The sequence below is a fragment of the Hyperoodon ampullatus genome (assembly GCF_949752795.1).
Source record: "Hyperoodon ampullatus genome assembly, chromosome: 7".
Classification (NCBI taxonomy): domain Eukaryota; kingdom Metazoa; phylum Chordata; class Mammalia; order Artiodactyla; family Ziphiidae; genus Hyperoodon; species Hyperoodon ampullatus.
The window spans coordinates 42,295,532-42,439,710 of NC_136920.1; the positions used below are offsets into that span (position 1 = coordinate 42,295,532).

General features: G+C 38.7%; 1 pseudogene across 1 annotated transcript; it reads right to left on the reverse strand.

The window, feature by feature from the left end:
* Positions 1-1,094: 1,094 nt before the first annotated feature.
* Positions 1,095-80,996, reverse strand: LOC307055564 (microtubule-associated protein 1 light chain 3 beta-like; annotated as a pseudogene). The gene is made up of 2 exons: positions 80,577-80,996; positions 1,095-1,298 (listed from the first exon to the last, which is right to left on the reverse strand). The product of its transcript is annotated as a microtubule-associated protein 1 light chain 3 beta-like (transcript).
* Positions 80,997-144,179: the final 63,183 nt, after the last annotated feature.

The following is a 144,179-nucleotide window of genomic DNA, read 5'->3' on the forward strand; positions in this document are numbered from 1 at the left end:
AATTATCTTATGTTAACTTGATCACCTCTGCAAAGACTCTATTTCTAAATAAGAACACATTCACAGATATCAGGGGTTAGGACTTCGACATATATTTGGGTGGGGGGGACACATTTCAACCCATAACAGTGACCTAGTCCAAAATCGTATTTTTCCCTTCCTCATAATAATAGCATCAACTTCTACCTTTTGGACCATGAATTACATACCAATCAAGCTGCTAGATATTTAATTATTTCATCTTACCCTCTCAATAAGCCAAAGAGATGGGAAATGTTAGCATTGTTAAAGCTGTCAAATTGAGAGTCAAGGAGATTGAATAACTCATACCAGGTCCTATACTAATGGTAGAGCCAGGATTTAACAAAGATCACTGATTTGTAGGTCTACATTCTCAACTAAAATGCAAGCATTTCTTCTTTTTTAAAAATACCCATGAGCCTATTAACCATTTGGAGATTCCCTATATTTAAAAGTTTAAAAACTCTTTTTCTAATGTCTGCCTTGAGAATCATCCTGTCATATATTCAGCCACAACCTAACTGAGGCCAGACACAGGTCTGCCGTTGCCTGGTTAGGTTCTTTAAGACTTTATTTCACCTTTTCTTTATGTCAACTCATCTGTCAGCATCCCTTCTCATCTTTCCCTTTGTCTTCGTAATCCATATCATCATTGAAGCCATTTCTAAATGCTAGGTCAGGTCCCAAGGAGAAACTCAATCATTCTTGTATAGACTCTTGTTATTTCAACCTTAGCCTGAAGTTAATTTCTGTATCAAGAGAGCCTAATTCTCATACTGCTGTGTTCAGTCACTGCATCTTCAAAACTGACCTCAGACACGAGTTCAGTCAATTTGCCCTGGATTTGAAACTCTACCATGCACTCCACTGTCTTTCTTATCCTCTTTTCTCGACCCTGAGCTCCAGCCAGAAGCACATCCATGTACCAGCCCCACTTAGCTCTGCATGGATTTTCCCAAGGCAGTTGGAGGACTCGTCAAATTATTTGCAATTGTATTTCTGCATTTTGCAGCTGTTTGAAAAATTCCAGATTGATTTTCAGCTGAGCGGTGCAGCCTCAATCCTAATAAGGTTCAAGCACTGAAAAAGTACAGGGATGAACCATTGATTAAGTTGACACTGCAATCTATTTTTGCTGCCCCTGGTAGGCTGAACTGGTTGCTTGCACTTGCATTTGTTAAATGTTTCAGGCTTTTGTCTTTGTGAATAATCTTATCTGAAACCAGAGACGGTCCTGTTCTCGGTTGCTCTGTCTGGGTATCTGTCAGTACCTCTTTCTATGGATGTGAAAATGAAAGCTGAGGAAATAAATTAAGGGTCATGCACAGGGAATTCACCAATCTAAAAACCTAGTGTCCTGCTCTGCTACTGTGCAGTCCCAGCTTTAGAGCAGAGAAGGAAGACTGTGGTTGGAAAATGAACATGTCCACAGGGAAATAACACAGCAGGAGTGCACACTACTGAGTGTCAAGTTTAAGGCAGCGATGGCCTTTCCACATTAGGCAAGAGTCCCTAGACAGTGACAGTTCTGTTGCAAACATAAATCACTAAGATATACAATAGCAGATCCTCTTCTCTCCACCCTAATTCACCTGCTTCTCCAGCTTCTTTGAAATGATGCATTCCATGGTGAATCAGATTCTTAAAACTTACCTGCTGTGTGATCTTGGGAAAGATCTTAACTTATCTCAGCTTCAATATCCTTAACTCTAAAGTGGGTCTATTACTGATACTGCCCTCACAGGGTATTGTTATGATCAAATAAGCTAATGGATATAGTGAATCTAGCCTACAGTAAGCACTCAATACATTAATAATAATGAAGCAAGGTTTCAACTGGAAACAAATAAAAACATGTTGAAAACAATCCATTTCAACAAAGATTTTTTTTTCATTACAGTAATATTTAAATGAGTGGATGAAAAGAAGTGGTGTGGTTCCCACAATGGGAATGGGTGGGAGGGAGCAGGCCGACAATCAGAGAGACCACCCTGATGGAGTTATCAGCCAGACTCACAATGTCACAGCAATGAGTCGTTACATCAGCAGTAACAGGATGGAAAAAAAAAATGACTGGGGAAAAGGCATTTTGCTCACAAGCTGCCCACCCCTCCCTGCTCTGCCTCAGCAGAGGCAGCCTCCCTGCTCTCCTTTCTTCAAAGTGATTTCTAGTTAAATAACAGTTGTTCTAGGATGGCAAACATTAGGTCTTTTGACTCTAATGCAGATGAATTTTAACCGTATGCATAGAATAAATATATACACACATCCATACACGTATATTATCTTCCATGAATATTTATTGGGAGTATATAAATGATTCACACACAAATCCCTCTTATTCTAGGAGGAGAATGGAGAGATGCACTGTTCTTTGACCTGACTCCTCAATCCCATCAGAATGCAAATCATCTAACCTGGACATGTAATTGCTCCAATAACACGGGTCCTACAGAGCTGATTCTCATGTGGAGCACAGCCATACCCCGGAAACTTTCATTGGTCTGTACCTTCAACAACAGTCCCCCAGACATTTCTGACCAGCCCTGTGCCTGCCTCCAGATTATCCTAAAAAATTACAGCCGTCCTGTGTGTGCATTTTAAAATATAGGTATATGTGGGGGGAAGCTTGAATCAGACCCTAGAGGAAGTTGTTTCTTTAAGAGGTGGAGGCAGAAGGAGGTCTTTCAAGCAGCACTGTCCAAGAACACGTTCTGTGAAGATGGAAATGTTCTGTATCTGTGCCATCCACTATACTGGCCATTGGCCACATGTGGCTAGAGGGCACCAGAAATGTGGCAAGGGGAAAGAGGTATTGGATTTTTATTTAATGTTAACTAGTTTAAATTTAAATAGACGTTTGTGACCAGAGTCTACTGTATTGGAAAGCATAGCTTTAGAAAACACATAGCCCAACCTTCTTTTAAGGAGATAAACAGGAAATAGATGTAGAGATATGGTGAATTGGGGTGGGAGGAGCAGGAAGGAGCTAAAAACATTTTATCTTCTGACTAAAACATTCAATCTCTGAATACTCCAGATCTTTTAGCATAAGGAAAAATGGAAGATTTAATGATTACTTATCAAATTCTCAGTCGTTTACTGAGAACTTTTCTGTGTCATTTGATATCCTCATTATGCAAGCAAGTGGGGATGAAGAAATAAATAAAATTTAAAAAAACAACACACCTTTGCCCAAAGTGTGTATATTCAGAACATCAGACAGGCACACATCAAAATAACCTTATACAGTGTTTAGTAGAAAAGAGACCATGAAAAATAAACAAAATATTATTACATTTTGAGATTAATTCTGATTGGGGTTGACAATTCTTATTCATTATGGTATTCAACAAATATAAAGTATAACTATACGGAGTTAATACACTTTATAAAAATTGAAATATAGTTGATATACAGTATTATGTTAGTTTCAGGCATATAACATAGTGATTCAACATTTAAATACATTATGAAATGATCACCATGATAAGTCTAGTAACCATCTGTCCCATACAAAGTTATTACAGTATTATTGACAATATTACTTATACTGTATGATACATCCCTGTTACCTATTCATTTTCTAATTGGAAGTTTGCACCTCTTAATTCCTTTCACCTATTTTACCCAAAGCCCCATTCTTCCCTCCCCTCTTGCAATCACCCATTTGTTCTCTGTATCCATGAGTTTGTTTTCATTTTGTTTCTCTTTTTGTTTGTTTGTTTTTTAGATTCCACATATAAGTGAAATCATACTGTATTTTTTCTCTGACTTATTTTACTTAGCATGATACACTCTAGACTCATCCATATTGTGACAAAAGGCGAGATTTAATCCTTTTTATGGCTGTGTAGTAATTCTATTGTGTGTGTGTGTGTGTGTGTGTGTGTGTATGTATGCCACCTCTTCTTTGTCCATTCATCTATTGATAGACACTTAGACACTTAGGTTGTTTCCATATCTTGGCTATTGTGAATGATACTGCATTGAACATAGAGGTTCACAGATTTTTTTTCTAATTAGTGTTTTAATTTCTTCAGGTAAAAACCCAGAAGTGAACTTGCTGGAATGTAGGGTAATTCTATTATTAATTTTTGGAGGAAACCCTTTACTGTTTTCCAAAGTGGCTGCACCAATTTACCATCCCACCAACAGTGCACAAGAGTTCCCTTTTTACCACATCCTTGCCAACACTTGTTATTTTTTGTCTTTTTCATGATAGCCATTCTGACAGGTGTGAGGAGATACCCCATTATGGTTTTGATTTGCATTTCCCTGATGACTAGTAATGTTGAGCATCTTTTCAGGAGCCTGCTGGCTATCTCTTTGTCTTCTATGGAAAAAAATGTCTATTAAGATCCTCTGCCCAGTTTTTAATCAGGTTCTTTGTTTTTATGCTATTGAGTTGTATGAATTTTGTATATTTTGGATATTAGCACTTTACTGGATTTTTCTTTTTCATTCAGAAGGCTGCCTTTTTGTCTTGTTGATAGTTTCCTTCTCTGTGCAAAAACTTTTTAGTTTGATGTAGTCCCATTTGTTTATTTTTGCTTTTGTTTCCCTTGACTGAGGAGGCATATCCAAAAAATATTGCTAAAACCAATGTCAAAGAGGATACTGTCTATATTTTCTTCCAGAAGTTTTTACTGTTTAAGGTATTACATTTATCCATCCTGAATTTATTTTTGTATCTGGTGGGAGAAAGTGGTCCAGTTTCATTCTTTTGTGTGTAGCTGTCCATTCTTTTGTGTGAGTCTGCCTTTTCCCCATTGTATATTCTTGCTTTTTTGTTGTAGATTAATTGATCCTACAAGCTTGGGTTTATTTCTGGGCTCTATTCTGTTTCATTGATCTATGTGTCTGTCTTTGTGTCAGTACAATATTGCTTTGATTACTATAGCTTCATAGTTTAGTTTGAAATCAAGGAATATGATACCTTCAGCTTTGTTCTTCTAAAGTTTACTTTGGCTATTCTGAGTCTTTTGTGGTTCCATAAAAATTTTAGGATTATTTGTTCTAGTTATGTGAAAAATGCCATTGGTATTTTTATAGGGATTGCACTAAATCTGTAGATTGCCTTGGATAGTATTGAAATGTCTACTCTGTGCCACACACTTTTATAGCATGCAGGAAAACTTGCAGAACAATGAGTAGTCTCCTGGGTCTGTCAAGATGGAGTAGCCCTAGTCCTCCCAAGTCCTTCCTCTTATGACTTAAAAATTCCTGGTGATAAAACAACAAACAAGACCAGAAAGACTCTGAAAGATGGAAAGAAGAAGGTGAGCTGCATAGGGACATTGGGGCTTGAGGAACAGCATAGTGATGAGTTTCCTAGGTTTCCTTATTGCCTCCAATATATCCCCAAAAGGGTTTTGCAGAAGCCTCCATCCTAGAACCACCAACAGGCACAGATAAAATTCTCCAAGAATGTCCTATTCTTTTTAGCCAAAGGACTAGGGAAAGAGTGTCCTAACAACAGAAAACCTTGTGGCAATATCTACTTTAGTCTAGGCAAATGCCAACAGAAAAATCCTATCACACTTCCCCCCATTTCAGCTGGCCAGCAAGGAGCTGACCTTTCATTCTACCTCCTAGCCCTTACCCCGTGGAAACTGATGTTGTGTACCAATTCCCTACTGGCTGAAGTCATCTGGGTAGAGTCGGGACCTACTTGTCCATTCCCTGTTTGGCAGAAGCTGGTGGCAACACTGCAACATCCCCACCAGATAATATTGGTGGGCTGAGTGGGAAGCTGGTCTTCGATCTCTCACCCAGAAGAACCTGGCAGTACTTGAATTTCCCACCATGTTAGTGTCATTGCTGTCCATTGGTGAGCTGAGCCTCCACCCCTGACTGGCATCAATGAGGCTGACAAGGTGGTACAAGTTGAGAGTAGTAAACACTTTATTCTTCCCCATTCCCCACCCAATGTCACTCGGGGCCACTGGGGACCTAAGCCTCCACTCCCATTCTTCAGCAGCAAATTGTTATTAGTCAGTCCTCTATTTATCCTGTACTTGGTGGCTGCATGACCAGAGTCAGAACATAATCTTTACTCCTACTTGGAAACAACAAGGCAGTGTGACCTTTGGTGCCTCATTTTTAAAGGAAAGGAGTCAGTGGAGTAGAAAAGGGAGCTGAGTGTCTTCTCCTCCAACATGAAATGGGACAGTGTTAGTCAGTGCTTCTCTATTGCTGGATGGTATTGTGGGCCTCCTGGCCCTCATGCTACACCTCAATAGAGGGACAAACTACTAAAGAAAGAAAAGGATTAAATAAGATCCAGAGTTTCATAATATCTAATATGTTCAGGAAATCACTTATTATACCAAGAATCAGGGAAATCACAACATGAATGATGACAGAAACCATACCAGTATGAATCAGAGGACAAAATTATCTGACAAGGATTTTAAAGCAGCTCTCATAAAAATGATTCAACGATGATATTGGAGCAGAATAAAAAATATAAAATCTCAACAAAGAAATGAATGTTATAAAAAAGAACCAAATGTAAATTATTGAATTGAAATATATAATAATTGAAGTAAAAAAAAAAAAGAAAAACCTCATTAGATGGGCTCAAAAAGTAGAATTGAGATGAAAGGGATAGAATCAGTGAACTTGAAGATAGATCAATAGAATTTACCCATTCTGAATATGAGAGCAAATAGACTGACACAGGGAGGGAGAAGGGTAACCTGGGATGAAGTGAGAAAGTAGCACTGACATATATACACTACCAAATGTAAAAGAGATAGCTAGTGGGAAGCAGCTACATAGCACAGGGAGATCAGCTTGGTGCTTTGTGACCACCTAAAGGAGTGGGGTAGGGAGAGTGGGAGGGAGGCACAAGAGTGAGGAGATATGAGGATATATATATATACATATAGCTGATTCACTTTGTTATACAGCAGAAACTAACACAACATTTTAAAGCAATTATAACCCAATAAATATGTTAAAAAAAAAGAACAATCTCAGGGACCTGTGAGACAATAACAAAACTGCTAACATTCATATCACTGGAGAGCCAGAGGAGAGGAAAGGATGGTACTAAAGAAGTATTTAAAGAAATAATGACCGAAAACTTCCCCAGTTTGTCAAAACACAAAAACCTTTAAAGGCACATCAAAATTAAGCTTCTCAGGGCTTTCCTGGTGGTGCAGTGGTTGAGAGTCTGCCTGCAGATGCAGGGGACACAGGTTCATGCCCTGGTCCGGGAAGATCCCACATGCCACGGAGCGGCTGGGCCCGTGAACCATGGCTGCTGAGCCTGTGCATCTGGAGCCTGTGCTCTGCAATGGGAGAAGCCACAACAGTGAGAAGCCCATGTACCACAAAAAGAAAAAAAAATTAAGCTTCTGTAGCTAAAGAAAGAAATGAAAGCAATCAGAGAGAAACAATGCATTACTTTTTAGGGGAACACCAGTTAGAATGACAGTAGATTTCTTATCTGGAACCATGGTGGCCAGAAGGAAGTTGTGCACCATTCTTGGAGGACTGATAGAAAAGAACTCTCATGCCTGAGTTCTATATTCAGTGAAAATATCCTTCAGGAATTAAGGGGGAAAAAAGACATTTTTCAGATGAAGAAAAACAAAGAGAGTTATTTGGTAGAAAACCCCTCTTTGAAGAATGGTTAAAGAAAATTCTCTAAGCAGAAAGAAAATGATAGCAGAAGAAGGCTTGAAATTTCAGAAAGAAAGAAAAACATCATATGGGTACAAATAGACAAAAATATAATAGGTCATCCTACTTCTCATGAGAGTTTCTTAAATAATAGTTGATGACTGAGGCAAAAATTATAAACATCTGCTGTGGTTTTTAATATGAGTAGGGGAAATACTTAAGACAATTATATTTTAGAAGCAGGAAGTGTAAAGGGACCTATATGGAAATAGATTTCTACACTTTACTTGAAGTGGTAAAACATTGATACCACTATCACAGACCACAAAAAATTATGTATGTATATTGCAATACCTAGAACAACCACTAAGGAAACTATACAAAGTTTTATACTCAAAAACACTAAAAATAAATCAAAATGGAATGAAAAAATGTCAAATAACCCATAAGAAGGTAGAAAAAAGAAAGAGGAATGAGGAACAGAGGAAACAGAGAAAACAAACAAACCAACATAGAATGGCAGACTTAAACCATACCATATCAATAATAACCATAAATCATCGAAATTAATTAAAATACAAGATAAAAATTGCCAGGGTGGACAAAAAACAAGATCTGACAATATGCTGTCTACAACAAATTCACTTCAAATATAACAACACTGGTAGATTGAAAGTGAAAGAATGGAAAAAGTCACACCATGCAAACCATGATTAAAAAATAAATTTAAAAAAGCAGGAGAGGTTCTAATATAGGATAAAGTAGATTTTAAAGTAAAGAAACAGTCTCTGCTCTCAGAGAGCTTAATGATTTACTTGTTATTAGAATGTTACATTTTCAATTTTTAGGAGGAAAACTATAGCTAACTGCCACCAAAGCCAGATCATGGGCTTGGAGATACAATTAAGCAGGATTTCAAGTTAATTTCTTTTCATATATAATCAGCCCATAATGTTTATTTATAATATGTACTGAGCATTGTGCTGTGTGCTGTTGGGTGATATACCTAATAGTGTTCCAATTTCCAACAGAAATTCCATGTGAAACATGGTGTAATGAGATTTTGAGTGGTTTTGGAGATTTAGGGAAGTGATCTTTTGAGTATCAGACACTTTCAGTTGATTTGTTAAAGCATAGATGAATAAGACAAAACAAGGCGGATATGGTTCCTGCTCTCATAGAAACTAGGGTGAGGGTGATAATGCAGTAATTAAGTTGCAAAGTTGGGAAAATAGTATAATGGTGAGGTCATATTAGGGGGAGTTAGGAAAGAGATTGGTAAAAGGATTAACCATTGTCTTGATTTTATCTCTTGCTAAATTTATAGTGAAAATTAACTATATTTAATGATGAAATTCTTATAATAACTGTTCAATCTTAGAAACAGTGATTCTTGAGAAATATGTTTAAAATTTTATCTATAATATTAAGTAAAATAAAACTATTTTCTTTTCTGCCCTGTATTTATTATGTAAAAAATATTCATGCACAGAGACTGAAAGGTAAACCAGACCTATGAAAATAGCTAATTTCCTGGGGTGATGGGATTGAGGGTGATTTGTGATTCCTTTTAAATGACCTTTATTGATATAATGTAATCTTTAGAATAAGTGGAAATTGTCAGGAAATAAGTAAGCTGAACTCAGAGAAGGAACAGAAGGCTCATGTGTTCTGCTGTCCACATGTGAGAGATCTGAAGGCTGGAGGGAGGACAGTGGGCCTTTTCTCACCATGAGCATCGACTTCTGGCCTACTTGGGGATGTGGCTCTAATTGCTAGAGCCTGTCTTTGGCTGAGACTCATGTTTTAGAATATACTTTCCAATGCTGCATATGGATTGGCTTGGTTTTCTCTCCATTTATCAAAAAGACAGATATAATATTAAAGCTACTTCATATTTGCACTTTTCTGAGCATTTTGTGTCATTATCAGTCTTTATGAGAATGCTGTGAGGTAGGCATGGGAGAAGTTACATCTACATTTAAGAGACAAGGGAGAAAGCCATAATTCAAAAGGATGCATGCACTCCGATGTTCATTGCAGCACTATTTACAATAGTCAGGACATGGAAGCAACCTAAATGGACGTCGACAGAAGAATGGATAAAGAAGATTTGGTACATATATACAATGGAATATTACTCAGCCATAAAAAAGGTATGAAATAATGCCATTTGCAGCAACATGGATGGACCTAGAAACTGTCATACAGAGTTGAGTAGTCAGAAAGAGAGAGACAAATATATAATATTGCTTATATGTGGAATCTAGAAAAATGATACAGATGAACTTATTTGAAAAGCAGAAATAGAGTCACAGACGTAGAAAACAAACTTATGGATACCAAGGGAGGAAGGGGGGGTGGGATAAACTGGGAGGTTGGGATTGACATATATACACTGCTATGTATAAAATAGATAACAAATGAGAACCTACTGTATAGCACAGGGAACTCTACTCTGGGCTCTGTGGTGACCTACATGGGAAGGGAATCTAAAAAGAGTGGATATATGTATATGTATAACTGATTCAATTTGCTGTACAGCAGAAACTAATACAACATTGTAAAGCAACTACACTTCAATAAAAATTAAAAAAAAAAAAAAGAGGCAAAGAAATAGGCAAAGACTTCACCACTTAGTACCTTTGGAACTTTTGGCCATAAACCTTCTGTGGCTCAGTTCCCTCATCTATAAAGTAGTGATGATGATACTATTAAATTATAAGGGAATTTATGCAATTAAAGAAATTACATATAAATTACTTTGAACAGAGTCTGGCATGTAGGAAGAACTCAACAAATATTAGCTATTATTATTTAATAATTTTTAATATTATTATATTACTTAACTTTCAACCCTGTTTCCTACACTTTTCTACATCCTATACTTCTTTTTTTTTTTTTTTTGCGGTATGCGGGCCTCTCACTGTTGTGGCCTCTCCCATTGCAGAGCACAGGCTCCGGATGTGCAGGTTCAGTGGCCATTGCTCACGGGCCTAGCCGCTCCATGGCATGTGGGTTCTTCCCGGACTGGGGCACGAACCCATGTCCCCTGCATCGGCAGGCGGACTCTCAACCACTGCGCCACCAGGGAAGCCCCATCCTATACTTCTTGAGAAAATAGCGTGGTGGAGAAGGAAAAGAAAATGTGAGCATTGTATCTGAGAAAGAAAAATCCTTATTTCTAATCCTAAGTTTTTTACGAAGCTGAGAGATGTTGGAAAGTTATGAATCTTAGTTTTTTCATGTCTAAAATGAAGACAATGATGATAATATGAATGATTTCAGCTTTAGCCTCAGTTCTCTAAAATACAGAGCTTGAATAAAGGATTAATTGCTGGTGTTTTACTTGGGAAATGCCATCCTGGGGCATTGAGAATGAAAAAAGAAGTATAGCAGGTAAGAAAGAGAAATTAAAATAGGTCACACGATGCAGTAGTATGCCAGCCACTCTGACATGATCTACACAGACACAGCCAGTCACCTGGCAAGTGTACCAGTTTGGCCTTGCAGGATGTCTCCAGACAAACAATACTGTGCTTCCATACTGGCCATCAGTGAGAGGAAGAGAGAGGGAATTTATCTGCACATACTGTCTGCAACTGGTCACAATTTATCCCACAGGGAATTAACTTCGGCAGCTGCTCAGAAAGTCAGATTCCATATCCTGTTGCATGGCAGTTATACCAGAGTCTGGAAGTAGAAGTGGTGGGAAGAGTTAGCAACTATAAGAAAGAGGCTAGTCAGCTTGTGGAGGCAGAACTGCCCAGATCTGCACAGCTGCATTTGCTGCCCAGTGAGGGCAAAGCAGCCAGCAGTCCAGGGATCTGAGGAAGTCCATAAGACGTGCCTGTTATGTCCTCAGAGGCTGAAATAGGGTACAGGGCTTGTCTTAGTTCTGGCTGCTATTCCTACTGGTAACAGAATAGGCAGTTACTTATTCACAGTTTTGTTACCTGTTCACAGTTTTGTAGGCTGAGAAGTCCAAGATCAAGGCTCCAGTAGATTCACTGTTTGGTAAGGTCCCATTTCCTGATTCATAGATGATGGCTGTCTTCTTGTTTGCTCACACAGCAGGAGAGGAAAGGGAGCTCCCTAGGGTCTCTAAATGGACATTAATCCCATTAATAAGAGCTCAACCTCATGAATTAATCACCTCCCAATGGCCCCACCATCACATTGGGGGTTGGATTTCAACATATGAATTTGGGGGAGACAAAAATATACAGTCTATAGGTGGGCTGTATACTAATATTAATTATTAAATTTCATCCACCCTGAATTGAATGGTGGTGGCAACAGGGAGATGCTCTGTGGAACTCTAGAAGGCACTTTTAAAACCACAAGAGCCTAAATGTATTAGATACTCTGAGACACAACATCATCTACCAATGTCATTCTGAAGGCAAAGCCATTGCAGCTGTTCACGTGTGATGCCTTATTTCCTTAGCAGGGGCACCTAGTGGTCTGGCACATAAAGAACAGTAGCTAGTAGTTATTAGCAGCAGCATAAACATTATATTGATATAATATTTTTTAAATGCTTATAAGTTTAGAAACCTCTATCTCCTATAATAAGATGGCCACACTAATGTATATCTTATCCCAGATGATCTACTGGCAGTGTGACATTGATACTTCTCCATAAGAAGGTAAAGTCTTTGTTCCCATCCCTTAAAACTTGGTTGGTGGGGGATGACTTCATAACTGCCTTACCCAATAGGATACAGTGGAAGTGATGCTGCATATTTTTCAAGAGTGGGTCATAAAATGGAAAAAATCTCCCCCTGGCTCTCCCTCTTGGCACATGCATCCTGAGAGCGTGATCTAACATTAGAAGTCTAGCTCCCCAGAAGCTGCCTGCTGGAGACATGATATGGAAAGACCAGAGAGAGAGAGAGAGAGATGTCTGAGTTGCTGCAGCTGTTTCAGGCCCAGCAATTGGAATCTTCCAGTCCAGGCATCAGACACATAAGATAAGAAGCCTTTGAGATGACCCCAGTCCCAGCCACCATCTCTGACTGCAACCTCATGAGAGAATATAACCACACAGCTGATCTGCACAGATTCCCAGCCTATGGAAACCATGAGTGAAAATAAATGATTACTGTTGCTTCAAGCTGCTAAGTCTTGGGGAAATTTGTTTGCAGCTACAAAAACTACAACATGTGTAGAGCCCCGAGTGCTTTGATACAAGGCTATCGTGAGAGTTGTTTTAAAAGTGTTCACTTTCATTTTGTTTAAAATGTTTGACCTTAATCATTTTGTTAATAAATAACTTATTTATTGAGTGCCCACTTATTGCCCAAACTGATCTAGTTGCAAGGAGTACGAAGAAAGCAAAACTGTCCCCGATTTCATGACACTTAGAGCTCAATTGGGAGGGGAGTGTTACAAGTATATAAAGAACCACGTGCTACAGAGATGCCATACACTTTTACAAAGCTATTCTTCTCCCTTTGGGGAACTCTACATATATACACATTTATATGTATGTATACAGTATAATTTGCAAAAGTAAGATATTTTAACTGAAAGCCTTTGAAACTGTCGACTGAAAAAAAGATGCACAACCTTAAAGTTGAGGACTTTCTGAGGTATTTAAGCCTGGAAGACAGCCTCTTGGATAGCTCTGAGGGACTGCTCTGAAAAGATTAGGGAGGAACCGACATATAGGAGTTTTTGCAACAAACACCAGGTAGTTGAACATCAAAAGGTTACTGTTAATTAAAGAAAACCAGACATCTCAAGTTAATGAATTCAGTACTTTTCTATGTATGGGAAGATGCAAGAGTCTGAGCTCATTGAAATCATTCCTTTGATATGCACCTCAGCTATCTGGGACCAGTATCCTGTTGTTTCCTGTCCTGAGTCCCCTCAGGACTCACCATTGGGAGAGGCTATAGTGGTTAATCGCTTGATGGCTTCAACATCCTTTGTTTATTGATATGGCAGGAGACATTTTTCGTCCACACAACCCATGTTTCTTTCTGCTCTGGCTTCTCCTCCATTGTTCTTCCCCTCCTGTCGGGTGGTGTTGGAGGCGCCATGACACTTATGGTATCTTCTCAGAGGAGCTTAAGTTGAGGATGTTTTTGGTTTGACTTTAGTGGGTCATATGAACATGGCTTCCAGTTAAGTTATTGCTAGTTGCCCTGGTGTGGGAATGGTTTCCAGGAATACTCCTGCTGCCCACTGTGCTGACTCAATCAATGTCATGAAACAAAAGTTTGGAGCTAGGAGTTGTCTTGTGAGAAGAGCACACCCCATATAGCTAGCACCCACTGCTGGAAGTTCATGGGTAGTGAGACAGAAGCAAGGTTTAATATGCATGGAGCCAGGAGCTGGTCTGTGGAAAATTCTTCTAAATCTGAAGGATTTTAAACTGAGGATTTAATAGTAAATGAAATTGTAAACTGAGGATTCCATTCTCACTGCCACTTGGTCAAAAGAGAAGTCTTCTCCAATCAGGAGGACTCTCAATAATTCAGTGTATACAATTTAAATGCCAATGATTAAAAGTTGACAAATAGCTCAAGCATTACAAAATCCAGGAAAATAACATGATAGTTTTATTATTTAAGCATCAAATCAGCAAGAAATTAGACACTTTTGCCAATGTTTTTATGATCCACTCCTCTTCCTTAACTGGATTATCAAATAACCCTGAAGTCTATTTATTAATGCTATTCAAAATTCATCTTATCCTCTTCATAAATTATTGCCTAAGGTATGATGTGGCAAAATTATTTTTACAATTTTTCTCTCCATGTCAAAATAGTTTCTATTGATTTCAGTGCTTATCTTGTTTGCTTTCCTTTCATATTTCATTAAATTTGATTTTTCTCTGTTCTTTAATAAGTAAATATAAGACAACAAACAAGGTAAGCTTCCATGTTGATCAAATTGTGTGTAATTTCTCACTTGCTTTAAATTTTTAATGATCATGATATTTTTCTGATATAGAGAAATGAAAAAAAACTTAATTTTGAATGCTTTTTATTAAAAGCATTAGGGTTTAGGGGTAAATACTTAATTACTGCTAGTTTTGAGATGTCTATGTGAGCAAGTCTTTGTAGCTTGTGCATTGGCAGAATGGGCCAGAAGCTTAGCATTGTGACCTGTTATTTTTCTTTTTTTTTTAATAATGTATCTTGAAATTAAAAAAAAAATTATACCTAATTTTGAATGCTTTTTTTTTTTTTTAATTAAAGAAGGACATCCAAATTATAGAAGCTTCAGGTCTCATACACCTGGATTCATTCCTGACTGGACAGTGGGAAGAGGTGAACAAACCTGTTGAAGCATGTCTTCTTTTGGGAATTCTGTTCCAATAGCCCAAGCCTAAGTTAAGCATTATTTTGATTTCCAGATTGTCCTGTGCTAATCTCTAGAGCTCACCACTTTGAGACAAATGCATAGTTTTTCTTTTAAAGCTTACAAAAGCTCTGTGAGGTAGTGTGATACACAATTTCATGTGTCAGTTTGTCTGGGATATGTCACCTAGTTGTTTGGTCAAATACTAGTCTAGATGTCTCTGTAAAGGTCAGTTGACCTTAAGTAAAGGAGATTATCCTCGATAATGTGAGTGGATCTCATGCAATCAGTTGAACATTTTAAGAGTAAAAGTAAGGTTTCCTGGTGTTACAACAAAAATAATAATGAGGTTTTTCTTTCCTATTAGTAAACAAGTAAATAAGGAACATGTGAATAACTGCAGAAATAGCACACACAAGCCTGAAAGTGTTAAGCAATTTTAGCATTACTTTAACTGTTACTAATTTGTAGTGCCTGTAACTAGACTTGTCCTTCACAAAGCTAATTCCTTAATTACTCTCTGACTCTATGTGGATTATATCCTGCACGTGGCATCCTTTTCCTCCACACTCCCCTGTATCACTACCTTGTAGCATTCTTCTTTTCAGAAAGGTCATGAGCCAATAAACTGGGAAAAGACCAGCCCCAGTTACCAAGTTGCCTGATGCCAGCTGTACTGCCTTGAGCCGTATCACCTACCCCAGACTATGAGCCCTGACTATAAGACCTCTGCCTATTCCCGGGGGTGGGGGGGCAGCAGAGTTTTGGAGGCTCTAGCCTGCTGTGTTCCCTCTTTGCCTGGCAAAAGAACTAAAGCTACTCTTTCTCTTCCTCCAAAACTCTGTCTCCATATTTCTTTTCGGCATCGGTGCACAGAGAGAAATATTTTGGCAACACTGGCGATGAAGCAATTGTGTAATATAAACTGCTACCTCAAGAATGTAATATAAATTATTGTATAGCACAGGGAACTATATTCAATATCTTGTAATAACCTGTAATGGAAAAGAATCTGAAAAAGAATATATGTGTGTGTGTGTGTGTGTGTGTATATATATATATATATATATATACATATAACTGAATCACTTTGCTGTACACCTGAAACTAACATAACATGGTAAATTAGCTATACTTCAATTTTTAAAAATGGTTAAAATAAATAAATAAAAAGAGTGTAATATAAAAATTCTATCTGAGTTTCCAGGCCTCTGTACTGCCCTGTGGGTTTAAGACTTGCAAGCCTCCACAGCTATATGAGCCAATTCATTAAAATAAATCTTTCTCTATCTTTCCCTCTCAGTAAACACACACACACACACACACATGCTCTGTTATATTATCTTGTTGGTCGTATTTCTCTGGAGTACCCTGACTGGAAAAGGTAGCACTTATCGGTATTTCGTGGAAACTAGAAAAGGTTAGCAAGTAACTTAGAACACACAACTGGTAAGTGGTGAACCAGGTTGGTGGACAGGTCTTGCTCTCCCTGCTCTGCAGCATTGACTCTTTCTGGAGTCAGAAAGCCTCCTTAGTCTGACTTTGTCTCATTGTGTTGAGTGATCTTAGAGGTTTGATACCCAGCCTCCCTCAATCCCTCTTTCCTCATGTGTCAAGTGTGGTAGCAATGGCTCTTGACTTAAATCCATCACATGAACTGTTTTGAGGTTCAATGAGACAAGTAGGTGAAGACAAAACAACTCTACAAATATAGTTCATTGTTAAGTAAGAAATGAACTTCATGACTTTTCCCAAAGAAAGAACTGCTTTTCCCTTTCCTGAGTATTAATTTCTTCCTCTTCGTTTTGCTATCTCTTTCTCCCACCTCACAGCTCCTCCTTTCCAGTGGTATTAGACTAAAATATTTGTGCTCTCATATACATTTTGTTTAGTCATCAGGACACACTTGGTTATATAAATATTATACCCATTTCACAGATGAGGAATTGACACACAGGGGTGTCCAAAGTAATATGGCCAGATAACAATAGAGCTGGAGTATTCTTTCACTGTATCAAAATGGAGGAAAAAAATACTATAAAATTTTAATCAGTTGAACCCTGGGACCATTGCCGTAAAAAAAGAATCCCTTACTTTGCACGAAGAAATTTCTTTAATTCAAATCCCCTTTCTGCCCTAAAGGGAGCAAATTATAATTTCAATGATTAAGCTTTTAGAGTCAGTATTTCCATTGGAAGACTCTGTGTCTGATTCACCTGCCAGCACATAACGGAAGCTATCAAGAATTTGAATTTGGTGCCCAGCTGGCTGAAACAGATTAAACTCCTGAAAGGTATTTAAATAAAATTTAAATAATTCATAATTTGCCTTCATCTGAATAACGAAGCTTCTCTAGTACAAGTGGAAGAAGTAGCAGTGAAGTCTTCAATAGAAGGTTGAGTTAGGGAGGGAAGAAAATCCGGAATCTGATTTTCTAAGGAGATCATGGCAGACAAAGGGAGTTGATATCTTGCCTTTCTAAATCTCTAAACTAACGACTCTACAAACCAGTTTAAAATTAAAGTGCACAGAGAATGCAGTTTATATTGAGACTAGAATTTGGTTACCATATTTTCAATGGGATATTGACAAACCAGAGCAAATTTTAGGATTGTGAAGACCCTGTTGTAAGAGTCACAGTTGAGGAGCTCATGATGATCAGACTGATGAAGGCTCAGAGGAAATAAGAAAACGGTTTTTCAATATTTGAAGGGTAGATGTTTACCTCCAGAGGGCCCATGGGTAGACTATAAAGGAAAGCAGATGAAAATCCTTTGTAACAAGGAGTGTTGTCCAAGCATGGAACAGGCTGGTTAGTGATGTGGGGCTTCTTGCGCTAAAGGTGGTGACCTCTGATGCTGATGTCTGAATTCCTGCTTTGGGGTGTGTGGTGTTGGACTGCCCAAAACTTAAGGAATCTTCTATTGTTAACATTCAAAGAGAAGATGTTGATAGTAACTGTCTTTCCATTAAAAATATAGAGTCTGTCATACAGAGTGAAGTAAGTCAGAAAGAGAAAAACAAATACCGTATGCTAACACATATATATGGAATCTAAAAAAAAAAAAAAAAAGGTTATGAAGAACCTAGGGGCAGGACAGGAATAAAGACGCAGACATAGAGAATGGACTTGAGGACACAGGGAGGGGGAAGGGTAAGCTGGGATGAAGTGAGAGAGTGGCATGGACATATATACACTACCAAACGTAAAATAGATAGCTAGTGGGAAGCAGCTGCATAGCACAGGGAGATCAGCTCGGTGCTTTGTGACCACCTAGAGGGTTGGGATAGGGAGGGTGGGAGGGAGATGCAAGAGGGAGGAGATATGGGGATATATGTATATGTATAACTGATTCACTTTGTTATAAAGCAGAAACTTACCCACCACTGTAAAGCAATTATACTCCAATAAAGATGTTAAAGAAAAAAAATATACAATGGTTTGAATCCATTTAAGCAGAAAACTATGACTTGCTCATTCATTTTGTCTCAAGGGTAATTGGTATGTATTAAAGACCTTTTACTCATTTCTAAAAATCTTGACTCTAAGTCTCAGATTCTTTATACATAGAATGGAATAACTAATGTGCATACTTCATAAGGCTATTGTGAAGATTGGTTTGAGATGATGCACATCAAATGTTGAGTGCCTGGTACATAATAATTTCCTAAGACGTGTTAATTGTTATTATTGTTGTTGTTATATGTAAATTTTTTCTGGCTTATAACCTTGTGAGATTGATCATGTCATCCACATTTTAGGAATAAGGTAGCAGAAGCTTCTAGGTCAAGTAAATTGCTTGAGTTCCTATAGTTGGAAAGATGTGGAAATGCAAGTGTTTGACTATGTCTTGCTGATACCAAAGCCTCATGTTTCCTTAGTATTCCATGTGGATGTAAAGTTCTTTCTTGTTTTCTCAGACATTTGCCATGAAAATGACCCTATTATTTCATTTCAATGTTTAATCTTTCTGAGTTCCAATGGAAGCAAAACTGTGGCTTTGTGTTACATACATCCAGACACATATGCACTCATACACACAACCTCAGTGACTAGAGTAGAAACTGTAGGCATTAACGTGACTCTATTATTTGAAACATCATTCACTGACAGCTCCGGCAAAGCTTTTGATCATGCCAAGCTGTGTGGCTCAATGAAATCCATGTATAGAATCCTGTCTAGCTGCAGAAAGATTGCATCAGAGAAGGCTGAATGGTTCAATTGCTGCTATCCTAAAGCCAGCATTCTGGGGAGAGCATTAGTATTCACAAACATCAAAAGAGTCGCTAGAATGGAAATTGACCCTGTCTTGTAATATAAACAGGTCAGCTGTTTGAGAGTTTTCAAAGACAGTTATGATGTAATAGCCTATATACTCACACTCTAATCTGTTTTAAGCTTCTCCTCTGGCATTTCTCTTTCCCAGGAATGAAATAAAAGGAAAAGTGAATAAAGATAAAGAAGAGAGCTCATCCCTTTTGCCATTTAAGAAACGGCCTATTGTCCGACCTCCATAGGGAAATGACATTGCTGGTAAACTCAATATTTACATCACCGGGGCTGTTTTCTCAGAGCCATTTTTTCCACGTGAGATATTATCATCTTGTGATTTATGATCTATGCATCTCGGCTGACATTTTTTCTGAAGTTTTCATTGTTCATAAATGTACATGACACCAGGCAAATAACTAATGCTGATCGAGTCAGCTGCAGGTGCAGCAGACATTTTAAATAAGAGCACAATTAAATGGAAACCTGAATCCTAGCCAGCAGGATGTTAACAATAATACAGTGCACTGGCATGCCATTATATCGATCCCGTGGTGTCTCTATAAGCAACAACTCACAGTGCATTTGCCACCAAAAGATGGACGTGTTTCAGCAGAGCCCTCTCCTACTCAGTGCGGTAGGTTGTAGGAGGGCTTGGGTTGAGGCAGTCCATTCAGATGTAAAATGTAAGTCGAGGATGAAATTATACTCTGTTTTATCTAGGCTCTCCTTTTCTTTTAAATTTGCTGATTTCACTAGTTTCTTGAGAATCCCTCCCTCCCCCAATCTCCTACAACAGTTATGGTGAGCATAAAAATTAAGAGTGAAGAATTAATTTACACTGAAAAACATAAAATCACAGGTTTCCCCAAAGTGACTTTTTCTAAAATTTAAGGTGAAAAGCCGCCAAGAAATTGCAATTGGCAGAAATGCAGACTGATTTAACTCATCGCTCTATTAAAGTTGAATATAGAGCTATATAACAGTGTGTGAGTTTTACCCAGGCCAGTCTTTTCTGGGGGCATGTTTGATCTGTAAGACTCAGACCAAATGTCATACATCTTTCAGAAACAGGTTAAGAGGTCCATGACTCTGAGTCAGGTCAAAAGCATGGTGAGTCTTTCATATGGCTGGAGGGTTTTCAGTTGTGTCTTTCACAATACACACTGTAGATCTCTAAAATTTTTCCCACAGACACTTACTTCATCATGGGTAATGAGCAAACATGTTAACATTTTTGGAAAATCTCTCAGTATTAGGTTTCTTTCTTTCTTTCTTTCTTTCTTTCTTTCTTTCTTTCACTGCTCGGCATGCAGGACCATGTGGGATCTTAGTTCCCTGATCAGGGATGGAACCTGTGCCACCTGCAGTGGAAGTTTTAACCACTGGACCACCAGGGAAGTCCTTATACGGTTTCAAAAGCAGAAGTTAAATTGGAAAGAAAATAGCACCTTACTATATGTATTTTTCCAATTTATGACTTTTTGCATGTGTAAAAATTAACAATCCGTTAGCCATCCTATAAAATCAGCTACACTAGAGCAGTCTATGGCCAATGAGTCCTATAGTCACTCCCCATTCTCGTAGAATCCTATTAATTTCCTCAACTGCTCACTGGCAGTTCAGACTCTCCCATCACCACCCCTGACACACATTTATGTGTGCAATGTTATTCTTGTATTCCAGCATTATGTACTCCGTCTACTCTCACAGCTCCATTTTCTACATAAAAAAGTAGAAAGAGCAACAGAATCAGAGAAACTAAAGCCTGAGTCCCAGCTCTGCTGTTTCCTCTTTGATTTTGTCCAATTACTTACCTTCTTTGAGTTTTGGGGTTTCTCATTTGTAAATAAAGAAATACTTTACAGAGTTTGAATATTAAATTAAATAATGAGTGTAAAATGCCTAGTACAATGTCTAGCGTGTAGCTGTCCCTCAATAAATGTTGGTTTGCTTTTTCTCTGTATATAGAACAGATGCAGTGAATCACTCAATGTTTCCCTTTCGTTGACATGAATTATTTGCATTTTAAAAGGGATCCCTTGTAAATGCAAAGGAATAAAATATTGATGGTGGAATTTTAGAGAGGAGGACAGGCTGGTGTGAGAGTTATTGTGAGAGTTATTTTTAAGTCAGGAGATGTTCCAGGTCCACTAAATGTCACAGTGAGGACACCTAGTCCATCCATGTTTCTGTTAACACAGAAATAAGAACATTATTATAAGAACATAAAAGTGCACTAAATAGCGCCTCTCATATGCTCAGTGATCTAGATTTTAGGAAATTAAAGATCATTATTATTTGATTGAATTTAATTAAACAGAACCCACCACCTTAGAGCCCCTGGGCTTCTCTAAAGAGAATATGAATGCTATGATTAAATTAAGTCAGAGCCAATAAAGATTCTCATCAAAAAAGAAAATGGAAAAAATTATCTGATTGAGAACTCTGAGTCAGTTACATGGCTTGGGTGTTTCATGAAAAGTTATTGAAATTTACCTGTGCTGAAATGGAGAAAAGACTGCTTAGAAAATATAACTCATTTATTTGTCCATTCATTCATCCCATATTTATCAAGCCTCTTCTCTGTGGTAGATGCTTTGCTGGACATCTTGTGAGAACTACCAGGATAAATGAGATGCATTTCCTGGCTTCCCCCCAAAACTTGGAGTAGGGAATACTTCTAAATGAATATAATCCATAGAACTTGGGATGCAGAAAAATATATCCATTTTGATCTGAAAATATCAGGAAAATATTTTTTGAATAGATAGTATTGAGTTTAGGCCACAGAGTTAAGATGATTCAACAAAAGTAGTTCAAGCGTTTTTCATTATATTCTTACCAGGTGTCAGGAGGTATCCTAAGTCCTAGAGATACAGTTTCAGAGGGAATGGGATTGTGTCTCAGCTCTGCTATTTTCTGGTTGTGAGTTGGTTGTAGTAAAAAATTATTTAGTCTTTCAAATGCTCAGTTTTTTCAACTCAGATAAAATAAGTTTTGAGCTCATAGGTGAATATCGAATGAAATAATGCACATAAAACTAATTATGCGCTCAAGAAAAGTTAGCTATTGTTATTATAACATTCCATTGAGCTCCTCTTTTCTTTTGTATTTCTCTAAACTCTCCTATCTCTGGCTGTCAGTTTCAATCTCATTAAGCAAAACTTTACTCAACAAAATCGAAGCAAAAATTTGGTAGCTTTTCAGCATCTCTTGAGAAACTCTAGATTAACACTTTGCTTCTGTATTCACAGTGTATCATGATCTGTTTCTAACCATTTTATTATTTGTACTGTCCAGTTTCTGGATAAGCCAGATTCTAGGATGTTGTGAAAATGTTCCCTGGGCTCTGCTGCCTTTGTGTCTTTACATATCTTTGAGGGAAAGGTCTTCACCTTTCCTTCGATTAGAATTCTTATTTCCTGAAATAGTATCCAAGACCCAGCTGAAATGTCACCTCTTCTGTTAAGCCCTCCCTGATTGTCCCAGGTAATTACCCTTCTTTGAATATAATATTGATCATGTTAAGACACTGCTGAAGAACTTTGTTGGCTTTTCATTCCCTGATGAATCAAGTCTAAACATTTTAGCATGACATGCACTTTAAAATCAAGTTATCCATATGATTTCCCAAACATGCCATGTACTTTTGTGCCTTTCTTATGCTATCTTCTCCACATGGAATTTCCTAAACTGCTTTAAAATCTTTGGCCTTTTTAGTGGCCAGATCTGTGAAGCCTTTCTGGATCGTTACAATAGAATTAATCTCATCCATCCTTACAGCATCTCTTTTACATTCTATTACAGCACTCAGTGACATCTCAACACACACAGCTAGCTGTATGTTCCTACCTTGCTTCAAAGAGTATGAATTCCTTAAGACACAGACTAATTTTTATTTATCATTAAATGACCCATTTGTATCATAATGCCTGTCATGTACTAGGACTCAGTAAATGTTAACTGAATGGCGTAGTGAGCACAGAATATCCCAGGGACAGAAGAATGGCTCTCAATGTGGTGCTCATTTTGCCGGATTCAGGAAGTGGCTCATTTGGGGTTCTGTGCTTCATTTCAGTGTTACAAGCAAGTAGAAGGAACTCCTCTTGGATTTCTTCATCTCAGAATTAGGGATCTTGTTAGATTGCTTACATAAGTCATTTTGTTTGCAATGGGCTTTAAAACCAGAAACCCTGAGGGAGCCATGGGGTGACTGACACCAGTTGGCCTGACTGGTCCCTTGAGGTATGATGAGCACTGGAGAACACTTCTGTAACTAAGCAGATTCTTGCATTTGGGCTCAATGTCCAGGCATCAGTTCCACACTCTAGGTTCAGTTGTTGCCTTTGTGAGGACTAAATAGCTATGTGTCTGGCACTGGGCCTGGAATATTATAGTTTCTCTGTTTAGGACTGGTTATATATTTAATAGAATATGTAATTAAAGAAATAGACTCCATCTTCTAAAATCTGTATGAAATCTTGAAACACAGTAGTTATGATGTATTGATGTCATAGTTCAGGTCTGCTCTATGTGCTCAAGCATCCTCTGCATACCCACTGAAGGCCTACTTCTCAAGGTCAAGGGCTAGATTGCATTCTGGCTTCTGAATAGTGGCACTCAAACTACCAGGCAATCACAGCTTGGTGCCTTCTCTTTCTTGGATACATTTTAGATGGGAGCAAGTTCCCTGCTTGGTTTTCTTAAGGATGTGTGGTACTCTTTAGTGTTTGCTAATCAGCTGCTCTGATCTATTATTCTGCACTTGAGGTGAGAAGAGAGTCTAACGCAGCACTTCTGTCTTTTCTATCTGGTCCATGATGCTTTGCGGAGAGCGAGGATGGGGATAATGATGGGAAGGGAGAACGGGGAATAATAACAATAGTAATGTTAATGACACAGTTGGTAAGAGATAAAACTACCATTAAAATCTAGACCAAAACACGCTCTGTATTTTGGTTGCATTAATCCTGAAACAGGGAATACAATTCAAGTCATTATTTTCCATATAGTGAGCTTCTCATTATCAGTGGCATGCAACTGGTAACTACTTTTGGAGGAGAGACAAGGAACTTCATGATTAGTTTTCTCTCCACTCTGAGATTCTGTATTTTCATGAAAAGATGACCACAAATCCCATGAGCCCCTACATCTCCAGACATCATTGAGCCCACAGGTGTGATAAGGATGCCAGAGCTCCAGGTGGTATCATGGAGCTGCCCAAGGGGCTGCAAAATCCATTGCCCATGATGTCTACCAGTGGTCATTATCTTGGCTATGGAAATCTCCAAATCCACTTATATTCTCTATGGGTGAAAGGACTGAACATTCTGGGCCCAGATAAGGACCTTGGGGAAAAGATTCTATTTCTTTTAACTTCCCTTCCCGGCAGGTTTCAGCTGGCAAGGATGTGAGGTGGAGGATGAAAGGAGCGCTCTGCTTCCTGAGAAAGAATGAAGTTTGGAAGGATCCTAGTGTCCTTTACATTTTAATCTTTAAAGCTCTCTTCACTGATGTAGTTAACGAAAACTAAGATAGAAACATCAAAAGATTAGGGTTGGTTTGAAATTGAGAGTAGAGTGCTTTTTCTCAAAATACAGTCTTCCTGGTAATTCTGAAAGGATTTGAGCATTGATGTCACAAGAAAATAAAACAGGCAGTCTCATTGTAGGCAAAGGTACTCTCATTGTAGGCCAAAAATTGCAAGCAAAATGTAATGCTATTTGATCAAATAACGTAATATACTCCATTTTTAGCTTTCTGTTCGATCTAATCTGATCTTGTGACATCCCCAGTCCTGGTCATAATGGGTAATATCACTGAAGATGTGAACTCTTGAGGAAAGCAAATGAATACTTTTTATACTTTTCTATAAACAGCAGTGAGAGAAGTCTTGAAGAATCTGCAATCCTAAGGGTCAGGCAAAGTCACCTTCAGAAACAGTGAAATCCTTAAATGAATTTGTAATCACTCAGCTACCTATTCAAAGATAACAGCAATACTTTTAAGATTCAGGACCAAGAACGATGTAAGCAATAATGAATAATAAAGTTAGTGGATTCCATCACTGAAGAAAGTAAAGCACTTTAAATATCTTTTTAAAAATAATAGCTTTAATGAGATATAATTCACATACAACAAAATTCACCATTTTAAGGTGTACAATTCCTTGGGTTTTGGTGTATTTACAAAGTTGTGCAATCATCAGCACTATCTAATTTTAGAACATTTTCATCACCCCCAAAAGAAACACATACCCATTTTAAGTCATTCCTTTTTAACTGCCCCAAACCCCTAGCAAACATGAATCTACTTTCTGTCTTTGGATTTACCTATTCTGGACATTTCATATAAATGGAGTCATGCAATACATGGCCTTTTGTGTCTGTTTTTTTTCAATTAGCATAATGTTTTCAAGGTTCATGAATGTTGTAGCATATATAGTACATTTTCTCTTTATATGGTTAAAAACATTTCATTGTGTGGATCTTCGATATTTTAAAAATCCATTCATAAGTTGATAGAAATCTTTTTTTTTCTCCTTCTACTTTTTGGCTATTTGAGTAGAGCTGCTATGGACATATATGTACGAGGTTTTGTGTAGACCTAAGTTTTCAATTCTCTTGGATATATACCGAGGAGTGAAATTACTGGGTCACATGATAACTCTATGTTTAACTTTTGAGAAACCGACAAACTTTTGAGAAGTGGCTGCACCATTTTACATATACACATAATGTCTTTTTTTAAAATAAATTTATTCATTTTATTTATTTATTTTTGGCTGCCTTGGGTCTTCGTTGTTGCGTACAGGCTTTTCTCTAGTTGCAACGAGGGGAGGCTACTCTTCCTTGTGGTGCACGGGCTTCTCATTGCGGGGGCTTCTCATTGTGGAGCATGGGCTCTGGGCGTATGGGCTTCAGTAGTTGTGGCTCATGAGCTCTAGAGCACAGGCTCAGTAGTTGTGGCACACAGGCTCAGTAGTTGTGGCACACAGGCTCAGTAGTTGTGGCACACGGGCTCTAGGTGCTCGGGCTTCAGTAGTTGTGGCATGCGGGCTCAGTAGCTGTGGCTCGTGGGCTCTAGAGTGCGGACTCAGTAGTTGTGGCGCACAGGCTTAGTTGCTCTGCGGAATGTGGGACCTCCCCAGAGCAGGGCTAGAACCTGCGTCCCCTGCATGGGCAGGTGGATTCTTAATCCCTGAGCCACCAGGGAAGCCCCCATAATGTCTTTTCAATCTCCAGTATAGATGAAGTTTATTCTGCCCTGGAGACCATGTTGTCCTAGAATTGCATTTGTTAGAAAGTCCATCACATTTGAGGGTATTAAATCTCGCCATTTGGCTTTCTTCCTTCTGCCTTGGCAGAGTGCCCCTGTAACATTTATAGGCAGTCCGATTATACTGAGAAAGGGCCTTAGCCAGCGAGTGAGACAAGGTCCTGGGCTACTGCATGTCACTCAACCTTGAAATTATTGCCTGCATTCTTCCTCCACTGGGAAGTCTCTGATTCTCTTGATCACATTTGCACTACCTAATTTCAATCACAATAAGAAGATATAAGCGAGTGTCTACTTTGTGCCATGTACCGTATTTATTCCTGGAGAGAGTAAGACATCAACACTACCATTCAATGGTTTCACAGTTCCCCACAGGCACTGATAAGTGCTTCAATAGTTATGCAAAAGAATATATATCTTTCAAAGGCAGAATGATGTAAAGCAGAGTTTTTCAATTTCAGCTATTGGTATTTTGGGCCTGATAAATCTTTGTTGTGAGTTGCTGTCCTAAGCACTGTAGGATATTCATCAGTATCTCTGGCCTCTACTCACTATAGTCAATAGTACCCCTCCAACTGTGATATCTACAAGTGTCTCCAGATACTGCCCAATATTTCCCTGGGGCAAAATTGCCCTTGGCTGGGGCTTCCCTGGTGGGGCAGCGGTTGAGAGTCCGCCTGACGATGTAGGGGACACGGGTTCGTGCCCCTGTCCGGGAAGATCCCACATGCCACGGAGTGGCTGGGACCGTGAGCCATGGCCGCTGAGCCTGCTTGTCCGGATCCTGTGCTCCGCAACGGGCGAGGCCACAGCAGTGAGAGGCCCGCGTACTGCAAAAAAAAAAAAAAAATTGCCTTTGGCTGATATTCACTGGTTGAAAATTTAGAGCATGCGCTTAGGTAGGATCCAGGTTTCAGGACAGTGGAGAGGTAGCTAAATCTTTCTGATCCTTATCTTCAAAAATGGAACTAATAATAGCTACCTTATAGCGTTGTTGTATGGACTAAATAAGACAAAGCATATAAAACCCCCTAACAAAGGGTCTGGTGCCCTTTTCTCCTGTACTGTGATGAGGGCAATTCAATAAAGTTTGCATCTCAGTTAGAAGATATTGGAGAGGACGGCTCTGGGTTTTTTTTTTTTTCCTCTCATTTTTTCACTTTTGTTAAACTTGAATTTTAAAATGGTAAACTAGGAGAAGGGAAAAGGAATGAACAAGTGGGATTTTATTGAGTATCCTTGTGTAAATGAATGGCTGGAATGCTGGATGGTTATGGAACCAGACACCTGATCATTGGTGTGTTCACTCATCCATTATTTGTTCATTAGAAATATTTACTGAGTGTCTGGCCCGGATCCCTTTTTGCCCTTCTGCTCTCCAGTCATTGGGTCGGTTCTTTGACATCCCATGCTCCTTCCTGTCTCAAGGATTTTTCCCTATTTTCTTTCCCCTGCCTGGGACACTCATCCTAGTTCACTCCTGTTCATTGTTGAGACTGCAGTTCAAATTTAGTGTTTTTGGAGCTACATCCACTGACACTCCCACATCCACTCCATCCCAGATTAAAGCAGAGTGCCCAAAGCCAACACTCAAAGCCCCTGGATTATTTTATTAGTTTAGTTCTTGTGGACCCCACTAAACTCTAAGTCCTATCAGGGAGGCAGTTTTGTCCATTTTTCTCACCACTTCTCAGCACATGAGTATTTGGTAAATATTTTCAGACTAATTGTCTGCTGACTGGCTGTTTGAATGAATGAACAAGTGTTAGGCACTGTCTAGGTTTTCTCTAGCTTTCCTAAAAAATGATGGACTTGATGGTGACTCTGACCTGTGTCAGGACTGATGATCACTTGCTGGCCAGGTTGTCTAAGGCTGACCAGTGAGTGTCCTCTGATGATAGGAGTGAAGGTGAGATAGTCCTGGGAGAGGATGGGCAGGGGGGTCCAGCCGTCTACTAAAGTTGGGCCTGAAATCTTCCTAAGGCAGAGCTGCCGTCTTTACCTTAGGGCACTGCAGTGACTTTGGGTATGGAATAAAAATCCTTCCTTTGCTCCCCACTTGACACATGCACTCTTTTTTCCACCAGTTGAAGAGAAAATCCTACTTCACCATCTTTCATTTTTTTGCCCTAGGAAGCAGTGATCCTTAATTCTTGAACATGATTTTCTATGCAAAACAACTCTCCATAGTCTAGTCAGAAGCTAAGTTAGCTTTTTGCTTCTTTTGGCTTATTAGTAATAGGCATGATCATTGGGATGGCCAAATATGTCCTTAATATACATAGAATTTATTCTCTAAGCCTATAAGAAGTAAGTTTAAAATATGCATATTTGTTATACAGTCCCTGGGCTGCTGAGAAGAATGGCTTTTTTTTTTTTTTTTACATAAATGGGAGCAAACAGCCTTCATCAGGTTTTGCAAAGTGCACAATGAAATGTTAACCTCTCACCTCCTATGAATGAATGCCTTGCTCGGCTTGGACTGAGGGTTCTGCTGATTTGTGCAGACACTTTTGGGTTCACCAAAGAGAGGATTCTAGCTTGTTCCTCTGGTGAATATGAAGCAAGGTCTTGTTCCCAACGCTGTTGCTGACTACCAGCTCTGAACATACATCTTGTTGCACCAGATCGGAGGCCAATGGTGCAACATAACGCAGCACCTTGCAAAGTGAAACAATGAATCTCTAGCGTGAATATTTATATGTTATTTTGTAAATCTGCTCCTTTTTCCTGTGGCAGAGGCTGGAGAGCAAGACTGATAATCAGCCTAGAGTTGAGAAGTGAGGAGGAAGAGGAGAGATGGAGAGAGGGGTGATGTATATGTTCCTCCATCCATTTCCTTGATTGCTGATGCAATTTGGATGAATGGGTATATTTTCCACCCCTTTCCTGGAGGCCCGTGAGTCTTCTGTAAGTGAATCTTCATTTAGTTTAATTGTGAATTCTGAGGAGGCCACTTTCAGCATCTTGTATTAGAGGCATCATCTGTGGATGAGATTTTTCATTTCTCTGTTTACAGCAACCTGGAATCAGACTTGTTTTGCTATTTACAGCACTTGTTTGTACAGTGGTCTCAATAATTAAACCAAAATGTCACCAGATCCATATGCCTTTCCATATCTTATTTCCGTGTCAAAAGGTTTATCCCATAGGAAGCACCTCAGTTTCAGTCAAGTTCTGATTTTGCTTTGGGGAAAGAAGACACAGAAAAACAACTTGTCTTTCCAAATGTTTTACTTAAACTGTAGGACAATTAAATTTATTTATCTACAACCATGCCACATAAGTAATGAGATGATTAAAATATTCTTAATGAATTTGCATTTTCCAACTGTTTGACTTGATGTAGCAATACATATTTATGATTTTAATTATTGTTTTGGCCTCAGAAAGTGTCTGTTTTATAAAGATAAGCAGGGTTCATGAGACAGTTGATATGTTGACTTGTTGACTTCTTGATTTTTTCCTTAGACTATTAGCAATTAAAATAGTATGCTGTGGTGGAGAAGTAGTTTAACAAATTTATTTCACATGTTAAAACCTTTAAAAAATAGAATGCTAAGGTTTCTTTTCATTTTACAGTAATCTTTAAGCCCATGGGGTCTGGTAAGCATAGCATAATCCATGTAGCATGTAGAGGTGATTAACTTGTAAAATGGGGGAAGAGTCTTATGTGCCACCTCCCCTTTCTTTAACTCATTCTCATCTTGGTAGATGAGCAGGGACTCTGAGAGGTGGAGGCTAATCCCACTATCTGTGCTCTGGCACTTTTTTTCCCCCAGCGACTCAATTCATCAGTTATCCATCTCTCCTGTTTCTTCAAGCTCTGCCACTTCTTTTCTCTTGGTTGAAAATATATTCATGTCCTTCCATGAGTATAAAACAAAAGCATAAGAAAATCCTTCCTTCACATTATAGCACTATTTCTCTATCTCTTGGCTTTTATTTTTCCCTTGACTTCTAAGTTGTATTTTCTTTCATGCTTACTTATTCTTCAACCTCAGGCAATCTGCCTTTTACCCCATTTCTTCATGGAAAAGGCCCTCCCTTTTCTCCACACCCTCTCCAGCATTTTTTTAAACATCTTTATTGGAGTATAATTGCTTCACAATACCAGCATTTATTATTTGTAGTCTTTTTGAGGTTGGCCATCTATATATCTTCTTTGGAGAAATGTCTTTTTAGGTTTTCTGCCCATTTTTTGATTGGGTTGTTTGGTTTTTTGTTATTGAGTTATATGAGTTCTTTGTATATTTTGGAAATTAAGCCCTTTATCTACAATATATTTGCATCATTTGCAAATATATTCTCCCATTCCATAGGTTGTCTTTTCATTTGGTTTATGGTTTCCTTTTCTGTGCAAAAGCTTATAAGTTTGATTAGGTCCCATTTGTCTATTTTTGCTCATTTCCACCTTAGGTCATCTTTACCACTCTAGATCAAGCTTCAGTAACCAACTCTGGATTATTGCATTAAATATTCACAAAAGTCTACTTTTTGATCCAGCCTATTCTCTACAAAATTGACAAAATAATATTTCTAAAGCACACATTCTTCAAAATATCTTATCACTTTGAGGGAACAACTTAAGCTCATTAGTAAGAGCACTGTTCACGAATGCTTGCTGCTGTTTTCTACAGCCATTACTTAAATGATGCCTGGTAGTGACTGTCTATTTTGAATTCTATGTGTTTCTGAGAATTCCTCATATCCTCTTTTGTCTTTGTGGCTTTACAATGAAATCTATACCTATAATGAATGCCCTCCCACTCATTATACACCTGCATAATTCCTGCTTGTATTTCAAAATTCTGTCAGCTTGTGGGAATGTAAAATGTTGCAGCCTCAAAGGAGAACATTTGGCGGATCCTCAAAATGTTAAATGTAGAGTTACCAGGTGGCTAAGCAATTCCACTCCCAGGTATATACTCAAAAGAACTGAAAACTGGGACTCAAACATACTTGCACAGGAATGTTCATTGCAGCATTATTCATAATACCTAGAAGGTGGAAACAACCCAAGAGTTCATCAGCAGATGAATGGACAAACTAAATACGATATGTACATATAATGGAATATTATTTAGCCATAAAAAGGAATGAAGTTGTGATACATGCTGCAGCATGGATGAGTTTTGAAAACATTATGCTAAGTGAAATAAGCTAGCCATGGGAGGACAAATGTTGTATGTATATTTCTAGATATAAAATATCTAGAATAAGCAAATTCATAAAAAGAGAAAGTGAATTAGAATTTACCAGGGGCTGGGGGAAGAGGAAATGGGAATTTATTGCTTAATGAGTACAGAGTTTCTGTTTGGGTTGATGAAAAAATTGGAAATAAATAGTGGTTGATGATGGTTGTACAACATTGTGAATATAATGAATGCCACTGAATTGTACTAAAGTTAATTTCCTAGAAACTCTCATTTATTGCTGGTGGAAATGCAAAATGGTATATCAACTTTAGAAGACAGTTTGACAGTTTCCTACAAAAGTCAACATACTCTTACCATATGATCCAGCAATAGCATTCCTTGACTCAAGTGAGTTAAAAATTTGTGTTCACGCAAAAATCTGCACATGAATGTCAAGAGCAGCTTTATTCATATTTGCCCAAACTTGGAAGCAACCTGGATAATTAAGCTGTGGTACATTCAGATAATGGAATATTATTCATCACTAAAAACGTTGAGTTATCAAGCCATGAAAAAATATAGAAGAAACTTAAATGCATGCTACTAAGCAAAAGAACAAAACTGCAAAGGCTACATACTCTATGATTCCAATTATAGGACATTCTGGAAAAGAGAAAACTATAAAGACAGTAAAAGGATCAGTGGTTGCTAGGGGTTATAGAGGAAGGTGTGATGAATAGGCAGGCATAGAGGATTTTTAACTACCATATAAGATACTATGATGATGGATACATGTCATTATACATTGGTCAAAACCTATAGAATGTACACCACCAAGAGTGAACCCCAGTGTAAACTATGGATTTTGGGTGACAATGATGTGTCAGTGTAGGTTCATAAATTATAATAAATGAACTACTCTGGTTTGGGATTTTGATGGTGAGGGAGGCCTTGCATATGTGGGGGGCAGAGAGTATTTGGGAAATTCCTATACTTCTGCTCAATATTGCTGTGAACCTGAAACTGAAAAATTAAGTCTACTGAAAACTGATTTCCTCATTTCAGCCTCCACTCTATGCATCTAAACTAGCTCCTTCTCTCCAACAAGAACCTCTTCAGTTTTCTGCCTGTCCGGAGAAATAAACCAGCAAAACCTTGCTCTCTGTGTCTTTAACCCAGCTACTACTAACCTATCTCTACTGGTTTATCTCACTCCCTGCTCCTTAAGCAAGTATCTTAGAAGTGTGAGTCTCTATACACTTGTTAGTTTCACTTCCTCCTTTCCCTTTGAATCCTCAGTCACCAACAGTGCGGTTTCCATTCTTACTGAACTGACAATGCAGTCAACAATGACTTTATGTTGTCAAACATAATAGGCATATTTTGGTCCTTATCTCATTTGACCTCTTGCCAGCATTGGCACTTTGTACTGATCTTCTAGAACATTTTTTGTCTTGGCTTTTGCGGTACCTTCTTTCCCCCACATCCCTGACTCTTCCTCCACAATGTCCTTCAAAAACACTCCTCTGCTTCCCTCTAATGTTGATGCTCCGGCCCCAGGCTCTGTTTATAACCCACCTTTCTTTACACTACCTATTTTGCCTGAATTAGCAACAACTTGAGCATGGTTTTTAAAGAATTCCTATATACAAATTATTCTTAGGTCTACATCTTTTCCTCTGATTTCTCCTCTTAGCTCAAGACTCCAGCTTCTTCCTGATGATGACCATCTGGAGGCTCCATATTTACCCTGAATTCAACACGTTTAAAACTGATTTCACTGTCTGCTCCTCTGACCCCAGACTCTTCACCTTCCTGCATTCACTGTCTCCTAACTTCTCAGTGTCCCTCTCTAACTTGTAGGCTTTGTGTGCTGGTTGGGTCGATATGTGATCATGTCTAGAACAGGACCTGGCAAATATTTACATCTCAAGAAATGTGTGCAATTATTACTACTGTTATTCTTGTCTCAGCTAGTGATATCACTGAACCACAAACTCTAGCCAGAATATTGAAAGTCGTCACAAGTTTCACCATCTTCCCCAAGCCTTTCCTTCTCCTCCATAACAAAATAACTACAAGATCTGGCCTCTGCCTACTTGTCCATCCTTCACTCCCACCACTCCCTGCATCATGAATTTTGTTCTAGCAGGCTCAGATAGTTGAGAATTTAAAAAATTCTGTCTCTCTCTCTCTCTATCTCGTGCAGTTCCCTATGCCTAGAGCCATCTTCCTTTCTTTCTTTACCTGCTTCATTTTATGTTGCTTCTTGAAGCTTCATGTCCTTCAAGAATCTTCATTGTCTCTCACTCCTTAGAATGATTTGGATGTTTATTCTCTGATTTAGCAAAGTGTCCTATGTTTTCTTGTATCACACACAGCCTTTTACACTGGACTGTGAGTTTCAAGGACTATGCATTATTTATCTTTAGCTTCATTTCACTCAGCAAAGTGCCTGGCATATACTGTATACTCAATAAATATTGGTTGAATTAAACTAAACTGTTGATTCAGTTTAAACATTGAATGATAACAACCTCAAAACCTTGTGCTGTGTCTCTTCATATGTTTCAGAACCCAACTCTTTTAAGTTATAGAACCACAGATAAATCCCCATTAAATTTTCTTTGTGTTAGATTCTATGTGTATTTTGAAAATAAGGAGGAGGTTTTTTCAAATGCTGATCTTTCCAATTTTTTTCTTTCTAATGTTTTATTAAAGTATAGTTCATTTACAATATTTTTATTTTTAAAGTATCTTTATTGAAGTATAATTGCTTTACAATGCTGTGTTAATTTCTGCTGTACAACAAAGGGAATCAGCTATATGTATACATATATCCCCATATACCCTCCCTCTTAAGCCTCCCTCCCACCGTCCTATCCCACCCCTCTAGGTTGTCACAAAGCATCAAGCTAATCTAGGTGTGCTATGCAGCAGCTTCTCACTAGCCATCCATTTCACATTTGGTAGTGTATATATGTCAATGCTACTCTCTCACTTCATCCTAGCTTCTCCTTCCCCTACTGTGTCCTCAAGTCCGCTCTCTATGTCTGCGTCTTTATTCCAGTCCTGCCCCTAGGTTCATCGGTACCGTGTTTTAGATTCCATACATGTGCATTAGCATATGGGATTTGTTTTTCTTTCTGACTTACTTCACTCTGTAGGACAGTCTCTAAGTCCACCCACCTCACTACAAATAACTCAGTTTCATTCCTTTTTATGGCTCTGTGTAATATTCCATTGTATATATGTGCCACATCTTCTTTATCCATTCATCTGCCAATGGACATTTAGGTTGTTTCCATATCCTTGCTACTGTAAATAGTGCTGCAATGAATACTGTGGTTCATGTCTCTTTTTGAATTATGGTTTTCTCAGGGTATATGCCCAGTAGTGGGATTGTTGGGTCATATGGTAGTTCTGTTTTTAGTTTTTTAAGGAACCTCCATACTATTCTCCATAGTGGCTGTACCAATTTACATTCCCACCAGCAGTGCAGGAGGGTTCCCTTTCCTCCACACCCTCTCCAGCATTTATTGTTTGTAGATTTTTTGAGTATGGCCATTCTGACTGGTGTGAGTTGATACCTCATTGTAGTTTTGATTTGCATTTCTCTAATGATTAGTGATGTTGAGAATCTTTTTATGCGTTTGTTGGATATCTGTATGTTTTCTTTGGAGAAATGTCTATTTAGATCTTCTGCCCATTTTTGGATTGCATTGTTTGTTTTTTTGATATTGAGCTGCATGAGATGCTTGTATATTTTCGAGATTAATCCTTTGCCAGTTGCTTCATTTTGCAAATATTTTCTCCCATTCTGAGGTTGCCATTTTGTCCTGTTTATGGTTTTCTTTGCTGTGCAAAAGCTGTTAAGTTTCATTGAGTCCCATTTGTTGATTTTTATTTTTATTTCCATTACTTTAGGAGATGGGTCAAAAGGATCTTGCTGTGATTTATGTCATAGAGTGTTCTGCTTATGTTTTCCTCTAAGAGTTTTATGGTGTCAGGCCTTATATTTAGGTTTTTAATCCATTTTGAGTTTATTTTTGTGTATGGTGTTAGGGAGTGTTCTAATTTCATTCTTTTACATGTGGTTGTCCAGTTTTCCCAGCACCACTTATTGAAGAGGCTGTCTTTTCTCCATTGTATATTCTTGCCTCCTTTGTCAAAGATAAGTTGACCATATGTGTGTGGGTTTATCTCTGGGCTTTCTATATTGTTCCATTGATCTGTATTTCTGTTTTTGTGCCAGTACCATATTGTCTTGATTTCTGCAGCTTTGTAGTATATTCTGAAGTCAGGGAGCCTGATTCCTCCAGCTCCGTTTTTCTTTCTCAAGATTGCTTTGGTTATTCAGGGTCTATTGTGTTTCCATAGAAATTGTAAAATTTTTTGTTCTAGGTCTGTGAAAAATGTCATTGGTAGTTTGATCGGGGTTGCACTGAGTCTGTAGATTGCTTTGGGTAGTATAGTCATTTTCACATTGTTGATTCTTCCAATCCAAGAACATGGTATATATCTCCATCTGTTTGTATCGTCTTTGATTTCTTTCATCAGTGTCTTATAGTTTTCTACATACAGGTCTTTTGTTTTCTTAGGTAGGTTTATTCCTGTGTATTTTACTCTTTGTCTTGCAATGGTAAATGAGGGTGTTTCCTTAATTTCTCTTTCTGATTTTTCATTGCTAGTGTATAGGAATGAGAGAGATTTCTGAGCATTAATTTTGTATCCTGCTATTTTACCAAATTAACTGATTAGCCCTTGTAGTTTTCTGGTGGCATCTTTAGGATTTTCCATGTATAGTACCATGTCATCTGCAAACAGTGAAAGATTTACTTCTTTTCCAGTTTGGATTCCTTTTATTTCTTTTTCTTCTCTGACTGCTGTGGCTATAAATTACAAAACTATGTTGAATAATCATGGTGAGAATGGGCACCCCTGTCTTGTTCCTGATCTTAGAGGAAATGCTATCAGTTTTCACCATTGAGAATGATGTTGGCTGTAGGTTTGTCATATATGGCTTTTATTACGTTGAGAAAGATTCCCTCTATGCCCACTTTCTTGAGAGTTTTTATCATAAATGGGTGTTGAATTTTGTCGAAAGCTTTTTCTGCATCTATTGAGATGATCATATGGTTTTTCTCCTTCAATTTTTTAATATGGTGTATCACATTGATTGATTCGTGTATATGGAAGAATCCTTGCGTTCCTGGGATAAACCCCACTTGTTCATGGTGTATGATCCTTTTAATGTGTTGTTGGATTCGGTTTGCTAGTATTTTGTTAAGGATTTTTGCGTCTATGTTCATCAGTGATATTGGCTTGTAATTTTCTTTTTCTTTTTTTTCCCTACGTGGGTCTCTCACTGTTGTGGCCTCTCCCATTGCAGAGCACAGGCTCCTGACCCGCAGGCTCAGCTGCCATGGCTCTCGGTCCCAGCCGCTCTGTGGCATGTGGGATCTTCCCGGACTGGGGCACGAACCCGTGTCCCCTGCATCAGCAGGCGGACTCTCAACCACTCTGCCACCAGGGAAGCCCTGTAATTTTCTTTTTTTGTGTGACATCTTTGTCTGGTTTTGGTATCAGGGTGATGGTGGCCTTATAGAATGAGTTTGGTAGTGTTCCTCCCTCTGCCGTATTTTATAATATTTTTGTATAGCAAAGTGATTTAGTTATATATATATATATATATATATATATATATTCTTTCTCATATTCTTTTCTATTATGGTTTATTACAAGATATCAAGTATAGTTCCCTGTGCTATATGGTAGGATGTTATGGTTTATCTATTTTTTTTAATACATCTTTTTTGGAGCATAAAAGTACATATTTAACCTTGTGCAAAATTCGACTGGTTCTAGAACAGAGTACCCAGAATCCTTATTTTCATTAATAAGTACTATTGGTTGTGGATTCTTTATGAAATATTTTTTATTTTACCTGAAAAATTGGTTTGCTTTTTTTCCCTAATTACAAACTATAGGAAAGTTCAATATGGTAATATTAGAAAGCATGGGAATTTATAGAGAAAGAAAACAAAAAATATCTATAATTCTACCACAAAGGTAACTAAAATGTTAAATTTTATTGTGTTATCTATCAAGATTTTCCATAGTTATTCTCTACAAAAATGCCAGAATTTAATAATTGTTTTGAGGTCTGTTTTATTTTTATCTTATCAATATAAGAAAAAACATTTTTTCTGGGTCAATGAAGATTTGCCTGTAATGCTATTTTTAAATTTCTGCTCTTTTTTTCAATAAAGTACTTTTATTGTATGGATATATTTCTTTACTATTAAACATTAAAGTTGTTTCTAAAACTTGCAATACAAATATAATGCACATCTTCGTTGTATCATCTATTTAGATATTCTTTGTGTGATAGAGTACTTATATACATATATAAGAATAAAGTTTAACCATACAAATATGTTTTAGAATGTTCTCTTTTTTATATGGATGTGTCTCTTGGAACACTGACCAAATAGGGCCCACAGTGATTCATATATTCCAGTTCTGTAGCTGAGAGGAAAATAATACTTCCTTGCAGATTCCTGGTGCTGATTTGTAAGTGATTCATTTATGTAGGATTACTAAGGCATGTAACTTTATGTTCCTCAAGCTTTTACCTATAAAATGGAACTAATAATACTTGCCTGCAACTTTTGTGGAAGATAAGAGAGTGTATTAAATCACAGAGGAGAATGATGCCACATAGAGTTTTCATGGTTATTGGTTTTTAATTTTTCTCATTGTTCTTCTGTATTGTATTTTTTTTTCTGTATTTTTACTGCCCTACCCATCTTATGAATGAATGATGACTCTTAAGTATAATTTCCTTTCGGCTTGTGTGTGTCCTGTGGGTTTCTTTCTTTTTAATAAGCAATATTTTGTGTTACACAGAAATACATAATAAATATATTTCTAAATTACATTTCAAAATGAGCTATCATTTCAAAGTGAACCTGAAAATATGGGAAGTCTCTGAAGTGGAGGAAAAGATGAAATGGATGGATTAAATGAGATGTGGCCACTGCAGGGGACATTCTACTTCATACAAGTCCCAGAAATTTCAATGAAATCACTACATAATTTACGCATGTTCATAAATAATCCATCTCATCCTTTTTCTTTAAGGATTCAGTTTTCAAGTGCATACACTAAGCAATCCTGGTGACCCACCTCCAGCATGAGATGGGGAAAATATATTTCAAGTTTAAAAAACGACGTCATGGGTTTTGGTTAATGGAATATTTGCCAGTTTCTTTATCGAGGTCAAAGGGACATTAGCAAATGTACACCCTTTGATCATTTATTAATGCACCATGCGCTGCACCTGTTAAAATAATTTTAACATTCAGGAGTTGGCTTATGAGAATGGAAGAAGCTTGAGAGGATGGCTGGACTGTATTTTGAAAAGTGCTATTACTGTCCTGGCTGAACTGTGCTACATAATCCTCGCCCTTGCTATAATTAGACACAGGTATCACTATTACAATTCCAGTTTTATTAGTGGGATAAAAAGTAGCAGAGGAGCTAAAGGGTAATGTTTTTTTCCTCGAATGATTCTGAGTCTGCACAAGAAGAGGGAACATTAGGGTCTGATGATGAATTCTAGCGTCTCAGCAATGAGGACTGCACTCCAAGCTTCAGAAGTAACTTCAAATATTAAAGAGCAGAGATTTCCCTTCATTGATAGATGAGGGTCTTGCCTTAGTCAGGATAGGAGCCTTGCATGTGCCTAAAAAATGGGGATTAGGGCTTCCCTGGTGGCGCACTGTTTGAGAGTCCACCTGCCGATGCAGGGGACATGGGTTCGTGCCCTGGTCCGGGAAGAGCCCACATGCCACGGAGCGGCTGGGCCCATGAGCCATGGCCACTGAGCCTGAGGGTCCGTAGCCTGTGCTCCGCAATAGGAGAGGCCACAACAGTGAGAGGCCCGCATACAGCAAAAAAAAAAAAAAAAAAAAAAAAAAAGGGGATTAGCCCTGTGGAGACCAGACATGCTCGTCCTTATCTTCCCTGAAAATTATACCACGGGCGAAGAGACTATTCATCATCAGTGAAAACACAATTCTCTTCCATATTCTCACACACAGGATTGGTCTCCCAAATGTGCACATCTGGAAATCTTATCTAGGCCCGTGTAATGACCAGTGTTTAAGCATAATCTGTGTGTAAGTGAATTCAGCTGAGAGGGAGTTTGCCTTTTGGCTTTTGCTGCCTGAAGCCGTAGCCCTACTGAGTTTTCTTCCATTAAGTTTTATCATCTGCACAAGAAAATTAATAGTAGCTGGACAAGAGACTCTAAACTGCTCATTTTACAAAGAATGTGGCCATGCTTCTTGCAATAACATTGTATAGAATGGATAGCACCACTGGATAACTCAGTAGCATTCAAGGCTCTGAGCAAGCTTTTGTGGTCTTTTGGACTACAGTGTCTTCTGATTTCACGGGTGTGTGTCCATAAGGAAGGGTGGGTATTTCACAAGGGCCTAGAATTTGTGTTTTTTTGTGTATTATGGGCAAAGAGTTGTCCAGTTGTCTTGTGTAGGTTATCTCAATTAATCCCTACAGAGTCCTTGGAGGGGCATTATTGCCCAGATTTATAGATGATAAACCTGATGATCAAAGGATGAAGTGACATGCCTAGGAAGTGGTATGGAAGATATTGAAGACCACTTGTATGACTTCATGAGTTTCCCTTACAATTCCTTTCACAAAATTGTCTGTGGAACTCAAGAGTTCACCAATGGGCACTGACTTTTTTTTTTTAATCCACTAGTTGGTTCTCTACATTTGTGAGTCTGCTCCTTCTTTGTTATATTCACTAGTTTTATTTTTTAGATTCCACATATAAGGCAGATCTGAGATTAAACTGTGGCTCTGCCAGGTCTCAGCTCTATGACCATGGCAAGTTGTTTAACCTGCCTGAACTTGCTCCTTTGTGTATAAAGTGGAGATGTTTGTAGTTCCTTATAGGAATTACATGATTATTTTAAAGGTCAAATAAAAGAGTGATGGTAATGCACTAGCACAGTGCCTGACAATGTTTCTGTTGATTAATTTTATTTGTAATACTATTTCAAGTGGTTCCAGAAAATGTTTACAAAAATGTTAAACAAAAGTAGCAGAAGGTGGTGTCCTCTATTGTTGAAACTTTATAAAAATATGAACGACTACAAATGAAGGCAGAATAGTTTAGCCATGCAGACCTTGCCTTTAGACAAGTCTGAATTCAAAAGTTGGTCCAGCTTATCTCTGTGATTTTGGAGATTTTTTTTTTCCTGACCACTATAAGTCTCAGTTTTCCCATTTTTAAAATGGAGTTAATTATAGTTCTAGTGTCTTCAGGGTGCTCTAAAGATTAAATGAGATAGGTCCTATAAAGGTCTTAGCCCAGTGCCTGACACATATAAGAGATCAATACATATAAAATACTGCTAGGAAATAAATATAGATGTGACAGTGTGATGAGACTACCAGCATTTTAATGTAAACAGAATTTATCTAATATCATCTTTACATGTTATCTCAGTATAAAAGTGGGAACCCCTCCCCTGAATCAGTGCAACCAAAGTCTGCCCTTAGAATTAGGATCCAATATGATACTTATCACAAGCGAACCTATCTATGAAACAGAAACAACCTCGCAGACATAGAGAGCAGGCTTGTGGTTGCCAAGGGGGGCGGTGAAGGAGAGATGGATTGGGAGTTTGGAGTTAGCAGATGCAAACTATTATATATAGAACGGATCAACAGCAAGGTCCTACTGTATAGCACAGGGAACTATATTCAATATCCTGTGATAAAATATAATGGAAAAATATGAAAAAGAACATATATATGTATAAGTGAATCACTTTGCTATACAGCAGAAATTAACACAACATTCTAAATCAACTAAACTTCAATAAAAAATAAAAAGAAAACAAACAAAAATTTCAAAATGTATTTATGATTTCAATATTTACACCCGTGACTCTTGTGATCATTTTTAATGGCCTGAAAATATTCGGGAAAGTCTATCTTGTGACAACTCCAGACAGAAGATGACAAATCAAAGGAAACAAAAAGAGGAAGTGAATTGTTCTTTGTACATATGGAAACATGATTGGTATTTGGAAATATGCTTTTCCAGATGAGGAAGTTGAATTATAAAGAGAACCTCATTCCATTCCCTGTGGGAAGAGGGATAACAGGACCATCCTTGCGAATGGAAAAGTGAAGGCAGCAGGGTGATGATCCTAGTAATGTCATCACTATCAATTAGACCCACTGAGGTCCCACGAGATGCACACGTGGCTTTAAGCCTCCAAGCCTGTCACATGGAATCCATGTGTCAGAGCCAGGAGTGACCCTAACAAACACCTTGTCAATCCTTCTCATTTACAGAGTGCTAAAGTGAATTGCCCCTTTATGTAGCTGATAAGTGGAGTAACCACTGCTTAAACTTTCTCTCACAGCTCCTAGTCTAGCTCCCTTCCGGCTCTGCAGGGACCTCCCACCTCCAAGTAGTTTTGACGAAATTCCTTAGGAGGGTGGGCACAATCCATAAAGAAATTAAGATAGTGTGGGAACCTAGGACAATTCCGTATCCTCTCTGAATTTCAGCTGCCTCAACTGCACTGGGGCGAAAGGATTCAATGAGAAAATGTTCATAACATCAGCCACATAACAATAAAAATTAGCAAAAATTGGTCACTTACTATGGGACAGTTATTACTCTAACTGCTGTCTTACATAAATATCTCATTTAATCTTCACAACCACTCTGCAAAATAGATATTGTCATTATTCCCATATTATAGATATTCCAACCAAAGCTTAAAGAGGTAAAATAAATTTCTCAGTGTCATATACAATTCGAAGGTAGTGGAGTGAAATTTTATAGGGGTTCTGACTCCAAAATCCACATTGCCAATTACTCTGAAATTCTGCCTCTGTAGTTGGTACTCCATACATAGAAGCCACACTGTCATGACTCGTTTCAAGCAAAGATATTTGACAATCTAAATGCTAATGGCATTGCTTTACGGTAAGGGCTTTGTCAGTATCTCTGAAACAATCAAGACAGGATAGTGATGTTTCTAGCACTTAACCAGAGGAGTCTCCCTGGTTGTTTAGGTTGTTAATGTTGTTTGTAGTGACTCAGTAATGACAAAAATGGCTCTGGATGAATGGGGAGAAGACTCCCAAATTAAGGAGCATACTAGCAAGGGATGCTTCCCCCTTCAGAAGGGAAAACGACAAAAGACACTAATGTTTGTGAGGTGCCGGGTATAGGCCAAGTACCTTGCCATTAGATTTGCATAGTTCGCTCAATTAAATCTTTCCATAACCCATGAAGGTACATGCAATTGTTCTGTTTCATTGATAAGTCACTTAAACCCAGAGAAGTGGAGTAACATGCCCAAGGTCATATGACAAAGTAAATGTGAGAAGTAAGATTTCAATTTAAGTCTGTCGGTCACCAAGGTTTATTTTTATATTTTTATTTTTATATTTTACCTCTCTTAACCACATAGAGACTAACGCACGCTCCTCAGTGCCCACACACATCTCTCCCCACACACACAGACCCTGCACGTCAGCCCCCCTGACTGCGTCCCGCATCACCTTTCACATCGGGTGGGTCCCATGATGAGTCCTGTGCTTCTTCACCATGATAATTAAATTGATTCTTAGAAACTGACGAGGCTGGAGAGACAATATGTGCTAATGGAGGTTCTGAATCACTGCACTAACGCACTACATCATTGATTCATCTACGCTGATCTGTAATCTACGTGTTCGTTGAGAGAAAGTGGAGACTCCTTGTAATAAAACCTAGACAAGCTTGCAGAGCATACTCCACTGGGCATTTAAATTCTGAGGAAAGCATCAAGGCTGCCCTTGAACAAGTGTTGCAGCTGAGCCCTGGGAGAATTACAAGAAGACACAGAATTCACCCAGAAGACTCTGGGTGTCCCTAGGAGGTAAATAGGAGCTTCTCCATTGGAGTCCAGGACTTACTCTCAGACCCACCCTCTGGCCTCAGATCATCAGACTGAGAAAGACCTGCCTTGTCATTTGCATTGAGGTATAAGGAGTTTGTATGTTGCCATCATTCATTTACTTGTTTAATCATTCATTCATTTGTTTAACAAGCATTGAGACTCTACTGTATGAATACACTGTGTGTGGAAACACTGTGTTAGGTGCTCAGCACACACCTACCAGTGAACTAGACAAACCCAGGATTTGTGTTCGGATCTATCCATTGAGATACAATGCTTCACTGCATTTTTATCTGTCCTGACTCATGTGATGATAATCTTAGGCATACAGTGATTGTTATTGCTCTAATTCATCATATAATTAGAGTTACTCTAGTGTGTTACAACATTCTGGGCAAGGAGGGATAACAAATCAGTACACATGGTCCATCTATCAGCCAACCTCTTTCATATACCTCATATTGCAGGGTCCTCTATTAAGTGATTGTGTCACTCAAAGCCACTTGGCTGTCTTTTCTACTGCAGCCAATTTGATCACCTGACCATGCCTATCCTCTGAAGCAGGCATCAGAACTCCCCTTCCCAGAAACTCAGACAATGTTCAGACACAGTTTGATATTTACACCCTTATTAGGCCATGTGGTGGGACAGAAATCAGACATATCTGAGTATGCATCTTGGGCCCATCACATGTAGCCGGAGATGAAGGACAATCCCTTAGCCACAGGCATTACTTCTTCTGTAAAAGAGGGTAGCAAACTCTGCCTCTGAGGGGAGGTGGGATGAATTGGGAGATTGGGATTGATATATATACACTACTATGTATAAAATGGATAACTAATGAGAACTTACTATATAGCACAGGGAACTCTACTCAGTGTTCTGTGGTGACCTAAATGGGAAGGAAATCCAAAAAAGAGGGGATATATGTATACATATAGCTGACTCACATTGCTGTACAGCAGAAACTAACACAACATTGTAAAGCAACTATACTCTAATAAAAAGTTAATTAAAGAAAAAAAATAGGGTAGCAAACTCTGCCTCTAAGGTCAGCTGGCAGGATTAAATGAGATAAAGGAAGTAAATGTTTATTCCCCACACCTCAAGTAATTACTTAGTTTCACATCAGTTCTTTTGCTACCCAGGAAAGCATGTCTGGAAATATTTGACTCGTGATACAAAAATCTTCCTAAAGGGGGCCCAGGTTATTCTCCACCCTCGCGAGTAGAGAGGGAATGGTTATCCTGATCCCAATGTACTGTACACATTTAACTCTGTCCACCAGACCGGGAATCCTGGAGGACCAGAGTCACAGAGAATTTGTTCTTGTATCTCTAGCTCAGTTCTGGCCTGCCATGGTGTAGGCACTTCCTAAATTCTTGTTAAATTAAACGATGTCTTAATCTCGGGACCCCATTGCTATATGCCTAGCACCTCAATGACTTAATCTTTATGATGGCATTTGAATCTCTTCACCATCAGGTTAGATCTTATCTCCTGAGTCTCTTTCATTTCCAGAGCTGTTATATTTTTTTAAAATAATAATTTAGAAAGACTTTGTGTTAAGAATGTCATTTCGAACTGCTTGACTGTCTTGGGTTATAGCCATTTGATTATGCAGCTAAGAGTGATACTGTGACATCCTGCAGCTTTCTGGGAAAACCCATAAGGCTCATACTTGAGTATAAAATCAGGTTTGCCACAACTGGAACTCTGCCTGTGTCAGCAGAGTTTCCTTAATGAGAAGGTGATTGGAACTGAAATGTCTACATTATTTTGTTTACTTGAGGTCTGTGTGACCATTTCTTCATGCTTCATTCAGTCACATTAAACCCTTCCTGTAAAGCATCTTATTCAACACAGAGTTTTTAAATTTAGTGAATTCTAAGTGCCAGGAAATAAGCATTGTTCCATTATTCCTATTTGAGGGGTAAAAAAACTGAGGCTGAGATTAAAATGAGTATAGGTCAAAGATAAGCCCGAGAGTCAATACAACACTGTTTTTGATTAACAAGGGGAAAGGTCTGTGTAAATTAGTGAAAAGTCTGAATATGTAGTATAAAAGTACAAGATTATTATTTCCAGTGACATAAAATTATACAAAGAAAATCTTCCTTGGTATGTTCTACATGGCATATTATTTGATAATAAGAAAGAGGGATTTAAAATTAATTTGACTTTATGCAACAGTGATCATATAACTGAGAGCAGTCACTGAAATCATAAGCTAAACTACTGAGTTTTCCTCTATCTCATAGAAATTAAAAATAGGGGAGAAATTGTTGATTAATAGTGATAACAGATATTTAAATAATACAAAGAAATTATTATGGTTGTCTTAGGCCGAACGCTAAAGATTACATGACTCCAGTCTTGGTCCAGCTTTGCTTCTTTGGTGTGAAGCCTCTGGGGGAGGTCTATGTACAAAGACGTGTAGCAGGGCATACTACCCTTTGTTACTCAGGACTTTGGTTCAATAACTTAAACAGGAGCATAAGGAAGGCTGCTTTTTTCTAGGTTATTTAGGATTAAATTTTTTCAGAAAGAAAACAGTGGGACGTATTCTTGCTACTTTTTCCAAGCTCAAAGAATTTTCTTTCTTCTTAGTGGAAGAAGAGACCATCCAAAACAAATTAGAGACACCAAGTGCAGTTAGAGACAGATTGAGAGAGGTGTTTTCCCTGGAGTGCAGAGCTGAACTGGCTCAGGCCCATTCCCTCAGCATTGCTGAGGAGAGAGAGAGAGAGAGAGAATGAATAAGAACAAAAGCTAATAAACCCTGGATATTCTTTCCACTCAGATACAATGGAAAAACTAAAGAAGAGGATGCAGTCAAACTAGGAACAAAGATCATTTAATTCTACTAAGTTGTTAGCACAACTTCTTATGCCCGATGCAGAGTGAGGCCAAACAAACCAAAATGTCATAGAGTTTGGAGCAGACAAAGGTTTATTGCAGGGCCATGCAAGGAGACAGGTGGCTCAGGCCCAAAAAGCCCCCGAGCTCCCCAAAGGGTTTTGACAAAGCATTTTTAAAGGCCAGGTGAGGGTGGTGGGGCGGTTGCAAGGTATGTGATAAGCTAGTGCACAGTTCTCTGATTGGCTGATGGTGAAGGAGCAATGCGGTGTCACAGGGGTTAACATTATCAGTCCTTAAGCTCCAGGAGGCCTGGGACTATGTGCTCATGGTCATCAAGTAGTTAAAATTTTCCATTTGGTGGGGTTTTTTCACATCTGTAAAACAACTCAGGAAATGTGCATCAAATACTGTTATCTTGGTATTTCAGAGAGGAGCTAAAGCAGAGGATATGGGGAAGGGCCCGCCCTGGGAAGACCCCCAGAGGGTCCTGCTCAGTTACAATTCCTCCCTTTTCCTTGATACTCCTCAATCTTGAGAACAAGTTTTGAATAAGAAAAGGAATAAAGGTTCAGAGAAGGAGGTTAATCATAAACTTGACGAGGTACCCACAGGGTCCTGCTCAATTACAAAGTGACTGCATTTAAGGACTCAGTGCCAAAAAGACAAAACAAAACATCGTAAAACTTGATTTAACTACCGTGGCTGGGTCTCCTTCCTCTTGGGATGCAATAAGGGAAAGGCACATAGAATTCCTCCTGAAGGCCGCTGCTAGAACAACTTTCATATATTTTCTCAGCAGGTGGTGGTGGGGGGATATTATTAGACCCATTTTACAGATGATTAAGCTGAGTTTCAACGAATTTAGGAAATTTGCCCAATTCACAGAGTCAGTAAACCATGGAGATTCTAACACAAGTCTGTCTGACTCCAAAACTTCTAAAACCAGATCTGACAACAATTCCAGTGCCACCAATTATTCATTGCATGACTTCCAGCAAATCAGAAATAAAAACTTGTTGGATGAATTAATTCCCAGATGAAGCTCTCTGGTTTCCTAGCCTGAGAATAAGTAATCCCTACTTCTTAGGGTTGCTGTAAAGATAAATGAGACAGCTAAATGATAAGCTACAGATGATAAGACTCTTAAAGGACTGAAATAAATTCTTACTGATTTAAAAAGAGGAGTTAGGACATGTTTTTCTTAATCTATAAGCTTTGAGGTAGGTGGCAGAAGGAACAAGTGTTCTTTTACTGTCTATTGTCAAAAATCTAATGAGGAGTAAGACTGAGCAGTCCTCTTTGAGTTGAAAGTGACCGCTTTGATATTCTTATGTTCACATACAATGGATGCTTTTAAAGTGCTTTCAAGCACTTAGTTCCCTGAAGAAATAGAAAAATTCTTCCTCGTTATCTTATGCATCTTATGCATGTGATTATTTTACCTGCCTGCTTCCTTTCTTTACTAAGTACAAAGATTCCAATTCAAAGGTGAATAATCCCATTTTTCAAAATAAGTAAAGAATCAGTGAATTTTTGCTTCTTCTGCAAATACAAATCAACTCAGATACCTGATGAAGTGCCACAGATCATCTGAGTTACTCTGAAGCTCAGGTCGATCTGAAGCAAGGCTTCTGGTTTATGAAACCCCCGTGCAGTACTTGGCAAGGGTCAGTGTATTTACTTTGAAAATTTTCAGTAAGATTTGGAGCCTTTTTGAAATTGCTAGCTTCTCTGTGTCTAAATCATTACTAAATTTGAAGAGATTTGTCAGAACCGCTCAAAAATATGTATGACTTCATTAAGGCTTGCCTAGATAATTCAACCCAGGAGTCTCAACATATATTCTATATGTTGAGACTCTACACCAACACTTCCCCCTTTTTTACAGGTCAATACTTCACTTTTTCCTTCACCCACCACATATAATCCCAACAAAGCCCCTTGTATTTTCTTTGCCTAACTCTCTCTGAGCAAACTAATAATATATCTTAGTCCTAAGAAGAATTTCATTTTAATCAAAATATTCTCCTTTTGTTCTTGCCATACTTCTTATATCTCTTGAAAGGACTTATTTTATCTTCACTTTTTCTTATCTTCTACTCCAAGAGGCACCTCCATTTTCACAGCTAAACTTTGAGAAAACACAGAAAAATTAACACATTTTATTTGGATCCAACTGATAACAACACCAACAGAATTGATCCTCAGGTGCTAATCTGCTCTTCTCTCCTTTTTTTAATCAGCATCATCATTCATCTATGTCACCCAAGGTGGGAGAACTGCCTTTGAGAGTACATTTGGTCTGCAGACTTGATAAGAGAACTTTATAACTTGCAATCCTGATTCCCATATTTTATTCATGATTTTGATACTCCTAGTCATTATTTCCAGTAATCTTCCATTCAAAGGCTGTGGGTTAATGTACATGATAAGGTTTTCTGCCAATGGCCCTAACAATTGACTGGCACGGCTGGAGACAGTCTCTGGCAAACAGTATTAGGCTCTCAGTTAGAGAGGCAATTGTATTTACAGACTAATTCAAAGGGCCCTAAACTATTTGAGGGAAGGCTCTCAACCAAATTACATTTCTACAATGTGAATTTTAAGGATCAGAATTAAGCTCATTTTAAACACTGTAGTTCATAACCTTATTTTTGTAACATGGATCTGAATTCATTTTATTGAGATAACTGGAACATTCTTTTATGTAAAACATTGAACTGTAATTAAAGCTGGACTGGAAGAGCTATATTAGACTCAATTATGTCAGTAATTGTCTGTGTGACCTTAATTAATTAAATTAATTTCTTTGGTTCTTGGTTTTCAGATGATGGTTTGAATTCTTTGATAATAGATGACCAACAAGTACTATGGAGTGAGTGTGTTAGAATGTATAATCCTCTGTGCAGCCAAAATTTTATTTGGCAATCATCCAAATAAAATTGTCTGCTCTCTATTCCTGTTCTCATTCTTTTAGTTCAGATCACTCTCATTGCTCTCCAAGATTATGTCAAATGTTGCCTAACTGTTTTCTTACTTCTGATCTTGCCCCTCTGTTAGTGTCTTTTTCACAACACAACAAGAATGATCTTTCTGAAACACACATTTGATTGTCATTTTCAAGATTAAGGTTTTTGCCATAGACTGAATTTTTTTGTCCCCCACCCCACCTTGTATGTTGAAGTCCTAACTCCGATGTGATGTTATTTGGAGCTGCGGTCTCTGGGCAGTGATAAGGGCATGAAGGTGGAGCCTTCAGGAATGGGATTAGTGCCCTTGTCAAAGGGACCCCAGAGAGCTCCATCACCCCTTCTGCCACGTGAAGTTACAGAGAGAAGATGATCATCTATGAAACAGGAAGTGGGTCCTCGCCCAACATCAAATCTCTTCCCAGCCTCTAGAACTGTGAGAAATAAATGTTTCTTGTTTAAGCCATTCAGTCTATGGCTTAGACAGTTCCTCTGTTGCCCTTACAATAAACTGCAGGTTCTTGGCCATCTCTTAGAACTGGCTCCAGTTTACTTCTTCAGCTTCATTTCCTCAATATTCCTTTCCTCTTCGAACACTTTGAGCTTCTAGGGCTTTTCAGATGTTCTTTCACCTCTTTGCCTATGATGTTCTTTCTCTGTAAAACACTAGTCTCTCCTCCCTGACAAGCTGGCTCTTCCTACTCATCCTTCAGATCATAACTCGCAAGTCGGTTTCTTTAAGAGGCCTTTGCTGACATCCTGAATTTAGTGTTCTTATGACCCTCTGTTCCTCACCTATCTCAGCAGTTTTAAAATTGTAGTATAATAGCCAATTTATTTGTCTGTAACTGTCCCTAGACTGTAAGCTGTACTGAGGGACAGGAACTACATCTGTCTTGAACACTGTGGAATCACAATGATCTAGCAAAGTGCCTGGAATATTATATATGTTTGTTAAATGTATTAAAAAATGCAGTAGATGAAAGGATGCTGCTAGGTTCTTTCATTCTTTTTCTATAGAACATGGAGGCAAATGTGTTACTAAGCACTGTTTTCAATTTTGTATCCCTATCTGATGTAAAATGCACTTTATAACATACAGAGAAAACAGGAAACAAGAGAGAGAGAAGGGAGAAATATGTAAGTGTTAAGAGATGGCAACAAATGAATGATTTCTTTCTTACTAATTATCATGCAGGCACACTAAGCTAAAAATGGTATGGCCTTGATTAGTCTCATATACCTTAAATTGTATTAATAGGCTCTCTGGAGTGCCAAATGAATAGTATTATGCTCTTCTGGGAACAAAATAGTCGCTTTCTAATAATGAACTAGCTGTGAGACATTAGGATCTGTGAAGAAAGATATTTAGAAAAAAATAAAGCAGAGATTAAACCAAAACTTAATTTTCTTTTGTTGAATATGTTCAGAGAAGAAAGTCAAAAACATAGTTTCAGATGGCATATGCAGATTGCTTAATAGGTTTATGACATGGTACAGAAATCCATGTGAGGATGAGCATGAAGTGATGCTTAAATTATATTTCAGTAGCTTGAACTGTGTTTTTTGTCCATAAATATTTCTGTAGTGGTTGATTCTCTGGCTTAATATTTTGAAGTTAGAGCCAAAAAGATTGACTGATTAATGGGATGTGGGTGTCAGAGAAAAAATTAGTCAAAGATGTCTGTAAGTTCTGGCCTCAGCAAATGGACAGATGGCATTGCTAACCGCGGGGAGAAAGAAGACTGAAGATAAAATAGATTTTGGGGAGAAGATCAGAAATTCAGCTGCAGTCATGTTAAGGCACATGCAAACGGCAATGTTGAGTAGTCAGGGGATAGATGAATCAGGATTTTGGGAAAGAAATCTGTGCCTTGAATACAGTTTTGTACATGTTTGAGACACATAGGCATGCACATGATACCTACAGCTCTGAGACTGGTAAGATCACTAAAGGAGCGAGTGTAGATAGAGAAGGAGAGAGGAACAAGGATGGAGATTGGAACACTCCAATATTAAGGGTAAGGGAAGAGGAGGAACCAGCAAGGGAGAATGAGAAGGGGGGACACGCGAGGGAGAAGGAATACCAGGAGAGAGTGGTATCCAGGAATCCAAGTGAAGACAATGTATTTAGGAGGAGCAAGTGATCATCTGTGCTTAATACTGTTGGTAGAACCACAAGATGAAGGCTGAGAATTGACCATTATGTTATCAATGTGGAAGTCACTGGTGACTTTGAAAAGAATAAGGGAGGACAGAGCAAGATCCCGAGTAGAGTGGGTTGAAAAGAGATTGGGAAAAAAGGAATTTCAGACTGAGAGTGTATACCACTTTCTTTTTTTTCTTTCTTTTTTTTTTTTTTTTTGCGGTACGCAGGCCTCTCACTGTTGTGGCCTCTCCCATTGCAGAGCACAGGCTCTGGTTCACAGGCCCAGCCGCTCCGCGGCATGTGGGATCTTCCCAGACTGGGGCACAAACCCGTGTCCCTGCATCGGCAGGCAGACTCTCAACCACTGCGCCACCAGGGAAGCCCAGTATACCACTTTCTAAAATCCAGGTAGCATATATTTCAAAGTATTTTTGACCCAATTCTTAATGATCCTTTTCTGAGTTTCTACATATTAAATGTTCCATGGAACTAGAGTCGCTCTGTTTTCCAATGAAAAAACTTCCCTAGTAACAAAAACACAATCTACGTGAGCAGCAGTGAGGAAGCATATGGGTTTTAATGATTGCTAAGAATACCACAACCCACCTACAAGCTTGCTGGTTAGAAGGATTTTATTTTAAATGACATTTGCCATGAACATATCTGCAGAAATATATCAAGTGTCTTCATGAAGATTGTAGGTCTCTTGGTTTCCCTAGTCTATTTCCATTGAAATCTGGTATCTAACCACTTTGCTCTGTGTCAGTTCAGCTCTTTTAGCACCTTGCACATTAAATAAAAGGCTCCTCTTTGCTTATTGAGCTTAGAGAGGACATTATGGACCAGTATAGGAATGGAAAAATACTCTGAGTTTTTATTAGCTGTTGTAGCTGTTCTGAAACAGGCACACTTTTTGATTAGCCCGTTCTTTGTACCATGATCACAAAGTTTGAAGATTCTATTTGACCCAGGGTGAGGATTTCGTTCTTAGATTAGTGTTTTAGGTATCTGTTATAGCTCTAAGTAGCTGTCATAGAAAATGGCCTGGAATTAGTCTGCAGTCCCCATTTCTACTTCATAGGGTCCTTGGAAGGACATTAAACCCATGAATGCCTCTGTGAGTATTAACTGTGGTCTTTCCCCCATGTGTGTCTAGTCCGTTTAGTGGACTATCTTGTGACTCACTCCCATTCCATGCCAGAATGGCAGCTTGGTCTACTCATTCTCAAGAAGAGGATCTCAGCAGGGAAATGGAAATAAGTCCTTTTCCTTCCCCCAGGTACCCTACTCTAATTAAAGACCAGAGCAGTTAAAGATACCTCTGTTGAGAACCTTATTACAGTGACCAATTCATCTTTGTATCTAGGTCTTTTTTGTCATCAAGTTCATAAGCAAAAGAGCACAGGGATGCATATGTAAGTCAGAATACAATATGCTAAAAACTGTGATAGAGTTTGTTTGTGAAAATGTTATGGGGACATAAAGGGCAGTAACAAACTGCTGTTAGACATTTGAACTAAATATTCAAGCAAGACTAGGAGTTGACCAGCTGGACAAGAGGCACAGTGGCACATGCGGCAGTGACCAGCAGCCAGCATGAACAGAACAGAGGCTTGGAGGTGGCAGTGAACATATTCGTTAGAGTAAAGGTAACATGTGCAGTGTGGCTGGAATACTGGGTGTGTAGGATGAATGTGTGCAGCAGTGAGACTTGTCATCTTATTCCTGGATTAATACTGAACTAGACTCATGTCTGGTTAAGACTTGTCACTTCATGAAACATTTTGTCCTCAGTTAACTATTTTGGTCATTTGTTTAATAAGAGGCTAATCAATTTTGAGTGTCAGTCAGTAAAGAAGATAGAATCCATAAGTTCTATGGGTCAGGCAGGATGAGAGGACACTACACCTGAGACTTGGGAGGTGAGATTCTTCTTGGCATATTCTGTAAGATGGCAGCCTGCTTCTGGTGCTCTATCTTGACAGTACACTTCCACCTCCCAGGGTTGCTCCCTGCCTCTGTGACCATGACTGCATGTTTAATTTAAAGAGGAAGAGTGACAGATGACCTATTTTTAACATTCTTTGAAGCTGAATACAGCCTCTGTACCCTGACACCAAATTAAATCTCGGAGACAGAGTTTTGGGTGAAGTAGAAAAGAATAGCTTTATTGCTTTGCCAGGCAAAGGGGGCCACAGCAGGCTAATACCCTCAGAACTGTGTGTCCTGACCTGGAGGGGGTAGTGGAAAGTTTTATAGTAATGGTTCAAAGAGGGTGTGATCAGCTCATGGACGTTCTTTGGATTGGTTGGTGGTGGGGTAAGTGGGCATCAGCATTTTCAACCTTCTGATTTCAACTGGTCTGGGATCTATGTGCCTGTGGTCAGCATACCGTCAACTTCTCCCACCTGGTGGGGATTTCAGTATCTGCAAAACAGCTCAAAGATATGATTGTGTGTGTCGCTTGAGGGGGAACCAGGACCCTGCCCCAAGGCTGCACTACTACTTCTTGACCATTCTCCCCTTGTCTCTGTATGCCCTCCCTTCCTTGATTAGCAATTGTTTGAACCTCCCCATTGGAACTCAGGGAAGGTCAGGGAGGCTGGATGAAGCCTATTTCCTATAATCAAGAAATAGGGTGGCTTCCCTGCTGGCACAGTGGTTGAGAATCTGCCTGCTAATGCAGGGGACACGGGTTCGAGCCCTTGTCTGGGAAGATCCCACATGCCGCAGAGCAGCTAGGCCCATGAGCCACAACTACTGAGCCTGCGCGTCTGGAGCCTGTGCTCCGCAACAAGAGAGGCCATGATAGTGATAGGCCCGTGTACCGTGATGAAGAGTGGCCCCCGCTTGCCACAACTAGAGAAAGCCCTCGCACAGAAATGAAGACCCAACACAGCCAAAAATAAATAAATAAATAAATAAATAAATAAATTTAAAAAAAAAAGAAAAAAAAAGAAATAGGGGACATAGAAAGGCTTTGTGTCCAGGAGCCACATAGGCTCCTGCTCAGTTTCACCTTTGCTCAGTTCCAATGGGAGAAGTTCCCCATATGGCAGTATGTCTTCCCACAGGCTATCTACCTTTAACTCTGCCTGGGTAGATTCCCTTATGGCAGAACCTACTGTTTCTCTGACCTGGCTCTGTCCCTCCACTCACATAGCACATCTCCTCTCCTTGGTCATCAGAGAGCAAGTGGGAATAGGGTTCCAAGGCTATGAAATTTTTGATTCAACTTCCTGCTTATTTCTTAGCACAGAATTGTAGAAACTTCTGCCTTATCTTCCAAAGTAACCTTCTGTCTCATTCTAAGTCTCACCTTCTTTTATTAAAACATATTTTGTGTTATCATTAAATTGTATTTTAGAAGGATCTGACAAAAATGAGTAATAAATAAGAGAAGATTCTCCTTTGCTTATATTTCCAGAGACTATATGATTTTAAAAATATTTGTTAGCTTTCTGGAAAATGAGTCAGTCAATGTGATTAACTTGGAATGTAGCTTTTATCTGTGGTTTAAAATTCATAATATAATTAGGTCATGGTTTCCTATGTTGATATTTGCTTCATGGTAATTCTGATAGCTGATAGTTTAATTGAATTTTCATGTGTCTGAAACAGATGCTATAAGCTAACTCCCCCATCAAAGCACAAATGTTAGTAATGCAAATTTAGAGGAGAACACTCCCTCATTGTTCATTCCTACATTACAGGGCTATAGCTGATTTAACAGTTGACTCATTTAACCACAAACATTGACATTAATCATAGGAGTTGTGTGTTTAATTATAAGTGGCCACCAAAAGAGACATTTCAAAAAAAGATTCAAGCCAAGAGTGTGATATAAACTGCTTTTTAAAATTGTTTTCCTTACACAGGGATAGGGAAAGAAAATGACTAGGTTTTCATGATCCTATGCTCTTTTTAAAAAAAATGTCAATGTGTCAAAAATTATTTTGCTTTTTCTCTTGATTAATATCAGAGCATACTGTGTACATTTTTGGTTTAATGACTGAAATTTGGGGGGGAAACAGGTGCACGCATCAAGAGAACCTAAAATAACATTACCATGCATTCTATTATAACATACGAAACATCTAAAATTTATAGTAATTACATACAAACTTATAAATAATGGAAGAGACTTAATCACGTTGACCTTGCTCCATCATAAATAACAAGGTTGCTTTAAACTCAATCTAATTGCTCCCTCATTATACAGAAACTTTTCTAATCCTTTCCAGCCATGGGAACCTGTGTAACCATCTACAGTGCTCCTTTGGGTGGATGGATTTCTTTTTGAGAAATTATTCTTCGGTTATACTTTTTTCCTTGCACTCTCCTCTGTTCTTTGTGTGTTATCTCCCACTGCAATCTCTATCTTACTGATACAAGTGATTCTCCATGTGTTTGTCACAGGAGCTCTGGGCTCTTGGGAGGGCCTATCCATGCAGAGAGTTAATCAACACTTGCTGCCTTTAAGCAGAGGTACACAGAAGTGCAAAGTTTCAGTATTAAAATTGCCACTGCTGTGTAGAAAATTACGTGAATGATTTTTCCCCCAATGTTGTTAAATAATGTGTTTTGAGAAAGAGTATATTTAAGTGATGTGAGAATGATATGTACTTTAAAAAAAAATAAAATGATGTGTTTGGGGGGCATAATGTAATATTAAAGGGGCATAGTAAAATTCTATTACATTATTTATACAATAAGAAGAATAAACATAGGAAGAAAGAGCAAATTTTTTTTAAAATGTGGGTAGAATAAGGGTGTTCCCCATGTCTCCAGTCAAACACTTGGAATATATGACCAGAATATGCTAGATGGAGAAATATTTTTTCTTAAAATTTTATGTATAAAAATGTAATAGTGAAGAAAAAATCTGACTCCGTATTAGATCCGTTTCTTTCACTTTAATCTTTGTATTCTATTGCTTTTGCTTTGACTTAAGAATGTTGCCTATAGCTTAAAATATACAGGATAGCCCATTCTCAAGGCTCTGACTTTTAAGGGTATAACACTTTTCCATTCATATAGAGATAAAAGTTGCAGAACAGACAATAACATTTGTCTTATTGAAGGTTTACAGGAACATCGTGACCTGACCTACGTGAACAGCTACAAGAACAAAGGATTCTGACACCAAGAAGTTCGAAACAACCAACCATGCCCCTCTGTCACCTTGCCTTTAAAAATGCTTTTGCACTCCTTTGGAGAGTGTGGGATTTTGGGGGGCATGAGGTACCCATCTCCTTGCATGGTGCTGCAGTAAACCTTTCTCTGCTCCAAACTCTGATGTTTCAGTATTGTTTGGCCTCACTGTGCATTGGGCACATGAAGTTGCATTCGGTAACAACATGCAGACAACAGCACATGCATAAACACATACATATACACGTGTTTGTTTGTGTATATATGTAAAATAAACCCTGGGCATTAAAAAATGACAGTGAGTAATTTTTGGAGAGATGTGAAACAATAAAAAATTTAATATTTTTCTATTTTAAATATTTCTTCAATATGGTTATGTCACATTAGAATGATACATAAACTTTAAAAACCTGACAACTTATTTGGACTGAGTTGCACTGTGCACATATTTGGTTCCAACAAGGTGGACATCAGAAGTCTTATACTACATGGTGTGATGCCCACACCTATGCTCTGGAGGAGGAATCACTAAGAACTAATTAGAAAACTCCCCTTTGTTTGCTTCATGTAGCACAGCACAGGGGGGAACATAAAGAAAGCAATAGCACAATCATCATAAAAGATTGCTGTTCTGGTCTTAACAGTTAGTGTTTTTCATCCATGTGACTTGGGCATGAATAAATAATGGATACAGATATGCTGTTTTTCGCTCTTTATGACTTTGTTGTGAGCATGCTATTCTCATCAGTGGTATAAATGGATAAATTCTTGGAACACAGGTTGCAGAATGAACCATGAGAGTTGGATCCATGTTAGTTTTCCCTGTTCTTCCTGCCAGCTTGTAAGGTTTGTCCTGTAAATGTTCCCGGGGCTTGCTACTAGCTACTGAATACATATTTCTGGTTAACAGCAAAATTCATCAATAAGCAAATGGAAAACAAATCAGCTTAGCAATAAAGCTGAAAAATAATCACAGCGTCATAGAGGAAACCTGCAAGGTGACTTCACAGTAAGAGTGATGGCAAAATTGCTGGGATGTGAGTCGAATTTACACTGCAAATGACTGTCACAGGGCTGTAGCACCGAGTGCCAAATGATGGTGCTATGATGGCTGTGCAAAAACATATTTGTGCATTCCTGTTACAGACAAGAATGCCAAGAGCCTTTGGAAAGTAAAGCCTCTGAGTACTTTGTCGTGTGCTCTTTCAGAGTACGAGGAGTGTTCTTGTTCGTCATGGACTCGCACTGTTTAAATAGAGCAGACATCATCTTATTGGCAGGTGGCTTCCTGAGCATCTGATGAAGATGATGAAAAAAATAGCTACATTTTTGCCTGTTTCCTATGTGCCAGGCATTGTGTTAATGAGTTTAATATGCCTTGTTTCCTGACCTCAAATCCCTATGAGCTCTTTGGCACCAGCTATCTCATTACCTCCGGACTGACTTTCTGCCCTAGACACATACTTTATTCTTATTATTTGACTGATAGGCCTGACTTTCTGGGTCTCCTTCTCAGTTCTTATGTCTCACATGATTTCCCTGTCCTGTGCCTAATACTCCCAAGGTATGTATAACGATAACGATAGGAAAGACTTTTCAGATCCTTACTATGTGCCAGTAGGTGTTATTCTTCTCTCTCTCATTCTCTCTTTCTCTCATCTCCCTCTAATCTCTCTATCATAAGTGCCCTTCAGCGAAAAACCATGTGAACCCAGAAGTTGAACAAATTGAGTTTATTACTAGTTACCTAGAGGGAGAACACATGAGAACAGGAGAAGGGAACTGTGGGGTGCCTCAATAATAGGGTGTTAGAAAGTACTTAATAAAGGATTTAGGATCTAATTGAGGGATTTGGGGGGAAGGTCTAAGGAAGCAGGAATTTCTTTTAAATTGGATGCTGTCAAAAAGCGGGGACAATTTTATGATGGAGTATCTCATTAAATCTTATATACAGAGAGGGGAGATTAGAGCCAGAATCAAGCTGTAAAGAAGTAGCAGTTCTCATTCTAGCCAAGGGGGATGGTGTTTAGCATTTTATAGGCAGCACAGTGACCTTGCTTTTGTCTGTTCTTAGACAAAATTATGAAGTGGCTTTGCTTTGTCTTACTTTATCATTGTCTCAGAGTAACTTTGTCTGAGGTTGGTATTCTGTGAGATTTTTTTATCTCCAACAGGAGAATAATATGGCCTGGCTGTGAGTGTCTGGCCAGCTTCCACATGTTAAGGACTGTTCTTTTTTTTATTTTTGAATTATCTATCTATCTATATCTATCTATCTATCTATCTATCTATCTATCTATCTATCTATCTATCATCTATCTCTAACTACCAATCATCTATCTATCTATGCTTTTTTAATAATCACAACAGTGCTCTGGGATAGGTATTATATTTATTTCCATTTTACAGATGGTGAAACTAACAGAGAGAAGTAATATCTTCAAAGTTTTCCTGCTAATATATAAAGACCTGGGATTCAGACTCAGGCAGTCTGATACCATAGTCCATGCTATTCATCACTCTCCTGTACTGGTTGACCATGAACCCATGTATTAGATAGTCCATCCTTCCATCACAGGTAGCCTGAACTTTTCTATAATGATCTTCCACACTGTTGCCTCAGTGCAGGAATGATAGAATATTGAGCTAGTTTGGAGGAAGGAATGCTCCTGACATGCTGCTGACATGGCAGCCTGATGGGCAGAGATTTTTTGTGAAGAAGAGGTTTAAGGGAATCTAAGTTTCATCTTGAGGATAAGCACCTCATTCACCCAGCCTTAGCCCTGAATGGGCTGAGCAAATCAGGGGCTGTCAGCAACAGACATCTGGAAAGGGAGCTGCACCAGCCTGTGCTTCCTCACCTCCTGGGAGGAGAGGAGTGTCTGAGGACAGGAAGACAGATGCACTCATCTGGCCAGGAGGAAGAATGAGAAAAAAGTAAAGACAGCATGAAAAGGTGGAGCAGGGAGAAGGGTAGGGGACATGGAATGAGAAAGAGGGGAAGCAGGCTCTGGTCCTTGCCTTACTTCCCTTGGGTTCTAAGAGTGAGAGAGTCCCCAGGGTGCAGAAGCAGGGGAAGAAGAGGTGACTAGAGCATCCCTTGTGTTCTGATACTAGTTTGGCCCATTGACGTATTTGCCCAATAGAGGCTGATTGCTATGCTCCTATAGAAGATCCTTCCCCCTGGGAGCATGGGTCTGTCCGCATCCTTGGGGCAGAGGAGATAATGTGGATAGAGGAATAAAGAGAAGGCCCACGTTTTGTAGGAGACTAACAACAGGAAGGACAAAAATCACACACTCATGATGTCTGCCCTGAGCATTAATCTAAAAATCCAAATAGAGTAAAAACTCCCAACATCAGAACTTCCAGTTTATCAGATTAGACAAAATGGAAAGTCAGAACAGAAAGAAACAACCAGAATCTTAATTAAATAGAAATAAGTGACACACAGCACATGTTGATAATAATTTGGGGTTTAACTTTTTTTATTTTTCTTTTTTCTTTCCTTCATTCATCACATATTTATTCAGAGTCTACAATGTTTCAGGCACAGTGCCAAGCCTGGGGATACAATGACTAATGAGTCAGTCAGGATCTCTGCCGGTCACAAAGTAGGCCCCAGACACTAGGTCATACCATTGATTCAGAGACAAGAATGTATTCTGAGAACATCCATGAACTGGGGTTTTAATGTGTTAGATTTCCACCAATCAGGCTGCTGCATGAGAGCCAGCTTACCTAGTTGGAAGAAATGTAATTTGAATTTTGAATCGCTCTATTTCCACACTGGGTCACTGATGCTTCTTGCTTTTTCAGGAAACAGAGAAAAGCCCGGCTCTCCATGCTTACCCAGGATTCCTACATGATTAGGTGGATTGAATTTGCATGTCTCATCTTATCTGCCTTTGCTTTCTGTCTCCTTTCTATAATTTAGGAGCTGAAATCTCAGTTGGGTCAGTGCTTCATCAGGTGCCTGGCAGAATGCAGTTGCTCAAGAAATGAAACTAGAATATTGTCAAAGTAAAGCGACCTCTGAACCCAGGTGAATAGCACTTCCTAAGTGCTGCATATCGTTGCTCACTCTCTTCTTCCTTTCTAACTCTCCCCATGGGAGGATGGGTTAGCTGACAGGTCCCAACCTTTCCCACCTGAATTGAGTCTTCTAAATAGCCACATACAGTATTCCTCCAAGCCTCCAGAGATGGTCAATAAGTCCAGTCACAAAAGAGTATTCAGGGATTTTGTTTCTCAGTCAAAAGAAAATAGGGGAAAAAAGTCTCTCTGATACTATCACTCTTTTAGCTTTAATTTCTCATTAGAGAGATATTTCAAAAAGTCTAAAGAAAGCTTTCAATAGCCAGACATCTTGTGAATACAAGCTATTGTGCTGCTAAAGTGTCTGTTCGTGTCAGAAAACATGAGGTCTGGGTGCGTTTGTCCTGTTGATCCACTTTAGATATTTTTTCATTGTCTCTGAGAAATCTTTCATCACAGGTCTTTTACCTTCCCCTTCTCAGTGGAGTTACAGAGCAGTTAGGCTTAGTGTGTAGCTCATTTTCTGATGCAAATGAGTCATCTGCTTCAGTTTTAATTTTTTGTCTTTTCTAAGTTGACAGTTGAGAAATCCTGAAGGACACCAACTCCTGGAGTTGGACTGTGAGATTTCTGAGAAAAAACCCTCACCCTCAGCAAATCAAAACCAAAACCAAAATCAAAACCCCACCACACACACACACACAAAAATCAACAAACAAACAAAAAACCCAAAAAACAAAAAGCAGAGGAACAAGAACAAACACAAATCCCAATTTAAAAAAATTAAAACCTGTATAAAGCAATTTTCATCCTCTATCTCAGACAAAAATATTCATGAAACCTTATGAACCTACTTTGTAAATTTACATCTGCTTTAAAATAGGGGGATAAGGACATGTTCTTATAATGCCTGAGATTGCAACTAAAAAGTATCTGGTTAGTAAGGGTAGCATAGTTGTAGAAAATTGACAATTTATTAGCCATCTATGCAAGTAACAACTGTAGCTGTTTGGAGTTAACAAAGAAATGGACTTCCATATTTTTTTATTGGGTTTTAATGGACAGTCATCTTTCGATGAGTGAGAATGAGATACTCCTGGATTGTCACTAGATGCCACAGGAGACAATGTGGTGTCACTCCTCCTGCTTATTCTTATACCGTCTAGTCTCTAATCTGATCAAAGTTCCAAATACTATGTTTCAAATCTGATTATGTCTGTTATAAATGATCTCAGCAGAAGGTAGACTGACCTCATGAATTGGATCCTATGAGGTTTGAGTCCAAGATTTCCTGGCCAAAGATTTACTTGCTCCCAAATATCAAGTTGGGAACCCACCATTTTCAATGATTTCTTTGGAATCATTTAATGACTCCCTTGCATTATCTTTACCTTCACAGTAGAGATTCAGCTCTTTGTGGGCTTGTTAATAGCTGTATTTCTAGATCTAAGCATGGTGTGGGCTGCATAGTTGGTGCTCAAGAGTTATTTATTTATGTATTTACTTTTATTTTTAATCAGTAGTTATTTGTGAAAAAATAAGAATAAATGAACGGTGTGTGTATGTTAATCCCAAGCTCCTAATTTATCCCTCCCTTCCATGTTTCCCCTTTGCTAACCGTAAGTTTGTTTTCTAAATCTGTTTTGTAAATAAGTTCATTTATGTCATTTTTAAAAATTAAATTCCACATATGAGTGATATCACATGATATTTGTGTTTCTCTCTCTGACTTACTTCACTTAGTATGATAATCTCTATGTCCATCCATGTTGCTGCAGATGGCAGTAACATACACACTGCTATATACTGTTGACTAGTATATATAAAATAACAAACAAGGGCCAACTGTATAGCACAGGGAACTCTATTCAATATTCTGTGGTAACCTACGTGGGAGAAGAATCTGAAAAAGAATGAATATATGTATAAGAATAATGGAATCACTTTGCTATACACCTGAAACTAACAAAACATTGTAAATCAACTATACTCCAATAAAATTAAAAAAAAAAGAGTGAATGAAGGAATAAATGGATCTGAAAAGTTTTGAGTCTTTGAATTCCTCATAGGAATACAGATAGAGTCTTTTCTTGAGCAGATATGAGCCAATTTTTTCAGGTGCTATGAAATGAGATAATACAGGAAAGTTTCTGGCACACAGCATGTGGTCCACAAAGACTAGCTCTCTTCCCAGCACATACTCTGGTGATGGTTTGGATGAATTCTGAAGAAAGTAGGATCTTGAAAAATATGGGGGAGGATAGGCCTTGAGCGCTGGAAGGGCAGAGAGGGCTGTTGTAAAGGATGAGGGAAGGTACCAAAACCACACTTTTTCAAACCCACAGTTTTCCTTACTCTGGGCCTGAAGCACTACCTGAATTGCCAATATTCCCTCCTACTCAGGGATCCTGACTCAATAACCTACCTTTGTTAAAATTCCACTCAGTGATGCCAGGATTTCTTGAGTAATAATAATGTTTAAATTTCTATTTGTGACCTTACATCACATACAAAAATTAACTCAAAATGAAGCAAAGACATAAATGTAAGATCTAAAACTACAAAACTCTTAGAAAGAAACAGGGGCAAAACTTCATTGCATTGGATTTGGTGGTGATTCCTTGGATATGACATCAAAAGCACTGGCAATAAAACAACAAAAATAAATTGGACTAGATCAAAATTTCTATTTGTGGCTGGTCTAAATGTCACCAAAATTTCCTCTTTCTTATGTGAGACTGACTAACAGCTAGGGTTTGTGCCTTGTAAGGATGGGTGGATTCACTTACACATTTTGTCCTGTGTTAAGTACACAATGGAAAAGTACATCTGAACAACACTTGTTCCCACAAGTCTTATAGTTGACTGAAATTATTCCCTCTCAGCACTGCAAGGTTGCAGTATCATTGTATTTTCTGTTTTTGGTTGTTTTGGGGGTGTTTGTTAGGTTTTGGTTTCTGGCAACAGAAACCCATTTTGGCTAATTTAAACAAAGAGGTTGCTTAATGAAAGTGTCTGAGTTGATTCACAGAACCAAAGGAATATTTGAGGAGCCACCGTGGGAAGGGTTTGGAAACAAGAGAGCTCTTGGGAAATCAAGTAGCAAGAGTTAACCTCAGTCTCATCAGATAACACTGTGGACCAGTCAGCTCCAGTCATCTTTTCAAGTCCTTTGTCTTATGCTCAAGGTCGTATTGGCCAAGCTTGAATCATTAACCCCTATTCTTCCCTTCAAGAAAGAAATAATATCTTTATTTAGGACCCACCAAAACTGCATGGAGTTCAAGAGCCCATTTTATCAAAGGAAATAGGGTGCTCTTTCCAGAGAAAGGGAGCTTGTTATGCAGCAAACGCACAAACACGACAAATAACCAACCAACCCAAGTCCACATACTGTGAATTTGCAATTATCATCCCTTCATGGGGGGAAACTGAGATCCAAGAATTAGATCCGAAGGGAATGTAAGGAGAGGTAAAGCTGCCACTGAAGTCACTCTTTCTCTCCCTGAATTGTATTCCTATGTCAGTCTCCCTAGGGCATACTGCAACACTTGAGGCTGTTGGAGTTTAAAAAGAAAAACTTGTTTCTCATTACGGAACAGTCATTTAGCCTTTAATTATGTTTGAGTGTCCTGTTTCAGGTTTACGGCCATATTTGTCAAACAGAAATGATGAGTTCCAAGTGTATCAATAAGTGTGATCCTATCCTGTCATCTGTGCTGATGAACAGAACCACACAAAAGCTCACACGCTCACAGTATATTTTCACATATGCTTTCTCAGTCTGTTCTCATCAACAATCTGGGAAGAGAGAGATTTATCATTCCCATTTTACAGATGAAATGAGGCTCAAATTGGCCATATCTTCAAGCAAAATCACAGAACAAGTCAAGTAAATGATAAGGCCCAGTCTTCTGCTTCTAAATTGTAATAGGAAGCACTTGCTCAAGTCGGGATCATATTTTCTACTGCTTTATTACTACTTTTAAAAATTTCTGATAACATGTCACACAATGTTGGATATAAAGAAGTTATCCTGAATAAATGCAGAAGGCAGAACAGACTTTCTCCTCTCCCAGTGTTTTTTTCCCTTTCTCATTCACCTTTTTCTTCACTCCTCTTATACCTTGCTCTGCTTTTAGTCAGTTTCTCTCTCATCTCCAATTTATTTTACATTCACTCATGTCCTTTAAGTACTGGAGGGTATAATGATATCTCTATGTGCATAGCACCTTGTTATTGATGAAGAAATTTACTTATATCAGCTTATCTGATTCCTCTGATTCTCTTAACAATTCTGCGAAGTAGTTATTTTTATTCTCAGTTTCCAGATGAGGCAAACAAAGACTCAGAGAGCTTAAGTTTCTACTTTAACTTCGTATAGCTGGTGAGACCTGGAACCAGGTGTGTAACTGAGATTTGAATCCAGATGTTTTTAAACTCCACACTCTGTTCTCTTCCTATTGCTCACAGTGTCTCCCATCAGCTCATCAAAATGCAAGACAGGACATACCAGAGACTGAAGTCTTTGCAGCCTCATTCACCTGTCCCCCAGCTGTCTGCTAGTCAGGATATTTTCTCATTGGGAAATTATTAGATCGTATATACATAATAATGAATGGAAGACAAATGTTTCATGCCCACAAACAATAATATTGCCTAAATATTTCCTAAATTTATTTCTTTAGTCTATTTTTATCATGCAACAGTTCTTTGTGCTATGAAAATATGCAGCCTATTATTTTTATTGCACTTGATTTGATTCAGATTTGCTTTGCTGAGGACTTACTGCAAATCGAATAAATGACACTTGGAACAGTTGAACAGTGGACAGATATCCACTTAGTGATGTTATAGAAGGTAGTCATTTTTCATGACTGGAGTTGGGTTTGATTATCCCAAAGGTTCCTTCCACAAGCTTTACTGAGGTTGTCTTGGGCCAGGTACATACAGATTAGGAAAAGAAATAAGTTGTAGATAGTAAAAAAGGTACTTTAAAAAATGATTTAATTTGGTTACTGGTAATCTATATAGAGTGGATATATCAGCATAAAGAATAAGAGTTTTGGAGTGAAATAGACATTACTTTAGTGGCCCTGGGGAAGCACTTAATCTCTATGAGCCTTAATTTCTCAACTGCAAGTTGGGAATGATACTAATATCCCTTTCAGAACAATTGTGTAGTTAGAGATAATTCCTACAAAGGTCTGCTACGTGACATATGTTAGACATATATATTGGTATATAACAAACACAAAATGGTTAAGTAGTTAAACTACAGAAACCATACTGTTTTCACACCTAGATATTCTTAAGCATTAACTCTTTCACAAAACTTTCCTTTCATAAAACCAAAGTCTTTGTTATTTCTTTCTGGGTACACACTTAGACAGAGCTGGCTTCATGAGTGTGCAGCCTGTGAAGTTGCATCAGACACCATGCTCAGAGGGCCCTGTGCTCAGTTAATGCTCTGTTGTCGCTGTCTTAAAAATTGTTAATAATTTTATTTTTGATCTTGTGTTTTGTAAGTCAAGTCCAATGGGAAAATAGAGCATGTGTAAAAGCAGGGGAACTACACATAATATGCATGTCTCCTGTTCTCTGCTGTCTCATTTGCATATGGTTTTTGCAATATCTCATGAGCACAGAATTCTGGTGCACCCACCATGTGTGGTGGTCTTGAGTCTATATTGAGACTCAAGGTGAGTGTAAGGTCAATATATTACATGTATGAATAAAGAAGTCACTGACAACCTTGAGAGACCACCTTGAGAGACCCTTTGAACCTGAGCTTGCTTTGAAAACAGAAGCCAACGATGGTCTAAGAAACACAAACAACCAAGAAACACTATCATATCCTTTCTTACTTCCTTATGTGAGCCAACCACTTACTTTGAAAAAGATGACATAGAGAAAAAGGGAAAGATGGGGTAACCCATAGTTCCTTTTCCTTTCAGTTCTTTCTTACTCATCAGAAAGCTGAAGGTAGAGAGTGTTGGCGGAATGTACCAAGAAGTGAAATAAAAAGGAGATGAATTCATTTTGTGCATTGTTTCCACTGTTCTGGTAAGAACAAAATATGCATACATGCACACATGCGCCAGCTACCAAAAACAAATTGTGAATTTCAGTGATTCCACATATGGATTAAATACTCATACTTGCATATAAAGCTGGCATTGTACAATACAAAGATGAATGGCAAAATTCATGCTAATAATCTAAAATTTTTATTCTTTCCTTAGAAAGACACTCAATATCAAATTAAAAACCACTATGACAAATTGAGAGAGAGGGAGACCACAGAAGAAAAGTAAAAGCTTTATATTTTGGTATCTTTAACAGCACTTTGTTCCTGTTTTTTTCAAAAAGGATCCCCATCTTTTCATTTTGAATACGGTCCTGTTAATTATATAATCAGTTCTGTGGCTAGAATCCATTTCCCAATCTCGACTGTAATTAGGTATAGCTATGAGACTGAGTTCCTGCCAATAGAATATGCAAGAAAGAGATGTGTGCTGCTTCCAAGTTAATAAAACTGTTAATGCACACATGAAACCCTTCCTTTTCCAATAATGGCATATCAAAGTCCTAGGTGACCTAGGAAACAGGAAAGCACATATGCAAGACGACAAAGCCTCTATGTGCTTGGATTCCTAAATGGCTGTGTGGTAAGAAGTCGTCCAACTGATCTGGACATATTTTGGACAGTATACAGAGTATACATGAAAAATAAACACACTAATTCGTGCTTTAACCCATGTGCAATGGGTCTAGGTGTTGACTTATAGAAACCATCTTGCTTACAATGCTTTTACCTCTCTCTAAACTCTTACACCATTTTTTTGTCCCTACCATAAAGTTGATAAGTACTGCATAAAATCTTCTATTGTTATTTGATTTTTATATTTCTCTTCTCCCCAGTTAAAGTAGCTTAGGACTAGACTATCTCTGGTGCTCTAACTATATATTTTTGGCACTCACCATTCCTGTTCCTCCCAATCCAGTATCCTGCTGCTCTTCTATATTGATGACATCAAGTTAATGTGACTTGATGAGTAGGAAGTGGCAAGCAGTACGAATCCCTCTGTAAGGCACCAGAGCGTGGAAGATAAAACTTACAATGTTTCAGGGGTTTGTGCATTGGTAAAGTAGTTTAGGGCAAGACAGGATATTTCTTTTCAAGATAAAGTTATTGGTCCTGCACATTTAACCATTAGGGATAAATTACAGAAGTTTAGAGCATTTTTTTGATTTTAGAAATAGCATATACCATACTTGAAAATATTGTTCCACCTTATTTATAAAGTGACTCTTAGAAGGCTACCAGTTTTGAGTCAGACCCAGAGCAAGAGACGGCTTTACAACAAGGTAAGAGCAATTCTGCCTTTTGGACCACAAGACCTAGTAGATCCAATGGTGCTAAAGTTATTTGCAATCAGGAATAAGCAATAAATGTACTTTTAAAATTAAAACAAACATACAAACAAAAATTAAAAAGCCCAAAACAAAACTTGGGCCTGATTCATGAATAAGTTAGCTTAATATGTTAGTAAGAGCTAAAAAGAGAATGTTCTGCCCCAACTCAGAGGTGAAAGACAAGGTGAAGGGAAATTTTTCTAGTAGTCAGAGATCTGAAGAGGTAACTGCTCATTGACTTTCTGTGGAGGGTGGTCAGAGGTAAGGATAATGATATACATACTCCTGGGAAGTGGCAAATGGCTCAGCTGGTTGATCTCAAGCCTGGAAGGAGTAATTTTGGAAGATAAAAGTCAAGCTGGCCTGGGAAAGAAGGAAGTGGATGGACCTAGGGGGTGGACATAAAATGTGTGGATCTCTGTGTCTCATGTAATACCCATCAGACTGTGGCAGGCATATGCTAAGATGGTCCCAATGATCTTTGTCTGTTGTTATCCATGCCCTGAGTAATCTCCTCCTCTTTATTGTGGGGTGACCTAGCTACTATAACTAGCCAATGTATTGTAGCAAAGATGATGCAATGTTACTTCTGGATTTTGTTACCTAAGATAGTTACTCCCATCTTGCTGGCAGTTTCTCTTCCCCCACCTCTCTCTATCTCTCTATCTCTATCTCTCTTACTGACTTTGGTGAAACAAAGCACCATAGTTAGGAGACCCCTGTGGCAAGAAACTGAAGGCAGTCTCTAACCAACAGCCAGCAGGGACCTGAGACCTTCAGTGTAACAGCCTGCAAGGAATTGAACCCTGCCAACAACCCCTTGGGTTCAGAAGCAGATACTTCCCCAGTTGAGACTTCAGATAAGATAGATTCTAGCCGTTGCAGAAACCTTGTTGCAGCTTTGTGAGATACTTGAAGCAGAGAGCCCATAAAATCAGTGTCTGGATACTTAACCCACAAAAACTGAAATAATAAACATGTTTTTTTGTTTGTTTCTTTTTGTTTTTACCTTGTTAGTCAGGTTTATTCCCAAGTATGTTCTTGTTTTGATGCAATTTTATTTTTTATTTCATTTTTTTATTGGTGGATTTTCTTTTAAATTAATTTTTATTGGAGTATAGTTGCTACATGTATTTTTTTAAATTGCTAAGTTTGGAGCTAATTTGTTATTCAACAGTCAATAACTAATACAGAGAGCATATATCACAGAAGAAACATTGAAAAGCCAGGTGAGTAGATGACTCACCCAGGTAACACCAGCCAGTTTCTGTCCTCAACCACCCAGAATTGCACAATAGGTCATGACAGGGTAGGGTGGCACAGATGGCAAATATGCAGGAGCTCCACAGTATGGGCTCCCTCCCACTATAGCTGACCTTGATTCTCCTGGTGCTGAATGTGTGACCTGTCACAACAGAGGCAACGTTGACGCTTCAGTATGGTATTGTGCCATAGGTGAGATCAATATTGTATGATAGTTCATTTTTCATTCAGTCATTCGACAAGTAATAACGGAATTCCTCCTAAAAAATCTGACACTTTTCTAGGTATGATGGATAGAGAGAACAAGACCAACAATGAGAAAATTAATTACTTCACATGATTATTTTAAATAATGTATAATCATTCATTTAAAACAGGGTTCCAGTAAAGAAGACTAAAGTTAGTTTAGTTTCTTATTATGGAGATCTATAACACTGGTTAGGATCCACTTCCTTCTTTGTAAAGAGAAATTGTTTTGGTTTACATTTTGTAGGGATCAGCCATTTAAAGCCTTATTCCGTCTATGAAATCACATTTATGACATTGTTACCATATATATTATAATGCTTCTCTTAACATATATCATGCAATTATTTTATACCAAAGAATACAGCTATAGCGATATATGATCATTTCTAATTTCATCTTTTTCTGATACCTTATAAAATGTCATTGTTCAAATATGTTCCCCAAATATCTGGATTCCACAATTTGTGACTCCGTGGGAAAAAGTCCATTTGTCTCCAACCCAGTGCATGTGCATATGCCATGTTCACATTTAATTCATGTAAAAAAAATGACATTTTAAAATGTGAAAAAAAAAAAGAGAACAAATAGCTACTTGAGCCATCTGAGCTTAGAGGCTGAATTACAAGCCCATGCCTTGCAACCAAGGTTTTTAAGTCAAAGTCTATGAGCAATTTCTACAAAACTCAACTAATAGCAAGGCTAATTATTAAGTATGCCTCCTACTTATATTCATCCTTTGTTCTCTGTAACCTTGTTGTTAAAATGTTTTGGCCTCTTCACTTTTGTTGACAGATTGGCCCCATAATTGGAATCACTTTCCTAAAGGCATCACAGAATTGATATTCCCCCAATTTAATTAAGCAACTATGAAAACCCAGTAGCTCTCATTAAGGAGGAATACAAATATAATTATTTGAAAGGAAAGAACTTAGGAGAATGGATAGAGTATGTTTTTTCATATTAATGCAGACTTCTCTGGAATGCTGTGCTATTGATTTATTCTGTTTGGTAAAGAGCAATCTTCCTTCTTTTGTGACCATTTTACTAAGCAAACCTTTTTGAAACTGTCGAGGTGTGCAAGTATTATTTCTGATACCAAAGCTGAAGAATTTAACTTTCAAAGCCTCATGTTAGAGGCCAAAGGCTGTCTATGTAATTCTAGAGCTGAAAATAGATACTAGGACTCTCGTTCTTCACTGTATCCATCAGTCACATTGCTTTCACCCTATATTTATTCACCATGAATTCCCATTGACCTAGGCACTGTACAGAACATACATCAAAATGGGACCCTGCTCTCAAGGAACTCTTGGCAGCAGGCAGAATCTATATCAAATGAATTGCAGGCGTGATTTTCCATATCATCTAGGTCCTCGGGCTGTGTTCTTCATTTTTACATTTTTGTGCTTAAGGAGGAAAATAGCAACTTCAAATCTTTTTAGGAATAGAATATTAAAATTTATTTTTAGAAAGCTAACATTAATAGTGAGCCTGGAGAAAAGCCAATTCACCACTTTTTCTTTCAGTAATGATTAATACCTATTATTCACAAAACACTATGTCAGAGATAAACAAAATGTGAATTCTCCCCTCAAGAAAATTTTAGGCAAGTCAACAACCTGGTACAATAAAAGACAAGATAATGTTAGCTCTGTAACAGAATCCCTATCCAGAAGCTCTGGAAACACAGAGAAATGGCAGATGAATTAGAGACCCATAGAATGGGATCTAGATAGTTGTGTCCATGTTTTCACTGCTAGAGATGCAATTTATTATCATTTTTTTTTCTTTGCCTCTCCTAACATTTTGGAAAAAAAATGTTTATCAAACAGAATCATTTACAAGCGATTAATGAATGCAGTGTCATTGTCTGGCAGTCAGAAGTACAGTTAAGAAAGCTTGTTTGTAGGATGGGGAAATATTTGAAAGCCAGGGAGAAGTGGAGAGTGGAACAATGGAAGACAATAAAGTCATGAGAGAAAGAGAGAGAAAGAGAATTAAGGAGACAAGTACCCTGGGAAATGAGAGGGATTTTAGACAATGATTGGGGGTGGGGTATAAAGACCTCTGACTGTTTTTCCCTGGGGAAAGATGAGAAGACGGTGGAAAGAGGGGAATGTGCTGTCAGGGTGAGGGTAGGGAGGCAGGAGGGGTGAAAGTAAGGAGGGACGTTCCTGCCACGGGAGGGAAAGGAAGCTGAAGAGTTTAGAGGTGTGTGGCCACAATCTTCTCAGGCAGGAGGCACTTCTATTTGAGGAAACGAAGGAGGGAGGGTGTAAACTAGGGATTCAAACCAGGTGAAAAAGGTCCAGGAAAGCTGTTGAGAGCACTTGGTACAAGGACATTTAGGGTGAAGAAAAGGGATCAGTGGACTCCATTAGAATCCAGCAGGGATGGGATATTGTTATTCTGGAGCCAGTCAACTGAGTACTTTGATTTTTTGCTGACAGCCCTGAGCATTCTGGGAATAGGACTGGAAGGTCAGCTGACTGGGGGGCCTGGGGAAGCAGTGGTTGCTGAATGCATAGGGCATAAGTGCATTTAGGGTGTATGCAGATAATCATGGGTCTTGGGGCCCAAGCAAGTTCTTGAGAGGTGCAGCGTAAGGAAGAGAGTTGATCAGTTGGGATGACAGGAAGCGACAAGGAATAGGAATTCACCATGGTGGCAAAGGTTGGGTTCAGTTAGTAGAAGTAGGAGAACAGGAGGCTGGGGGTATTTACAGCAGGCATTTTCTGTCTGATAGGGTAATGTGTGGGTGGCCAGTGGGAATTAAAGGGGGAGATCTCTGAAGTTCAACAGAGAGATACTAGGATGAGACAAGGATGAGACTAGGATGTCTTTGGAGGGTCATTTACAGGGATGATGAAGTTGCTCAGGGAGCTGGAAAGATAGAGAAAGAAATGGTTATCTTCTTTCTACTGCAGAGTAATCTGGCAGAAATATCTTAAGACCAGGCCTGTGACTTCAGATAAAGGCTCACTTTCTTTCTTTCTTTCTTTCTTTCTTTCTTTCTTTCTTTCTTTCTTTCTCCCTTCCTCCCTTCCTCCCTCCCTCCCTTCCTTCCTTCCTCCCTCTCTCCCTTCTTTTTTCTTTCTTTCTTTGAAAACATTTTATTTTAGAATAGCTTTAAATTTTCAGAAAAGTTGGAAACATAGTACAGAGTTCCCATATACCTTAACATGAAATTTCCCCTAATATCTTACAGTAGCAAGATAAGTTTTTCACAATTAATGAACCCATCTTGATGCATTATTATTAGTAAAAGACCATACTTTACTTAGATTTCCTTAGTTTGTACCTTATGTCATTTTTTCTCTTCCAGGATTCTATGTAGGACTCCACATTACATTTACTTATTCTGTCTCCTTAAGCTCCTCTTGACTGTGACACTTTCTCTGACTTTTCTGGTTTTTAGTGATCGTGACAGTTTTGAGGCACTACTGGTCAGGTATTTTGTAAAATGTCCCTCTATTTGGAGTTGTCTAATGTTTTTTCAAGATTAGAGAGGGGGTATGGGTTTTTGCAAGGAGGACCACACAAGTAAAGTGCCATCCTCATGACTTCATATCAAGGGTACATGCTATACATATGACTTACCTCTGTCAGTGTTGACTTGATCACCTACCTCAGGTGGTGTCTGCCAGTTTTCTATTCTGTAAAGTTCTTCTTTCCTTACTTTTTCCTTCCTGAACTCTTTGGAAGGAAGTCTCTATGGGTAGCTCAGCTCACTGGGAATTATGCTCTACCTTTCTGAGGGCAGAGCATCTGTATAAGTTATTTGGAATTCTTCTGCACAAAGAATCTGTCTACTATCTATATTATTCACCAATTCTTTTGAATTTGGATTTTTTTTTTTGAGGAGGAGCACACTGGTGAATCTGGCTTTAAGGTAGACCCAAAGCAAGAGCAGAGATTGCCCAAGGGACTTGCCCCATCCAAATAGCAGTAGATTCTTCCTCCTTCCCTGTCCAGTTCTTAGGTTATGAGATTTCTATATCTGTTTTGCCATATTTTTGCTATGAGAGTAAGGTGAAATAAATAGAAATTGAAAAATCACTAAAATATACAACATTAAATATATATAAATAAATATTTTTAAAATGCTGATCTGAAAACCAGAAAATTCAGAGGTATAAAATACTGATAGATCACAGTAAAAACATTCTGAAAATTTTCAGCTCCTCCTTCATTTGAACCGTGTCATTTGCTATCAATTTCCCCAAATATCTCCCTAACATCAAACTCTCATGAGGGTAGAGAAGTGTCATTCATTCAAACAAGCAACAAATATTGATTGAATGCCTACTATATGGCAGGAACCAGTCAAGTGGCTAGTGATCCAATGATGAACAAGACACGGAATGTTGATGGAGTTTCCATTTCAGTGTTTGCTGGTGGTGTTGAGTGGGGGAAGCAGTCAACAACTAAAGAGACAAATGGATGGGATAATACAGATTGTTAATTATCACTATGGCCTGTACATTAATGTCTTCCCTAGCATAATTTCTAGTGTGTAGTAGGTACTCAATAATTATCTGCTGACCAAAATGTATAAATATATATCTGTTTCTGACTTACTTCACTCTATATGACAGTCTCTAGGTCCGTCCACATCTCTGCAAATGACACAATTTTGTTCCTTTTTATTCCTGAGTAATATTCCATTGTATATATGTACCACATCTTCTTTATCCATTCCTCTGTTGAAGAACATTTAGGTGGCTTCCATGTCTTGGCTGTTGTAAATAGTGCTGCAATGAACATTGGGGTGCATGTATCTTTTGAAGTAAGTCAGAAAGAGAAAAGCAAATACCATATATTAACACATATATGTGGAATCTAGAAAAATGGTGTAGATGATCTTCTTGCAAAGCAGAAATAGAGACACAGATGTAGAGAACAAACATATGGATACCAAGAGGGAGGGGGAGTGGAATGAATTAGGAGATTGGGATTGACATATATATACTACTATGTATGAAATAAATAACTAATGAGAACCTGCTGTACAACACAAGGAACTCTACTCAGTGCTTTGTGGTGACCTAAATGGGAAGGAAATCCAAAAAAGAGGGGGTATATATATACGTATGGCTGATTCACATTGTTATGCAGCAGAAATTGACACAGCAGTGTAAAGCAACTGTACTCCAATTAAAAAAAAATAAAACAAAATGCAAAAAAAGGTACATATCTGGAAACTCGTTTCCTCAGGGTTTAACACTCTTTTTCTCCAACTGGTAACTCAGTTGAACTAATGTATTGTTTCTCAAACACATATTTCAACATGTTTGGTTAATGCTGGACCAGAGGAAGACACTGAAATGGAACATTGATAAAGCCAATGGGGAGCTGTTTGGGGTTCAGAAACTTGGGGTCACATTTTAGCTTTCACTTACTATGGCACCTCCTCTCTTTGAATTCAAGGTCCATATTTCAAGCAAGTGAGGTAATACAGTGCTTAATAATAAGTAAAGGGAATTATAAACTTCTTTTAAGACAGCTAATTCTGAATTGTTTGAACATCATTCGGGTCATTATTTAATCAAACACAAGCTTACCAAAGATTCAATTCAACTGCATCAACAACTTAGTCAGATGAATTATTTGCTTAAATGCTTGCTAAGTACTAGTGTAAAAATAAAACCTTACGGGACCTCTTGAAGGGATAAGATATTTTATAAGGACTTAGGATTCTTGATAAAGAATGTAATTCAAAAAAAAAAATCTCCGTGGGCTCAAATCATAACTATTTTCTAAAACTTTAACTCAATATAATACTCTACAGGCTAAAGATCCCACTTCTTTTGCACTATAATTTGGCTGTTTGATTTTTACAAAAACAATAATTGGCTATAAAGGATGATATGTAGTAGAATTTAATCTAGTATTTGCTTAATTAACAATTTAAAGACAATGCAGCATGAGGATAATTGAAAAAATAATTCTAATTTTTGTAAAGATAACCTCCTATTTTTTATCTTTATATAGATTAGTCTCACAACACTATGTTTCAGTACACTCTGAATTCTGAGGGAGGAGGGAACAGCAAGAGTATGGCTCATGGAACTGGGAATCAGGTAACATCAGCTCTTCCAATAATAAGCTATGTTGCCTTAGGAGAATGAAAAAGTTAACTTCTCTGACTCTCTTCTCCAAAGCTATAAATTTTGAGGGTTGGAAAAGGTGATATACTTTTCTTCTAATATTGGATGATCTTTTTGATGCCTGATTTTAATGTTTTAATTGGGTAAATAGGCAAAAACCATTTATTTGGTATACAAGTAAGAATTCATGATAACTTAAACAATATATGGTATTACTCATTGTGTGTCCTGTATCAATGGTACTTAAAATATTCTGACTTAATTTAAGATTTTTCCTTCTCAAATGATATGCCTGCAATTTGTCTTCTGGCTATTAAATACCAATTTCAGTTGAGATTTCTCATTTTTAAAATTCCTATGAATTAGTTATCATTCTCCTAATAAATTATTAGAAAGTAAAATAATGGCTCAGAAATATAAAAACAAATCTAAAGTATCTATATAAATTCTCTAGTTTAGCATTTCCCTGAATCACACAGGATGAGATTTTTGCTGCAGGCTATGAAGGAAAAACTGATTTGGGAATTGCCATTCCACTGTGAAGAACTAGCACATTAGGCAAAATCCATGAAACAGTTATGTTTAGACATTGGACCAGAAAGAGGCTATGTAGGCTGTGACCACTGAGAGAAGGGAACACCTGAGGTGTGCACTGTGATTACTTTGGCTTTCTGCCTAGAGGCAATTTACAGGCTACTGTGTAGCAAGGGAGAATTCAGGTAGAACATTGCATCTTCCTGACTTGTGAAATAAAAATTTACTGGATGGACTTAATAGAAGATTAGATTCTACTGAAGAAAAGATTGCTGAACCGGAAAGCATTGTAATAGAAAACCTACAAAGTGCAGCATAGAGAGAAAAAAGAATGAAAAAAATTTAAGAGCACTTCAGTAACCTGGTGGACAATAGCAAGGAATTTACCTTTGCCAATATGTAATTGAAATCTAAGGAGAAGGGGAACAGTAAAAATTTTAGAAAAAATAGTTTAAAAATTTCCATATTTGAAGAGAACTTTTACAGTATTTTATACACAAATCCATGAATTTCAGTGAATTCCAAGCAGAGTATACTCCAGAAAACCAAACAAAGACAAATTATATAGAGGAGAAAAAAAGATAAAAATGTCCTCAGATTTTATCCAAAATCAAGGAAGTCAGAAAACAATAGAAAGACATATTGAAAATGATTAAAGAAAAAAAATTCAACCTAGAAACCTATATCCAGTGAAACTGTATTTCAAAAATGAAGGCAAAATGAAAACTTTTTCAGATAACCAAGCCTGAGAGAATCTATTGCTGGCAGATCTGCATTATAAAAAATATTAAAGGAAGTTCTTCAGACCAATGTAAAACAATATCAGATGGAAGAGTAGATCTATAGAAAAAAAATAAAAAGAAATAGAAACAGTAAGTATTAGGGATTTTTCTTTTTATTTCTTTAAAAAATAATTCACTGTTTAATGCAAATATAGTAATATATCATAGGGTTTATGACAGAAGTAGAACTAAATTATGTGTCAAGAATAACACAAAGAACAGGAGGGGGAAAATGAACATTTTTACATTATATGTGAAGTGGCAGAATATTTGATAAGTTTAGGGTATAAACCCTAGAACTCCTGCTTTAAAAAAAGGGATGTATGGCTAATAAACTAATAGTACAGATGAAATGTAATTTAAAAATACACTTAATCCAAAAGAAGACAGAAAATAGATAATAATAGATGCAATAACAGAAAGCAAATAACAGTATTATAAATTGAAATCAACCATATTGATAATTACCTTAACTATATATTGTATAGTTAAGCACTTTTTTTTTTTTTTTTTTTTGCGATACGCGGGCCTCTCACTGCTGCGGCCTCTCCCGTTGCGGAACACAGGCTCCGGACGCGCAGGCTCAGCGGCCATGGCTCACGGGCCCAGCCGCTAAGCGGCATGTGGGATCTTCCCGGACCAGGGCACGAACCCGTGTCCCCTGCATCGGCAGGCGGACTCTCAACCTCTGCGCCACCAGGGAAGCCCCAGTTAAGCACTTTTAAATGTAACACTTTTAAATGTAACATTTATTATTAATGTTATTAAATGTTATATAATGTTATATAAATGTTATTAAATGTAACATTTAAGGCAGAGATTATCAGACTGGATAAAAAAATACCCATCCAATTAAATATGAATCTGCATATAAAAGTAAATTAATGAAAAGCAAACATGAATCAAAAGAAAGTAGGAATAGCTATATTAGTATCAGGCCAAGTGTTCTCCAAAATAGAGAATATTACTTATGATAATGAGGGAACTTTGCTAACGATTAAGAGGTTAAATCATTATGAAGAACTAACAAGTTTCAATAAAAGGAGATGTTGTAAGTATTTGGAAAAGGAAACAATGGTTATTATTAGACTTATGGGTTCACCAATAATAAATCATCCATGGTAGAATCATTTCCTTCTTTGGTGAGTTAGGTACATACTGTACATGTCTAAATTTCAACATGATGTTGGAGTCCCCTATAACAGTGGTCCCAAACCGTTTTGCCAACAGGGACTAGTTTCGTGGAAGACAATTTTTCCACACACCAGGGTGGGGGGATGGTTTTGGGGTGATTCAAGTGCATTACATTTATTGTGCACTTTATTTCTATTATTATTACATTGTAATATATAAATAAATAATTATACAACTCACTGTAATGCTGACAGGAGGTGAAGCTCAGGTGGTAATGCGAGCGATGGGGAGTGGCTGTAAATACAGACGAAGCTTCGCTCACTAGCCTGCTGCTCACCTCCTGCTGTGCGGCCCGGTGGTTGGAGACCCCTGCCTATGACAGCTTTGAATAGGTGAATAGGTGGAACAGTTAGAGGATGCTTTAGTATAAATAGAGTAATTCATAGGATGTCCAAGGGCTAGATTCAGAGGATCAATGTTTATTTGAATGGTGATATTTCTAGAGACATAGGACCCTTCATTTGACTTTGTGTGTGCGTGTGTGTAGTTTATGTTTGTTTTTTTACACTTCAAACAATGTCATGTTGTTTTTTTAGACAAGTTCTTACAGTTTTGGAAAACATTTTAAACAAGGACATGTGATTCAAATATGAAATTTTATTTTATTTTTTTATAAATTTATTTATTTATTAATTTATTTATGGCTGCATTTGGTCTTCATTGCTACACGTGGTCTTTCTCTAGTTGCAGCAAGCAGGGGCTACTCTTTGTTGTGGTGTGTGGGCTTCTCATTGTGGTGGCTTCTCTTGTTGCAGAGCACAGTCTCTAGGTGCACTGGCTCAGTAGTTGTGGCTCGTGGGCTCTAGAGTGCAGGCTCAGCAGTGGCTCACGGGCTTCATTGCTCTGCGGCATGTGGGATCTTGCTGGACCAGGGCTCAAACCTGTGTCCCCTTCATTAGCAGGTGGATTTTTAATTACTGTGCCACCAGGGAGGTCCTTGATATTTTAAATAATGTCATGCTGACCAGAATTTTATATGGTTCAAAGTTGAGAAGGGTAGTTAAAATATTTGATTCTTGAAGTGTTATCCATAAGGAATTCAAGTGACTCTGAAATAATAGATGGACATTTGAAAGAAATAAAAGTAAATAGGTAAAGGTAAATGTATGCCACTGGTTTCACAATAAAAATAATTGTACTAGTGAAATATGACATAAAAGTGCTTAAGGATTTTAAGGTGATTCTAAATGAAATATAGATTAACGATTGGCATGCCTTGCCAAAATACCAACATTTATAATGGTTATAGTTTATTGAGTATCTATTATATGCCAAGCATTATTAGGGACTTTGCATACATTTGCCTGTAAAGTTTATGTACACCATTAATTTTTAAGGTTAATTTTTGCCATATTATAAATTGAAATTTTAAGCTCAGGGAGATGAAATAATTTGCTCACACAGCTAATAAGAGTAGGGACTAAGATGAATGATCCCAGATCCTTTTTTCCACAAGGTTCTTACTCTTTTTCTCTTTCTGCCTCATTAGTGTGATTGTAGGGTTCATTAAGGTGGAAAAAATAACTAAAATAATGGATGTAATAAGCACAGTTTAATCTAAACTGAGTTCCATTTTGAGTTTTCCCTTTGATTGAGAACACCACAATTTAAGAGGAAAGCTGGAGTACTTCTAGAGTACAGGTAATCAGATGGAGAAGAGATTTGAATTTATTTTATATGAGGAACAGTCCAAAGAACTAAGAGTTTTTGACCTGGAAAGCAGAGCCCACAGTAGCTCAATATTGGGAGGACTGTTATTTGAAAAAGATGTTACATTTTTTCTCTGTGACTCTACAGAGTGGAACCAGGACTAGTAAATTAAAGAGTCATGAAGCCAGCCTGGCATAACATAAGTCAGAATTTTCCAGCAGAGCTGTCAGCAAGTATACTGAAATCTCTGTGTGGTGGTGAGCTGACTGGCACTGGAGGTATTCAAGTAGACGGTAGCTGATCACTTAGTTGGAAATCAGTGTAGAATCACTGGTAGTCTCAGTAGACTTTTAAAATTCCTTTCAATTCTTGGAGTCTTTAATGTTATAGAAACTGCAATATATTTAAGGGGTGGTTGTTAGCATACATTTCTTTTCTTTCTTTTTTTTTTCAGTTGGTAACATCCCTTTTTTATTCCTTGGTAAGGGTTTAAAAAATTCGAGAAGAGACACATTTTTTTTTTTTAGTCTTACACAGGAAATTTCCTTCCAAAAGTCTCCTGAGAGGCATATAACATACACAGGAAATTTCCTTCCAAAAGTCTCCTGAGAGGCATATACCATACACAGGAATCCATCTTCATCCTTCTCACTTTCATACACTTCACAAATCAGTGTGGACACACTCACCATGCTATGTCCATTCACTAACAGGAAGAAGGCTTGATTAACGTTGAGCTGTAAGCGCCTTCTAATTATCTTGATGAGCTCACTCACGTTGACATGATCAGGCACCAAGAACTTTGCTTTATCCAGGACCGGAAGCTGCTTCTCACCTTTGTATCGTTCTATTATTACCGGGATTTTGGTAGGATGCTTCTCTCAGGTAAGTAGGCCATCTTCTACTCTTTGTTCGAAGGTTCGGTGCTGTTTGAAGGTTTTCTCCGACGGCATGGCAGGGCAGGCTAGGCGGGGGCAGCGAGGTGGAGGGTCCTGGAGGCTCCAGGTGGTGGCTGCTACAGCCAGCACACATTTCTTAAAAGGTAATTTTATTGAGTACTTTCATTATGAAACCAGATTCAAACAGAAACAAACAACAACACACCTACAAGTTAAAGCAGGCAAGTAGTCGTTGGTAAGGAGAGAACAAGATTTATGTATAATTCCATCCACTGTTTTAAACATTTGCCAAACAATAATTATTTACTTTTGGACAAAGATCCCTGGTGTGTATTTTCGACATTCTTTAAGGGAGCTGACTACTAAATGTTTTCATCTCCATCTACCGCATGTCTTAAGTCTTGGCAAAGGAAGAAGCCAGGGGAACCTTTACTCTATAGAAGGTGAATGTTCTTGGCTGTGATGGAGGTAACTCTGCAGTTACATGGGGCTCATTCTTTCCATCTCATACATTGAAAAGACCTCCCAGGAAGAGCTGCCAAGACATCCGTGGTCCACGGGGCCTCCTCAAGCTACACTAGGAGGCTTTGTGGACAACATGCTGGGCCTTCATGCAGCACTTGCAAAAGATAAGGCATATTCTATCATCCCCCCTCTCATTCCCCCAAAAACTTCCTTTGCCAGTTTTCTTTACTGATCTATACTTAATAATAAATAATGGCCATCTGAGTAAAAGTGTCCTGAAACTCCCTTTTTGTATTTTATAACCTTAATACTCAAAGTGTGGTCTGTGGACCAGCATCAACATCACCAGGAATTTGTTAGAAATGCAGGTTCTTGGGCCTCACGACAGACCTACTCAACCAGAATCCACATTTTAATAAAATTCCCAAGTGATTTACATACACATTAAAATTTGAGAAGCACTCTTAGACTACTTGCTCATTATCTTACACATTTTATAAGCATGCTATATGGTTTAGTACTTTCTCACATTGTTCTAATATCACTTTGTATCTCTTAGTTTCAGGACAGTAAGATTTCTGGAACTATTGCCTAAACTCAAATCTTCAACTAATTCTTTACTCTCGATCTTCATAACCCAATTGCCCACCAATTATATAACTTTAAATCCTTCCTTCTTATTGCCCCCCTGCAACCTGCTACAACAGACCTGGATAAGCCTCCATCATCTCCATCTGGACTGTAATTATATCCTCTTGCTAGATTTTTTCTGCTTTCATTCATTCTCCAAAATGTGGGCAAAGTTAATTTTTATTGAAATGTATTCTTGCTCCAGGGCAATGTCCTAACTTATTAGTTTGCATTCAAATTCTTCTCTAATTGGTCTTCAGTAACCTTTTAACTTCTGCTATTGACACATTTCTATCAAACATGTTAATTCTAACTATAAGCTACTACTGGCCATTTGTGCATTTCCATTTTCCTGAAAGCCCATCCTCACATTTCTTCCCAGACTCATCATGAAAATAAAGCCCTCTACAGTTTTCTGAGGAAGAATGAATAGCTTCTTCCTTTGGTAACATCACACAGTTTACACGCCTGTGTCATGTTCCAGTTTTATTCATTTTCTTATCTTCATACACTGTTAGATTATGATGCTTGTATGGAAGGGATAAGGGAGGCATTTAGTGCATGGCTTAAAAAAACTAAGTTCTAGAGTGAAAAACTATGTCAAATTCATTCCCTCCTTACTACCATGTAACCCTAGGTCAATTAACCCTCTAAGCCTCAGTTTCCTTATCTATAATATGGGGTAATTACACCTATATAAATGGATTTTGTGAGGATTAAAATAAAATGTGAAGGTTTAGTTCATATGATGTTTAGTTCATAATAATAATTCAGTTTTGTTCTAGAAGGACACAGTATATTGGGTGGTAATCAAGGCAGGGGCAGTGACGTACCATGGAAAGTGATATGAATGCAAATTTTGGAATTAGAAGACAAGGGTGAGGCTTCACCATAGGGGAAATTAAAAAGCCCAATAATTAGAACTAAGATGGAGGACTAGAGGATTCACAGTGACTGGTCTTGATGCTGAGTTCCCTGGACTGGAGCTTCTGTGGATGGACTCTAGTGGCCCCAAGAAGGTGGGCACAGGTGATGCAGAGATAGAGAACAAATTGTGTCCCTATGACGTGACCTGTAGTCACCTGTATAAAGTGTGAGGTCATGCTTTCCATTTTGTTTCTGCTGTCCTTCCTGATGACACCCAGCATTTTGTGGGTCTTGGCACGTGAGATTCTTCCTCCCTCCCTGCCTTCCTTCCTTCCTTCCTCTCTTCCTCCTTTCTCTCCCTCCCTCACTCTCTTTCTTCTTTCTTCTTTTCTGGTCTTCATTCTCTCAGCTGAAAATGTCAGAAAGATCTAGCAGAGTCAGTTTAGTGACAGTGAATATTTGTTCCATATACACTCAGTTAAAACCAACAGACAGCACACACAGATGGAGACAATTGTCTGTCATTATCAGCACTGACAGATTTGAACTAATATCCTAGAATGGAAAGTGACCTGTCACTTTCTATGAGTCATATACAGTGATTCTGATTGAAGAAGACAGTACAAAATTAGAGACATAGTCCATATAATAATAAAAAAAAACAAATCTTGAATCTTAATTTCTAACATGTATCCTAAAAAAGGCTTCATTCTTGGAGTACTGATTTATCATCCAACAAATTCTTATTCACTTTGAAGGGAAGTAGGAAGTGAGAAAGACGTGCCTTTCCTAGGTTGTAGCCTGGGTACCTAGGGCTCAGACAGACTTCAGGATTTTAGGGTGGGAGAGCACAGATCTGTAGACTTAGACTTCTGATCTATTTGGAGCCCAGTCACAGACTGAGCCCAGTAGCAGGGTAGTCATAGCCATGTACCAGGGTGTTTTCATAGGTGTGCTGCCACATTTTAATTAATACACATTAATTTTTCTACAACAGAGCCTATATCCTGTTTTATGAAGTTGGGGAATATGGTATAGGATTGAGTACAATCTGCTGCAAGAAAAAAGAGACAGAGTGTGAGGCCAAGCTGATGTCAGAAGAGTGGCTTTGACTGGATCACATGAAAACTTGGCCTTGTGAGTATGAGATGAACACAGTTATGGCAGTGAACAACTTCAATTGTACAGGAACATGGTGCTGATAGGCAGATGACAACATGGATAAATTATGTGATAACTGTGGATATTTTTATGCTACAGAAGTCACTGGGTTGTATTTTTTTGGTTTACGGGGCTAATATCTTGAGCCTATGTCTCATTCAAGTTTGACCTACAGTTCTAGAATTTAAGTGTGCTGAAAAAACAAAACAAACAAACAAACTGCAACAGTGCTGTTACTGCTTTCTATTCTCTTCTCAAATTTATAAAAAGTACGGGGAAAAGTTTAATTTTTACTGCATAGCTACTATGTGCCAGGTTGTATCAGGAATTTTACCCATCTTGTTTCATTAAATTCTCAAAATGATTAAGGTAGAGATTAACAATTCCATTTTATAGATAAGGAGGCCAAAGTTTCAAGGGGTTGAATAAGATATTTAAGATCACAAAGCAAGTTCTAAGATAAATTTTAAATACAGGTCACTTGGAATATACACATACACACACACACACATATATGTATATTTTTTTCTATTTGTTTTTATGGCTTTTAGATTACAGGACCCACAATCTCAAGATACTCTGAGACAGACACAGGCCTGGACTCTGTTACTGTCCTCACTACCAACTCTGTGATATTAAACAAATACGCTTAACCCTTCAGGGACTCAGTTTTCTAATCTGTAAAATTAGAGGACTTGGACCATTTGCTTTATGTAACCCTTTCATGAACTAATCTCTGTGTCCACACAAAGTTTATGTATAAGAACTTCCACTTAAAATTCTACTTGGGGACAAAATAATTAGAATAGATAGAGACTTGACTAGAACTAAGGAAAAACTTCAGGGAGCAGAGTTCATGTCTTAATTGGCTTTGAACTAGCCAGTCTAGTTGGAGTATCGTGGGCTTCATAGTGGATGAGTAGAAATGGGGAAAGGTCAATTAGGAGTAACTACTGCTGAGGCAGTGTTGGATTTGGTAGAGTAGAAAGAGCATTGAATAACAGATACCTAAGTTTGAATCCTGATTTGATCAATTACTAGTTATATAACCTGAGCATAGTTCTGACTCTTAGTTTCCTGCTCTGTACATTGGGAGTGATTGTGGAGCTCTTGTGAGAATGGAATGAGGTCCTGGGAATGAGCCACCTAGCACATGACATAGAACATGGTTGGTACTCCATGAGTGCCAGCTTCCTCCTTTCTCTTCTATATGTGTGACACTGGCACAAACTCTGCATGATAAACACCTGAGCCATGTCAGCATAAAATTCCCCAGGCAATATCTCTGGACCATCAAACAATTCTAGGAAGATCAGAATTGTGGAAAAGAGTCTAGACTGACTCCATTACCACCTCCTGTTCCAGAAGCACCACACCATTCCTTTCCCTGATCTTTCTATTTTCTAACAGTCTCTGAGTAATCCCTTTTGCATTTTTTGAGGAAAGTTTGATGTGTGAGGACATGGAGGCCTGGCCACGCACCATGGATGTTTGATTTTCCTTCTCCCTCCTTCTCCCACCCTCTTCTCTTGAAGCAGCCTTAATCAGAGCTGTTGCCAGGTGATGAGGTCTCCACATTCTTTCCAGCAGCTGCTATTTATGTATGGTGTCTGATGGTGTTTTAATGCCTGGTTCAATATTTACCTGTGAGGGCTTTACTTAACTCTCCTTAGTCACAGAATTGAACTGTCCAGATACTACTACCTTGGGGATTGCTGTGAAGTATCCCCAAAGCTGACCACTCAGTATTCACTCATCTTTCCAGAAACATTCTTCCAGGTAGCATAGCAGGCTCTGAAATGAAGTCTGCGGCCATTTTTCCCTGGACTCTTGGAGCTGTGAACAGTAGGAACATGGTGAATTAATTAAAAGAAGCACATCACAAGTGTGTGTACCCACTGAAAGTTAGAAACAAGGGGATAGAGTGTTTTATTTGCCTCACTATACGCTCTGATGTTTCAAGAGAAGAAGTAAAACAAAACTCTTGACTCAAACTCTTCAGCTGCAATGCCCACTTGAAAAGTCATATTTGTGCAGAACCCTGCAATAAATATGGTGTTTTCAGATCCGTTACTTCATACCAGTAGCTCCATGTGTCAGCACATGGCTGGTGCTATTATTCCCATTTACAGATGGAAATGCAGGCCTAGAGCGGTTGGGTAACTTGTCAAGCCATTTCAAACGCTTTGCAGTATGAAATGGGAAGTAATTAAGCAAAATAATACATATGTAGAAAGAAACACGTACGATCACTTAACAACCAGATTTATGATAAGACTGTTACCATCAACCCATTCTCTGGATGAGAAAACATGGCTAACAATTCTGTCTTAATTTGCCCAATTATATCAAATATTTTTCAGAATGATGGAGAGGATGCATTTGTACAGTGTTAAAATAAAATGACTGTGGTAGGAAGTATGTCATGGAGTTGGGGGCACGGACACTGCTTCGGATAAGCCTGTCTTTGAATCCTTGTTCCCCTAGGGAAGTAACTTAACTCTTCTGGTTTTGACCCTAGTTGCTCATCACTCTGTAGCTCAGTTTCCTAATTTTTAAAATGGGCATGAATAATTTCTAATTAGCACTGTTTTAAGAATTGAAGTCAATATGGTGTCTGGTATATCGAGTCTGGGAGAGACTCAAGGCTGGCTCACACAATGGAGATTCGTTCTCAGTGTTTGCAGTTCCAGAAAGGTGCTCACACCATTTCGGTTTGTCTCTATTTTTGTCTGAGCCTCTGGGAATTGAGGAGAGAGAGGAACTGGCTTGAAGCAAACCACCACTGCATGCACAGAATCGTGGCTTGCTGGCCAGGTCTGTGTCCTCTGTAATTACAATGACATCTCAATATGTTTTCATGTCTCAGGTAGTCTTGCTTGTATCACATTTGCATTTGAAAGTTACAGCTCCGGAACCATAAATGCTGAAAGGTCTCCAGGTAACTTGATGCCGTTTGGAGCAAAGAGCTCGCCTTCAAAATGCTGCCAGGAAGATTCACTTTTTACAACACTTTTTATAGGAATTCCTGTGGAGGAGAATACTCAGGAGAAGAATTTGGCCTCCCGGTTTGAAGCACATCTGGTTGTTTGAGTTGTAAAAAGTAGTCCATAACAATGGAGAAAATGAGGTAAATGTGAAATTCGAGCCGGACCAAGTCAGGAGAAACGCAAATTGCAGACAGCTTTGTTTATCTTTCAAAACATCCTGCTGGTTCATAAATTAGATTGAGATTCCTTAAATTAATCAAAATGAAAAACCAGTGGTGTCCCAATGGAGCTATGTTGATATAATTAATTCTTTTATTCAGAGGATACTTACCAATTTGTGGATTTTCTGGGACTCTTGCTTTTCCCTCTTACATCCAATTGTTTATGTTTTGGTCAGTTCTCTTTCTGCCTAACGCTGTATTCCGTAATGTGTGGGTAGAGAAGGCAGAAGGGACCCAGGAAATGAACTATTAGTATAATCCAATAGCTTAGTCTCAGCATTAGGTATGCACTTATGAGATATTTACTAGATGAAGGAAATCTGCTACTTATGAGCAGTTCTGAATTAATTAGGTTCTGGGGTTGCCATGAAGTTTGTTAATCCATTTTATTTTCACTCTCTATGTAGGTAACTGATTGAGCCATCAGAAGTCATAATTAGAGGTTTTTCTTTGGGCTCTTTGTATTTTCATGATAGCCCATGGGTTAGAGAAAATATTCAGATTTGGAATTTTGTGAAAATTAAATTGTAACCAAACCAGTAGAGACATCCAATTATCCTAGTCAGAAGAAGCTTCTGGTTGCTCTGAACTCTTAAATAACAGTGCATATTTGTGTGTCTCCCTTTGGCAATTACCATATGTCTTGCATTATACTGCTTTGGATACAGTCCATCCTCCCCACTAGACTGCAGTGCAGGCACCCTGAAGGCATCTCTGTACTCATCTTTGTTGTAATCAGAGCAGTCCAGTAAGACTATCATGTTAGCCACATTGGTAACTTACCATTTTCTAGTGGCCACATTAATTAAAATAAAAACAGAAAAACAGATGAAATTAACTTTAATAATATATTTACTTAAGCCAATACATCCAAATTATTATCATTGTAATATGTAGGTGATATAAGAAACTATTAGGGATGTCTCACACTCTCAAAAATTTGAAGTCTTGAATATCTCGTATGTATTTTACACTTGTGGTACATTTCAATTCAGACAAATCAGATTTTAAGTGCTCAATAGTTACATGTGGCTTACTTACTGGCTTTCATACTGGACAGGCCAAATCTAGACCACTTCACTGTGGGAGGTTATACAGTGCTCTGCTAACAGACTGGATCGTGTGGGTTCAAATCCCAGCTCTACTGATTCTCTAAGCCTCAACTTCCTTTTCACGAGTAATAGCAATAATGAGACTACTTGGCACATGGTCTGTATTCAGAAGGCATTTGCTCAATGAATCAAAGTATTTTTCATAGAGTATTGCTTGAGGGTTGAATGAGATAGGGTAAAGCCCTTAGCACAGGGTATGGCACGTGAAATCTCTTCGATAAAAATTAGCAATTACGGTTACTAAGATAGTGTCTAGACACTAAAATCAATTCAGTAGATATATCCCTGCCTCATATCTGTTAGTCAAACTTTTAGCCATTCTTTATACATGTCTCACAGAGGATCCCGGTGAAGCCATCATCCCTTCCGACCAAATCCATAGGAATCGTTTCTTCTGCTGTTCCCTCACAAAACTGGGTTCATCCTTTTAAAGTTCCTTATCACATTATAACTTAAGGATTGTTCTGTTTTCATTTCCCTGCAGATTGTAAGCTCCCACATGCAGAGGCATTGTCTTTTTATCTAGGGATCCCCTGTGATGCACCACACATTAATTGGCACATAGTAAGTGCTTAGTGCATTTTTAATATACAATAAGTAAACAAATCCATTTCTTTGTAGCATGAGAGGTTGAGCTCTTTTCCAGAAGGAAGCTTGATGGATTGCTCTTCTGGTCTGAGCTGTTCTTACAAATAAATAAATATGCTGTCAGCCTTGAGTTTCCTCTCAAACATTTATTGAGCTGATAGAGATTTCTTGAGATATTAAACCTCATAACTGGTTTTAATACGACAGTTATGGACCTGAGGAGAGGATAAAGTGTCCATGATTGCTAGGTGATGGAAACTTTGTAAAAAGCCACTAAACTAATATAGCTGACACGTTTAAACTGAAGATAATATGTTCCTTTTTCATTGTGGGTCACAGCTGTGTAGGGCACTAGCTAGTTCATGAAGGGTGTATAGTTACCCAGGATTTAAACTTACATAAACTCCAAATCTGCAGCTGCCAATCACAGAACATCCCCTGTATTGGCCAGAGCGGAGCTGTCAGCGAGGTCTCCTTTTGCTCCTAGGGTTTGGCCCTTAAGGCCACATCTATATTGGCCCCAAGAAGATTCTCTTTCTGGGGCTAATGTTATTCCTTTACTTCCATCAGATAATGTGGTGGTGGGGCTGAAGTCCTAATCGCTGGTGTTAGTTCAACCAGTTTTATGTATGGTAAGCTTGTGTGGAAGATATTAACTTTTGCTTGTTCTTGCTGTATGTTAAACCTGCTCTTGACTTTCATGCCCATTTTCCCTGTCCTCCTGTACAGTTAAAGTGGAGGCAAATAGTGCAATCAACAAGTGTTTACTTATTCCACTGATATTGGTGTCACTGTGTTAGGCACTGGGGCACAGACATGAATAAGAAGTGGCCTGTTCTCTCCTATGTGACAGGAGAGATGGACAAACCTACAATTGCAAGAGAGTACTGTAAGGGCAGTGGCAGACATTTGTACAGATCAGTATGGAAGTATAGAGTAAGGACAATTAAGAGTTGCTGTGCATTCGATAAAAGTTAAAACAGAAAAATCATTGGGCTCTATCTCTTCTTGACCAGGTGACCATAAGTAAGGTGTGATTGCACAGCATTCTGAATGCTTCCTTTCATAACATCCTCACAAGCGTAGCCATAAGTTACATGAAAGTAGAACCCATGTCTGTCTGGCTTACTGCTCCTACCCTTGACATCACTTGGTATATGTCAGACACTCAAAAACTATTAGACCAAGTGAAGAAACCAAGGAATATAGAGATTTGATTACATAAAAATTAAAATAAATAAGAAAACTTTTGTGCCATTACAAATCACTGTAGAAAAAAAATGATTTCAAAATGGTAGAATAAAAACCTTTCTACTTTTTTTCTCTATTCGTAAATCACCTACTAAACAAGAACTAAAAGCAAAGCACAAACACCATCTTCAATGAAACACTATGACAAATGGAAGAATAGTAAGTTAATGGCACAGAGCAAAATGAAAATTAAATGCCTCCAGACTATGGCATCAATGGGAGACATTCTGATTTAACCCGTTAACTTCAATAAGGCCCTGGAACTGGAAGCACCAAGCATAAGTTATGGATAAAGTGTGTGTGTGTGTGTGTGTGTGTGTGTGTGTGTGTGTGTGTGTAGTGGGGGAGGGTTAAGGAGGGACTTACTGGAAACAGAGGATTTGCTTGAAGTCTTTTTAAGGAGCAATTAGATCCCTAGATGCTGACTGTCTACCCAGAATAAGCTAGTGACTCTGGTAGGATGGAACCAGAGAGGCTAGAGGGAATGGCAGGTATGGAGAAATGGGGAGCTGAGGCCTAGGACAGCATATAGATGGACTAAGTACAGGCCTTCTTGTTGAGCAGTGCCCAATTCCAGAGCTTAGCAGCCAGGCTGATACTTCTCAGGGAAGAGTTGAGAGGGACCATCCCTGGAAAACTGGCACCACCACAAAGAAAATCTCAGCAGGGACTGACTTTTGTCCACACTCACTGAGCAGAGCAGCTGGCCACCTGATCACTTCTCATTGACAAACACTAGTTGACAGGCCTTGCTTCACCTCCATCCCCAGAACCTCCAGTCAGCAGTTTAGTGTTGCACTCAGAAAAATGTAGACTAGCAAGGGTCATTGGCATGTGAGGAAGCCTCTAACATGACACAAGGAGGTTAAGATAGTAAATAAATAACTAGATATATGGATAGGTAGATAATAAGAGGGAGATTTAGAGTAACAGAAAATGCAGGAAGTATACAATATTTAAAAACAAATAAAATTACCATTAATATCTTTTTTTAATAAATTTATTTGTTTATTTATTTATTTATTTTTGGCTGTGTTGGGTCTTTGTTGCTCTGCGCGGGCTTTCTCTAGTTGCAGCGAGTGGGAGCTTCTCTTGTTGTGGAGCACCAGCTCTATGCACGTGGGCTTCAGTAGTTGTGGCTGGCAGGCTCTAGAGCACAGGCTCAGTAGTTGTGGTGCACAGGCTTAGTTGCTCCGTGGCATGTGGGATCTTCCTTGGCCAGGGCTCGAACCCAGGTCCCCTGCATTGGCAGGTAGATTCTTAACCACTGCACCACCAGGGAATTTCCAAAATTACCATTAATATCTTTGAAGAGTCCTGAAAATATGTTGCATTCATGAAACAAAAAGAGGATACTGCAAAAAAAAAAAAAAAAGACCATTTAGCAAACAAAAAAAGAACTAAAAATTTTAAAAAATTGTTTTAAATTAACATTTTAAATTAAAATGAATGGTCATTTATTTACTCAACAAACACATATTGAGTGCATATTATGTGCCTGGCATGGGTCTGGGCACTGATGGAATGAAAGGCCTTGCATTCCAACTGGCAGAGACAGATAATAAGAAAATACATTTAAAAATAAAACATAGAGGCTATCAGCTGGACAATAAGTGCATTGGAGAAGTAAGATAAGGTAAGGAAAGCACCAGAAGTGAGGGGTTACTCTTTTACAAAGAGTGGTCAGGGAAGTTCTTACTGCTCAAGCGAAGTTTGTGCAGAGATCTGAAGTAACTCAGTTGAAGAGCCACGTGGATATCTGAGGGGAGAGCATTTCAGGGAGAAGGAAAAGCTACTGCAAAGGCCCTGAGGTGAGACCATGCTTGGATTGCTAGGCAAGGAGACCAAGTAGAGATGGAGGTAGCACCGTGGTGACCTCAGAGGTGACACTGGACAGATCATATAAAGTACACCTATCAGACCCAATGGCCCATACTATAGCAAATGTTTTGTAATGACTCCTATAAATTTCCTGTAACTAAATTCGTCAATAATATGACCTACTTATACACATAATTTCAAAAAAACTTATGTAATTCCCTAATAGTAAAATATGTGAGAAATTTCTAAAAATATATGTAAACTCTAGTGTATGATTACATCAGAAGACATAATGAAGTGGTCAGATGCTTCACCTTTAGTCAGAATATCCATAACCATAACATGAATATGTAGATTGATACAGATGTGATACAATGGTGACTCAAATATCATGAATGACATGGTTTTATGAAAAGAACGATTCTTGATAAAGTTCCAAATAAAGTGATGTATAATGTCCAGAGAAAATACCAGAAAGCCATGCAGGAGGCAAGGAAACTCTTACTGTGTGGGTTGTCCATGCATTGCAAAACATTCAGTAGCCCTGTACTGCTCACTAGATGGAGGAGAATGCCACTCGTGGTGACAGCAAAAACACCCTGGAGAAATTTACAAAAGGACGGCTTCATTGCTTTACAGCCCCATTGAGAAACACTGGATGAAAGCCTTGAAAGCCATTTAAAAAGTTTTGCCATTTACTAGGGACTGATATAGAGAGCCACTGGAAGATTTTCATCAGGAAAATAAAATGATATGACTCATGTTTTAAAAAGAAGACTGCGCTGACAATAGGCTATAGAAAGGAAGGACAGAAGCAGAAGTTTTTTTAGGAGGGTCTGTAATCAGCCAGGGCAGCTGCCTCTCAGGGTGTCGGTGAGAAGTAGCTGGATTCTGGATATGTTTTTTATGTAGCAGGATTTTCTGATGAATTGCCTGTGAAAATGATAAAAAGGGATCAGTTAAGAATAACAAAATTAGGCTGTAGGATTTCTGAGGGGGTCTTAGAACACATTGTCCATGATTCTTTTGTCCTGCTTTGTTGTCATGGAGGTTAATCATAAATTGTCAGGTTTTGCAAAGATATACCATTTGTTTGTCACTCGTCTGCTAAGTTATAATTCCTTCACTTTTGCCATTCACTTGTCACCCAGAGCCATCCATGGAGACCAGAGCTTTGACTAGAATATTAAAATGAGTACTCATCTAGAGTTCCTTTAATGAAGGTATAGGCATGGTCCAAAACTGCAAATCTTATTAACCTGAACATCATAATGTCACTGTACTACCTGATCATCTTACCCCTGCACATCTAGGAAACTGGAGAAGGAGGTGAAATGAGGGTTCTAGCCCCCAGGGGAATAGGGTCAAAGCAACACAAAACCTCTGCTTTACGTGAACTGTATCCTTCAAGCCTAGAGGCTAATCACTAAAAACAGAAGTCAAATTGGGGTTGACATACACATACCACTATATAAAAAATAGATAACTATTTATAACTATCTATTATAAATAGATAAGGACCTATTGTACAGCACAGGGAACTGTACTTAATACTCTGCAATGACCTACATGGGAAAAGAATCTAAAAAAGAATGGATATATGTATATGTATAACTGATTCATTTTGCTGTATAGCAGAAACCAACACAACATTGTAAATCAACTACACTCCAATAAAAATTAAAAAAAAATAAAAAGAATAAAACTATTGTAGGGTAGTTAATGTTCTAAAACTCTTACATCTTACAGCAGTAGGGAATCAATGTGTCCTAGTGGCTGGATGAAAGAATCAGGGAGTGAATCTAAAATGACCTTCAGTGGGTAATAAACTTCCTTTAAATCACGTGTCTATAAAATTCATGTGAATTTTGAATTCTACTCCATATTATTTCTATGCTTTCTTACAAACAAAAAGTAATGTTATAAATTATTTGCTATAAAGTAAAATTGATGTATTATTTTTGTTTTGTGGCTTCCTGTACCCTCACGTATGCTGCAAGGGTAACCCAAGGGCATATGTATTAGATTGGATCAAAAAGGGGTTACAGACAAGCAGAGGAACTGAGGAATGTCCGATGAAGGCATTATTTTAAATAGGGCAGGCAGAGTTAAGGAAAACCAACATAGAATAGTGAGGTACTGCAGTGGGTTGAATGGTAACCTCTCCAAAATATACGTCCACATCCCAATCTCTGGAACTGTTAATATCTCCTCATATATCAGGAGTGACAGTAACCTTATAAGGTAACAGATGTGATTATGTTAAGGATCTTGAGATGAGGAGATTATCTGGGATTATTCAGTTGGGACCTAAATGCCTTCTCAAGTGTCCTTGTAAGAAAGAGACAACACAGAAGGGAGATAACAGAAGAGGAGGAGGCAATGTGAAGATGGAGGTGGAGATCGGAGTGATGAGGCCATAAGCCAAGGAATGTGGACAGCCACCAAAAGCTCAAAAAGGCAAGGACTGGATTTTCCCCTAGAGCCTCTGGAGTATAACCCTGCTGGCACCGTGATTTCAGACTCTGACCTTTGAAACTGAGAGAATAAGTGTCTGGTTTTTTTTTTTTGTTTTTTGGTTTTTTTTGCGGTATGCAGACCTCTCACTGTCATAGCCTCTCCCGTTGCGGAGCACAGGCTCCGGATGTGCAGGCTCAGCAGCCATGGCTCACGGGCCCAGCCGCTCCTCGGCATGTGGGATCTTCCCAGACTGGGGCACGAACCCGTGTCCCCTGCATCGGCAGGCAGACTCTCAACCACTGCACCACCAGGGAAGTCCCAATGTCTGTTGTTTTAAGCCAGCTGATTTTGTGCTAATATTGGGGAAGCCACAAGAAGGTAATGCAGGCACCTTTGTGCCAGCAATCAAGTGAAGCCATTTGCATCACTGGGTCAGCAGTGTCAGGGGACAGAGTGGCTGCCAGCATTTGGAGAGGGCTGCAGCTGCAGCTCCAGCTGGAGCCAGAGGAGAGAGCCACTAGGCAAGTGCTGAGGCATCGGGCAGAGGAACGGTCTGACAGGAAGGAAGCCAGGGATGTAATACCCTGGCCTCTGCCTCCCTTCATTTTCTGATCCATTTTCCATGATGGCCGTTGAATCCAGTTGGAAGCTTGGCATCAGAAGAGACTGGTTGATACAATCTGTAGAAATCAGCTTCCCTGGAGAGAGCAGAGTGGAGCAGGATAGTCGAGGAGGAAGAGAGAATATCCAACATCATATTTGTACCTCAGTTCGGTCACTTCAGGATGGTGAAAATGTTATTGGCTTATGAGTCAGGAGGCTTGAATTCTAGTCTTTCTGTCATGAGCTGTCTGTGTACTTAGTTATCTCTGGGTTCCATTTTCTGATCTATTAAAAAATGGCTTTTTTTTTTTAACATTTTGGAAGTTGGAGATGTCTCAGAAGTCATAAGCCACACTGAGGCTTAAGAAGGAGAAAGAGACTTACATATGGCACGTGACTATTCAGGTCAAAGCAGGGACCCCATCTCACATGTGGGAGTGCTTGCCATGCTTTTCTAGACTTTGTGGAAGAATCTATTGCCACACATTGAGAGAAGCAGGAAGTGCTACACAAATAGAAGGTGAGTGACAGAACATTCCCTGTTGGAGTGCAGGCTTTAATTTTCTGGAAGATACTGTGGGATGTTGTTTCTCTTCCTTGCACTTACAATTCCCTGTTCTCCCTGCCCCATCCTCCACCCCATCCTACCTCAGGCCTCTGAGAGTCAATCAAACATCTGTTCCTTAGGGATGCCTTTCCTGACCAACCAAAGTAACCTGTTTTTAAAATAATCTGGGCCACCTATGTGCTTTGTACATTTCTCTATTATTTCACTCATTGCACTGTATTTCAGTTATTACACTGCATGTTTGACTCTGCCCTTTGACAGAAATCCCCTCAAGAGCAAGGAAAGTGTTGTGTTTCTCCTTATTTTCAATTCTTAGCACAGTGCTTGGCACTTAGTGGATCTTTAATATTACTTATTTAATGAATATATGGAGTTGCAAAGAAATGCATGAAATTCTGTAAGAGGATGACTTTGCCAGAATCTAGATGTACCCAAATTTTGTACTATGTGCCTAGATTCACTCTAGGATTCAAAAATAGTTTAGTCAAAACTTGTTCATTCAGAAATTTTTTCTAAAAAGAGGGAATTCCCTGGTGGTCCAGTGGTTAGGACTCCGCACTTTCACTGCTGGGGCCCACGTTCGATCCCTGGTCGGCGAACTAAGATCCTTCAAGTGGCACGGTGTGGTCAAAGAAATAAAAAATTAAAAAAAAAAAAAACCCAACATGTTAATTCTGGCTGGCTCCTTGACTGTCCTAATGTTTTCCATCCACCTGAGTGATCCCGTAGCTTCTTGGACAAACATCAATCTAGAATATACCATGGTGTAAAAATTATCTCTTGTGTGTGTACCCCAATATATTGGGAGCCCCTGAGGATGTAAACTATGTCTTGTTATATTCCTAGCACATATCACAATGTCTGCCACAGAATAATCAATTAAAGTTTATTAAAATTAACTGAAGGTCTACCTAATTGACTTTAATTTTATTATTGCTTTGGCAGTTGCCACAGTATGTAAGCAATGGATGGATAGATTTTTACCAATTTTTGGATGGTATGTGTGGAAATGTATGATGTAAATTTTAAAAAAGTATGTAGCATATGCAAGATTTATTTTTGCAGGAGTCCCAGGGAGAAAACTCAAAGAGCCATTCTCTGGAGTGGCTGAAACTGAGTAACACTGAAGAGCACATGGGACTTTGGATGCAGAGAGACACGGCATATGTATGAGAAAACACGCAGTGCTTTCAAACAGAGCCCCAAAGCAAAAGTCACTGGGGTAGGTGCTTTTTTTTTTTTTTTTTTTTTTTTTTGCAGTACGCGGGCCTCTCACTGTTGTGGCCTCTCCCATTGAGGAGCACATGTTCCGCACGAGCAGTCTCAGTGGCCATGGCTCACGGGTACAGCAGCTCTGCAGCATGTGGGATCTTCCCGGGCCGGGGCATGAACCCATGTCCCCTGCATCGGCAGGTGGACTCTCAACCACTGCGCTACCAGGGAAGCCCCAAGGAGTAGGTGCTTTAAATAGTCAGCATTGATTTGTGTCCAGGCTGTTTCTCAGTTGGGCATTCCTGTGTTGCCTGCTCTGGGACGAGTAACAGCAGGGATTTTTAACTACAGGTAATGATTCTCTCCAGCGACAGGAGACAGCCAGCTAATCGTCATGATGCCAACTGCTTTACAAGTACCTTCTTGTATATGAGTCCATTTGCTCCTCCCGATAGCTCTGTGAGGAAGTTATTGTATCCTCAATTTATATGAGGAAGCTAAAGCTCAGAAAGCTTAAGTGACTTGCCGGAGCCCACAGGACTAACAGATCATGAGCTGGAATGCACACCACCATCTCCTGATGACAAAGATAAAGATTGTTTCACTAAATCACACTCCCTTCTCTGATAAAAGTTGCTAAAGAATGTCAGTCTTCCCATGGATTCAGTGCTCTGATGGATCCCAGTCTTTCTCCCTCCACTGATGGATTCACTTGTTAACGAGGGAGAAGCCTGAGTAACTCAGGGCTTAATCTCCTGCCTGACTGCTCCGAGGTTTCTGATGGAGCTCTCTGTCTCTTAGCAAGTTTTTAATTTTGTCCTATGATGGAGACTAATGACACAGTTAGAAATTCAGATAGAACCTCAAAGAGAAGCTTTTCTGAATGTGTCTGAGTCTTTAAGAAGTTTTTCCCTGTCCGTATCTGTTTTAAACAATGAAAAGGAACTAGAGTGAACCCAGGAGAGGGTTAGATGCTTAACAGCAAGTGATGGAAATGAGAGGACCTATCGCACTCTGTCAGGAAATGTGCCTTCTACCCTCAGCTCTAGCCAGGGTTGGGTATTTATCAATTGCCTCCTGGTTCTGATCTCTCTGACAAGGCAACTGTCATACAATCTCATCTGCCACCAATTTCATTCCTCCTGCCAAATACATGTTGAGTGATGTTGAATGACTCCAAATGGTAATTTTCCATTGATCCATTTGGCAATGTGGTAGAAGGAGGAATGAGATGGTGGGCAAAGGTGATCAGCAAGTAGAATCTGAGAAGACTAGGAAGAAATCTGCTCTGTTTGGGTCTCTGCAAGTGAATTAACTGAGAATTTTGCCACTGCCAAATTTCAGCTGGCCTGGGATTTTGATCTTTGTTATCTGGCTTAGCTCTTTTTCGGAACAAAGTGGGATGACTGTTGACACTTCAGTGTGAATGTGATGCTACACCATATGATGCCATATACTGTAATAAAAATGACCCGTGGAACTCGTGCCTTCCTGGCATTAGCTGGTGGCTACCAGCTTGGACTTCAAAGACAGAGACCCAAATTCAAATCTCTACCTTCCCATTTTATAGCTGTGGGACTTTGGAAAATCATTTATCTCTGTGAGTCTCAGTGTCTTCATGAATAAAATAATAGTGTTTCCCATGTACAGTTGAGAAGACTAAATGGTTAACAATGTGGCCATGCTTAGTTAACATCCATAAGTGCTCATACATACTAGCCTTTAACATATTACAGTCTCAACATTGGCTACATGTTACAATTACCTGGGGAGCTTTTAAAAATCCCAATGCCCAGGCCACACCCCAAATCAATTAAATCTGAATCTCTGGTGTTAGATATCAGTAATGTTTAAAATCTCCCTTGGTGATTCTAATGTGTGGCCAAGGATGAGAACTAGTGTTAAAATCTATTATTAGCCCATAAAATTTCATCTTGTGCAGATTGTGTCTGGATAAAAATGAATGATGGAATGGAGTTAAATTCTACTTAAGACCAATCATGCCTGGTGTTTTTTACGATATTCCCATTTTATGGGTGAGCAAACCGAGGGGTTCAGGATGTTAAAGTAGTATATGATAGAGCTAGAATTCCAATTCAGGGACTCTAAATGTGAGTCAATGCAGTTTCTGCTTCACGTGGTCCCCATACTATTTTGAGGCTAGTCTTATGGACTGGTGTTTGGATTATTTCAGAATTTGCTCTTCTTGTTAAGTTTTGGAATAAGCCCTGCAGGAAGAAAGCAGGTAAACATTATAAAGTATTTGTTGTTCTTTTCCCCATTGTCACACAGCTAAGAGGATATTACAGCTGATAGTGGGTGTTTATTTGACTGAGTAGAGGCCTGGGAGTCAGATGTCTGTACAGATTCTGCTCCTATTATGTATGACCCAGATGGTCTTAGGCAGGTCACTTAGCATCTCTGAGCCTTCCACTCTTCAGCTATAAAAGGGCAATAGATGATGCCCATGCAAACTCTTTCACACAGGTGTTTATAGCAGCTTTATTCATAATTGTCAAAACTTGGAAGCAATGAAGATGTCCTTTAGTAGGTGAATAGATAAATAAATTGTGGTACATCCAGACAATAGCATATTATTCCACACTAAAAAGAAATGAACTATCAAGCCATGATAAGACACGGAAGAAACTTAAATGTATATTACTAAGCAATAGAACTAATCTGAAAAGGCTACATATCATATGATTCCAGCTATATGCCATTCTGGAAAAGGCAGAACTATGGAGACAGTAAAAATATCAGTAGTTGCTAAGGGTTGGGGGCCAAAGAGGGATGAATAGTGAAGCAGAGAGCAATGAAACTACTTTGTATGACACTATAATGGTGGCTACATGTCATTATACATTTGTCCAAACCCATAGAATGGACACCACCAGGAGTGAACCCTGAGTAAACTATGGACTCTGGGTGATAATGAATTGTCGATCTAGGTTCATCAGTTGTAGCAAAGGTACCACTCTGGTGGGGATGTTGATAACGGGGGAGGCTACGCATGTGTTGGGACAGGGGGAATATGGAAATCTCTGTACGGTCTGCTCAATACTTCTGTGAACCCGAAGCAGTTCTAAAAAATAAAGTCTATTAAAGAAAAAGGTAACAGACTTTAAAATTCAGATGATTTCTTCTTTATTTTTTAATGGTGAAATTAGCAAAGCAAGTTGAAACCTCATGCAGGACTCTTCATAACCCCCTTCACACCTTTCCCCAAACAAACTCCAGGCAAGCCAGACACAAACCAAGGAGACACTGAGAGGTAGAGTCTTCCCTGATCATCATAGTCTAGGTTAGGTTTCCAATGTTGCAGAAGAAAAAGTTTATTGACGAGAAAGAAGAGCAGTGGTCAGTGTTGGGGCCCTGCAAGTGCTCCACCATGGAGCTGCCCAACTCGTGACCTGGATTAATTACAGGTTTGGAAATTGACCTCCTCTGTTCTTGCAGCAGCCAGAATGTGCTTAGGATGGCCAGAGCCACAGGCCATCCCCTTTGGCACAAAGAACCTAGTCCATACCCCAGGGTGATGGGATATGATCCCCGTCTTTGTGGGTCATGTGAAGAAGCTAGGAGAGATACTGTTTTTGTTTTTCTTAACCTCTCGCTCACCTCCACTGAGGTCTGTTCTGGTTGCCAGGCACTAAGGAGGTTCTAGAAAGAATATTTACCATAACACTGTCACCTGTTGTAGCCACAGGATCCTGGCAATTTGAGATGAATGTGCAGTGGCCTTGGGAGCCATGGAGGGTCCACTGAGGGCTGATAGGCTTAGTGTGACGTTGATCCTGGAGACCCTGAGCCGGTTGTGGCAGTGCCGCCAAGGTAGCTTAGTCCAGGCTCAGGTCTCCAAAGACTGCTGGGGAAGATGGTGATTGTATAGTCACAGTGAGGGTTTTGTGCTTAGAGCTTTAAATTGCTATGCAAGAGAGACAAGGAATTGACCACTGGAGTAACTGTCCTTCTAAAGGAAAACTCAAATTTTTGATATGTTCAGCCATAAACATTCTCCAAAGAAAATTTGGAGACCTCAAGTCAACTGTACTAGGAGTTAGACTGGGAAAAAACTCTCAGATCTAGCAAACATAAAGACCATTAATAAAGAGCCTGAAAACTAAACCTCTTTACTTTGCCTTAAAATACATTCTTAGAGAAAATCATGGGAAGAAGAGAAATCTAATGTTTACCACAAGTTTGGCTTGTGACTAACATTACAGGTGAGACCCTTCCCTTAGTGGACTCACTATCTGCAGCAAAATATCTTTAGAAACCCATCACAACTGGGGCTTCCCTGGTGGCGCAGTGCTTGAGAGTCTGCCTGCTGATGCAGGGGACACGGGTTCATGCCCCTGTCCAGGAAGATCCCACATGCCGTGGAGCGGTAGGGCCCGTGAACCATGGCCGCTGAGCCTGCGCACCTGGAGCCTGTGCTCCGCAATGGAAGACCATCACAAGAATGGAGACCTGGTTTGGACAGCATTAACAGAGGCTTTGAAAGAAAGTCCCAATCTTAAGAGAATATAAGGTACTTTCAAAAGAATCTGAAAAATGGCAGGAAGAGTAGGCCAATTTTTTAAAGAGGGGGGTAAAGTGTCAGAAAACCCTAAACTGTCTTGAGTAAGTTCTTCATAATGAAGAAATTCGGACCAAGCCTCTAGGTGAACCTTGCTGAAGGTAAGAAGGTGGGCTGCTACCTGGGGCCCCTCCAGTCTGACCGACATCATCCTCGGTCAGCAGGTCCTCACTAGAGCAAGACAGAGCTGGTCTCGGTGATCTTCACGCAGGAAGCTCTGCAGCTTTCTTTGATTTAACCCTCCCATGGGAGAGAGGAGCAGCTGGCATGGGCTCTTGTCCCCCACAATGTCCTCCCATCAGAGATCAGATGCTGAAGAGGGTCCCAGGAGGAAGGTCCTGAATAGTGAATATCCGGCCCTCCCCCCTATTCTGGCAAGTGAATAAGAAGATCCCCAGAGTCCTCTCCTCCAGGGATGACCAAAGTCATCCCTGGCCCAGCACTATCCTCCACTGGCGATAAGGAATGTCCCAACACCAACCACAGATTTGTTCCTGTACAACACAACCTGGACACACAAGCAGATCATATCCAAGTTGACCTGCCTTCCATTGAGTCACTTTGAAGATCTAACAACAAGATGTTTTTGTATCTCTCTACCAAACATTCTTTTGTGCTTTTAAGTATTATTCTATTAAGGGACTATGCAATGGCTCAATTGGAAACATGATGGGTTATAATTGTTAGTATAACATATTAGAGCTGTAGAATATAATAGGAATTTTATAGGTCAATAGATTTCATTTTACTTAATTCACAGATAGTATAATCAGAGGATATTTGCTGTCATTAACTAAAATAAACCAGACACACAGTATATTCGTTCCTGTTTACCATGCCCCCTGCCCCCTCATCATAAGATCAACATTAGTCAGCATTTTACATGAAAAGTTGCCCCAGTGGAAACATTTCAAACTCAAGGTTCATTTCTATGGAACAAGGGCTCATTACCCTCTGGTTATAAGATTAATATTATTTACCATTATAAAATATGATTAATTAAGAAAGCCAAAAAGCTTTGGAAAAAGGATAATAAACCTACGTTTCTGAAATTACTTTTGCTTCTCATTGGGTCATGTATATGAAAAGTTAATTATCCAGTATCACTGAGTTATTGTGGAAAGAAGTAGATTGAAAATACATTGTAGAATGCCACACTATTGTCTGTTTCTTTGATGATCTATCCCCTCCCTGTATTTACTGGTGAAAATATAGTCCAGAGAAGTGTTAACTTGACCAGCAAGATAGTAGGTTCTTGTCAGGGGTGGGAATGTATCCCGGATTTCCAAATCCCAGTCGTGTTCTTTTTTGTCTAAATGATGGTCTTTATTCTCCCTCCATCAAGGTTCCTGCTAGTCATAAAATGTGCTGTACTTAATATCAAAATTAGCAACTAGAAAATTACTTCAATCACAGTGGGCATATACATTTGTACAAATGGAGGATTCAGCATCAACTGCTTTGTTTAGGGCACTCACAGAGTATCAGCCTTTTGGAGGCCTGAATCATTCTGTTACACTTACAGTTTATTGTAATCACTATATTATTTGGTTTATATCTGGGTTATATAATTAATAGTTAGACTGAGTTGGGAAGAAAATATTTAAGCTAATGCTTATTTGTACCCAAGCTTAGAATTTTGACTGTTACTTGAGACCTGAATTGGAAGGCTTGTAGAATATTTAATTTTAGGATTTGGGAATTTAGAATAAAGTCATTTTATTTTTTCAGCTTACTGTGTCTGCAAGGTCAATGATTGCTACTGAGCACTGCAGTGTCTGATAATCCCCATGGCTTGACAGAGAATTCACTCCAGGGTGCATACCCATGCATACCTTCAGAAGGAAATAGCTTGGCATGGATTCCTGTTTGTGTGATGGGTGTCCGGGGATCTGAATTATTTCAGTGCCTCTATGGAGGCTGAATGACTATTATACATACTATTATCCAGGGTCACTGTTCATCAAGCACATTGCAGTGTATCAAAAAGGACAGAAGCTTTGTGCTGAAGTGCAGTGGGGAAAGTCATATAAAAGACCCTGAAAAAGTCAGTAACAGGAGTAGGAACTGATAGAATGAGATTCAGTTTTGGTAAATGCAACCTGATATGTATGGGGCAAAATCATGTGAAATACAGATATTAAGTGGGTTAGAAAAACCTGGAAAACACTGCTGGTGAAAAGGATCTTGGAGTCTTATTAGCAGATGATAAATTAGATTTGGATTTGTAATGGGCAAGCAAAATAAACTCATGCTATTTTTGGCTAAAGAGACTAACTTAAGTACCACATTATTCTAGATATAAATCTAGTAACTTGAAAAAAAGCTGTTATTCTTATCCTACTATTCCCTTTTCGCCAGTTTATGCAACCCACCTCCCCCAGATTTTTCTGTGGTATTGGAAAAGTTACTAGTTTGGTGGGAGACAGGCCTGCAGAGCGTGAGATTTTATTTCTGGGACATCTCATTCCACAGCTCTGTATATCATTCAGTGCGATAGGAATGACATGATGATTAACAAAACTGGAAGAAAAAAAAGTAGATTAATCTTTTCTGGAGTAAGTAATTTCCATTTCCCTACCGATTAGAGGTGAAGAAATAATCTTATTCTGGGTAAGAACAGATCAATTTCTGTAGGAGAAACTCAATGTGAGGCCACCAGCGTCACACATACATCTGAATGCCAGCTGGCGATTAAAGTAGATTTAGGGTTTTGTGTATGTGGCCAAGACCAAAGATCTGAAAATGGTTGGTCTAGTGTTCTTGCCTGTCTTAAGGAATTAATGACTGGATTTAAAAAGTTGAGAACCCAAATTCTGATCTGATTTTAAAAATGCAAGTAATTCATTTGTCAGCTGTACCCTGACATCTATAGACTGGTTTTGATAATGAATTACTTACAAATGTTTCTTTATTGGGTCCCTTCTAGTGTATGTATGTGCAATAATAAATATAGAAATTGTTCTCCAGAGTCTGAAGGACTGGCAGATATAACTAAGTGTAAGAATTCTGAACAAAGTTTCCATAAGAGGGTAAAAGATAATGAAGCAGTTACATACTGAATCTTCCCAAGGATTTCTATTTTTTCAAGAAAAGTGACCACAGAGGTCGAGTTTTAGATGATTAAAAAAAAATAAATCCCCAGAAAAATATGTGAGTAGGAGAATCACCATCACAGTAAAATAACTTTTCTTCCCCCTTCACTACTGTATTTTATGGCATACTTATAGTGCACTTATTTATTACTCTATTTATTGTGCATTTTTCACATATAGTGTTACACTAGACACTATGGAATACAGAAAAGTATAAAACCTAGTTTTTATGCCCTGGAAGAAAAAAGAAAGAGTGATAAAATGATGTACTGACCGGTGGAAATTGCTGGTGTGTATTAACACTCTGACCTTAGCAAGTTATTAACCACTCCAAGATCCAGTTTCTTCATCTGTAAATGGAATAAGAGCATATGCCAAATAAGATTTTTGTTAGAATTATTTAATGATTGTTTATATGCCCATACAGTACCTGATACCTAGGTAAGCACTTGATGAATTTTAAATCTCTTCTCTCTTGGGGTTTCCAAAGGGGAAGGGTGCTGGGAGGGATAAATTAGGAGTTTGGGATTAACAGATCACACTACTATATATTAATATAACATGGATAAACAACAGGATTTACTGTATAACACAGGGAACTACATTCAATATTTTATAATAACCTATAAGGGAAAAGAATCTGAAAAAGAATATATATGTGTAAATAAATAACTGAATCACTTTGCTGTACATCTGAAACTAACACAATATTGTATGTCAACTGTACTTCAATAAAAATTGTCTTCTCTCTTTTAAATGATGGTATGTGGCAGTATGTGGTAATTACAGAAAGTGCTTAAGAAGGGAAAGGTTTGAAGTAGTGAGAAAAGATTTTGCAAAGATATGAGACTTCACAAAGGGAAAGATGAGCTCAGTATCAATGCACTGTTTGAATAGATCTTTAAAATAAGTGAGGACTCCAGTGACTAGACACTGACACTCTCTCATATATAGGCCAATGTAGCTTTGTGAAGGAAAAAAGGCAGGTGTGGTGAATGTAGTGTAGAGCCTGAAAGCCTGTGTTTTGGTATCAGAAAGAGCTATGTTCCCATCTGGCTCCATCAATTACTTGTTGTGTGATCTTGGGAAAGTTACCTAACTTCTCTGAGCATTAGTTGCCTTGCCTATAAAATGGAATAATGGTATCACCCTCAAAGGGAGTCTGTGAGGAGTAAAACAATTGTATGGAAGGTGCTCAGAACAGTGCCTGGCATTACCTCTAAAATAATTCACACATGTAACATCTCTGAACTCGGAACACACTTTGTAACCAATGACATGTCCACATTTCCAGCTCTAATAGCTGGAGTATCCTAGAAAACACGGCCTGAAGCCAAGATTATACACTGATGCTTTTGTGTGGGGAGGGCAAGGGCGAGAGGTAAAGATTGCAGTCCAAAAGAGTGACAGAAAGAAGGAAGTGAGTCAGGAACAGAGAGAAGCAAAGCAAACTCAGGAGATGCATTACCAGGCTGACCACAGCTTCACAAGAGACCCAGCCAGTTCTAGGTCAGAAAGGATGTGTCTGGAAAAGCCATATGGAACTACTGTGTCTCAGAACATTTTGATGTGTGTGGGGGAATGGTGAAAAACTTCCATAATGTCTCCTGTCTCTCATTGGTCAGAGTTTGGTTTAATTGCCCTCACTTCTGGGTTATGTTATGTGACCTCCTTCCTGGGGCAGAGAGACCCTGCAAAGCTCTGGGTAGATTGGACCTGAGTGCTGGAGCTGGAGAGGGCCCTACCACAGTGAACATGGTGGAGGTCAGGCCGAGGCTGGGTGTTCATATGTTGGTAGGCTGACCACTTTCTGGCCTTCCTGCCCTCCTAGGCCTTGGTGGCCATGTCTTTATATCCAGGACAAGGAGCCCCCACTTGGAAAACTGGTGAGACTGAGTAAACTGATGAAGAATGCAGCTGGGTCCAGTATAGAGGAACAAATATTAATCTAAGATGGTATCTCAGATTGACTTAAATGCCATAATGTTAACACCAACTTCTTGGGGTTAAACAGTAAATGAGCTTAGCACCAAGTCTTACACACTGCAAGTGCTTACTCAATTTTTTTTTTTGCCTTAGCGGGCCTCTCACTGTTGTGGCCTCTCCCATTGCAGAGCACAGGCTCTGGATGCGCAGGCTCAGTGACCATAGCTCACGGGCCCAGCCACTCCGTGGCATGTGGGATCTTCCCGGACAGGGGCATGAACCCGTGTCCCCTGTATTGGCAGGCGGACTCTCAACCACTGAGCCACCAGGGAAGCCCGCTTACTCAATTTTAACTCATGTTACTAACATTGTGGCTCTTATTCTCAGAAACCTATGGAGACAGAAAAAGGTTAAAATAAGGTGATAGAAAAACATAAGGCTTTAGGACTGATGAAAAGGCTGTGACAGGAAAGCAAAGGCAGGCCATTTTGCTCTTTAACTTGTACTGTCCTTATTTCCCGCCCTGGATAGATAATCACAGTGCATCAAAGAGATCTGTGATCTATGAAGATGACATTAAGTACAGAAAGGCCTGATATTAAAAACCTTTGTGGGTATAGAGTTTTTCCAAATTCTTTTCAAGCCATTTTCTGAATATTTCTTCAATTAAAAAAAATTATTGAAGTATAGTTGATTTACAATGTTGTTAATTATTGCTGTACAACAAAGTGATTCAGTTATATATATATATATATATATATATATATATATATATATATATATATAACATCTTTATTAGCTTTACAGTGGTGTGTCAGATTCTGCTTTATAACAAAGTGAATCAGTTATACATACACATATGTCCCCATATGTCTTCCCACTTGCGTCTCCTCCCTCCCACCCTCCCTATACCACCCCTTTAGGTGGTCACAAAGCACCGAGCTGATCTCCCTGTGCTATGCGGTTGCTTCCCACTAGATATCTATTTTGTGTTTGGTAGTGTATATATGTCCATGCCACTGTCTCACTTTGTCACAGCTTACCCTTCACCCTCCTCGTATCCTCAAGTGCATTCTCTAGTAGGTCTGTGTCTTTATTCCCATCTTGCCCCTAGGCTCTTCTGACCATTTACTTTTTTTTTTTTTAGATTCAATATATATGTGTTAGCATACGGTATTTGTTTTTCTCTTTCTGACTTACTTCACTCTGTATGACAGTCTCTAGGTCCATCCAGCTCACTACAAATAACTCAGTTTCGTTCCTTTTTATGGCTGAGTAATATTCCATTATATATATGTGCCACATCTTCTTTATCCATTCATCTCTTGATGAACACTTAGGTTGCTACCATGTCCTGGCTATTGTAAATAGAGCTGCAATGAACATTTTGGTGCATGACTCTTTTTGAATTATGGTTTTCTCAGGGTATATGCCCAGTAGTGGGATTGCTGGGTCATATGGTAGTTCTACTTTTAGTTTTTTAAGGAAACTCCATATAATTCTCCATAGTGGCTGTATCAATTTACATTCCTACCAGCAGTGCAAAAGGGTTCCCTTTTCTCCACACCCTCTCCAGCATTTATTGTTTGTAGATTTTTTGATGATGGCCATCCTGACCAGTGTGAAATGGTATCTCATTGAAGTTTTGATGTACATTTTCCTAATGATTAATGATGTTGAACATTCTTTCATTTGTTTGTTGTCAATCTGTATATCTTCTTTGGAGAAATGTCTATTTAGGTCTTCTGCCCATTTTTGGATTGGGTTATTTGTTTTTTTGATATTGAACTGCATGAGTTTCTTGTATGTTTTGGAGATTAATCCTTTGTCAGTTGCTTCATTTGCAAATATTTTCTCCCATTCTGAGGGTTGTCTTTTTGTCTTCTTTATGGTTTCCTTTGCTGTGCAAAAGCTTTTAAGTTTCATTAGGTCCCATTTGTTTATTTTTGTTTTTATTTCCATTTTTCTAGGAGGTGGGTCAAAAAGTTCTTGCTGTTATTTATGTCATAGAGTGTTCAGCCTATGTTTTCCTCTAAGAATTTGATGGTGTCTGGCCTTACATTTAGGTCTTTAAACCATTTTGAGTTTATTTTTGTGTATGGTGATAGGGAGTGTTCTAATTTCATTCTTTTACATGTACCTGTCCAGTTTTCCCAGCACCACTCACTGAAGAGGCTGTCTTTTCTCCACTATATATTCTTGCCTCCTTTATCAAAGATAAGGTGAACATATTTGTGGGGGTTTATCCCTGGGCTTTCTATTCTGTTCCATTGATCTATGTTTCTCTTTTTGTGCCAGTACCATACTGTCTTGATTACTGTAGCTTTGTAGTATAGTCTAAAGTCAGGGAACCTGATTGCTTCAGCTCCGTTGTTCTTTCTCATGATTGCTTTGGCTATTCAGGGTCTTTTGTTTTTCCATACAAATTGTGAAATTTTTTGTTCTAGTTCTGTGAAAAATGCCAGTGGTAGTTTGATAGGGATTGCATTGAATCTGTAGATTGCTTTGGGTAGTAGAGTCATTTTCACAATGTTGAATCTTCCAATCCAAGAACATGGTATATCTCTCTATCTATTTGTATCATCTTTAATTACTTTCATCAGTGTCTTATAATTTTCTGCATACAGGTATTTTGTCTCCTTAGGTAGGTTTATTCCTAGATATTTTATTCTTTTTGTTGCAATGGTAAATGAGAGTGTTTTCTTAATTTCATTTTCAGATTTTTCATCATTAGTGTATAGGAATGCAAGAGATTTCTGTGCGTTAATTTTGTACCCTGCTACTTCACCAAATTCATTGATAAGCTCCAGTAGTTTTCTGGTAGCATCTTTAGGGTTCTGATGTATAGTATCATGTCATCTGCAAAGAGTGACAGCTTTACTTCTTCTTTCCAATTTGGATTCCTTTTATTTATTTTTCTTCTGTCATTGCTGTGGCTAAAACTTCCAATACTATGTTGAATAATAGTGGTGAGAGTGGGCAACGTTGTCTTCTTCCTGATCTTAGTGGAAACGGTTTCAGTTTTTCACCACTGGGGACAATGTTGGCTGTGGGTTTCTCATATATGACCTTTATTATGTACAAGAAAGTTCCCTCTATGCCTACTTTCTGGAGGGTTTTTAACATAAATGGGTGCTGAATTTTGTCAAAAGCTTTCTCTGCATCTATTGAGATGATCATATGGGTTTTCTCCTTCAATTTGTTAATATGGTGTATCACATTGATTGCTTTGTGTATACTGAGGAATCCTTGCATTCCTGGGATAAACATCACTTGTTCATAACGTATGATCCTTTTAATATGCTGTTGGATTCTGTTTGCTAGTATTTTGTTGAGGATTTTTGCATCTATGTTCATCAGTGATGTTGGCCTGTAGTTTTCTTTCTCTGTGACAGCTTTGTCTGGTTTTGGTATCAGAGTGATGGTGGCTTTGTAGAGTGAGTTTGGGAGTGTTCCTCCCTCTGGTATATTTTGGAAGAGTTTGTGAGGGATAGGTGTTAGCTCTTCTCTAAATGTTTGATAGAATTCACCTCTGAAGACATCTGGTCCTGGGCTTTTGTTTGTTGGAAGATTTTTAATCATGTTTTCCAGTTCAGTGCTTGTGATTGGTCTGTTCATATTTTCTATTTCTTCCTCATTTCGCCTCGGAAGGTTGTGCATTTCTAAGAACTTGGCCATTTCTTCCAGGTCCTATTTTATTGGCATATAGTTGCTTGCAGTAATCTCTCATGATCCTTTGTATTTCTGAAGTGTCAGTTGTTACTTCTCCTTTTTCATTTCTAATTGTATTGATTTGAGTCTTCTCCCTTTTATTCTTGATAAGTCTGGCTAATGATTTATCACTTTTGTTTATCTTCTCAAAGAAACAGTTTTAATTTTATTGATCTTTGCTATTGTTTCCTTCTTTTCCTTTTCATTTATTTCTGATCTGATCTTTATGATTTCTTGCCTTCTACTAAATTTGGGGGTTTTTTGTTCTTCTTTCTCTAATTGCTTTAGGTGTAAGGTTAGGTTGTTTATTTCAGATGTTTCTTGTTTCTTTAGGTAGGCTTGTATAGCTATAAACTTCCCTCTTAGAACTGCTTTTGCTGCATCCCTTAGGTTTTTGGTCATTGTGTTTTCATTGTCATTTGTTTCTAGGCATTTTTTGATTAACTCTTTGATTTCTTCAGTGATCTCTTGGTTATTAAGTAGTGTGTTGTTTAGCCTCCATGTGTTTGTATTTCTTACAGATATCTTCCTGTAATTGATATCTACTCTCATAGCATTGTGGTCGGAAAAGATACTTGATGCAATTTCAGTTTTCTTAAATTTACCAAGGCTTGATTTGTGACCCAAGATATGATCTATCCTGAAGAATGTTCTATGAGCACTTGAGAAGAAGGTGTATTCTGTTTTTTTTGGACAGAATGTCCTATAAATTTCAATTAAGTCCATCATGTTTAATGTGTCATTTAAAGCTTGTGTTTCCTTATTTATTTTCATTTTGGATGAACTGCCCATTGGTGAAATAGGGTGTTAAAGTCCCCTACTATGATTGTGTTACTGTCGATTTCCCCTTTTATGGCTGTTAGTATTTGCCTTATGCATTGAGTTTCTCCTATGTTGGGTGCATAAATATTTACAATTGTTATATCTTCCTCTTGGATTGTTCCCTTGATCATTATGTAGTGTCCTTCTTTGTCTCTTGTAATAGTCTTTGTTTTAAAGTCTATTTTGTCTCTTATAAGAATTGCTAGTCCAGCTTTCTTTTGATTTCCATTTGCATGGAATATCTTTTTCCATCCCCTCACTTTCAGGCAGTATGTGTCCCTAGGTCTGGTGTGGGTCTCTTGTAGACAGCATATATACAGGCCTTGTATCCATTCAGCCAGTCTATGTCTTTTGGTTGGAGCATTTAATCCATTTACATTTAAGGTAATTATTGATATGTATGTTCCGATTACCATTTCCTTAATTGTTTTTGGTTTATTATTGTAGGTCTTTTCCTTCTCTTGTATTTCCTGCCTAGATAATTTCCTTTAGCATTTGTTGTAAGGCTGGATTGGTGGTGCTGAATTCTCTTAGCTTTTGCTTGTCTGTTAAGCTTTTAATTTCTCTGACAAATCTGAATGAGATCCTAGCTGGGTAGAGTAATCTTGGTTGTAGGTTTTTCCCCTTCATCACTTTAAATATGTCCTGCCACTCCCTTCTGGCTTGCAGAGTTTCTGCTGAAAGATCAGCTGTTAGCCTTATGGGGATTCCCTTATGTGTTACTTGTTGTTCTTCCCTTGCTGCTTTTATATGTTTTCTTTGAATTTAATTTTTGATAGTTTGATTAATATGTGTCTTGGAGTGTTTCTCCTTGGATTTATCCTGCATGGGACTCTCTGTGCTTCCTGGACTTGATTAACTGTTTCCTTTACCATATTAGGGAAGTTTTCAACTATAATCTCTTCAAATATTTTCTCAGTCCCTTTCTTTTTCTCTTCTTCTTCTGGGATCCCTATAATTCGAACATTGGTGCATTTAATGTTGTCCCAGTGGTCTCTGAGACTGTCCTCAATTCTTTTCATTCTTTTCTCTTTATTCTGCTCTGCAATAGTTATTTCCACTATTTTATCTTCCAGGTCACTTATTCGTTCTTCTGCCTCAGTTATGCTGTTATTGATCACTTCTAGAGAATTTTTAATTTCATTTATTGTGTTGTTCATCTCTGTTTTTTTGCTCTTTATTTCTTCTAGGTCCTTGTTAAATGTTTCTTGTATTTTCTCCATTCTATTTCCAAGATTTTGGATCATCTTTACTACATACATTATTCTGAATTCTTTTTCAGGTAGACTGACTATTTCCTCTTCATTTGTTAGGTCTGGTTGTTTTTTGCCTTGTTCCTTCATCTGTTGTGTGTTTCTCTTTCTTCTCATTTTGTTTAACTTACTGTGTTTGGGGTCTCCTTTTTGCAGGCTGCAGGTTCGTAGTTCCCATTGATTTTTGTGTCTTCCCCCATTGGCTAAGGTTGGTTCAGTGGGTTGTGTAGGCTTCCTGGTGGAGGGGGCTAGCGCCTGTGTTCTGGTGGATGTGGCTGGATCTTGTCTTTCTGGTGGGCAGGACCGCATCTGGTGGTGTGTGTTGGAGTGTCTGTGACCTTATTATGATTTTAGGCAGCCTCTCTGCTAATGGGTGGGGTTGTGTTCCTGTCTTGCTAGTTGTTTGGCATAGGGTGTCCTGCCCTGCATCTTGCTGGTCGGTGAGTGGAGCTGGGTCTTCGTATTGAGCGGGAGATCTCTGGGAGGTTTTCACCGTTTGATACTACATGGAGCTGGGAGGTCTCTGGTGGACCAGTGTCCTGAACTTGGCTCTCCCACTTCAGTGGCACAGCCCTTACCCCTGGTTGGAGCACCAAGAGCCTGTCCTCCACACCGCTCAGAATAAAAGGGAGAAGAAAAAAAAAGAACGAACAAAGAAGATAAAATAAAATAAAGTAAAATAAAATAAAAAATAAATAATTATTAAGAAAAAAATGTTAAGTAATAAATAAAACAAAACAAAATGGACAGACAGAATCCTAGGACAAATGGTAAAAGTGAAGCTATCCAGACAAAATCATACAGAAGCATACACATACACACTCACAAAAAGAGAAAAAGGGAAAAAATATATATACATATTGTTGCTCCCAAAGTCTACCTCCTCAATTTGGGATGATTTGTTGTCTGTTCTGGTATTCCATAGATGCAGGGTACATCAAGTTGATTGTGGAGATTTAATCTGCTCCTGAGGCTGCTGGGAGAGATTTCCCTTTCTCTTCTTTGTTTGCACAGCTCCTGGCGTTCAGCTTTTGATTTGGAACCGCCTCTGCGTGTAGGTCGCCTGAGGGCATCTGTTCTTTGCTCAGACAGGACGTGGTTAAAGGAGCCGCTGATTCGGGGACTCTGGCTCACTCAGGCCGTGGGGAGGGAGGGGTACGGAGGACAGGGCGAGCCTGCGCCAGCAGAGGCCGGCATGACGTTGCACCAGCCTGAGATGTGCCATGCGTTTTCCTGGGGAAGTTGTCCCTGGATCATGGGACCCTGACAGTGGCGGGCTGCAAAGGCTCCCCGCAAGGGAGGTGTGGATAGTGACCTGTCCTTGCACACAGGGTTCTTGGTGGCGGCAGCAGCAGCCTTAGCATCTCATGCCCGTCTCTGGGGTCCGCGCTGAAAGCAGCGGCTCGCGCCCGTCTCTGGAGCTCCTTTAAGCAGCGCTCTTAATCCCCTCTCCTCGCGCACCAGGAAACAGAGGCAAGAAAAAGTCTCTTGCCTCTTCGGCAGCTCCAGACTTTTCCCGGACTCCCTCCTGGCTAGCTGTGGCGCACTAACTCCTTCAGGCTGTGTTCACACCGCCAACCCCAGTCCTCTCCCTGGGATCCGACCGAAGCCGGAGCCTCAGCTCCCAGCCCCGCCTGCCCCGGTGGGGGAGTTGACAAGCCTCTCGGGCTGGTGAGTGCAGGTCGGCACCGATCCTGTGTGCGGGAATCTCTCCGCTTTGCCCTCCGCACCCCTGTTGCTGCGCTCTCCTCCGTGGCCCCAAAGCTTTCCCACTCCGCCAGCTGCAGTCTCCGCCCACAAAGTGGCTTCTAGTGTGTGGAAACCTTTCCTCCTTCACAGCTCCCTCCCACTGGTGCAGGTCCCCTCCTTATTCTTTTGTCTCTGTTTTTTCTTTTTTCTTTTGCCCTACCGAGGTACATGGAGAGTTTCTTGCCTTTTGGGAGGTCTGAGGTCTTATGCCAGCGATCAGTAGGTGTTCTGTAGGAGTTGTTCCACGTGTAGATGTATTTCTGATGTATTTGTGGGGAGGAAGGTGATCTCCGCATCTTACTCTTCTGCCATCTTGAAGCTCCTCCTATATATATATATATATATATATATATATATATATGGTATTTTTATATTCTTTTCCATTATGGTTTATCACAGGATATTGAATACAGTTCCCTGTGCTATACGTTAGGACTTTGTTGTTTATCCATCCTATATATAGTAGTCTATTTCTTTCATTTGGATAGCATAAAACATATGATAATGAGTTGCTTCTTACATAGACTGAATATTAAAAACTAAGAATAAGCACTTAAAGGTTTTGCTATCCATACAAACTCAAGTATCTGTCATATTATTTGCAAGTGACATGTAATTCTTTATGCAAACATATTTCAAAATATCATTCCATGGCTACAAGGCAAAAATTCTGAATCTTGTTCCCAACTCACTTGGAAAAGTCAGTCCCCACTGTCTGCCTTACAGCACAAGTGCCAGGTAATTTAGAATGGCTCCTTTTCCTTTATTATCAGTTGTCAGGGTTTTTTTGTGTGTGTGCGCACATGTGTGTGTGTGAAATAATATTTAATTCAAGCTTAAGGCTCAAATACCATACAGATGCCAATTAGGAGTGGGGCACAATAAAAAATTAATAGAGGAGCCAAAGCAGAATCCAGTGACTGAAGGTACCACTGACAGGTGCCACTGAGCAAACTTTACTTCACACTCTAGTTGGATAAAGTGCCTTTGGTTGCACTGCTGACTTATCATTTCTAAAAAAATTATTCTGAACCCCTCTTTAAAATATGTAAATGTTATGCCCTTGGTGGGAAAGAATACAAAGAGAATTGTTGGTCATATGCTTTTATTAAAAAATTTCAACAATTCCTTATATTCCTTAGGGTAAAAGGCAAACTCTGTAGCAAGGTGCTATAGCCCGAATTGTGTCCTCCACACCCCAGAATTCATATATCGGAGTCCTAACCCCCAGTGTGACTGCATTTGGATATAGGATCTTTAGGAGGTAATTAAAATCAAATGAGGTCATAAGGGTTGGACTCTCACCTATTAAGGCTGATATAAGAAGAGACACCAGAGCTGGCTCCAAATGAACCCTATTTTTTTTTTTTTTTTTTTTTTTTTTTTTTTTTTTTTTTTTTTTGCTGTACGCGGGCCTCTCACTGCTGTGGCCTCTCCCGTTGCGGAGCACAGGCTCCGGACACACAGGCTCCGCGGCCATGGCTCGCGGGCCCAGCCGCTCCGCGGCATGTGGGATCTTCCGGGATCGGGGCACGAACCCGTGTCCCCTGCATCGGCAGGCGGACTCTCAACCACTGCGCCACCAGGGAAGCCCCCAAATGAACCCTATTTTACCCACACTTTGATCTTAGACTTCTCAGCTTCCAGACTGTAAGAAATAAATTTCAGTTATTTAAGCCACCCAGTCTGTGGTATATTTCGTTGTGACAGCCCTTGCAGACTAATACAGATTCTGGTATCAAGAAGTGGGGTGCTGCTGTAACTACAAATGTAGAAAGGGCTTTGGGGCTGGATGATGGACAGAGGCTGGAGGAGTTCTGAAGTGTATGCAAGAAAAAGTCTAGATTGCCACGAACAGAATGTTGGTATAAATGTGGATGTTAAAGGTCATGCTTGAGAGACCTCAGACAGAAATGAGGAACAGGTTATTAGAAACTAGGGGAAAGGTGATTCTTGTTACAAAGTGGTAAAGAACTTGGTTGAATTGTGTTCCAGTATTTTGTGGAAGGTAGAACTTGCAAACCATGAAACCAAATATTTAGCTGAAGAAATTTCTAAGCAGAGTGTTGAAGGGGTAGTTTGGTTCCTCCTGACTGCTTTAAAATGTGAGAGGAGAGATATGAATTGAAGAAAGAATTGTTAAGCAAAAGAGAACCAAAATGGAAAGATCTGCAAAACTATCAGCTTATCCAGATTGTGAAAAAATGAAGAAGCTTGTTCTGGAGAGAACACCAACAATGTAGCTGGATAATCACTCCATAAAGAAGTTACCCATAATGTTAGTCAGCCCTCTCAGCAGAAGTCAGGGATAAAAATGGGATGATAGCAGCAGAGAAACTGCCGGTATGGACTAAAGGTTACAGAGAAAGTGGGACAAAATGAAGGAAAGCTGTCAGACTTCTTGGATTGTGCAGGACCAGGCCATATGCCTATTCCACTGTGAACACGGACTATTCTCCAAAGAGAGGGAGGAAGGACCCTAAAGTTAATTCAGAGATCATCAGGGCTGCCACTTCCACCACAGACCCATGTGGAAACAGATGTAAAACAATAAACAAGGGTGTTTCCATCTTAATTTCAGAGGGCAAAGCCACCACAGAGAGCTGCAGGGGGTGGTGTTGCCATCCCAGTGGGCCTGGAAGGAGGAACATTGAGCCAAAGAGGATTATTCTCAAACCTTAAGATCTAGTGGGATTTGCCTTGCTAAGTTTTGGGTTTGCTTGGAGCCTGTCACCCCTTTCTTCTTTCTTCTTTCTCCCTTCTCCCTTTTGGAATGGGAATGTCTATCTTATGCCTGTCCCATCGTAGTGTTTTGAAAGCACAGAACTTGTCTGGTTTCACAGGTTCACAAATGGAGAAGAACTATACCTGAGGATGAATTGTACCTTCAGTCTCACCCACACCTGAGTTAGATCATATTTAGATAAGACTTTGGACTTTAGACTTTACAGTTGATGCTGAAATGAGTTAAAACTTTGTGGGTAGTCAGGATGGAATGAATGAATTTTGCATGCAAGAAGGACATAAATTTAAGGGGGTGCAGCCAGGGGCAGAATGTTATGGACCTAATTGTGTCCCCCATACATTCATATGTTGAAGTCCTGTACCTCAACAAGTGGGACCTTATTCTGACCTAATTGTTGTACTTATAAGAAGGGAAAGACACCAGAGCACTCTCTCTCTGCATGCTCATGCACTGAGGAAAGGCTATATCGGCACAACATGAGAAGGTGGACATTGGCAAACCAGGAAGAGAGCCCTCACCAGACAGAACCTGACCATGCTGGTATCCTAGTCTTGGACTTCCAGCTTCCAGAACTGTGAGAAAATAAATTTCTGTTGTTTTAGCCACCAGTCTAGGGTATTTTGTATGGCAGTCCTTGCTGACGAATGCAGATTGGACCATTCAGAGCCCGGATACTTCTGTAGTCTTTTAAATGTATCCTTTCACCCTCAACCATTCAACCCAAACCCCACTTCCAGGAAGCTGGATTCATCCATGCTACTCCTTTTTTGTTTTAGCTCATTCTCACCTATTATGAAAGGCACATCTGAAATGGAGCTTGCGTTAGAACCTTTCCCTCATCATTCCAGGCAGAGTGCTGGTATCATGCCTCCATGTTCCCTTTGAACTTTATACATAACTCAAATATTAGCCACTTTTTCATACAATTATACAATTATTCATTCAAATATTTGACCCATTGGACTGACCCTGAAGGTAAAACTTCATTCTATTGGTATTTAAATTCCTTGGACCCATGGGATTTATGGGAAGCATGGTTCAGGGGTTAAGGTCTGGGACTTCAGACTCAGCACCTATAGATCTCTCACTTATTAACTTGGACAAAGTACTCAACCTTTCTTAGTTTCTTCATCTGTCAAATGGGGATGAGAGCAAGGTCAATTGTGACTGGAGGGCTTGTTAAAACACAGATGGCTGGACCACACCAGAATTACTGGTTTAGTAGGTCTGGGGGAGGTAGGGTACAGGAATTACATTCCTAATATGTTCCCAGGCAACTCTATGCTATTGGTCAAGGTATCTACTGTGAGAATCATGGCAGTTTGAGATTCACAACAAAGCGACTCCTATATTCATTTATTTATTAATTCATTTACATATTTATTAAGTATCTTTGTAAGTCAGATTCTAGGTAGGTGTTAGGGATGCAGGAGTAAATAAGTCAAAGTTTATTTTCTTAGAGACCATACAAACCTCTGTTGGAAACAGATGTAAAACAATAAATAAACAATAAAACCAACCAAAATAACTTCAGATGGTGATCAACGTGAGGGTGAGATGATAGAGAACTTCATGAAGGGTCTTTGATTGGATTGGTGAGTAAAGACCCCTCTGAGGAGGTGATATTTGATTTAAGACCTGAGGGTAGGAAATAATCTACTATGTTGAGAATGTGGAAGAGAGGTTTCTAGGCAGAGGGGAAAGTAAGTACAAAGTCTCAGAGTAGGAAAGAGCCTGGTTTGTTAAAGGAACAGAAAGGAACCCTACTATGCTTAGGGACAGTATGTGCAAAGAGAAGGTGAGCTGAAGTAAGATAGGAGCCAGACCACCTACTGACTTACAAATGGTAAGCTGCTTGGATTTTATTCAGAGTACAACTAGTTTAAGCATAAGAGGGGTGTCATCTATTTTACATTTTAAAAGATGATTGGCGGCTATGTGAAGGGTTGTAGGGAGTAAGACAAAAGCTCTCATTGGGTTTTGCAAAAGTTCAGGGAAGAAATGGATGTGGCTGACATTAGCATAATGGAACCGTATATGAAGAGCAGTGGACAAGATTTGAAAACAGAGATGGTAGGACTTGGTGATGGATTAGGTGTGGGGATGAGAGGAAGAGAGTGATCAGTACAAATTAGGTTTTCAATAAAAGAAGTATAAATGATTGAAATGCCATCAAAAATGCCTATTGGTTCCATGCATGACATTTAGTTTATTACAAATTGTAAATTATCATGGATAGCAGATCTATTCACCCCGTCCCCACCCCCAGGTAGAAAACTGCTGACTAAAGCTGCCAAGGTATTTCAGGCATTGTATCTGAGGAAGTGGGCACATGCATCATCGGGCGCATGGACTGATGCACTCTTTAAAGACAGTTATGATGGACTCTGGATGAACACATTTCTACCCTGAATTCTTGATTGTGTAGCAAATCAAGCTCCAACAGTAAGGACAGCAAGTCATTTGGAGGAGAAAGGGGGCTGAGTAGTGACATGGGCTTTTTCTTCTACCCAAATCTTTGTATCTCCCCTTAATAAGCCCTATTCTCTAGTCTTCTTAAAATTCCTTTTATGAACTTAAGAAAAGTAATGAAAAAAACAGTCGCAACCGAAGTGTCCAGCAGCAGGAGATAGGTTAAACACATTTCGGCACATGCATGCAGTGAAATGCTATTGAAACTAGATGCTGTTTGACATGGGACCAAATGCAATTTCTTTTCTTGTTGTGTCTGCCCCACCCTTCTTCTGTTACAACTAAACTTTCAGCTGGAGCTTATGGCTCTTGGAAAGAAAATAGAGACATCAGACATCATTGCTTTGAGTTTCAAACAATTCCATTTTAAAATTAGTAGTTAGACTTTCAACTCAGATGCATAGGATTTTACATATAAAAAAGAAAATACCTAGAAGCTTGACTATAGGGAAAATCAAAGAAAAGCCAAGAGGGGGATGTGATATAAAGATTTTTGCTACTTATTAAAGGGAAAATTACTTCATAAAATTGTGAGTGGGCAGAATAAAACTAAGGGAGAGAAGAAGATAAGGTAAGAAAAAAATTAGGGACACCCAAATGTCATGACTTCCTTTTTACATTTGAATCATCAAGGAGAAAAAAAGATTTGAGATTTGGAGAATTCAAGGAACATTAGGGCTGGTACCCTAAATCCCTAGGCATAGTCTGGGGAGGATGCAAGTTTCTCAGAAGTATTCCCAGTTCAACACGGCCCTTTTCTCAACAAGCCATCAGAATGATAAATGAACAGTGGCTGTGGGAGGTGCCTAGGCATGTAGAACTTAGGAAATTTCAGTCTTGAACACTCCAGTGTGGAATTAACAGCTGAGAATTCTCAGGCTCTCTAAGCAAGATGCAGAAGTGCTAAGAGGGCCAGTGGAATTGAAGAATTTGGGATTCAGGACTAGAAGAGCATAACAATGTGGTCGAGAGTGGAGCTAAGGGCAAGGTCCATAGCCACCATCAGTGGGTCATAGCATGACTCCTAAAAGGCCAAACGGCACCAGACATACCAAGGAGATACTGGTGAAGGGCAACTAGTGATTAGTTAAGCTAAACCGTACTTGCAAGGACCCAAATGATATCATGAGGCCCATATGCCCCTCATATAATGCTGTGAAAAAGCCATCATTTCACTGAGACATCATTTTGGGAAGGAGCGTCCAAGGAAGTTGGGGAGAAACCCTGAGAGATAGAGGAATTACCGTTTACTGAGTGTTTTAAACAGGAAGACAGGGATACTTTCCCTTGGCAAATTTAATGTTTAATCCTCAGTGGGAATAAGAGCTCAACAATACAAAGAGATTTGCAATGGAAAATAAAAGAAGACATTTTGATATTTATTGCTATATTTAATAATTTTGTACATCTATGTAAACCTACATAGCTACATTTACATTACATTTACATTATGTAATCATTTTTTTAAATGCTGGAACAGAACACTTATTGATATGTAGCCATTTTGCCAACATTAAAGTTTATAATGAAAAGAAGGCCATGGAATGTTTTTATAGTGTGAAAAGTATGTGGAAAGAAATAGTACAAAATATACACATACATCAAAGTTTAAAACATGACCTGTGGATGATAGTATTATGAGTAATTTTTCCTTTGTGATTCTCTTAGTTTTACCTACATTTAAAAGGAGACATTTAAAATCAATTCTATTGAAATACAATTTACTTATAATGAAGTGCAGGGATTTTAGGTACACAGTTCAGTCAGTTTTTACAAATGTATAAATCCATGAAAACATAACCCTTATCAATGTCATACAGTATTCACATGTGTCCCTTTGGATTTGAAATATACTTTCTGCCCCAAGCAAACACTGATCTGATTTCTATCACCATAGACTTGACAGTATTTGTGTTTGGCTTCTTTGGGTCAAAATAATGTCTATGAAATTTATCCATGATGTTTCGTATACCAGAAATTTATTTTAAAAGTTTCTAACTAGTATTCAATTATATAGTTTATCTATTCACCTAGTAAATGATATTTGGATTGTTTCTAGCTTTTAAATTCATTTAAATTAGTTTCTCTGGAGACTACCATATGAAATCTTAAATTATTACAGCCTTCTTAGAAATTCTATTGAAATATATTACATGCCACTTCAAAAATCATATTTCACAAATGTATAAATGTTGTGAATCTTGTAATAGTTTACTTTCATTTGCTCCATTCTTTGTGCTGTGGTTTCCATATATTGTAATTATTTATAGATTATAGATGGATATTACAATGCTATTACTTTTGTTTCATACCTTCATTTTCCCTTTAAAGAAATGAAAATAAGAAAAATACTATTTTTTATACATCTTTATTGGAGTATAATTGCCTTACAATGGTGTGTTAGTTACTGCTTTATAACAAAGTGAATCAGCTATACATACACATATACATATATCCCCATATCCACTCCCTCTTGCTTCTCCCTCCCATGCTCCCTAACCCACCCCTCTAGGCAGTCACAAATCACAAAGCTGATATGCCTGTGCTATGTGGCTGCTTCCCACTAGCTATCTATTTTACATTTGGTAGTGTATATATGTCCATGCCATTCTCTCACTTCGTCCCAGCTTACCCTCACCCCTCCCTGTGTCCTCAAGTCCATTCTCTACGTCTGCATCTTTATTCCTGTCCTGCCCCTAGGTTCTTCAGAAACTTTTTTTTTAGATTCCATATGTATGTGTTAGCATAAGGTATTTGTTTTTCTCTTTCTGACCTACTTCACTCTGTATGACAGACTCTAGGTCCATCCACCTCACTACAAATAACTCAATTTCATTTCTCTTTATGGCTGAGTAATATTCCATCATATATATATATGCCACATTTTCTTTATCCATTCATCTGTCGATGGACACATAGGTTGATTTCATGTCCTGACTATTATAAATAGAGCTGCAGTGAACATTGTGGTACCTGACTATTTTTGAATTATGGTTTTCTCAGGGTATATGCCCAGTAGTGGGATTGCTGGGTTGTATGGTAGTTTTATTTTTAGTTTTCTAAGGAAAATCCATACTGTTCTCCATAGTGGCTGTATCAATTTAGAGTCCTACCAACAGTGCAAGAGGGTTCCCTTTTCTCCACACCCTCTCCAGCATTTATTGTTTGTAGATTTTTTAATGATGGCCATTCTGACCAGTGTGAGGTGGCAACTCATTGTAGTTTTTATTTGCATTTCTCAACTGAGTACTATTTTTTTCTATAAACTTATTTATTTTTTTATTTTTAGCTGTGTTGGATCTTCATTGTTGCATGCGGGTTTTCTCTAGTTGGGGTGAGCAGGGGCTACTCTTTGTTGCAGTGCATGGGCTTCTCATTGCAGTGGCTTCTCTTGTTGTGGAGCACGGGCTCTAGGAGCATGGGCTTCAGTAGTTGTGGCACGTGGGCTCAGTAGTTGTGGCTCGTGGGCTCTAGAGTGCAGGCTCAGTAGTTGTGGTGAACGGGCTTCATTGCTCCATGGCATGTGGGATCTTACTGGACCAGGGCTTGAACCCGTGTCCCCTGCATTGTCAGGCGGATTCTTAACCACTGTGCCACGAGGGAAGCTCCTGAGTATTATTTTTGGCGATAGGAATATACATAATCATTATTAAAATTCACTGTGTATGCCACTTTGTTATATGAGAGCCTTGAGTTGCAAGGTAGAAAATTCATTATTAGTTCAGAGATGTGGGTCTACAGCACATAGTCAGAGGTCAAACACATTTGTGACTGACTGACTGACTGACTGAAAATTTTTTTCATAGTTGATGAGAATTTTGTTTCCAAATTCAGATTCTTTCTCTGTTATCCCCAGATTACACAATCATCTTCACAAAGTGACAGAGATTTTCACATGCACAATTCAGGATCAAGCAGGAAATGGCCAGTCTGTGTTGTCACCTGTAACAGGAACATTTATTTTATTTTGTTCATGGTGAAAGGTTAAGAAAAAAAATAAAAGGGAAAAGAGAAATGTTGTATTAAACTTTTTAAACTGCCAATCTGTATGAATCAAATAATCCTTCCCTTATCCCCACTTGCTCTTTCCCTTTAATTCTTTTCTTCGTTATATATATTTATTTCTTCTTTTGATTTGTCTTTAATGTTAAGCATTGGATACACATACAGACTTTGCTTTATTTCTCCTTCCTTTTTATACTCTATTCTATCTTTAACCAGTAGATCAAGGATATAACTAAAGACATTTTAAGACATCTAAATCAGTTTCTAAGTCAACTGTAAAATGGTCTTCCTTTTGACAAGTTATTTGAAGGATCCATCTATTTAAGCCTCTAAGTCAAATCTGGAGGAGCAATGCCCGAAAAAAGAAAAATGTCTGTTTATTTTAAAATGTTAAATCAAGCAATTCTTAACTATGCAGTTGGTTTTCAATATGACTTTCATAACACAGTACATCTATGTGTGTTGTTGCTGTTGTTTTTGGTTTGTTCCCCTTTTGAAAAGTTATAGAAAATTTTGCTCTTTTTGAATTTATTGTTTATAGTTTCATGTTATAATACTTTGGATAGTTCCCCATAAGTCTCTTGGCAAAGGGGCATCAAAAAACAGAAGTTTGAGTTACTAATTTTAATTTTTTTCATTTTAATATAATTATTTTGCCTCTGGTTCCTTAGCATACTACCCATTTTGGTATTTTCCCTCATTCCTGGAAGAAAAATAACCCTAGGGTCTGTCAACTGACACACCAGCAAACCTTCGTGTCCTGAAATGTTCCTGGAAAAATCTATTCATGGTATGTTGACTCAGCACTGCCCCATTGACCATTCAGCTGCACAACTAAATTCTTCTCTCAGATACACATTTGCACAGCTCCTGTTCACAGTCATATCAAGTTTTAAATGGTGCTGAAATTTCTGATACTGTAAGAAACAGTGGAAAGTGCACCGAACGTGGAATCAGATAAACCTGGATTTGATTCTTGGCTCCATTGCTTGCAAGCTCTGTAGCCCCTGTAAACCACAGATTCCTCACTAGTAACCTTCAAATCATAAATATCATTCATATGTCCCACATAGATAATGTACCTTGCAGCATTTATGAACCAACATAGGAGCTCTTAGCAAGTGTATCTTATTTGTAATTTTTTTTTTTTTTTTTTTTTTGCGGTATGCGGGCCTCTCACTGTTGCGGCCTCTCCCATTGCGGAGCACAGGCTCCGGACATGCAGACTCAGCGGCCATGGCTTACGGGCCCAGCCACTCCACAGCATGTGGGATCTTCCTGGACTGGGGCACGAACCCGTGTCCCCTGCATCAGTAGGCGGACTCTCAACCACTGTGCCACCAGGGAAGCCCCGTATTTGTAATTCTTTATAAATACTAGTCACTTAACTTCAGGAAGCCTGGAGGTAATAGATTCTCTTTTCACCAGAGTTGATTTATCAAACAATTAAATGCTTTTTTTGGTTTGTTTTTTTGTAATTAATTCATCTTGTCTTGAGGAGAGAGTCCACACTACCCTTTAGGTAGTTGGAGCCAGCGGGCTATCCCATATTGACTAAGTGACTGGGAGCAAAAGTTTTCTGGCTAACTTGACAATGGACATTTCTCAAAGGAAAACAAAAATGGTTTGTTTTGCAAAAGTCTAAATTCTTTACTCTCTGTTGTAGATCTCATTCAAAGCTCACATCTTACTAGGTTTTTGTTAAGCTGTTTTTAAAGATAAACCACAGGCCCTGTAGCCAGAGAGAAACTGAATAAAAATCCCAACGTTTCTACTTCCTAGCTGCATGCCATCACTCAAGTTGCCTATTCTTTATGAATCTCATCTTTATTACTCATTAAATGGGAATAAAATGACCTACCTTTTAGGGTGTTTTTCATGATTAAATGAGGTAGCCTATGTAAAAATGTTCACCGTTGACTGCCATCAAATATTAACTCCCTTTCCACTTCTCTCTTCTGCCTCTGATCTATGCTACTGAATAATGACTTGAAAGATCTCCTGGATTTTAGAAGCCAACATGTTCAATCTTATGACCAAAAAAGTATATCTTGTACTTTGGTCATTTGTGTTGGTCTAACAATCCATACAATTTCTGAATCTGAATTTTACCTTAAAGTTTTAGCATGAAAACCTATATGTGACTGAATTGTATAAGTAGAATAATTTAAACCATTTGGCATTTCTCTTAATATTATTAAATGGAATACTTTCATTGATTGCAAACTGTGAAGCCCACCATGATTTTGGTCACACACTTGGGATAATTCATGTCATATCTAGAATTTTACTCATGTATCAAGATGCCCCTATGTGACATGTATGACATCAGAGGCCCAAAGTTTTTGGATCAGTGATGAGGAGAAAATGAAAAAAACCTGGATTGATATTAGGGCACCTCCCTGCCTGGCTCCAATTAGGCTTTGTTATTTAGAGCATAATATCAAATACCTTGGTAAATGTACAGATCTGAGATTATTGTGTAAGTGTCTTTGGGGTTCCAAGGGACTAAACTGTGTAAATCATTCTAGAAGGAAGTGAATTTTAGTGTGGGAAATAAGTACATAAAAGACAGGTTTTGTGATGAAAAGAGAGAAAAGCTTTTTTCATTTCCCTAGGTCTGAGAGACAGTTTAGTGTAGGTACAGAGCCATAGAGATGACCTGAGCCTTTCTGGCAATGGGGATGGGAAACTGCGCTTGGTTCCAGGGAAGCAGCCAAGATGGCTCAGGGAGATGGCCCTTAAAGAACATTGGGAATTGTCTGGGCTCCTACAGCTTATTGTAAATCATTCTGTGTCTTGCTTGTTGCCCTTCCATCATCCCCTGGACCACCTATTAACCTTCATCAAGAGTAATGGAATGATCTTTCATATTTTGTGAGAGATTGAAAAGAAGGGCATGTTCTGTACTTGGAACAATATAAGAAAGTAATAGCTATATTGGCTCTCCTGAGTCTAGAGTGGTGATTGCAGCTATGGTAACCAGCAAGGAGAGCTGTATACATTGAAGCAGTGAGCTCTCAGAGGTTGCTGGCAGCAAAAGCAATCAATGGTGGCCCATCAGGAGGGGAAGAACTGGGTTGAAAGAACACAAAGACATTTTTCTGGAGATGGTGCCCTGGAAATCACTGACAAAATTGTGAATATACAAGGGTCTAATTACTAGCAAGGAAGGCAATGGAAGCTCTTATTTTTGGAACTTGAATTATACATTGACTAAATAGAATTTATTCATAGGCTGTTTTGAATTAACATTTTAACATTTATAATAAGGATTCAGAAAAAATTAAATTATTCAGATTCAGTTATGAAAATATAGTTAATATATTGTATGTTAATCTTCGAAGTGGAGTATTTTAAGCAAGATCATAAAGATTTGTAATCCTTGCCACTAGGAAAAATAAATATTTTCCAGATTGGGAAATTGAAAAAAAAAAAATGGGTTGGAGTGGGAAGAAGAGACTGAAGGAATGGAATGACAGGACTTTTATGTCTACACGAGGAGCATGTGGCCATGTTGGGGGAGGAGATTTCAGAGCAGCTCTTTGGTGAAGGTCATAGAATACAGTTTGTAAAGATATTTGATCTAAAGAGAAGGTACAGACTTGAAGCATTTGAGCTGCATAATTACTATCACTTTAAAAAAGCAAAAATTGTTCATTATCTTTTAATCAGCTTATCTTCTTGTCTCTGTGATGGTACTTCTCCAGCAAGGATGTACTGCTATATATGGATTATTTTCCTTTCTTTCCAAAAGAGCCTGAAATAAACATTTGTGTTAGCATTCTTGTACGCACTAAAGCATTGGGAAGTTAGCCACATTTTACATCTAGGATTTAACATTAAACCAACAGACAATTACAAAGACTACCTAAAGTTCCACATTGTTACTTAAGAAAATATCTCACTAGGTTAAACCTCTGATTTTATTGGCTCTCTTCTAGGTACAGAACCACTCAAAAGGCTGAAGAATATTAAGGATACCATAACATTTTAGCTTCGGAAGTTATCTTAAATGTCATCTTGTCTGATCCTCTTAACCATTCAGGGATCTTTTCTGCATGATCTCTAATGTTTCTTCTGTGTAAATGTCCTACTTCTTATTCCTTATAAGTAATACCATTTGGAACAACTCAAGAAGTTTTGAACTTTCTGAGGTTTAAGCTATTAATCTTCAAATTACACGTAGAGAAGGCCCTGATAAACTTTACCACCCTCTTGCCCCCTTTAGAGACTCAGCAGTCTCCTCTGATCAACAATGAACTTCCCTCCTTTTACATGGGAGGTTAAGCCCAGTGACATTTAAGATCTCCGCCTGCTCAAAATCTCTCTCGTTTGGAAGCCTATAGTTGAGAGGCATGCGGAAACTTTGATGTCACCAGATCTCTCTCTAGCTATGTGAGCAGATCACCGATGTTGGGAGATCCTCACTCGTTATTGAGAGATCCAGAGCTCTTTCTTTACTATGGGATTCTCTGTTTGGGATGCTTCCTCAATTGTCTCTCTGTGGTTGGTCAGAATTAATGTGAATGGAGAGAAACCATCAACCATAATGTAGCTAGACACACACTTTAAGTGCTCAGGGATGCAGCTGAACGTGAACTGTAAGCTCTGATTCATAGTAGTGGTCCTGGCACAAGCAACAGAACACCCCAAGACCTTCTGTAAAATGAGGAAAACTACAACAGGATTTAATCAGGCAGGATGTTGAAATATTGTACTCATGGTTGGGTCCTCTTCTTCCATCTGTGTAGTATCTCCACATCTCTGCTGCTTCCTTGGACCTGGTGGGTTCTTAGTCTACTTAGCAGGATGTGATGTTAACCCCTAGATAGTTTGGTAGAGATGACTTTCAGAGTTTTGTGTCAACAGTATGTTCTGCAACTATTCACTGAATACCTATTGCCTTCTGGCATAATGCCAGAGGCTTCACCAGCTTTGTCTTACAGTTTTTTTCAACACTAACCTGTAAAGTAGGTATTATTACCTTCAGTTTACAGATAAAGAAACTGAGACACTGAGAAGGTTAAGTAATGGGCTCAAATCACACGGCTAGTAAGTGACACAGTTGTATTTGAACACAAGTTCCTGTATTAGTTTCTAGAGCTGCTATAACCAATTACATAAACTTAGGGCTTAAAAGAACAAAATTTACTACCTTATAGTACTATAGGTCAGAAATACAACATGGTCCCCACTGGGCTAAAATCAAGATACCCATAGAGCTTTTTTTCTTTCTGGATGCTCTTTGGGTGAATTGGTTTCCTTGCCTTTTCCAGCTTCTAGAACCCACCTGCATTCCTTGACTTGTGGCCCTCTTTTTCCATCTTTAGAGCTAGCAACATGGAATCTCACTGACTCTGCTTCCATTATCACATCTCTTTCTCTCCACAGCTGGGAAAGTTTCTCAGATTTTAGGGACCTATCTAAGAGGATCGGGCCTAGGAGAATCTCTGCATCTCAAGCGTCTTAACCACATCTGCAAGTCACTTTGCCATGTAACATATCATATTAACAAGCTCCTGAGATTAGGACATAAACATCTGGGGGATATTATTCTGCCTAGCACCCCTCCTTTTGATGCTATTTCCATAAACCTATTGTTCCAGACTAGCCTTGCTTCATAAATTTTGTGACATTTCCAGCATCTAACCTATTCCTGACAAATGGTGAACACTCAATAAATATTTCTGAACAAATGAATAAATATACTAACATACCAGAATTTGGAGGCGTCGTTTCCCTGCACACAATTGGACTAATAATGATTGATTCAAGGGGTAATTGTTTGTAACATCATTCTAGACTCTTAAATTGGAGGATAAAGGTTAATCAGTTTTCCCAGAGGAGCAGAGATGCTTACTCGGTGTGCAGTTGAAGCAATACGATGTGCTTTTGCCGCACAACCCTGGCTAATTAGTTGACAGTATTGCTAACGCATGTATTATTGGGAATATTATGAATGCAACTGATCTCTGCTTTAAGGGTGATCCCTTTGGTCTGGAATCCTTCTGGGAAAATAATATTCAGAAATTTCAAGTAAGCTAAAAAAATTCAAAAGAAAGAGTTGATGAAGTTTTCCATATAAGTTTTTTTTTTTTTTTTAACCTGGTTCGACTGGAGACTGGGTATATGCAATTAGTCAGGATGCCAGAAAATAAGCCCCTTACGGATGCACATTAATTGGAGTCAGTGGGAATACTACAGGAATGCTTCTCTGAATTAAACACTTGGTGTTATCTAGCATGAGAGGGGGAAGATTGAAGTCTGACAATTTGGTGAAAAATAATTGTTCCTGGTATTAAGCTTCACTGGACAGGGGGGCAGAGTGGGAACTCTGGAGGAGATGGGTGAACAAAGGTGGGCTAGCTGACACATTGCGAAGACCGATCTGAATGCTGAGACTTGGGGATGGGCTTGGAGCCAGTAAGCTCCCAGGGTAGTGGTACAAGAAACTGTGATCGTTACTCAACCAATTTTTAGACAAAGTGTGCAATTAGATCATGGATCATCAGGGTACATAACAAAATAATACCTTGACTAGGTTTTGGGATCTTTATGCGGTTAAAGAATCCTGTTTAAACAGGGAGTGAAAGATGGCACAGTGCCTTTGGCAGGCTTTCAAAATGACCAGTATCTCTCTTTAGCTTGCCTCTAGTCTCCCTAGAGACAGGTACCTATAGACATTACATGAACCCAAACAGGCAGCTGAGCAAGGCAAGCAAACTATAAAGGGGAGACGGTGTGCCTTTAATGAAAAACTGAGGGTGTAAATGTGGGCTTCCCCAAACAGAGAAAAATATATGCATTTCTCAGCGGTACTGAAAAATAACTGTGAACATAAGAGCAATGTCACTTCAAATTACTTACTGCTTGAGTTAGGAGAGGCAAATGTTTTATTAATAAACAGGTGGTTAGAGCATTATTTGTTCCCAACTATCAGAATCTAGGAGGGCAGGGGAGACCAAGCTGAAAGTTCTGACAAGAGAAATGATTTACTGATTTCGTGTGAGTGACAGATGGGTGATGAAAAGGGACTCGACTGTGCAGCGTCAGGGGGCAGCCAAAGGGAAGTGGTCAGAGCTCTGGGAGCCCCAGCTTCGCTGGGATGGAGAGCTTGCTCACAGGAGTGAGATCCTGTCCTGCCTGGATTGATTAATGTGGACGTAATCAATCCCTCCTTGGGGAGAAAGGGAGAGAGAGAGACAGAGAGAGACAGACAAAGAAAGACAGAGAGGGAAAGAGATGGAGAGGGGAGGGCGGGAGGAGGGAGGGACTGGGAAAGATATATGCTTCATTTGGTGTAGCGTGAAATTTAGGAACTGCACACTCATCCATCACAAGCTGGCTAATAGCTAATCAATGATTGCAAAGCCCTCGGAAGGTAGTATGTTTTATACAAATGCTAAATAACAAAAATGCTGGAATTTGGTCAAATCTAGCCTGCCAGGGAAAAGCTGGGAAGGTAATTGGCTTGGGGAAGGGCGAGGGTTACTCTAGGACCCTCACTGTATAAACCACAACTGGAGATCACCATGCGGGTGGCGGGAGGTGGTGTTGAAGAGCTCAGGGGAAGCTTAACTGCGGTGTAATTAGGGGTACTGCACTCTAGGAGGCAACTCCCCACTCTCTTGGATTCCTGGCCACTGTTTTCAAACTGGCCTGTTCCAGGGACAAGCTCACAGTACTCGTTGGTTTGTATGAATGAAACTTCCGGATTAGAGGCTGCACTGGTTGTGATTTATCAGTGTAGAGCCATCACAACAAAGTCATTGTAAAGACATCCCGCATTTACTACCAACACAAACCCTCCTTCCTTTTGCAAAGGCTTTGGCTTTCCACAGACACCTGCCCCTTCCCCTAGGAACAAGACCTCACAGTCTGGTAATTCTTTACCCCGTGACAGCTCTTTGAAGAGAAAAACTTAACACACTTTTGATTCCCAAAACTCCGTTTGCCATTTTAAGATCTTTGGTAGTTCTCTACCTATATCGTTGTTACCGTAATCATTTTGTTTATTTTTTAGGAAGAGAGATATAACTCCTCCTCTTTAGGAAATTTAATTACCAGGGTATTAATCTGTCAATTTCAGGCTGCTCAATGCAGTCCTACTGCAAAAACAGCTGTAGCCAACAATATTGCAACGGTGTATTCTTAAGCAAACAGCAACGTCTCTGGAATGTGCCTGCATAAATATTAATTAGGAAGAGAAACAAGACAGCAATGAAACTGTTTCTATTAATTATTTTGGCTCCTTTTCAAATTTTTCAGTTTATCTGACTTTCTTTTTCAGAAGCTCTCGGAATAATCTGTTTTGGCCTATTTATGTACAGAAGGTGTCTGAAAGTCAGGGGCTAAATTTACTGGTAAGTCCTCCTTAGAAGAATTTTTTTTTCTTCTTTGCTAATCTGGGCCTATGGTGAAGGCAGAGAGGAGTTATTTTCACTTCCCCTGTTTTGGCCAGATGGTTCTTGTGGACAAGCTGTTGGGAGATTCCCAGGACTTCTTGTCTCTTATTGGGCTTCTTCCCAGTAACTGTTGACTCAAAACTTCCCAGTGTCTTGTGGTGCTCAAGAGCTCAGATAGTTCGCACTGAAAAGACAAAAATAAATACAGTGCCAATGCAGAAGATTCTTAGTCATTCAGATGAATTTACCTGGGAATATCCATTCTCTGTAGCACAGTCAACACCCAGAAGCAGAACACAGCGTTCTCGGAGCAGCTAAATGAGTGTCCAGAGAGAATTTCCCAGTTAATTTAACATTTTATTTGGCAAAGTTCTAGCCAGTTTGATTATTTTTCTATTTTTTTTCCAATCTGTCTATTTATTTATTTATTTGAGCCCAGAGAAAATTAGAAGTAAGATGTGAAGAAGGTAAGTACAGTGCAACTGCTAGAGATGTGTAAAGACAGGAGCCGGAAGTGATCCCTGATGCCGGATTAAGAGAGATTAGAATAAGTAGATGCAGCAGCAGGTCTGAAAGCAGTGGCTAAACCACTGAGAATAATGAAGACAGAGACCCGCACATCCCCTCCACCGTCAGAGACCTCACCACAAAATATTCCATATTCTGAGCCACAGCCTTGTATCATCAAGAACAGAATCAATTTAATTCACAAAAGAAGAATCACAAATGGCCGATAAACAAAGGAAGAGATGTTTGCCACAGGTAATCAAATAAATGCAAATTAACCTTAAAACCCTGAAACCCTAACCCATATCTATGTATCTGTCAAATTGGCAAAGCTTTAAAAACCAAATGACAGCCAGTGTTGCCAAAGGGGTAAAGAAGTAGGCATTCTCAGCTGTCTTGGGCAGAGTTGTGAACTGGTACAAACTTTCTAATGGACACTTTGACAGTGGATGGAAAAAGCTTTAAAATGTGTACACCTTTTGGCCCAGTGTTTCTAAATATAAGATTTTGTTCCCTAAACCACTGTGTGCTCATATTGTGTCAGGAGTTTCTCTAAGCTATGTCATGGCATTGCTGCCTCGGCAACCCTTTTGTTTGGCCAAGTGGCCAGTGGGGGACTTAAAATGACACTAGCCCCTTTTTGTAAGCTTTTGCAAGCACAGCCCAGAGAGCCACAAGCAAATGTAAGTTCCTGTGATCTACAGTCTTCCCCACCTCCTAGGGCCTTGCCCTGGAGCACCCCTTAGGTAAGACCTCCTGTGGAGCTAACACAGACTCCTTTCTTTTTGGTTTGAATTGGTGAATCCTGCCTTAGTTTGAGAACCCCGAGTCACTTCATCCATGGATCCCAGTAAAAGCAGGTGTCCCAGGTCCTGCCTCTCTCTTTGCCTTCACCCTGCCTCAATTTCCCTGTGTGACCCTTTAGGTGTGCCCTGTACTTCCTCCAGGACATGTGAGTAATAATCTTCTTGGTTTCAAGTTCTCTTGTGGTCTTTTGTTGAACCTCAGTTCTCCATCCAGCAGCCTGTGCTCCACTTAACAAATGTGGATTTAACAAAATTATAACATAAGAATTTAACTTCAAAGATCGTTAGCAGAGAATTTTTTGTTGCAAAAGAAAAATATTCTAATATTCTAAAAACCAGTTACGACCTAGCCAGGTAAAATAATACAAAGTAGTCACTAAATATGATATAGAAACTCTTTGTTGATATGGAAAGATTTTCCTGATAAATTAAGTGGAAAAAACAAAAAAGTTACAGAAAATTTACCGGTATATCTCTAGTTTTGCTTAAAAACACATAGAAAATAGAAAAACATATATCAAAATACTACTAATAATCTTTGAGTACTAGATTTGACTGGGTTTTACATTTTTAATGTTCTTTTTTATTCTTTTCCTTTTTGACAAAACATATAATACTTATGTGTTAACATGGAATAAAAGTTTAAAAAATAATAAAAATTGGTCTATAAATTCTACATATTTTATAAGGAAAGTATTAAAAGGACAGACTCCAGTTATATGCACATATTGTACTTTAAAAATAATAGGAAATGGTGCAGCACATTTTAGAACTATCTCCTTTTATGATTTGCTCATTTATTCATTTATCTGTTTTCTAGCAATACTTTCTGAGCACCTACTATGGGCTAGGCACTCAGTATGCAACAGTGAACAAAAAAATATGCTCCCTTCTAGGGATCTGATATACAGCATAGTGATTATAGTTATTAATGATGTGTTATATACTTGAAAGTTTCTGAGAGAGTAGATCTTAAATGTTCTCATCACAAAAAAATGGTAATTATGTGACGTGACGGAGGCGTTAGCTAACGCTATGATGCTAATTATTTTTCAAAATATAAGTGTATCCAATCAACACGTTGTACACCTTCAATTTACACAATATTGTGTGTCAAGTGTAGCTCAATAAATCTGGGGACAAAAAGTAAGTCCTGCCTTAGTGAAGCTTACAGTCGACATGGGGAGATGGACAATCCTGTAATTACACATAACAAAAATTGCAACCTTGACAAGTGTAAATGAGAGAGACACCAAGCCTATCAGAGAGAACTAGGATGGATGCAGAGAGCCTTTGGAGGGAGGGGACCAGAGAGCATGATGGATTGAGGGAAGGTAAAGTGCAGCAAGTAAGGGGCTGTTAATGCAGGGTGTGGTTCCATAGGTAGGTGTGGGTGATGGATGGTACAGGGCCTTGAAGTCCATTCTAAGTTTTGTCTTAATCCCTTGCAGTGGAGCAAAATTTGCCACCCCAAAATATCTCTTTGGCATATGGATTATTTCAGGCTGAAAACAATTGAGGTCAAAAAGATTCAGGAAGAAACTTTGACCTTGCTCTAACTGCCTGAAAGAATGTAGATAGAGGGCCTGTTCACTGACTATAGCTATCACAAGCGATATTTGCAAGGTATATTAGCTAGATGTGATGGAGGAAAGTTCCAGGAAGGGCTTAGAGATCAGAGTCCACTCTGTGTCCCATTGTCTCTGTGTGGCCCAGCAAACATTTATTTACCAAACATTTACTTTTCCATCTCCCTGTGCATTACCTTCATCCCCTTTGAAATACCAAACCACTACCCCCAACATCCTTTTTTGTCTTTAGCTGAAGATGGTATTTAAGATGAGGTTTCCTGCCATTTTGGCAAGTTGCTTAATTCTCCTGTGTCTCTCCCATGTACACTTGTTATTAAATTTTTGTTTGATTTTCTCCTGTTAATCTGTCTCATGTCAAATTAATTCTATGCCAGCCAGAGGAACCTAGAAGGGTAGAGGAAAATTTCTTCCTCCCCAACACCCTCTTAAGAGTAATGGGAAGCTTTCAATGTTTTCAGGCTTCGATGTGAATATTTTGTTTGAAAAGGTAATTGTGACTCTTGTGGAAGACACATGAGAGAAAGGCCTGAATGGGTGCAGACATAAAAATTAGAATGTTATAAAAATAAGGGAAGCAGAAAAGTAGAAGAGGAGGTTGCCTTGAAACATATGGTGAGCACAGTAGAGATTGAGAAAGGAAATCCTATTTGAATGTTATTCAAGAAGTGAGTTTGGTATGGAGGTTCCTTAAATAACTAAAAATAGAGTTACCATATCATCAAGCAATCCTACTCCTGGGCGTATATCCAAAAGATAAAAACTCTAATTCAAAAAGATACCTACTCCCTAGTGTCCATAGCAGCACTATTTACAATAGCCACAACATGGAAGCAACCTAAATGTCCACTGACAGAGGAATGGATAAAGAAGATGTGGCACATATATACAGTGGGATATTACTCAGCCACAAGAAAAAATGAAATAATGCCATTTTCAGCAACATGGATGGGCCTACAGATTATCATACTAACTAAAGTAAGTCAGACAAAGACAAATACTATATGATGTCATTTATATGTGGAATCTAAAAAAATGATACAGATAAACTTATTTACAAAACAGAAATAAATGCACAGACATAGAAAAAAAACTTATGGTTACCAAAGGGGAAAGGAAGAGAAAGGGATAAATTAGGAGTTTGGAATTAAAATATACATGCTGCTATATATAAAACAATAAAGACCTACTGTATAGCATAGGAAACCATATTCAATATCTTGTAATAACCTATAATGGAAAAGAATCTGAAAAAGAATGTATATATAAAACTGAATCACTTTGCCATACACATGAAACTAACATAACATTGTAAATCAATTACAATAAATAAAAAAGAAGCGAGTTTGGTGATACAGTGGATGTAGAGCTAATGGAGAGGAGAGCCAAAGATAACTACTGTTTTGCCTGTACCATGACTGACAGGATGCTGGTACCAAGAAACAAGGGCCAGCAGCCAAGGTTGGGGGCAGGGTGCAATCTGGTAATGATCTGATTTTGGACATGTTGGTCTGAAATGTATTTGAGACCCCCAAGAGGACATGTCAAATGATAGGTGATAATCCTTGTGAGAAATTAAGAGAAAAGGAAGCATCACAGAACTTTCTCAAATCTGGCCGTTTATTGTCACCCAACCCTGAACCAAAAATCTGTCCTATTTTTTTTCTTTATTTTCCTCAGAATAACTCTTCCCATAGAGTTCATGTATTTTGAGGGAGACTTGGCAGCATCTCATAAAGTAAGATCATGACACATGACCTGAAGTTTAGTTTGATGCAAAAACTGGGATTCACAGTTGATGATGGCCACCATCATGGGAGGTGATGGAGAGACCCATATTCTGAGTGTTTCATTGTGTGTTGCTACTATCATCTCCTTTGAGAGCAGGTGGTGTATTTACACCTTCCTTTGTTTTTGAATAATGCCAAACACGGAGTTGTCATTTCAGTTTGTAGTTGGCCAAAGCTAGCTCAATAAATAAATCAATAGATAACTGGCTGAATCAATGTGTGAATTCAATGTATTTCTTCAGTACGCATTGCTTGGGTATGTGTGCCACACATTTGTTGGTTGTAACTGGTGTTTCTGAAGAAGAGATGATGGCGAGGACCTAGAATTCTTGGCTGGTTCCAGTCACTGCCTTGCTGCCTTGCTTGCTTCTTGCTCACAGGTCTGGCCAGGGCACACTCAATTGCTACTAGAGTTTAGCCACTAAGCCTAGTTGGCCTGGGCCAGAGGACCTCTCTTGTTCTATCAGCAGAAAAGTAGTCTGAAGGCATGCTCTAGCTGTCCTTTCATCATTTCCCTCAGACTGCAGTGACAGGAAAGTGCAAGGGAAGAGTCCACTTTCACAGAGTGAAAACAAGAACACAGCCAATGGTGAGAAACGTGGTAAATGAAAAATAAGTAACTTAATCAGTCAATTCACACATACAAAAGGAAACATCTATAAATATACAAAAATGGACCAAAATAAATGATTATAAGAGTTACATTTTTATCAGATTTACAAGAAGTCAAAGAACTGATCCCAATTAATGCTGACCAGGGTACTGGGAAAGAGACACATTTACCCACTGTTGATGTAAATTGGTACAACTCTTTTTTCGTAGGGGGGGGCATCAATTCAGCAACATATGCTCTTGGCTCCAGCAGTATTACTTCTGGATATTTACCATCCTTTCAGTAATACCTAAGATTTTGGATCTTTGACCATGTGCCAGGTGCTAGTTTATGCTCTTTACAGGTATTAAGCTGTTTATTTTTCACAAAACTCTATGAGATAGTTCCTATTCATATCCAGTTGAAGAGGTGGGGAAATTGAGTCCTAGTAAGGGTAAGAAATTGTCCAAGTCCATGCTGCTAATGAGCTACGGATCATTACAGACAGTTCATTACAGGTACTTACCTGTACCTGTCTTTATTGTCTTCTTGTACAGATAGGCCAAAGGCACGGTGTTGAAGAGTTCAGGCTCTCTGCAAACTGCCCCACTGTCTCTTTGAACCTAACTATAGACCCATCACAAGAATAGCAGGAGCACCCCCATTCCACTGGACTTATAAGTGGGTTTCAAAAATAGGCAGATGTTCTATGTCTGAGCACAGAAATTTTGACACACCTCTGTGTCCTCCTTTCTGATTTACCTGACACTGTTCTGCATAAGTTTCCAGGGTACCTGGAACTTCTCTGCGCATCTTTATCAAATGCTAGCTCCAGGGGTGGGTGTGGAAGCAGGTCCCTGCTTCTGTTTCCCAGGTGAGAAGCTAGGCTGAGACTAGCCCTTGGAGGTCCTTAAATAACAGGCTGCATTATTTTACTCTTTGCTTTGCAATAATAATTATGATGAAGATGACGATGATGATCATATACAAATTATAACAAATAAGAGAGCCAGTTTATGACTTCTAACTAGGCACTAAGAACCTATATATATATATATATAATCTCAATTAATCCTCACAAAATCCCATGAGATAAACACTAATATTATCTCCATTTTGTAGAGAAGACTTGAGCAACAGGGTGACATTATTTGACTGATGCTTTAAGAAGTTTTGTCTGGGAGCCTAAGTGTGAAGTCACAGTCAAGACAGAAAGTAAGAAAAGTCTGGATTGGACTGGTTTGAGAATGAGGTAAGGAAAGGGGACAGATGTGGCCAAAATCGTGGAGGTAACATCCATAGGACTTAGTCACTAACAAAATATGGGTGACTTGTGGGAGCCGGTCACCATTAAGCTTCTTGGGCTTTTAAACCTAGGGAACTGGAGGGATAAGACTGATTTATATTTATAGACTAAACTCTACCAGCTAGTTGTATTGGTACCCTTGAGCTGGTAGGGGTTGGGGATATGCCAAACTACTCACCAGAGGCAGGTTATGATGGGCCAGTCATTTGATTACTGAAAGGTTTAAAATGGACTTGTTCTTAGGTGAGGAGAAAATGAGTTCAAAATTACTCTGATCTACTTTCAGAAAGAAAATACCATGATCTCTATTTTAATAGTAGGATCAAAAGAAAGGAATCTGATGATTGTTGTGAATTTACAGTGTTAGGTAAATTTATGTAGTTCATAGTAAATATTTATTTACCTGAGTTGGAATTATTTTCCAGTTATCATATATAGATGAGAGAAGTAAGTTGCCCCTGGTCACATGGATGGTAAATGTCAGAGCCATCTTCTGACTCTAATTTCAGTGCACTTCAGACCACCAAGAAGCCCAACATTGCTTTTTCCTATATTTTTTCTTTTCTACTTAAAAAAAAAGTTTATAAAGACTGAGCACTCATCCTAGTTTCTCCAGCAGTCCCGTTCTTGTTCAGTGGTCCCACTCTAACATACACCAAACTTCTATGAATCTTCTGGTCTGTGACTCACATAACTCTTATCACTGAGCCCTGGCACAGTCCAGTAATACTTGCCTCTGAGGCATTTCATCTTCTTATTTACCACCTTCAGGCCCTGGTCTTGGAAAAATAATATAAAATAGTTTGCTTTTGGTGTCCTTGTTGTTGTCTACTTCTTCCGTTTCATTAACCATGTCCATCATTTCCCTGATGCCCTTCAGATGCTCAGATATCTGCACTGGGGGCAAATCATTTTTATTTTATTTTACATTCTATCTATTCTTTTCTATTCTATCTTCTCCATAAAATGTATTTATCCGTGTATCATTCTTTCAGAGCATAGAGAGCTGAATAGCTAATTTGGTATAGGATTATGATGACTGTTTTCTTTTCCTATTAAAATTTGCCCATATTACTCACAGTTCTCCAGAGAAATGTAACCAAAGGGATATGTGTGTGCATGTACATATGTATATATACACATATATATGTATGTATATGTTTATATATGATTTGTTATAAGGAATTGGCTCATGCAATTATGAAGCTGAAAGTCCAAATCTTCAGGGTTCCTTGGCAGCCTGGAGACCCAGGGAACCCAGTGGTGCAGCTGTAGTTTGAAAGATTACAGGTAAAGACCCAGGTTACCCATGCTGCAGATGAAGTCTGAAGGCAGTCTGCTGGGAAATTCCCTTTTGCTCTTGGACTTTTAGTTCTATTCAGACCTTCAACTGATTGGATGAGGCCCACCCATGTTCTGGAGGGCAATCAGCTTAGTCAAAATTAACTGATGTAAATGTTCATCTCATTCAAAAAACCCTCCAAGTTGATTCATAATATTAACCATCATATTCTCTTACTAGTTATTCCTGCATAATGCATTTCAAATGGAATAATAGGTGACCTATTGGCAAGTCAAGAAGAGGGGTTTGAGGAAGAGGTTTTTCCACCATCCCATCCCCACCTGCTCACCATTATAATTAGCTAATTTTTCTTCAGTTTCATGAGAATGAGCTGTTTGGAGTCATTTTACTACAGCATCTGTAATCTAAGGGTGTCATTTATTTTATTTTTAAAAGAGTGTGTGTGTCATCCAGTGCCAAATTCACATGAATTTGGCAAATTCCATTAGCTCAGCAAACATGTGAGCTGCTGAGGCTACTGAAGACAGAGAGTGGTTTTCCATTTGCTTCCTCATTTATTTCCTCAATCCCCAGAACTATCATTGTGTAGGTCATAATCTAACTTTTTTTGATGTCTCTCTGTGTATCCCTAGAACTTGGAAATGTTTGCCTGCATCGGGTGTGCCACTTTTGTGACTGGGCTTATAAATAATACATCACAGTGGCAGCTTCTGGGTGCACACATAGAGAAAATACTTAAACAAATAAGAGAAAAAAATCACCGACTTGTAATTCTTATCTAGCTGTATTCTCCAGTTTATTATGTAGAATCGAATTAGACACATGCATTGTACAGAAGCCTGGACACCTCCCCTTCAGTTCAGAAGCCTCTTGAACATTGGACATCTATTTCTGTATGGGACCAAGCTGTACAAACTTAGACCTGAGGTGCTGTTCCTCAGATTTATAGATGTTGCTGCTGTTGCCAGAGGTTTTGGTATTCTTACTAATATCTGTATCATATGTTTGGGGGCCTAAATAGATGTTTAACAAAGTTACAAACCTTGAATGTTGGGAGAATGTCCAGTAGGACAGAATTCCAAACTCATATGCCTATATGGAGCCAGAATGGTAATACATATGTATGGTGAAAGAAGAACTTGGCAAATTGGAGAGCTTATGCTTCCTCTAACAGAGGCAGTTACTATTCAGGTAGACCTATAGAGAAATGAGAGCCCACTATGGCCAGTTCTTCATGCTTTTTAAAATATATGGACTTATATGTGATCTGTTCAAATGGAATGATAGGTAGAGGGTCAGTGACATTTAAAAATGAATGAGGATATAATGTTACTTAGATGACTGGATTTTTATAAGGGAAAATAGTAAAGATCCCTAGCTTATTCTGTTCACCAAAATAAATTATAGATACCTAAATATTATTAGGTTTTAAAATTCATAGAAGGACAAGAAATCATTATAGATGAAGATTTATATGACCCAAAGGGAAAGAATTTTCCAAGAACTATATCAAAGTCAGAACCAGAAAGCATGAAGAAATTGATGGATAGATTTGACTACTAAAACACTAAAACTTAAAAATAACTTTTTGACAAAAAATATATCCTTAAGAAAATTATGAATTGATGGTAAACTATTTTTGACATATAGGAGTGAGAAAAGGTTAATATCCTTATTACATGGCAAAGTATTTATAAGTATTTGGCCTAAAGAAAAATACTTTCAGAATAATGGGCAAAGGATATAAAGAAGAAGTTCAGAAAAATGCAAAAATGTTTAGGCTCACTAGTAATATAAGTTTCAAATTAAAATGTAATATAATTATTCCCCAACAAAATTGGAAATATTTTAAAATGATAAGTAGGAGGCTGAGCTAGTGAGAAATTATAAATCACATACGTTGTTGATGGGGAATGCAGTTGGGAAAAATATTTGGAAGGCAATTTGGCCAAACGTATTGAAAGACTTAAAAACATGCTTGCTGTTTAACCTGAGAATTTTGCTTTTCAGATCTACCTAAGATAGATATATATTTCAATCTCTCTCTACCTCTCTCTGCCTCTGTCTTTGTCTCTTCTCTCTCTCTCTTTTCTCTCTCCTTCTCCCTTTCTCTTACTCACTAGAATATAAGGTTCATGAGGTCAAGGGACTCTTGTCTATTTAATTCCCTATGCTTTTACTTGAGCCTAGAAAACTGCCTCTCATGTAGTACGTAATTAATAAATGTTTGTTGAACAGATTGTTATTCTTTTTTTATTTACCAAGGACCTTGGCATCTTAGAGTGTGTCTAGGGAAGAATGACTAGGATGTTGAGGAATTTGAAATTAGATCATGTAAAAGCAAGAGAAAAGAACAGTTGGAGGATTTGCCAGAAAAGGATCTGATAACTGGCTTCAAACGTTGGAAGGGATATTATGTAGAAGGGTGATTTGACTCATTCTGTACAACTTCTAAGAGAAGAAATAGATCAGTGGATGAAATAAATAGAAAGGCAACATGAGGGCTCTATTTAAAGAACTTTCAAACAGCTAGAGTTTTCCAGAATGGATTTAACTACCTTGGGAAGAAACAATTCACTATGGCTTAAAATATTCAAGCGAAAGTTCTTATAGAAAGATCCATAATGTAGAATAAGACCTTGACTAGATAACTGCAGATTTCCTCTGCTAAGAAGACTCACCTTTTCTTCTCTAACATCACATTCTATACCTTCTCTCCTTTCAAAACTAAATTACTCCTTCTTACTTTTCAGATGCCTTACTAATTGTTACCTCTCTCTAAAATGCTTTCCCGACTACACATCGCAACATAGTGTTGTTTGTTTATGCCTCTTAAAGACATCTCACTTTCTCCTTCATGTCACTTAGAGTTCATCATAATTTTCCTTTTGCCTGACTGTCCTTCACTAGGATGCAAGCTTTATGGAGGCAGAAACTAGTTCTATCTATGTTGGTTTTTTTAACTGAAGTATCGTTGATTTGCAATGTTGTATTAGTTTCAGGTGTAAAAAGTGATTCAGATATATATCTATATACATACTCTTTTTCAGATTCTTTTCCATCATTGGTTATTATAAGATATTGAATATAGTTCCCCGGACTATACAGTAGGTATAGTTGTTGTTTATCTATTTTATATATAGTATTGTATATCTGTTAAACCCAAACTCCTAATTTATCCCTCCCCCCATCTTTCTATCTTGTTCCTCTTTTTATACCTATTGTCTAGTACAGTGCCTGGTATATAGTAAGATCAAATTCATCTTAATGAGGCATGTACAAAGGTTGAAATAACTTTATATTTAATTTCTTTGGGAATCAGGAGTTATTAAATCATGGACGCACATCTATTTTTTTCCTCGTTTGTATTCACAGTTTCCAATACCTCCTGGTTCTGTTCATCTTGTGGGTGCATTGGCCTATGCATACACCTTAGGGGTTGTAACCAGAGGACTCACAATGGCCTTGCACCATCTTTGCTCCTGCAGGCCTCCAACCATCCCACATGGATCCACTTAGTCAGTATGTGCAGGTGCAGTGCAGCCCTACTTGTTGGCCTAAGTCTTTTATCAAGGAGATTATGGAAAGCTTAGTAAAATTCTCCAGAGGTTCAGCATGCTCAGCTTTGATGCAAGCCTTTCTCAGATGTTGACTCAAATTCTGGAAAAAGACCCTTTTGTTTTTCCAAATTGGAATTAGGTTTTTTTTTTTTAATTAAGAATGTCAAATATAATTATTATTAAAAATTCAGCTAAAACAGGAATATAGTAAAATCAGCCACAATCTACCTGAATATGATGTTTATTAACATTTTAGTGTATATCTTTCCAGATTTTAAGAAAATAAGCATTTTATGACAAAATACTATCACGGTATAGAAACTATCTTATAACATACTTTTCCATGTGATATATTGAGAAATCCTCACCAAGTTAATAAATATATATTTATACTATCCTTTTATCATGCCTGTATAACATTCCACACTATGAGTATTCCATAGTTTAAACAATTTTCTGTTTTAGGATATTTGGGTTCTTTCAATTTGTCACATTTAGGAGCAATGATACAATAAAACTTCTTGGTTGCATATCTAATTGCATATAATCAATTATTACATTAACCAAAATTCAAAGGTAAAAACCTAGAATTAGGATTACTGGATCACAAGATACCTACAGTATTTTAGCTTTGGTATATATTATTGTCAAGTTGCACTCTAGAAAGTAGTAATTTCCACAGGTCCAGTTAGCATAATTCCATTGATGGGATTGGCCAACTTGATGTTTTGTGGATTTTAAGTTAAAGTTCATTTCAAACTACATGATGGGAAACAGGAAAGTTGATAGAGCCCTGAGGCAAGATAGTAAATATGTACTGTTATCCTTGCCATGTGTAGGAAAACTGTTCCTGATTGTTTCTTAAAGCTGATAGGAATGAGGAAAAAGTGCATTTATTAAGTTAAAAGTTACACATAAAGTTCCAAAGGCTGCACTGGTTTATTGACTAAAAGTTTTACATTTAAACACACACTTGTAATTTGCATCACCTATTGAATAAAATATCCAGCTTTCCCTTAGTTGAATAGACCCAGGTGGATGAACTGGCTTAGATCTAGAAATTGTG